Here is a 110,928-nt window from a genome sequence, read left to right as displayed (position 1 = left end):
CCAGCCTTGGCATCCTGCACCACTGTGTCTCCTCTCTGGGGAACAGCATGTGACCACTGTTTAGGGGTGCATTTGATAGCTCTTCATTCTCTTCCTGCTTTATTTTTCTCCATAAAATGTGACCTTTTCTCTCATTAAATATTGTGTGAAAATTGTGACTGATTTAGCATTTTGTTAAAAGTGAAATGACAAATCACATAGAACATTCTGTGTCTTCAGCCTATATATATATATATATATATACACACACATTTATATTTATAAATGTTCTTTATATTTTTACATACATATATATACACACACATATATATTTATACATATATATATATATATATATAGTGGCAAGGGATATAAAGTCCAGCACCAGCTATTATTTAACTAGGGCTACATTTTATAAATGACCCTTTCTTGAAAATAACAATTTATAACATTGAAACTTAAAAAAAAAGAATTGACACTTTTTTTCTTTTTTTAAAAGTGACCTTTTCTAACATGGATAGTTCTTATCTCTCTTATCTTGTCTTCTCTTCTCCCGTGGGTTGTAAGCTTCATAAGGGCCCAGACATTTGTCTGTTTTATTCACTGCTGCTTTCCTCAGCACTTGGAACAATGGCAGGCATATGGTAGGTGCCTAACAAGGAATTGTCCAATGGCTGAGCAGTCTTGCCTGACAGGCAGACCAGTGAGCACCTTGACGTTTCAGCACCAGGCATGTGGACAGCTCCCGGCTGGCTGGGCCCTTGGAGGGAGGCCACAGCAGGACGACTGGAAAAGGCTTAAAAGTGAGCCACGCTAACACCCCCCCTCCCCCAGCCCTCGCGAAAGCTTGGAGCGTCCCGACCCCCGCTGTGTGGTCACTTTTGCTGGGTCTACAGCCCTGTCCACTCCGTTGTCTGCAGACTCCCCTAGTATTCCTTTTCCTTTTTGACTTCAGCAATTATTTGTACATATTTATGAAGATTGCTTCTCAGCCTTTTGGCTAAGATCAAGTGTATCTATCTATGAAGAACTGAGCATTTCTCTTTCTCCTTGTCTCTCTTTCCCTAAATTGTACCCCACATTCTCAGTCTCCCTTTCCCTGTCCTTTCTCCACTTCTTTCCCCTTCCTCTCTCTTTTCCTTCTCCCTGTATCACATCCCTCCTCCTTTCCCCACAATTTCTCTGTCCTCCTTATCTCTCCCCTCCTCCTCCCTCTCCTTAGAGATGTCCTATTTTTTGCAGGGCTTGGTTTATAGTAAAGGGAGGCAACCTCCCTTCCTCTATTCCCTTTATGAAGGAAACAGCAAAAACTTAACTACGTGCAGTTTTGCATAAGTCTCCTCCTCCTAGTGTCCACCCACAGGTTAACCCCCAGGAGACTGGCCCACAGCTGATGAAAGCCTGCAGCAGGCCTGCCTGCCTGCCCACTTGTCTGTGCCCTGGGGTGGCACCAGGTGGGAAGCTGAATTCTGCAGCAAAGGTCATGGGCTGGTGGGTGGATTTACTGATCCACCCTATCACCCCCGCTCCAGTTCCCTTTGTGGGTAATCATGAATGAATGATTTGGGGCTGTGATTCCTGAGAATAGGAGTGAGGTGATTCATTGGTCTTTCCTAAGGGACCAGTTCTAGCAATTAGGTGAGGTTTGCTGTGTTACACATGCTCTAGGGCTGTCATATTCTTGTTACCTAGAGCAAGCGGCTAAGCGACAATAGGAATGAGGGCTCTCAGCCAAGGAGGGGAGGAGGTGCCTTTGATTTTACCCCGACCCTTCTTATCCCTGTAACTCTATGATGTAGATAGATACTATCTCCACTTCATGGTCTGGGAATTGGAGGCTCAGAGGTGAGTGACTTGCCCCAGGATACACAGCTAGAAAGTGGTGGAGCTGGGATTGGAACTCAGGTCTAATGGGTTCCATTGCAGCAGGTATACTGAACTATAGGATTGTCCTACCACCTTTCGCATTCATGGGAAGGCCCAACTAGGTTCCATAGGACGACTGCTTTAGAAATGGACCCAACACTTTCCCAGTTACATCACAGCTGGTTGGGGCTTTGCTCTGGGGGTTCCTTCTGTCACCATGGTGGAAGCAAGGGGTGTTGAGAACTGGCATTGTGTCTGGGGGAGGAGGCTTTCCAGGCAGTATAGTCAGGAAGTGAAAATGACAGCCAACTCAGCTTTCTGGATGACCTGGCCTGAGGAGACACTGATAAGTAGAAAGTAGCCACGGAACCATGATTGATCTTGAGTAATCCAGAAACCAATTTTGGCAACCTCCGTGTGGTGAGCACCTGCCTGCTCTGCTGACCACCTACATATGTGGTGTCTGCAAAAACTCTGCTAGATCTGCAGGGTATCTTCTAGTACAGAATAGGACATCTAGGTCAGAGAAAGAAAGTGACCTGCCAAGGTCACAGAGCAAGGTAGTGGAGGGGCTGTGGCTCACACCTAGGCCTCCTGTACTTCCAGTTTCCACAATGGTTCTCAGGGGGGAAAAAGGTTTCAGTGATGTTTTATTTCTTTATCCCAGAGGAGAAAGCAGTACATAGAATAATTTTAGGAATTTATATGTCAATGAGTTTAAATTGGGGGGTTGAGGGCTTGAGGGGAGAACTATCAGTTGAATAAAAGGTCATTCCTGGGGCACCTGGGTGGCTCAGTCAGTTAAATGTCTGCCTTCAGGGCGCCTGGGTGGCTCAGATGGTTAGGCGTCTGCCTTCGGCTCAGGTCATGATCCCGGGGTCCTGGGATCGAGTCCCACATCGGGCTCCCGGCTCGGCAGGGAGCCTGCTTCTCCCTCTGACCCTTGCCCCTCTCATGCTGTTTCTCTCTCGCTCTCTAAAAAAAAATAAATAGAATCTTTAAAAAAAAAATGTCTGCCTTCAACTCAGGTCATGATCCCAGGGTCCTGGGATTGAGCCCCGAATCGGGCTCCCTGCTTGGTGGGGATCCTGCTTCTCCCTCTCCCTCTACCTGCCACTGCCGCTGCTTGTGCTCTCCGCCACCCCCCATCAAATAAATAAATAAAATCTTTAAAAAAAAAAAAAAAGGTCATTCCTGATGGTCAGTGTTGGCAGGTAAATGAGGCATTCCTGGGCTTTATAAGAGGCTCCTGCAAGTGTGCATGGCCCTGGGCTTGGTGGACATGAAGCTTGCCTTACTTGGGGGCAGCCTTACCCTGGCCTGTCGCTCTGTAGTCAGGCTGTGTGAAGACACAAGGGACCACCCAAGAGCAGCAAATGCCAGCAGGGAGGAGACATGCCAGGAAAGTTTCTGAAATGTCTTCCTCAGTCCTGAGCCAGACGCCTACCATAGACAGAACTGCAGGCACCTGTAATAGACAGGAGCCCAGACTGGACCTGGACTGGGGACTCAGTCACACTTACCAGGGTGCCTGACTGCTTTCTGGCTTCTGGGGAAGTTAGTGGTGCAAGACGGAGGAAACGGAGCTGACCTTGAGGTCTTTGCTGTCTTAGGGGAGTTAGTGGAGCTAATGTGCTTTTTATTAAAATTTTAGAAATAATTCTGCCTCAGTGCTGGTCACCAATGCATATTCCCAGGTCCACCCAGATCCTCAAGCCAGAATCTCTGGTGGAGGGGCCTGGGGAGGTGCATTCTGAGCCAGTGTCCCTAGAGCAGCACTACCTTCAAATCTGTTCTCAGCCAATCCTCCAAGTTCATTGACTGAGCTCCTGCTCTTGCCTTTTACACACATTCTCTCATTTAGGTGTCACATCCATTCTAAGAAGCCCTGGTAAGAAAATCAAGGCCCAGAGATGTTAAAGCACTCACCAGGCACAAAATTTCTCAGCCTGGCTATAGAAAGCCACCTTCCTGTCTTTGTTCATGAATGGATCTCTCCCAGGAATGCCTTTGTCCTTCTCCATGTGCCTTGTGCCCTGCACATTACTTAAGTGTATGTCCTGGGTCCTAGAGGATGGCATGTGCTGGGGTCCATGGTGCCTGTGCCTTCTGACCTGTGGGTGCAGGGAATGGTCTTTGCACCTGAGGCTCAGGATGTGTGCAATGGGCGAACCAACTGTGGGGACATAAACACGCGAGGCACAGATGGAAGGACACAAGAATGTACCCTGCTGGTGGCTTTGGAGGGGGCAGGACTGGATAGAATGGAAAGAGAGAACTCTTATGCACCCCCCTGCCCACATCTCTCTCTCCCCAAATCTCTTCTGCCTTCCAGGGCTGCCTCCATGAAATTCTTGATTCTGCCATACTCTCTTTCACCCTGAGCTTCTTGTCTGAAACCCTTTCCCTCACTCCAATATTCACCCCCCCTTCACATAACTCCTTCCTATCCTTCAGCTACTTCATGTTACTCACTCCTTCAGGTACTTTCCCTAACCCCCAAAGTTAGCTGATTCCTTTAGGCTCCCACAGCCCCTCTGTCTTTCTGACATTCTAGCCCTAACTCTATTCTAAAGTGCTATTTATTTGTTCCTAATGGATCTGTGAGCTCCAACAAGGGCAAGAGCCATCTCTTATTCAATGTTGCTTCCCTAAGATCTGGTACCAGAATGTTAGCTCAGTGAAATTTGTTGTATGAATAAATGCCAATTGGTGGTGACTTCCTATGATTTCTACTCCACCTTATGCATCTAATTATAATCCATCTTAGGGCGCCTGGGTGGCTCCGTCGGTTGAGCATCTGCCTTTGGCTCAGGTCATGATCTCAGGGTCCTGGGATCGCGTCGGGCTCCCTGCTCATCAGGGAGTCTGCTTCTCCCTCTCCCTCTGTGTGCTCATGCTCTCTCTCTCAAACAAATAAATCTTTGAAAAAAAAAATCCATCTTGGATTGCATTTCACAAGCCAGAATCCAAGGAAGCCAGGCTAAAGGGCCTCAGAGAAAGGAGGAGGAAACTGAGGCCCAAGCGGTCAGTGGCAGGTCCGACTCCCAGCCAGTCGTTTCACTGCAGCTGCCAGCTGCCTTGTTTCTGGTTCTGCGGTTGGAGGTCCTTGAGGGCAGGAACCAAGTCTTGGACATTATTTCCTGGCTTGGCAGGGCACTTTGTCTCTTACCACAAACATTGCCATTTACCGGGTGCTTACAAGGTGTCAAGCCCTTTATATGTATTTTTCCCACAGTTTGCAACTCTCACAATATACACAGGGAAGGAAGGTACAATTATCCCCATTTAGAGATGAACAAACTGAGGCAAGGTGAGTAACTGCATATTTATCCATGTGTCTTCTAGTTCCTTTCATAAATTTATCCAGGTTCCACTGAAAGCTCACCAAACTTGTCATCAAACCCATTTTCCGGAGCAAGACACCAAGGCCCCAGGACTACAGAGCCATTTCCTGTGCCTCCAGAATGCTTGGCCCACAATCCGACCTGAAATCTATTTATTTGACAGAGAGAGACACAGAGAGAGAGGGAACACAAGCAGGGGGAGTGGGAATCGCGCTGGCAACAGCGCCCCCTGCAGGCGGCGACGGCCACGCCTACGTCACGTTCAGCCCCGCCCCTCGGCGCCGGAAACGTCCGAACAGCGTCCGAAGGTTATCGAGCGCTCCTCCAAAGGTCCGGGCTCCGAGAAACCGGGCGCACAGCGTTCAGCCCGGACCCGACTTCCCGGCAGCCTCAGTCGCCGCGGCATCGGGTCAGAGGCATCCCCGGGGACCGCGGGAAGGTGGAGGCGGCCTTCGCTGCCGTCGTCTCCTTCGTCGTGAGTAAAGCCCAGACAGACGCCGCGGGGCATCCGGGAGGGCCCGACGCCCACCCGGGAGCGGCGGAGGCGGGGCTCTGGGAGGGGCTCCTGCGGCAGAGGCTCTTCCCTGGGGGACGGTGCCGCAAGCGAGGACTCCGTGCATCAAGCCCTGGGCATGTGTCTGTGCGTCTTTGAGCAGCAACCTCCCCCTCCTTAGACCTCAGTTTCTGCACCTGTAAAATGAGGGCTCGCGACATTTCCGTAACTGCAAAAACCGGGATTTCGTCCATCATTTTCAGAATTCCCCTCCCGCAGGCAAGCATGAGAAATCAGAGCTAGGTCAGGCTCTCCCGTGTGGACGTGCAGAGCTCTGGGATCTCCTTCCCTTGCTGCGTTAGTACTCCGGAGACTGGAGAGTCCTCGCAGTTGGGGACTAGCCCCTTCCTGGTGGACCAGGCGCCCCGCAGCCTAGGATGTGACAAAGATGAGACATGGCCATGCCAATAACAAGTAACAGTGCTAGCTCAGATTTATTGAGCACTTACTGTGTGCCTGGCTTTACATGAAGCCCAACACATGTGTTATTTCCAGCTCACCACAGCCCTGTCTGGTAGGTACTGTTCTTGCCGTCCCCAGTTGACTGAGGAGGTGTTTGAGGCCCAGAATCACAGAATAGTAACCAGTCCAAGGTTTCCCAGCCAAGAAGTGGCTGAAGCAGCAGTCCATAGCCTTACCCACTACACTGGAGAAATGTTTGACCTAGAAGACAGAATGGCAGACAGGGAAAATGACAAGGGCCTACCAGTATTAATAATATATACCCTGAATTGAGCACTAAATATGTGTTGGGTGCTGGTCTAAGGGCCAACATCCTTTATACTGCTGACAGTGACCCTACACTATAGGTTTTGTTATTTCTACTTCACAGATGAGGCTCAGAGAGGTCACCTCATATGTCTCAGGTCGCACTGCTACTAAAAAATTGGGTTCATCAGTGGTGCATTCTGCCTGCCTGTATATCGCTCTTAGGAAGACCCCACTCTTTTTTTTTTTTAAGATTTAATTATTTATTTGACAGAGAGAGACACAGCGAGAGAGGGAACACAAGCAGGGGGAGCGGGAGAGGGAGAAGCAGGCTTCCTGCTGAGCAGGGAGCCCATTATGGGGCTCGGATCCCAGAATCCTGGGATCATGACCTGAGCCGAAGGCAGATGCTTAACGACTGACCCCACTCTTTAAAAAAAAAAAAAAAAAAAAAAAGGAAGACCTGACTCTTCTCTGTGTCTCAGTTTTCCCCTTCTGTAAAATGGGAGGCTTGGGCCAGAGGACCCTGAACATTGTTTCCTGAGCTCACATTCTTTGATTTTTAGGTAGCATTGACCTGATGTCTGGAGTCTTGGGTTTGTTCCCAATTATCTGTGACTTGGGAATGCCTTGGCCAAGTCCCCTGTATCTCTGAGCCTCAATTTACCCCCTTCATAAAATGTAGAGACTAGACCATCCTAATTGCAATGGCACCCTCTGGCTTTAATTTTTTTTTTTTTTTAAGATTTTATCTATTTATTTGACAGAGAGAGAGGGAACACAAGCAGGAGGAGTGGGAGAGGGAGAAGCAGGCTTCCCGCAGAGCAGGGAGCCCAATGCGGGGCTGGATCCCAGGACCCTGGGATCATGACCTGAGCTGAAGGCAGACGCTTAACGCCTGAGCCACCCAGGCGCCCCTGGCTTTAATATTTTATGACTGCGGAGGAAGAGACAAGTTGAGGTTCAGCAAACCTTACATCCCCTGAGAATTTCTAGTGAATGTGAATCTGCCCTCTCACTCAGAACATCCCTGGTGGTAGGCTTCCAAGAACAGATACTCTACATGGGTGAAGGGGAGCAGCACTCTCCAGAAGATCAGCAGTAACTGCTGGGGGAGGCTTACTCCTCCAGTGGTTCAGAACTCACTGCTCAGGTCAGACCAACCCAAGGCTGAATGCTGGCCCTCCCACTTCCCAGCAGGGCACCTCGAGCAGTCGACCTCTCCCGTCTGTGCCTCAGTTTCTACATCTGTAAAATGGGCTGCTAATAATACCAGCTTCGTTTGAGATCTAGTGGAAAACATATGCAAAAGACCTAACACCATTTCTGGCCTAGAAACCCCTCAATAAACACAACTGTTATTGATTATGTCTGCAGCACCATTCTGGGGGCTAGGAGAGTTCCTGAGCTTTGGATGCTGCCACCTCTACCCCCTGGCACCAAGGTGTTGCTGGGAATGAGGGAGGAGAAGCAGGGTCCTGCTGAGTCGGCAGGGGACCCAGATAAGAGAAACAGGCAGCCCCGACCCCTGAGGTGGCTGGCGTAGGCTGTCATGCCTGTTGGTGGCTGAAGTAGCATTAACGGGCATTCCTGCACGTCCCTGGCTGGCAGCAGCCCCTGGGGTGGCACAGAGGCCATCTGAGGACAGAAGAGGCAGAGGAATTGTGTCACGACCACTGTATCACGTGCCAGGGGCTGCAGCAACGTGCAGGCTCATGGTTCCAGATGAGACAGCTGAAGTGCGTGCCGTGCCTCAGGCTTTTATGAAGCGCATTCACATCTGTAGTGTCCCCAGGACAGGGCTGGGTGACATTGGACAGGATTTTCCACCTGCAGCACAGAGACGCTATTCCTGGGTGCCTGTGGGTGAGCTGCCGGGGGTCAGGGGCCACCAGAACCGTGCGCAGGGTTGTGTGAGTGATTCTCCAAGAGGTGCGAGATCCCCAAAATGTCAGAAGTTCTAGGGTTAGGGGTCAGAAGAACCCTGATGCTAGTAAATGGCTTCGTGTGACTGGGCCAGTAGCTGAACCGCCCACCCCCACCCCTTAAACTCTCTCCCTTCCTTCCCTTCTTTCATCGTTCAGTCAACACACATTTCTTGAGGCTTGTTCCAGGCCCAGGCCTGCACTCAGGAATCCCAGCTCCTCTTACCGTGAACAAATAAGGAGCCAATTTTATAAGGGCTGCTAGAAGGGCAAGTCCAGCGGCTGTGGGAGTCACAAATTGGGGCTCCTGACCCAGCGTGTGTTTGGGGGGCAAGTTGGGGAGACAGGAGGGGAGTCTTGGTTCAGTGTCTGTAGCCTTGGGCAGATCACTAGCCTTTCTAAGCCTCAGTTTCCCCTCTTTCCCATAGGCCCGATGGCGCCACTTTCAGGACGTGAAAGGGGGGTGATTTTCCAGGCCTTGGCCACCTCTTGAGACACTGTGAGATCAGACTCGGTTTTGCTGGGTACAGACGCGAGGTTGGATGCTTCTCCACTTAGAGAAGGGCGGGGAGATGGGATGTTCCCTCTGTCTGCCCCCTGGTGGGACTGGCTTCATGTGTCCACTGATCTTGAGTACTGAGTGCAGCTTGCACTTAAGGCACTGGGAAGAGGCTAGAGCCAGGCCTGCAACAGACAGAGCCCTGCTGGCCTGGACCTCAGAGCCTGGGAGGAGGGGCACACAAGCGTCTCCAGGCTGGGATGGAGCAGGGCGTCATGTTGTCATTCTGGGCCTCTGTTATCTGTGAAATGGGGAAAAAACAGTGTCCCCCTGGGTGGGGCTGGACTGAGGCTCACAGTGACTGGCCCAGCATCTACACGTAATACATGGGAACCATTACTATTATTGTTGATTTCGTTAATATCAGGATCATCAAGTGCCTTTTGTCACCTCATCTCAGCTATCTTGTCACACAGTGAATGGTGTCAGGGCTCCATCTCCCCTGTCCTCTTCCCAGACCATCAACTCCCCCCTGCCTGCCCCCCAGGGCAGGGCCTGGCTGCCCCTTCCCGGCGCTGCCCTTTATAGACTCAGGCCTGGGGCCTGAAGAAGCTTCTCCTCTGTGCGGCCCCAAACCCCCCTTCTTGCCCCCTTTCTCTAGGACCCTTTCTCTGGGCCTGCGGGTCTGGCCGAGCAGAGAACTGAAGCCCTGCTCCTGACCTCTCCTCCCGCCTAGCTGCTGGGTAAGGTCACCGGGCCACCCCCCAGGAGGCCCTTCTGGGCATTCTGCTCTCACTGCGGCTGGAGCTGGATCTAGAGCAGGCTGAGTCCGACTCAGCATCTCCTCCCACGTCCCTCCCTCTGCGGAGCTGTGAGCTGGGCTGGGGACTCAGCCAGGGCCGCAGCAGCGTCTGCAGCATCCCTGTTGCTGTGGTGGGCAGAGGGCACAGATAGAGGGGCGTGCTTTCCCCTGATGGGTGCTAGTCCCCGCTCTGGACCTGCAGGACCGCCTTTCAGCTCCCTTCGAGCTCTTTCCACCAAAACTGCCTGCCAACCACTCCTTCTCCCTTTTTTCCTGGTTCCCATTTGCAGACAGCGTGTCCAGCCTGCTGGGCTTCCCTGGGCACCTTGGATACTGGGGCACGTTGTGTATTGAGAGGAAGGACAAGGTCCCACCACAGCCCTACCGTGAATGGACTGAGCAGCTCAGAGTGGCTTACGGAATCTCTCTTGCTCTCAGTTCCCCCATTTGTACAGTGTGAATGACCTTGGCGGTATCAACACTGCCATCCATCCTTCTGATTTCTCTTAATCTCTCTCCGACCATGAATCTTTCACCTTGGAATTGGGTCTCCTGTGTGTCTGAACAGGGGCCTCAGCAACCAGGCCAGGCAAACAAGAGAGAGCTAAGATAGGCTGGGTGGTGGGGGTAGTGGAGAAGCCCAGCTCTGGAGCCTGCGACTCCCCTTTCCCCCCAGGCCAGTCCTCACCTCCCTGAACCTTGGTCTCTTCATCCGTAAGATCGGGAGAGTCAGACCTGAGTGTTTGGAGGTGGACCCCTGTGTCAGACAGAGCACTAGCAGGTGGCCATCAACAGGGAGGGGTCTCCTTCCCCTTTGAGGTCTAGCCTAGCCCCCCAAGCCTGGGGCTCTCAAGTTGAGGTCCCTGCAGACAGTGTCAGAGATGGGGGATGAACTAGCACACGGCATGTTGTGGCCGAGATGGTTCCCCAGGGTTGGGGGGGAGCATCTCTCCCTCCAGGCCGTCTGTGTGATCCCAGATCAGTGGTGAGCAGAAGGTGGGGAGGCCAGAGCAGGCTCCAGTCCTTGGGGTCGGCATGGTGGGGGCATGGGGCTGTCAGAGAGCTTGGCGCCCTGTTTGCTCACTTTTTCATCCACTCAGCACACACTGAGTCAGCATCATCTCCCTGAAGGCCACGGCATGCCTGGACCTGTGGAGGACAGAACAGAACCAGGCTGTGTGCCAGGCCCTGTTCTAAGCACCTTATGTGAATTAACTCCCTTTTATCCTCACAACAACAGAGTGGGATAAGCACTGTTTGCCTCATTCGGCACAGAGAAGCTAAGTAATTGCCCAAGTTACACAGCAGATAAGTGGTCGACCTGGTGTCTGAAACCAGGCAGTCCTCTCCAGTCAATGACAAAAGCCTCCCCTCCCCTTCCCACTGCCCTCACTGGGGCTGGCTTCACGTCCTGCTCATTCTGGAACAACCCACTGGGTCTTCCATCTCTAGCCCTTGTTCTTACTGCTACCCCTGCCTGCAGGGCATTTTCTGACCCTCTTTCTCCTGACTGACCAACCTCTGGTCATTTCTCAGTGCTCAGCTGTGGGTAACACCTCTTCCAGGAAGGCTTCCTTGGTGCCCTTTTCATCCCAGGCTGGGTTAGGTTCCTCAGCTGGCCTCTCTTAGCTCCCTCTCCCCCCATCCACCACTTCTCTCTCTTGTTGCAAGCATCTATTAATTTAGCTGCCTCCCACCGGACTGTGAGCCTCTTGCCCTCACCTTGGCACCACCCCTCCCATGCCTGCCACCATATGTGGTACAGAGATCACTGGGAAATGTTGAATGACTAAATCTTGATTGTTAATAATCTTGTGAATAGCGGGCAAGTTCTAGTATCTCTGTTTCACAGAGGAAGAAGCCGAGGCACAGAGAGATGACATGATCTGCTCAAGTCGCAGACCTGATAGTACTGGAGCTGGCATTTGCTGGAATGGCCTCAGTCTTCAGGAAGCGATCTTGGGAGGTGTCAGGGGACTGTGACAGTAGCCCTTGCTTAGGGTCTGACAGACAGATGGTCAATAATAATAATAACGGTATTAATAATAATAATAGAAATCCCATTTTAAGAGCTTTTACTGTGTCTCAGGCCTCATGCTAAGCACTTTGTGTGAATACTTTCATTTATACCTTACTCTTTCTCTATGAACTAAGCGCTATGATTAACTCTATTTTATAGCTGGGCAAATAGAAGCTCAGAGAGGTTAAGTGACTTGCTCAAGGTCACACAGCAATGATTCACCAAACCAGAGCTTACACTTTTTAAATGATTTATTAATGGTTTAAAAATCCAAAGGCCCAAAGGGTAGACAGTGAAAAGTCTCCCTTCCCCTCTTCTCTCCCCAGGCACCCAGCCCCTCCCTGGAGGCAACTAGGATGATTCTCAAGTGTCCTTCAGAGCAGGTTTGTGTGTTACCAGACAAACCTGGGCTTGTGTTATTCAGAGCCAGGCTTAAACCCACACCTGTGAGATGCCCTGTTACCGCTGAGGCCCAGGGCTTGACACAGAGTGCCCACCATGCCCTGGCAGAGATTTGGGGTCACCAAAAGCCTCTGTCCTCTGCCCCAGGCCCCTCTCCCCACCGTCATTGTGCCTCTTCAGCAGTTGGCTGAGGGCCTGCCTGGCTCTTCTCAGGCTGCAGCAGAGCCTGGGCGTTGGTCCAGGGCCCTGCCCAGCGATGGGGGAAGGACTGCGGCAGGCCCTGGGGGACCCCTTCAGCCCAGTCTGACACTCATTTTATGATCCCTCGCGGAGACAGCCCCACATGGAGGAACAGCCCAGGCAAAGGCAGGGAGGCCAGAGTGAGCACAGAGGGTACGTAGGTGCCATAGTCTTTGTGCACAAGGAGACTTGGGTCTGAGTCCCAGCTCCACCACTTTCTGCTGTGGAACCCGATGGGCCTCCTTAAGGAGCCTCTGTTTTCTCCGGATACTTGAGGATTAAGAGAGAAAGCACCTGAAGTTGCCCCGGGAATGTAGTAGGCCCCCGCTAGGTTGGTCATTGGCTTGTTTTAATTATGAAGGCCTCTGCTCTGAGCTTTTCCAAACTTCCATCTGACCCCTGGAAGTCAGGGATGCAAGACCCTCAGCCCTTCCTTCCTTCCCACATGCAGAAGGAACTGATGTGAATAAACATTAGGTTGTATTATTGTTGTTGGCATTATTATTACTCTTACTTGGTGCCCAGTTCTGTGATGTCCTTGGGTATGTAGACCCCAAAGACCCCCACCCCTTCCCCACTCTCCGGGTGACACTGAGGGGGAGCCCCCTGCAGGAGTTCACTCTGTTGGGGGTCAGAGCATCAGGGGACGCGTGCGCAGGTTTGAAGACTGGGAGGAAGGCGGCTAACAGGAAGCTGGCTGGGGTTCCAGACTGAGCACAGGGCTGGGAATCGGGTGTCTTGGTCAGTAGCCATGCCTGCCTGAGCTCCAGTTTCCGCTGTGGAATGGGGGTCATCTGTCCTCTCCCATTAATATCATGGGATTTGGGATGCTCAGGCAGGGGAATACATGAGAGAATATTTGCCACCTGCAAAGTGAAGGTCACAAGCAGGCAGCCCACAGGCTGATGTGGCCTGTGGACCAGCTTTGCTTGGCCCCTCCCCCCACCCAAGGGTATTAAAAAAATTTCATTTGGGAGGGGCGCCTGTGTGGCTCAGTTGTTAAGCGTCTGCCTTCAGCTCAGGTCATGATCTGGGGATCCTGGGGTTGAGCCCCTGATCAGGCTCCCTGCTCAGTGGGGAGTTTGCTTCTCCCTCTCCCTCTGCCGCTCCCCCTGCTTGTGCTCTCACTCTCTTCCTCTCTCTCTGTCAAATAAATAAATAAAATCTTAAAAAAAAAAAAAAGAATAAAGAGGATTTGAATTAATTGCCATATCAGTCAGAAAAACAGAGCCCACTTTAGAGGAGTCAATAAGGACAATTTTGAAAGACCAAACAGGAGGCAGTAGAGGGGTGGTTACCCAAATTTGTGGCCTGGACCCATGGAGGATGGGCTGGCTGGAGGGCACTGAAGCTTTGGAGGAGACCCTGGCATGCACGGAGAGATGGGAAATAGCCTGACCTCTTCCGGCCTGCCAGTCTTTCTTCAGTGCCTCCCATTGGCTGAACCTAACTAGAATTAGTTGGCAGAGGAGCTTGGGAAATGTAGTTCACAGGGTTGAGCCCCTGGGATGCCAAGCAAAGCAGAGGAAGGGCAGGGAATGGGTCTAAGATCACGTAGCAAATGACTGGTACACTTGTCAACATTTAACAGCTGGGTGATTTAACATAAAAATCTGGATTCATAGCTTTTCCTGAAACACACTTGGGCCCCCTGTCCTGGCAATGACCTTGAAGACTGGGAAAGGAAAGGAAGACAGGGCATGGGGGTCGGTGAGACCCACCTCTGTCTAGTCGTGCTGGGGCACTGGCCTTGGGCAGCCCTGCTGAGGAGTCCTGAGAAGCCTACAGGGTCTCCAGTGCAGGAATAGAGAAGAAGCCATGAGGACCCTGAGCCAGGTGACAGAGCAGGCAGGGTTGGGGGGTGCTGGCGGGGCTGGATTGGCCTCTAGAAAGAGCACATTGGGTTTCCAGGACCATGGGGAACCTTCCTGTACTAGCTCTTGGAGACTCTCTGGCCCTGTGGAGGTTTTGTTTGTTTGCTTTTTGTTTTATTTTTCTTTCTGAGGCTGTCAGGCCCTGTGTTCAGACCAGATCTTCCAGGAAAGCCCAACATGTAAACTCATGGCAGAACTATTCTAGAGGCAGTGGTTGGTTGGCCTGGAGTTTTCCTCTGAAAATCCCTGAGGGGATACTCAGGAAGGGTCTCAGACCTGTCCAAGGTCGCACATGGCATTTGAGGAGAACTGTACTTAAGCCACAGGCCTCTTGGCTCCCAGGAAGCTGAGAGCACTTGTTCTGGAGTCAGTTGGACTGGGGGGCCAATCCTGGCCGTAGCTCAGTGACCTCAGACAAAAGGAATCCAGTACCTCCCTCACAGGATGTTGGGAGGGGTAGAGGGGCTTATGCTTGTCAGGGGCCCACACAGTGCCTGGGAGTGGGATCGTCATGGTTACCAAGGAGCCAGTCCCAGGCCTGTAATGACGACCCCCCCCCCCCCCCCGGGCTGCCCTGTAACCCCCAAGATGGGGAGAACTCCCCAGCTTCCCTCTTCCTCTCTTCCTGCTCCCTCCCAGGCCACACAGCCAGCAGGAATTTGTCCTCTGCAGGGATGTGCAGGGAGAAAGTCTCCTTTTTTGATGAAACAGCGATGAGGTGATGTCTGGGTTTTTTATATCCCCATTGCTGAACTGGAGCCAGACACAAAAGTCCAGGACAGATTCCATTAGCCACATTTGTCCTAGAGGCTCCTGGACCTGTGGGGACTTTCCAGGGGTCCAGGGTGAGACCCGACAGCTGGGAAGACATTGGCCAGGGCCAATGGAAGCAGGTGCAAGATGTGGCACCTCCACTGGGGACCCAGGCAGGGTCTTAAGAGTCTTAAGAGTCTGCCTCACTCAAGAGTCTTTTAAAAAAAAGAGGAGAGAGAGAGAAAAAGACATTGTTACATTTTTCTTCTTGCCAATGTAAGAAGTCCTCTGAGGTGTAGGAGTTACTACTAACCCCATTTTTTTTTTTTTTTAAAGCTTTTATTTATTTATTTGACAGAGACAGAGACAGCGAGAGCAGGAACACAAGCAGGGGGAGTGGGAGAGGGAGAAGCAGGCTCCCAAGGAGCAGGGAGCCCGATGCGGGACTCGATCCCAGGACTCTGGGATCATGACCTGAGCTGAAGGCAGTCGCTTAACCAACTGAGCCACCCAGGCGCCCACTACTAACCCCATTTTTGAGAATAAAGCGAGGCCTAGATAAGTGAATTACCTTGCTCAGAGGAACCCAGTGGTTAAGTGTCAAGTCATGGTCTTAATCCTGTTGATCTCTTATCACTCAGACTTCCAAAACCTGAGTCCTTTTTTTTTTTAAGATTTTATTTATTTATTTGACAGAGAGAGAAAGAGACAGTGAGAGAGGGAACACAAGCAGGGGGAGTGGGAGAGGGAGAAGCAGATTCTGCACTGAACAGGGAGCCTGACGCAGGGCTTGATCCCAGGACCCTGGAACCATGACCCAAGCCGAAGGCAGACGCTTAACGACTGAGCCACCCAGGCGTCCCAAAAAACCTGAGTTCTCATTATCGTTCTTGCTCAACAAAAGGATCAAGGGTCTGGAGAATTTGAGATTGTTGGCGATAATATTATAGGATTATATTTTAGATGGGGAAAAAAAGCCCTCAAAGTAGCATGCATTTGTTAAAAAAATATTCAGTTATAAAAATGTCTGAAGTAGACAGTGAAAGCTCCCATAATCCTACTCTCCAGAAATAAGCTCTGGAACCATTTATGATATATATTCTTCCAGATCCTTTTATGCATTTACAAGTAAATGTTAATTTTTATGGTTTTTTAAAAAAGATTTTTTTTAAAGATTTTATTTATTTATTCGACAGAGAGATAGCGAGAGCAAGAACACAAGCAGGGGGAGAGGGAGAGGGAGAAGCAGGCTTCCTGCCGAGCTGGGAGCCCAATGTGGGACTCGATCCCAGGACCCTGGGATCATGACCTGAGCTGAAGGCAGACGCTTAACAGCTGAGCCACGCAGGCACCCAAAAAAGATTTTATTTTTAAGTAATGTCTACACCCAACGTGGGACTCAAACTCACAACCCCGAGATCAGGAGTCACACGCTCACCAACTGAGCCAGCTGGGCGCCCCTGATATTTAGGTTTAAAGAAGATTATACATTCTGTTTTGCAACTTGCTTTTTGCAAGTAACAGTAGCTCCTGAAATGCAGACATTCCCAATCAGGCAGGTGTGGGGCGGATCTGGTGGGGGAAGCGATTGGTAGGTAAAGTTTTGTGCAAAATTGTGTGTTGCGGGGGTGAGCGCTGTTGAGGGACAGTGGTTATGAGCGTCATCAGGATTTTTAAAAAGACTCAGACCCAAGCCCCTTGTTTTTCCAATGGACAGAGCGAGGCTGACAGGGGAAGTGTAGGGGAGTGGGGAGCCCAGCCCCTCGGGATGGCCTTGAAGGGGAACAGCGAGGATGCTGCAGTTGCTTGGTCCTTGGCATCCTGCCCTGGCCCCGAGAGGAACAGCGTTCTGCATGCGGAGCCAGAAGGAGGGTGAGGAAGTCAGCCTTGCCGAGCTACCAGGCAGGGCTTCTGCATTCCCTGCGGGGAAAAGATTTACGGCCACCAGGAGCTCGAGGTTACAGAGAAAGAGCTTGGTGCGGCACTTGGGGAGAATGCTGCCCGCAGTGCCTGCTGTGGGCTGGCTTTCGGTCAGGCCTGGCTCCTCCAGGCTCAGGAAAGCCCTCCAGGGCGCAGGCCTAGAGCGTGGGGATGGGGTGGGGTTGGAGGGCGCTGTTGGGATCAGACCCTCCCCCTCCCCATCCCTCCCCAGCTGGTGTTGGGCCCCCAACCTGGAGAGAGGACGCTGAGCACAGGGCCTAGCCAGATTCTTGTTACCGTGCTAGTGACAAGAAGTTACTAGAGAACGGGCAAAGGACAGGCAGGATGACATGAGGAATTGGGTAGGAGGTCCAGGTGGTTGGAGCTCAGAGCGGAAGGGTGAGGGAGGAGAAGGCAGAGGCTAGGAGCTTCATGCCGTGTGGAGAGCTGGACCAGGGAAGTTTCTGAGAAGGGTTCAGGCAGGGGCTGACCATGTCTCAGATGCAATATTTGAAGGCTCCGTCTGACTCGAGTCTGGATCGGGGGAAGCTGGGGATGGGAGGGTGGGGAGGAGGCCACTGCCAGAGGCCACGTGCCACACCGGGTGGAGTGTAAACAGGGCTGGACCACCGAGACGGCCAGGGGGCTCACACCTTTGGCTTCCTGCCCCACGTCCTGCCCCAGCTGGGCCGACAGAAGCTCAGCACCAAGGTTTCATGCCGGCACCCTCACGACCAGCTGAGCATCACGCCTGCACCTGCAAACCCACCTCTAGCTCCCAGGTGGCTCAGGACGGCGGGCATTCATAGGGTGGGTAATCATAACAGGCTGCACTCACTTCTCTCCACGGTGTCTCCACATTGGCTCCTGGAGGCCGGGACTGTTACTCTCCCTGGCTTACAGAAGAAGAAACAGGCTTGGGATGGGTTGAGAACTTTGCCCAAGGTCCCAGAGCTACAGAGTGGTGGCAGACAGAACCAGGACCCAGATCCAGGGTTCCCAGTGCCATTGAGAGCCCCGGAGTCCCCCGCATCCAGAGACCAAACCTGGCCCTGCATCGTTTATTCTTTCACTTGATTGATTGATTGATTGATTGATTCATTCATTCATTCATTCACTCACATTCTCATGAGCCCCACTGTGTGCCTGGCTCTGTCAGGCACTGGGGCAGCAAGCGCTCCACTCCCAGGTGCTACCCTGTTTGCAAAGTAACTTTTGTAGAAACCAGATGGTAGGGACCCAGGAGACCAGGAACACTGCCAGTTCTATCTCTTGATGGCATCTACCAGACACAGATACCAGTGATATCGTCTTCGAGAACCGTGTCCGCTTGGTATCCAGGCAGGTGAGCTAGGTGGGGGCAAGGGAATCAGCCAGCTCGGGGGTTACGAGGTAAGGGATCAGGCAGGAAGCCAGCTTGGGGGGCAGTGAAGCGACATCTTCCAAAGGGCAGCCCATGGGAGGTTATGAGGTATTCCATTATCTAGCAGGTGAGCCTTGCAGAGGAGGCTCAGAGAGTTCGGTGAGGAACAAATGGGAAGCTCCTGGGGGCAGAGGCTGGCTGTGGGCCTGCTGGGATGGGGTGGCAGAAGGCTGCTGGCCAGGTGAGCAGAAATGCTTGTGGGGGCAGCCCCGTCTGGCTCGAGAGCGGAGCCGGGCAGCTTTCTGGGCGACTGGCAAGCCTGCTGTGCAGCTGGGGCAACCTGAGCCTGTCATGAAATCCGAGTTCTCAACCCAGACAGCATTTCATCTCCTGCTTCAGCAGGGATTTACCCAGAGGGTGGAGAGCTGGTGCTGTGGGACCAAGTGGACTGTGGTTCACATCCCAGCCACAGATAATAAGGCATTTATTTTTTTTAATAAGTTATTTTTTTAAAAGATTTTATTTATTTATTTGACAGAGAGAGGCACGGCGAGAGAGGGAACACAAGCAGGGGGAGTGGGAGAGGGAGAAGCAAGCTTCCTGCGGAGCAGGGAGCCGGATGTGGGGCTCGATCCCAGGACCCTGGGATCATGACCTGAGCCGAAGGCAGACGCTTAATGACTGAGCCACTCAGGCGCCCCAATAAGGCATTTAATATGGAACAATGATTGATGTGCTGTGCTCCCCACATGCCGGGCATTTGGCATTACTGCTTTTGGTCTTTGTGGCAGCCCTGTGGAGCGGACATCAGAGGAAACAGGCACAGAGAGGGTGAGTGACTTGTCCAGGGTCACACAGCCAGAAACAGCGGAACCTGAGCTGGGCTCTTACCAGCTGTATTATCTCTCTCCTAGCCCAACTCTTTCGCAGCTGTATGAGCCTCTGTGTTTTCACCTATGAAATGGGGGTGACAGTCGCACCTACACCATGTAGATTAAGGGAGACAGTCGAATTAAATGAGTTTTGTGTGGAGTCTGTGGAGTCTAGCACATAATGGGTTCTTGGCAAATGGTACGGTTATCATCTTTGCCACCATCATCACCATTATTACTGGTGGGCTGGAAGCCACCTGAATGATCATCTGATCCAGCCTCCTCATTGTACAGATGGGGAAACTGAGGTCTGAATAGGGGGTGATGGATCACACAGTTGGTGAGCAGGGAAGGAGTATCAGAAATCCTCATGAGTTGGGCGCCTGGGTGGCTCAGTTAAGTGTCTGCCTTCAGTTCAGGTCATGCTCCCGGGGTCATGGGATCTGGGATCGAGCCCCTTGTTGGGCTCGCTGCTCAGCGGGGAGTCTGCTTCTCTCTCACCCTCTGCCCCCTCCCCCCCCACTCTGCTCTCTCTCAAATAAATAAAATCTTAAAAAAAAAAAAATCCTCATGAGTCTGAGGCCTGCCACCTTCCAGCCTCCCCACCCTGCATGATGATAGCCTCAGGCCTTTCCATGAGTTTAGCCCCAATGGGGGTCCCAAGGGGCACTAACCCAGCTTTGTACCTCCAGCTACCCAAGGTGGATCAGATGAGCTACAGCACCAAGAGTTCCTATACATGTAGCTGACTGCCTTGCACAGGGAATGTGCCCTGCTCAACCTTGGAGAACCCCACTCCTCTACCCTGGATTCTTCCTCTACGTCACAGCCTAGGGATATCACCACCTCCCGGGACATGGCTTGAGAGCCCCCTGGTGGCCATCTACAGCTGAAGCTGCAGAGTCTAAGTATCATGGAAGTCCAGCTCAGCCCCAGCTGGGAGCCCGGCTCCCATGTGCCTCTTAACCCAACTGAGTTCTAAAGCAGTGTCCCAACCTGGATACTGAGGTCCAAACTCTGCTCCTGGGGAGCACAGGACTCCATCCTGGTGGAGGGTGTTAATACCCACCCACAGACTCCCATCACCCGTTTTGTCCCCAGGGTGCCCCCGTTCCCGGATGCCCACTTACCACAGTACCCCATGTGATACAGAGGATCTGGTTTTATGTAGGATTCTGGGTTACCTTTTGTTTTGCTTGGCCCATGGGACGGCAGGTAAGTGCAGCTTTCTGTTGTCAGTGCCAGCTTGGCCAAAGTCTCTCCTCCTCCAGCCACACGTGGCTACAGGGAAGTTAGGAAAGTTGGACTCTGTTTGAGTGGGTCTATTAGGAGGACCTCACACTGACAGCCTTTGGAGGCCCTGAGCTCTAAGAAGCTGCCTGCTCTGAACCAGTGTCCTTCCTCTGATTCAGTCAGGGTTCAAGCAGAAATACCAGGCCATAGAGAGTTCTCTTGATTTGTCTCAGAGTTTTGAACCTGGGCGATTATGGGAGCTGCTTAAGCGATCTCTGGAAGGATGTTGTCACTGAGTCTGATGCTGGAGCTTACAGACAGGCAGGCTGTCAGGAAGGGCAGGGGGAGGGTAATGTAGGGGAGGTCCAGAACATCCCGGGATCCACAGGAATGAGCTGGAACCCATGTGGGCAGACTGGAACCCTGGTTGGTTCTTGCTGCTGCCAACCTTGATGTGTACGTGGGGGTTCTGGAGAAGCCAGGATCCTTCTCACACATCTAACACACACCTGGCTTAGCAGGAGTCAGAGCCAAATGTCGATCCCAGGGTAGGTGGGGCAGTTGCAGACCTGTCACTGCCCTGAGACAGGGAAACTGAGGGGATCCCAAGAACAACTGCTTTTTGCTCCCTTTCCTGCTTCTATTCTTGCTAGGACCTGCACCCCCTCCCTACACATGCGTCCCGTACAGGTGATGTGTGTCCTCCTTGTAAAGGTCAAGGAGTTGATTTCTTTGGAGTCTTCCAGCACCACAGATAACATCTAAGGAGTGACTGGGCAGGGTCGTCACGAACATTTTCCAAGAGCACTGACTCACCAAGCCCCCTGGCTCCAGGGCAGAAGTGACTTAGGAGGACACCTAAACACTCGTCTTTGTTCCTGGATGCCTGAGAAGCCATGTGCACCAGACCTCAATAAATCCTCAATAAAAACCCCAGGCCCCCGGCAAAGATGAGACTCACTCTTCTTTTCCTTCCCGAGTCTCGCGGACGCTTTGTTATCTACCCTCTCACTCTGTCTTTAATAAACTCTGCTCTCACTTCTTGGCTCGCATTTGATTTCTATCCTGCACGAAGCCAGGGACCCTCTTGGCTGGTCCTGCGGGGACGCCCCCCTCCCCTGGCCCCCAGGTCCTTGGACCTAGCCAGTCGGCATCAGCCTCATGCCAGCAAAGTGAGCCAGCCCACACCTCAGCAGCTGTAATGCTGGCCTTGTTAGTGAGACTGCACAAAGTCACCTCCTGCCTCCCTCCCCAAAGGATCTGAGGTAACTCTTAGTAATTTCTAGGGTAAAAATAATAAAAACAGCAAGCAAGCAGAAATTGAAGTAGAGGACTAGTAATCACATAGGAAGAAGAATCTAGAAAGAAGGTTGGGACAGAGATGCTGTGGGGCTGCCTTTGTATCAATTACATAGGAAGGGAAGCATGGCAGTTAGTGTCACTTGGGGGCCCTCTAGTGGGCATAGGCGGAAATGATAATTGGTGCAACATTCGTTGGTTACGCACCACTGTGGCGGGAGGGTGGGGAAGGACCTGTAGGGAGATTGTGTGTGTCAGAAGGAGGAAAGGACTTTTTGAAGGGCACACAGCGCCAGCAGCAGGTCCTCGGTCATTTCGCGACACCACAAGAACTCCCAACCTTCTGATTGGATGAAACCCCGTGAGGCAGGTATGGGTGGGGGAAGGGGAAAGCATGGGCCCTACCGTCACCAGCCTTCACTCCCAGCTCAGTCCATTGGTGCCTTGTGAAAGTAGGAAAGTTCCTCGTCTTCTCTGGACCTCAGCGTGCTCACCTATAAAGTGAGGGTAACTGTAGCCCCCACCTCTTGAGAATGGTGAAGGTGACATGAAGGGATGGACGTCAAGGGCACATGATGGTGCTTGGCCCATAATTGAGTACAGCGTTCACAAGGAGGAGAAACTGAGGCTAAAAGAGGTAGACAGGCCCGTCCCACATCAGCCAGCTCAATAGGGCAGGTTGGAAAGTGAATAGGACTTGAAGAAAAGTTTTTAAAACACCCTTGTCCAACCAGGAGGTGATGTTGTTGTTAGCAGTGGTGTTGGGAGAAGTCAGTTCTCTATCCAGGCGGGCTTGACCATCATAGGCTCTGTGCCACCCTCCTGAAGCAAGGGGCTCCTCCCGGGCCTGGGGTCTCAGAGGACCGGGTGAGAGGCGCAAGACCCAGGTGTGACTGTTCTAGCCACAGCTGTCAGGATTTGATGAGTGGGACTCAGGCAGAGGGACCAGTGGCTTCGGTGGTGGGGGTGGAGAGGGAAGCCCCTGAGAGGCTGCCCCTCCTCTGCTCTGGCTCCCACCTCTGCAAACCGTAAGTATCCAGTCTTTGACATTAAGCTGTGCCTTAATATAGTAGTACTATATTTTTAGCTCTCCTGCCAGGCAGAGCTGTGAGTGAGGAGACCCAGGCCCACAGGGAAGTGTGCCTACTGGCCTGTTTTCTCAGTTTTACCTGGGGACAGTCATGGAAACTTAAACTGTTGGGAAGAGTCCAGTGACTTAATACGTGGAAGAGCCTAGCACAATGCCTGGTTGATAGTAGCCATATCATCCTTCACAGCTTGGGCTGGATGTCACCACCTCCAGGAAACCTTCCCTGCCTTTCCCAGGGCGAGTTTGCTGCTCAAGTCTCCTGTGCCTCCCTGGTCCTTCTGGGCTGTGTTATAATTGCCCCTTTGTTTGTCTCTCTCCCACACTCACCAGTAGCCCAAGGAGAGCTTGTGCTAGCCCTTGTTCATGTATCCCCCTTATGGCTGGCTCAGGTGGGAGTGATGAATAGATTTTAGGTGAATGAGTGGGACTTATAAGGGGCTCTAGGACCAGGCCCTTAGCTCTGACACTCACACACTGTTTGACTTAAGCTCTTAAGAGTTACATCCCCTCCCACCCCCAGATAAAATGGGGCTGATATGAGAGGCAAATGAGACCCTCTACATACCACCTGCCACACCCTAGGTGCTCCATAAACATTCATTGTTTTCTGCACTTCCAGATTATATGCCCTCCACTTGTCTAGGCCTCCCCCTGGTCTCCCCAACTCCAGGGAGCTTCAGCCCCTGCTCTGGACTCCCGTAGCCTCTCGGGCATCCCCCATCACAGCACCAATCACACTGGGTCTGCTGCTCTGTCACTCTCCCCAGACAGACTGTAGGTTCAGCAAAGGCAGGGCCTTGCCTCACCCATGTGACTATCCAACACCCATCCCAGGGCCTGGTTCGGAGGAGGGACTTGTGAAATGCTTTCTGAAGGACCCAGATGCCTGGCTCTCTTGCCTTCCTGCGTTTGCACTGTTGTCCCTGGATTGCTTTGTCTTTCCATCTCAGCCTGCGAGGCTCTGTTCTCATTGGGCAAGGCCTAGCACCAATGCCCCCTTCCCTCGGATGTCCTTCCTGAACAAACTAACACTGTGACTTCTGTCTTCTTGGAAATCTTTTTCTTTTTAATATTTATTTATTTTTAGAGAGAGAGATCATGAGTGAGCAGGGGAGGGGCAGAGGGAGAGGGAAAGAGAATCCCAAGCAGGCTCCACATAGCGCGGAACCCAACTCGGGGCAAAATCTCATAACACTGAGATCACGACCTGGGCTGAAATCAAGAGTCAGACACTTAACAGAATGAACCACCCAGGAGCCCGTCTTCTGGGAAACCTTAAAGCTCTGACTGCTTTTACCACTAACTTACTTTCACATAGGCTCTCCAGCTTGGTACCTTTTAGGGTTTTGGGTTTTGGGGGTTTTTTTTGTATTTTATTTATTTATTAGAGAGAGAGAGTGAGAAAGAGAGAGAGCACAAGCAGGGGGAGTGGCAGGCAGAGGGACAGTTAAGAAGCACGTTCCCCGCTGAGCCCCAATATGGGGCTCAACCCCAGAACCCCGGGATCATGATTGGAGCCAAAGGCAGACGCTTAACTGACTGAGCCACCCAGGCAACCCTGGTACCTTTAGGTTTGTTGGTTTGTTTTGTTCGATATTCTTTTCTTTCCATGTTACATCCCCAGTGAAATTTTGTTCCCCAGTGAGGCTGATAGCATTTGCCAACATTCATCATTAAAGAAAGGTAGTTCCTCCAGACAGCTGAGCATAGCATGTGGAACATGGGACGTACATATAAAATTTTTCTATTTGTTCCCTGCCTACTTCAGAAAGGGATTTAGAAGGCGCCTGGGTGGCACAGTCGGTTAAGCATCTGACTCTCATCTCACATCTAGCCTGTGAGATATGTCTGTTCTGTTCTTAAAGGAAGGGTAACTAGAGATGCTATATTGCAGGAGATGAATTTCTTAGTAATCATAATATGCAAGCTAGAACATTACATCTCCCTTCGATTTCTTAGTAAATCTCAGTTATGACAATTTTCTTCTTAAAATTAGGAAGGTAGGGACTGAAAGAGAACTCAGCCTTGCCAGTGACTCAAAAAAAAAAAAAAAAAGTAACAGTCACCTTTGGCATAGTGAGCCTTTCAACACAGCAGAGTTCTGGAATTTGTTTCCTTATGCCAGAGAAAAAAATCACATTCAAAAAGTATGGGGAAGGGGCGCCTGGGTGGTTCAGTTGGTTCAGTGTCAAACTCTTGATTTTGGCTCAGGTCAAAATTTCGGGGTCATGAGATTGAGCCCCACATCACGCTTTGCACTGGGCAGGAAGCCTGCTTGGGATTCTTTCTCTCTCCCTCTCCCTCTGCCCGCCCCCCCAAACAAAACAAAATATTAAGTATGGGGAAGGCAATAAAAACACAGAAAACCCAAATTCTTTTTTAGAATTTTTCTTAAGATTTTATTTTATTTTTTTTTTTTAAGATTTTTTTTTTTTAATTTATTTGAGACAGAGAGAACGAGAGAGAGCACATGAGAGCGGGGAGGGTCAGAGGGAGAAGCAGGTTCCTTGCTGAGCAGGGAGCCCGATGCGGGACTCGATCCAGGGACTCCAGGATCATGACCTGAGCCGAAGGCAGTCGCTTAACCAACTGAGCCACCCAGGCGCCCCCTTAAGATTTTATTTTTAAGTAATCTCTAACCCCAACATGGGGCTCAAACTCACAACCCTGAGATCAGGAGTCACATCCTCCACTGAGCCAGCCAGGTGCCCCACAGAAAACACAAATTCTTTTTTTTTTTAATTTAAATTCAACTAATTAACATATAGCATATTATTAGTTTCAGAGGTAGAGTTTAGTGACTCATCAGTTGCATATAACACCCAGTGTTCATTCCATCACGTGCCCTCCTTAATGCCCATCCCCCAGTTACCCCATCCCACCACCCACCTCCCATCCAGCAACCCTCAGTTTGTTTCCTATGATTAAGAGTTTCTTATGGGGCGCCTGGGTGGCTCAGTTGTTAAGCGTCTGCTTTTGGCTCAGGTCATGATCCCAGAGTCCTGGGATCGAGCCCCATATCCGGCTCCCTGCTCCGTGGGAAGCCTGCTTCTCCCTCACCCACTCCCCCTGCTTGTGTTCCCTCTCTTGCTGTGTCTCTCTCTGTCAAATAAATAAATAAAATCTTAAATTAAAAAAAAAAGAGTCTCTTATGGTTTGTCTCCCTCTCTGATTTCATCTTATTTTTCTTCCCTTCCCCTATGATCCTCTGTTCTGTTTCTTAAATTCCACATGAGTGAAATCATATGATAATTGTCTTTCCCTGATTGACTTAATTCACTTGGCATAATACCCTCTAGTTCATCCACATTGTTACAAATGGTAAGATTTCTCTTTTTTTTTTTGATGGCTGAGTAATATTCCATTGTGTATATATATCACATTTTCTTTATCCATTCATCTGTCAATGGACATCTGGGCTCTTTCCATATTTTGGCTATTGTGGATATTGCTTCTATAAACATTTGGGTGTAGGTGTCCCTTCAGATCACTATATTTGTATCCTTTGGGTAAATATCTAGTAGTGCAATTCCTGGGTCATAGGGTAGCTCTATTTTTAACTTTTTGAGGAACTTCCATACTGTTTTCCAGAGTGGCTGCATCAGCTTGCATTCCCACCAACAGTGTAGGAGGGGTCCCCTTTCTCCACATCCTCACCAACATCTGTCGTTTCCTGACTTGTTAATTTTAGCCATTCTGACTGGTGTGAGGTGTTATCTCATTGTGGTTTTGATTTGTATTTCCCTGATGCCGAGTAATGTGGAGCATTTTTTCATGTGTCTGTTGGCATTTGTATGTTTTCTTTTGAGAAATGTCTGTTCATGTCTTCTGCCCATTTCTTGATTGGATTATTTGTTTTTTGGGTGTTGAGTTTGATAAGTTCTTTATAGATCTTGGATACTAGCCCTTTATCTGATAAGAAATCTGCAAATATCTTCTCCCATTCAGTAGGTTGTCTTTTGGTTTTGTCAACTGTTTCCTTTGCTGTGCAAAAGCTTTTTATCTTGATGAAGTCCCAATAGTTTATTTTTGTTTTTGTTTTCCTTGCCTTTGAAGACTAACAAGAAGTTGCTATGGCCCAGGTCAAAGAGGTTGCTACCTGTGTTCTCCTCTAGGATTTTGATGGATTCCTGTCTCACATTTAGGTCTTTCATCCATTTTGAGTTTATTTTTGAGAAAACACAAATTCTTAATTATGATCCATTCCTATCATTTATTTATTTATTTATTTATTATGTAAAGATTTTTATTTATTTATTTAACAGAGATAGAGAGAGAGCACAAGTAGGCAGAGCGGCTGACAGAGGGAGAGGGAGAAGCAGGCTCTCAGCCAAGCAGGGAGCCCAATGCAGGGCTCGATCCCAGGACCCTGGGATCATGACCTGAGCTGAAGGCAGCCACTTAACCAACTGAGCCACTCAGGCGCCCTTCCATTCCCATCATTTAGTAAGTGATCTAATTACCAACCTTTACATTTTCTAGTACATTAAAAAAATACACATATACTTATTTTGTCACTGACCAAAATAAGAGGGGAAAGGGGCATGGAGCTCAAACTTTATTTGCAATGGAAGTATGAGGTAAATATAAGGTTATTAAGTACAATCACAGGTCCACTAATAGTTCATGAGGTAAGAAAAATATTAGTTTCCAAAAAAATTAGACAACTATCTATACCTATAGCTTTGTTCTTCTAGCCAAGGGACAAGTTAAAAGCAGGTCACCAGTGCATGAGCAGCCTACTTACTACATATAACCCGAACTTTTTTTTTTAAGATTTTATTTATTTATTTGACAGGGAAAGAGACAGTGAGAGAGGGAACACAGGCAGGGGAGTGGGAGATTGGGAGTGGGAGAAGCAGGCTCCCTGCTGAGCAGGGAGCCCTACGCAGGCGATCCCAGGACCCTGAGATCATGACCTGAGCCAAAGGCAGATGCTTAACCTACTGAGCCACCCAGGTGCCCCCCGAACATTTTTTTTTGTTTTATTTATTTAAGTAATCTCTATACCCCATGTGGGGCTTGAACTCATGACCCGGAGATTAAGAATCACATGCTCTTCTGACTGAGCCAGCCAGGAACCCCTAACCCAAACATTTTTTATTCTTTGAGAATAAAACTCTCCACTGCCAAGATGAAAAAAATGAACCAAAATACACGTTTAAAAAACAAAACACATTCCATAAATCCAAATAAGTATTTTGATGATGGCAAATATGCACTGCCTTCTCCAGTGTTTCCTAGAATTTTCTGTGATCTATTTGGCCTTCAAAAAAAATAATAGCTCCTATTCTACTTCTCAGCTGAGCCTAAGAGAGCTGCTATTAGTTCCCCATAAGTAACAAAACCATCTAGAACTACCATAAGCATAAAGTACTACCAAAGATTATCTTTCTTACCCAATAGGTTATGTATGACAAAACCTGCATGTCCAGCCACCTTTTAAAATGATTAAACAGGAGTGCCTGGGTGGCTCAGTTGGTTAAGCAACTGCCTTCGGCTCAGGTCATGATCCTGGAGTCCTGGGATCGAGTCCCACATCGGGCTCCCTGCTCAGCAGGGAGTCTGCTTCTCCCTCTCACCCTCCTCCCTCTCATGCTCTCTGTCTCTCATTCTCTCTCTCAAATGAATAAATAAAATCTTTAAAAAAAATAAAATAAAATGATTAAACAGCAGAAGATACCACAGGGCACAGGGCAGACTATGAATTTCTAACAAGATATGTTATAAGAGTTTGGTGTCTTGCTAGGTGTTGGTACAGAGTGGGGAAGAAGCGTTAAAGAACTGTTTAATTGCTATTGGCCCCATGCAGATTTCAGCCCAAAGGGATCCTGTGCTACATTAGGATTTATTTATTTATTTATTTAAAGATTTTATTTATTTATTTAACAGAGAGAGAGAGAGAGCGAGAGCAGGAACACAAGCAGAGGAGTGGGAGAGGGAGAAGCAGGCTTCCCGCGGAGCAGGGAGCCCGATGCGGGGCTCGATCCCAGGACCCTGGGATCATGACCTGAGCCGAAGGCAGATGCCTAACAATTGAGCCACCCAGGCGCCCCTACATTAGGATTTAATCGTTCTTTAGCAGAAAGAGAAACCAAATGATGAAAATGTTCAAAACATTAGTGGATTATTTTAGGAAATGGCATTCTAAAATGGGCACGTGCACTGGCAAATTCCAGGGATGCTTCAAGTTCTTGGATAAAAGACATTCTGCACTTTGCAATAATCATTCCAAATAAAAATGTTGTTGATTTGAAACAGACTAAGAAACTAACCGCCTTCACACTTTCAGTATCATAATTCCTTAGAAGAGCATCAGGTAAATATATATTTTTTTCCTTTGGTAAATTAGGTACATCTAAGAGAATATTAGAAACTATCATATTCAATTGTAACTTACTATCTACTAGAAGTGATCATTCCTTTTTAAAAAAATAAATTTATTTATTTTAAAGACTTTTTATTTATTTATTTGAGAGAGAGAGAATGAGAGAGAGAGAGAGCATGAGAGGGGGAAAGGTCAGAGGGAGGGAGCCAGATGCGGGACCTGAGCCGGGACCTGAGCCGGGACCTGAGCCGAAGGCAGTCGCTTAATCAACTGAGCCACCCAGGCACCCCTTAAAAAATATACTTATTTATTTAAGTCATCTCTACACCCAACATGGGGCTTGAACTCAAAACCCCCAGATCAAGAGGGGCCTTCTCCACTGACTGAGCCAGCTAGGTGCCCCTGGAAGTGATAATTCTTTTTTTTTTTTTTTTAAGCTTTTATTTATTTATTTGAGAGAAAGAGAGCACACACAAGTGGGGGGGTGCAGAAGGAGAGGGAGAAGCAGACTTCCCACTGAGAAGGGACCCCAATGCAGGACTGGAGCCCGATGCAAGACTCAATCCCAGGACCCTGGGATTATGACCTGGGCCGAAGGCAGATGCTTAACGACTGAGCCACCCCGGTGCCCAAGGAAGTGATAATTCTTTTTTTTTTTTTTTTTAAGATTTTATTTATTTGACAGAGAGACAGAGCGAGAGAGGGAACACAAGCAGGGGGAGTGGGAGAGGGAGAAGCAGGCTTCCCACGGAGCAGGGAGCCCGATGCGGGGCTTGATCCCAGGACCCTGGGATCATGACCTGAGCTGAAGGCAGATGCTTAACGACTGAGCCACCCAGGTGCCCCTGAGTATGTGACTCTTGGTTGTAAGTTTGAGTCCTACCTTGGGTGTAGAGATTACTTAAAAATATAATGTTAAAAAAAGTGAAAAGAAAAAATGTATCTTTTACTATCACCTTATTAATCAGGCTGTATGCCACAAAGATAAGCAAAACAAAGGTCGAACAAACCTTAAGAAATCATGTCAGTCGAGGGACACCTGGGTGGCTCAGTCGGTTAAGCATCTGCTTTTGGCTCAGGTCATGATCCCATGGTCCTGGGAAGGAGTCCCTCATTGGGCTCCTTGCTCAGAGGGGAGCCTGCTTCTCCCTCTGCTTGCTACTCCCCCTGCTTGTGCTCTCCCTCTCTCTCTTTAGCAAATAAATAAATAAAATCTTAAAAAAAAAAAAAGAAAAGAAATCATATCAGTAGAGGTACAAAGGAACCCATGATTGGCTTTTTAATATCTAATATTTAAGCAGTGTGAAAAACGTAAGTAAAGGCAAAGCAAACAAACATTGCCATTATTCATGTTTTCATATTTTTCTTTTTTTTAAGATTTTATTTATTTATTCATTTGAGAGGGAGAGCGAGGGAGCACGAGCGGGGGTGGGGGGTGGGGGGGGCAAAGGGAGAGCGAGAATCAGGCTCCCCGCAGAGCAGGAAGCCCGACTCGGGGCTGATCCCAGGACCCCGAGATCATGACCTGAGCCGAAGGCAGACGCTTAACCGACTGAGCCACCCAGGCACCCCATCATCAGGTTTTCATATTTTCACTAGCAAAAAATTTTCATTAGGTTAATGTTTGACTTCATCCTTCCCCCTGGGCTTGAATTAACACATATTTCAAATGCTAACCTTTTACTTATATAATCTAGAGGATGAAACTAATTCCTTTTCTTATTTATATTTGGTTTATAACCTGATGATAGTGATGTATCTAAAAGCAATGTTTTCAGGGTGCCTGGGTGCCTCAGTTGTTGAGCATCTGCTTTCGGCTCAGGTCATGATCCCAGGGTCCTGGGATCAAGCCCCACATGGGGCTCCCTGCTCGGCGGGAAGCCTGCTTCTCCCTCTCCCATTCCCCCTGCTTGTGTTCCCTCTCTCGCTGTCTCTCTCTCTGTCAAATAAATAAATAAAATATTTAAAATAAATAAATAAAATAAAAGCAATATTTTCTAATACTTAGGTGAATAATGTAAGAAAGAGTGTGAAGCCAAAGTCTCTTGTTTACTGCTGCAATGTATGTAAAAGGAGTGCCTTACACATATGAAGTGCTCACTAAATTTATAATTATAAAAAAACCCTATACAAGTACTCAAAAACAACACAAATATATCTTTAGCTAACCGGAGTGGTTTAAAACAGAAATAACACTTTTCAGTTATATATATTTATAGTTCATAATTGAAATACTTCCTCCCCACACCCAAAAACAAGATGTTCTTTACTTTTCCTGTAAAGAATTGAGGAAGCAGTAAAGTTACCTTTTACATATAAGAAACGGGTAAATGTTACTAGACTTCTAAATCATTTTAAGTGACTAGCGTTTCAGTCTGACATTAATGGTCTCATAATGTAGTAATAGAACTTTTTTTTTTTAAGATTTTATTTTTAAGTAATCTCTACACCCAACTGTGGGGCTTGAATTCACAACCCCAAGACCAAGAATCACTGAACCATCCAGGCGCTCCTAGTAATAAGCACCTTTTTAAAAATAGGTGTTCTTTTCTCAACCTGAAGTTTAGTTTATAAACCTTTAATTATTATCTTTGCTGAAAACACCTTTGACAGAGGTGGCATTCATATCTGATTACAAATGTGCCCAAATCTAATGAAATCACTATCATGGCAAAAAGAAAATGCTCTAAGAGTCAGAATATGAGCTTGTCACAGTTAAACTCATTCCCAGTAAAACATTTTTAAAGTGCAGTGACGAAATACTGTTTTAAGGGGAATGATCAGAAATTATCTGTAAGGAGAAAGTTAATAGTACCAGAGTCGGGAGTGAGGTGATTATAGGAATCAACGTCCTGGCAGACCCAGCAAAGGAAAATGGGATATTATGAAGTTCCTCTTGGATAAAAGTTCCTCGGAGGCACGTGGGTTTAACTCTTCCAGTCGGAATTTCCAAAGGGCTGCCCTGAAGGGCAGCAAGCGCTAGACTGGATTTACAGTTCTGGTTTTGACTCTAACATTCATAAGGAAATTAATCTTGAGCAAAACCTTGCCTTTCTCAGAGTCTCAGTTTCCCCGTCTGTCACACAGAAGGAAGAGATGGCCCTTAAAGTCGTCACCTTACGTTACTTAAATTACTTAGCTAATTTTTTAGCACTCTGCGGGTGGCAGCGGCGAGGGAACGCCCCGGCTGGGGAGGGGTTAATTCGTCTGGCCCCGCCCCTCGGGCACCACCCCCGCCCGGGTTGCACCCTTGACCCCGCCCCCAGGCCTGCGTCCACCGGAAGTGCCCGCGCGCGGGCAGCTCACTTCCGCTCGGCCGGTGACAGCCGCGGGGCTCTGAGCGGCCGGCGGCGCGGACGCACCGGGGGAGCGGGAGGACGAGGCCGCGGACATTTTGCTGGCGAGCCGAGCCGCGCCGTGGTGCCGGGAGCCGTTCGGACCTGTGGGTGAGGAAGCGGGGAGTCCGGCGAGGCAGGAGAAGGAGTGGGGCGGGGAGGCGGTGGTCTGAGGTGAGGGGTTTGTGGGGTCAGAGGTCACGGAGAGGACGGGACGCTAGAGGGGCGAGAGTGGCTTCCCAAGCCACGACGAGACAGAAGGACTGCGGGTTCATTCATTCGTGACCACCACTGAATCCCGGCCGCCCCAGCCGGCAGCCCCTCCTGGGGTGTGCTCCCGAGAGACTCCTACCTAGACTTAGGCCCCGAGGAGTCGGCCCCTCGCCGGGGGAGAAACTCCTCTCCCGGTCCTGGCTTCCTCCTTCCATCCTGAGGCCTCCCAGTCATTCAGGGCCTTATCTCTTTGCCAAGGTTCAAAAAGAAAAAAAAAAAATCAAGAACCGGCTCTGCGCGCCTGCCCCGCCGTAGGCTTGGGCTTGGTCTCTCCGTCGGGTTTTCATGGACAGGTTATCTGGGGACACCTGTGATCATGCTAAAAATACTGACGAAATGCTAGCTACTAGTTATTGAGCTCCTACTGTGTGCTAGACACCGCGCTAAGCACTGTAGGTACAATGCCACATGTAAACTTCACAACAACCCTTGTGTGGTAGCTGTTGTTGATACCCTCATTTTATCCACAAGGAAACCAAGGTCAGTCCTTACCATAGGTATAGGCAGAGCCAGGGTTCTTTTTTTTTTTAAAGATTTTATTTATTTATTTGACAGAGAGAGAGACAGCGAGAGCAGGAACACAAGCAGGGGGAGGAGGAGAGGGAGAAGCAGGAACCCACGGAGCAGGGAGCCCGATGCGGGGCTCGATCCCAGGACCCTGGGATCATAACCTGAGCCGAAGGCAGACGCTTAACGACTGAGCCACCCAGGCGCCCAGCAGAGCCAGGGTTCTTACCCAGGCTTTCAGGGACCTGCAAAGTGCAGAGACAGAAGAGGCTGGAGCAAGGTTGGGATGTAGGGGCTGTTTGATACCTTTAGCTGCCGTTGTATTTATTCGAAGCTATGTAAAGATGTAGCCTTATTACGTTGCGTCTGATCTTCATAAGGGGCATTTGATTCACATGTTTAGGATGAAACAATACTGCAGGCTATTGCTATAAGTAATTACATTTCAGGGCAAAAGTGAAAGTTTTTCCTGACTATTGAGAACTGTGACACACAAAACAGGCTATTCATGAAGCTAATTTAAGAATATTCAGACCGTCTCTTAAGAGTGGTTGAGCTGCATTCCTTTTGGAATAAAGAGAGGAAGCACATGACCCCTAGGGGATCTTTTGGCCCTAGGTTCTTGAAGAACGTTCTCAAGGGGAGGGTCTCTGTCTCTCTCAGAAAAGTGCAGGCCCCTTGGCTTCTTGGCTGGGAAGCACACATCTCGCTTGGGAGATGGTGAGGTCATTTGATGGATGGAGGACCAGACTCTGGGAGTCTGAGCCTTACTCCTTTGCAGATATTCACTTGCTCCAATTCTGCCTCAGTTTCCCTGATAGCAGCAGGAGAAAGACCTGCTGCCTTCCTATCCAGTCCTGGGTGTTACAAGCCTTAATGAACCCATGAAGGTTTTCACATGCTTCTGAAGAAAGCTGTGATATAAATATTACTGTAGTACCTTTTTTTAAAAAAACATATTTATTTTTTTTAAGATTTTATTTATTTGACAGACAGAAACCCAGTGCGAGAGGGAACCCAAGTAGGGGGAGTGGGAGAGGGAGAAGCATGCTTCCCGCAGAGCAGGGAGCCCGATGTGGGGCTCGATCCCAGGACCCCGGGATCATGACCTGAGCCGAAGGCAGACGCTTAACGACTGAGCCACCCAGGTGCCCTGTAGTACCTTTTTTAAAACTCTATGATCTGTTTTTCTAGTTCCATTGAATTCACAGAAACTTAATATTGTCACCTTATCCCCATCCTTCCAAGGGAGGATTTGAGATGAAGTGACTTGTCACAGATGGTGGGAACATGAGCAAAGCTCAGAGCATCTGGCTGCCTGTCCTGAGTTGAGCCCACCAGCCTCCTCCATCCTCTTAAAAACTGTCATAAAGAGTAGCCTCAGTAGTTCTCAAAGAATCAGATCCCTCAGAGGTTGTGGAGAGATTATCTGTTGCGTATGGGTTGAGCAGAGGCTTCATCCTGAGTGGCCTGAAGGGCTCAAAGGTGTAGTGGAAAAAGCACTGCCGGACTCCCCATGAGTCAACCCTGGGTTCCGAACCCAGCTCAGCAGCTTCCTGTTAGTGTGAGCTGGACAACTTACTTAGGCTTGGCCTCCTTTACTTCAGCTCTAAAATAATGCCACCACCTTCTCCTTATCCCCCCCACCCCCAGCCCTGGTGTGTGTGGGGATTAGATAAGGAAATTTGTGCAGAGACTGTTACTGCGTTTGGTTGCCTTGACCCTAGGCAGTTGATGCCTACTGGGAGCCTCTGTCTAAGGAAGGCTGTCAACCCTGGTTTGTGGGGTATTACTTCCTTCTGCAAACAGAGACCTTTACGTACACAGGACTGCTCCCACCCTTCTCGTTTCACTTCCTAAACGTGTTTCAGAACAAGTTTAGTCTGTTGATCCTACTGGCTTTGGACTTAGACTTTCATGTTTTGCTGGTCATCCTCTGAAGCTGTTGCATGTCTTAACTGCTCACTTCCCAGAGAACCCCCCCATGCCTGGCACCAAAGCCTGACATGCTGACAGTGAGCAAACATGGCTTGGGTATGGGTTTTGCATTTTGGTGTAATTATGAAAGATTGAGAGGGCATCTGTTACATGTAGATGTTTCTTTTTCTGAACAGGTTTTTTTTTGCCTGAGATAGGCCACTGATACATGATTATAGCCCAGAAATGGTTTTAGTGTTATGTTTTTCTCTTCACACAGAGAGGAACAAATAACACCAGAGAGAAGATATCACTTGAGCACTTGGGGAATCCTTTAAAAAATAATCCTGCTTGAATATCCATCAGTGACTCCTTATTGCCCTCAGACTAAAATTCACATTCCTTATCATGGCCTTCAAGGCCTTTTGGGCTGACTTCTGCCTGGCTCTCCTGCCTTATCTCTCCTACTCCCCACTTCCATCTCTTCCCAAGCTCCAGTCAAACTCAAACTCAGCCACTTCTGCAACCCCCAACTCTTTTTACATTCTTTGTCTTTGTTTTGTGCTATTCTCTGCTTGAACACCATTTCCTGTCAACACATGCCTCTTTGCTGGACCACTACTTGGAGCTTCCCATCTGATCATCTCTCTCACCTTGCAGGCCTGAACCTCCTCAGTGGGTTTGTCATTGTCTGTTCACTTGGCTGGCTTCTAAGTAAACAGCTCTTAATCCTTGGGGAGGACTTGTCTTAACTGTCTGTGTCTCTAGCACTTAGTGAAATGTCTGGCACATAGGTGCTCAGTAAATGTTCAGAGAATGAATGAATGTTGCATTGACTTGTTAAAATTCTTTGATTACTAGGGAAGAGGGAATTCAAAGCACTTTCCTGTCCATCCTCATACCACTCCAGGGGGATAGGGAGAAGTCTGACCGGTGATAGGATTAACTACTCTCTGGTGTTGTTGCTACCACCCCGCTAGCCACCAGAGTGACATTGTCTGGGGAAAGAGCCTTCCAGGCCCAAGATAGTGAAGAGTAGGAGTGTCCCTGTCTTGTTTGAGGAACAGCAGGGAAGCTGAGTGAGCAATGATCAGGGCAGTGGCTTATGAGGTCAGAGGAGAATGGAGGGGGCTTCCAGGTCAAGATGAGAACCCTGGCTTTTACTCTGATTGAGGTGGGAGCTGCTAGAGGGTTTTGAGCAGGAGTTCTGAGATCTGACTTACATTTCAACAGGCACCACCAGAGTGCTTCAGGGCCTCCAGAGACTTGGGGTTGGGGAACAGCGAGGAGGTGCTGGTGGTAACCACTCTCCCTATGTAGTAGTCATAGTGGCCAGCCTATAGCAATAGGCCACTTGGGGCACTGCTGAAGACTTTGTATGTATTGACCTGTTTTATTTTATTTTTTTTAAGATTTTATTTATTTATTTAAGAGAGAGAGGGAGAGAGCACAAGAGGGGGGAAGCAGACTCCCTGTTGAGCAGGGAACCCGACTTGGGGTTCAATCCCGGGATCCCGGGATCATGACCTGAGCGGAAGGCAGATGCTTAACTGACTGAGCCACCCAGCTGCCCCTGTATTGACCTGTTTTAGCCTCACAGATCCCTCAAGTATGTGACATTACAATTCTCATTTTACAGCGGTGGTATGCTTATGCCTGTTAAGTTGTGTAGACCCCTGGAGAGCCCCTGTCACACCTGCTGTGGCCACCTTCCCTTTCCCAACCCCTAGTTCTTGGATTGTCTCCTGTTATTTATTTATTTATTTATTTATTTATTTATTTATTTATTTATTTATTTGAGAGAGAGAGAGAATGAGAGAGAGCAAGCACAAGAGAGGGGGGAGGGTCAGAGGGAGAAGCAGACTCCCTGCCGAGCAGGGAGCCCGATGTGGGACTCGATCCCGGGACTCCAGGATCATGACCTGAGCTGAAGGCAGTCGCTTAACCAACTGAGCCACCCAGGCGCCCTGTCTCCTGTTATTTAATGTTGCTGAGGAGGGGCTTGGCTTTGGTTTTAGACTGTCAAGCCTCATGCTTTTTGGGTCTTTAGCCTTGGGCTTGAGCTCTTACCTCCATTAAGAGGGTCTCCCCAAAGTTGGGAGACCTCTTCTCGTTAAGGTAAGAGGCTGGTTGAGTCCAGAATGCCCAGAGTCCATCAGCAGCCAGAATTGCCGCCTTAGTGACTGCTCTCCCAGGTTTACCGTCTCCTCTGTGGACTTGAGCTGGAAGATGGTAGGTTTGAAAGTCAGGTCTCAAAGCTTTAAAACCAGTCCTCCATTGTTAATTTTCAGCACTGAAAACATTCGTTAAAGCAGAGCTCTGTGAAGGAATAGACTTGGGTGACACATAGTTTTTGCCACACCTAATTGTTTTTAGGGTCTTAACCATATTGAGAGTGGAATGACAAAATTTCATTAGCCGGTGAGTCTGCTTCTGTGTTCTTCATTCTTTGAATGAAGCTGAGTGGCTGGATGTTGAGACAGTGTCCTGTCACCTTCTCCAGGTGGCCATCTGGTTAAATTTTAACCTCCTTTCCTCCCCTCCTCCACACTCCCTATCCTCCTCCCCTGTTTTCTCTTTCTCCATAGCATTTATCACTATCTCAGATAGTATATATTGTACTTATTTATCTTGCCTGTAGCCCCTGTCTGCCATTGGGATGTATGCACCATGAAGGGAAGGATTTTTGTCTGATTTATTCACTGCTGTATCCCTAGCATGTAGACCTGTTTATGGCACATGGGAGGTGCTCAGCAAACATATGAATAGGAATGGGGGTGGGGGCGAAGGCAGGAAAATATGTACTTAGTATAGGAACAGTATCTTTGTGGGTTTTTTGGTTTTGTTTTTTTGTTTTTGTTTTGTTTTTGTTTTTGTTTTTTTAAAGATTTTATTTATTTATTTGACAGAGAGAGACACAGCGAGAGAGGGAACACGAGCAGGGGGAGTGGGAGAGGGAGAAGCAGGCTTCCTGCGGAGCAGGGAGCCCGATGTGGGGCTCGATCCCAGGACCCTGGGATCATGACCTGAGCCGAAGGCAGACGCTTAACCGGCTGAGCCACCCAGGTGCCCCTTTGTTTTTGTTTTTTTTTAAGATTTTATTTATTTGAGAGAAAGAGTGAGAGAGAGCACGAGCGGGGTGAGGGGCAGAGGGAGAAGCAGACTCCCCAGTGATCAGGGAGCCCGATGCAGGGCTTGATCATGACCTGAGCCAAAGGCAGACGCCCAACCGACTGAGCCACCCACACCCCAGAGACACTATCTTTGAAGTGATGTCATCTAAGCCGAGATTTGAAGGATAAGTTGGAGCAGCCACTCTAGAAGCTGGAGAGGATCATCCAGGCAGAAGGCTCCTTAAGTGCAAAAGCAATGACGAGCTTGACACAGAAAGCCTGTGGGCCTAGAGGGTTATAGGCGGAGGGAAGGGCCTGTCTGTGTTCACATCGCAGCTGTGTCAGACCCCCTGCCCCCAGCATTTGCATCCCCACCTCTAGCAGCTTTAGTCTCTGAGCTGATGCCTGTGGGAGCAGGGGATGGTGATCTGGCCTCCCTGAAGGAGGTGGCCTTGACCTTTCTCCTGTCAGAGTTGTTGCCGCCTGATCTTCTGCCCTTTGCCCTTTCTTCTCTCTTTTCTTTATTTACTTGTCTTCCATTTATTTATTGGCTCTAAAATGGGCTAGGGGGTCTGACATTTTCAACTTCAATTTTATCAAAATAGCTTGACAACCAGAGCAGATGCATGTCTGATGCTGGCAAACCCTGTGAATGGAACATGGGGAAGCTGGTCTCTAGCTGAGGTTGGTTTACAAAACTTGAAATTTCCCCAAGAAGAGAGTTGAGCACTAATCATTCACACATTTATTGAGCACCTACTATTTGTCAGGTAACAGTCTAGGAGCTAGGGATACAATAGTGACTAAAATGGTCAAAATCTTTGTCCTCATGGAGCACATTATGGAGGGAGAAAAAACAGACAATATAAATATATTTTATAGTATGTTGGTGATAAGTATCTTGAAGAAATACAAAAGAAGAAAAAGGATAGGGAGTTGGGGGGTGCCTGGGTAGCTCAGTCGGTTAAGCGTCTGCCTTCAGCTCAGGTCATGATCCCAGGGTCCTGGGATCAAGCCCCACGTCAGGCTCTCTGCTCAGCGGGGAGCCTGGTTCTCCTTCTCCCTCTGCCTGCCTCTCTGTCTACTTGTGCTCTCTCTGTCAAATAAATAAATAAAATCTTAAAAAAAAAAAAGGATAGGGAGTTGGGGAAATTGGTTGGGGATGTGCAGAATTTTAAATGAATTGGTCAGAGGAGGTGACATTTGAGTGAAATTTGGAAGAGGTGAGGGACTGAGCCATGGCGCTATCTGGAGAAAGAGCCTCTCTGGCAACATGAACGGCATTTGCAAAGGCCCTGAGGTGGAAATGTGCCTGTTGTGTTCAAGGATCAGCAGAGAGGCCCCATATGGCTGGAACTGAGGGAATGATAGAGAAAACAGTGGGAGAAGAGTTCGAAGAAGTAATGGGTGGTGTGTATGTGTGTGAAAGAGAGACAGAAGGGGTGTGTGTCTCATATGAGCCTATAGTCCATGAGGCCATGTAGAGATTTTGGCTTTTACTCCAAGGTGAGATACGGAACCGTTGGGAGAATTGGACAGAGGAGTACCACTGTCTGACTTCAACTGTAATGGGATTGTTCTGCCTGTTGCTGAAATGTGTTGTCGAGAGCAGTGTGGAAGCAGCTTTGGTAGCAATCCCAATAAAGAAGTGATGGTGGGGGGCACCTGGGTGGCTCAGTCATTAAGCATCTGCCTTTGGCTCAGGTCATGATCCCAGGGTTCTGGGATCGAGCCCCACATCAGGCTCCCTGCTCAGCGGGAAGCCTGCTTCTCCCTCACCCAGTCCCCCTGCTTGTGTTCTCTCTCACGCTGTCTCTCTCTGCCAAATAAATAAATAAAATCTTAAAAAAAAAAAAAAGTGATGGTGGCTTGGAGCCTGGTGGAAGTGATGGAGCTGATGAATAACCACTTTATGGATTCTGGATTCATTTTGAAGGTAGACCCCATAGGATTTGCTAATAGGTTAGATGTGGAATATGAGAGAGTGTGTGTGTTGTCAAGGGTAACTGAGGTTTTTGGCCTGAGACCCTGTTAAAGATGTTGATAATGAACTAGATCATGAAAACTGCAGATGAGCCAGTTGGGGGATGGGGGGAAGCAGGAGGTCAGTTTTTATCATGTTAAGTTTGAGCTGCCTGTTAGCTGTATAGACATTCAAGTTCAGATATTGATTAGGCAGTTAGGATATATGAGCTGGGAGTTCACTGGAGAGGTTGGGCCTGGGGGTCTAAACTTGTGAGTTATCAGCATGTAGATGATACTTAAAGCCTTGACACTGGATGAGCTCATCAAAGAGGCGAGATAGTATGGAGGGTGGGGGTGGGGCCCTCCAGTAATGGAGAAGGAGAGAAGGAAGAACCAACAAAGGAGACTGAGATGGAGCAGGCAGTGGGGTAGAGGGGAAAGCAGAGTGCATAGCATCCTGGAATCCAGGGGAAGAAAGTGTTTCAAGGAAGAGGAAATGATAAGCAGTGTCAAATGCTCGTCATTGTGAGACTTGTCATTTGACAGGATCACTCATCTTCTGCCAGCGGGATCTAACACGCTCTCGCATCCAAGACCATCGCTGAATCTCATCCTTCCTTGCCTAACCTCATCTGCTCCTTTCCCTTCCAAGTCCTTGCCTTCAGCCAGGCAGGGATTCTCACAAACTCCTGAACACGCATGGTTGTTTGGCTTTGGATAAATCACTCCTCTCTCAGCATCTTTAATTCCTCATCTATAAGTGGATTACCTTGAGAATTAAATGAGAGAGGGGCTGTAAACCATTTAGCACAGAGCCTGCGCCCCAGTCACTGTTGCTGGTGGTTTAGTCTCTATTTGCTCCCTGTTATGCTGGCATCTTGTGGGTCTTCTCCAGGTTGCCCTCAGTCCTCCCTTTCCAAATGTGACTCATCTTTTCCTGTCCGGAAAGCACTTCTTTATCTAAAAGGGCTTCCCTAGATGTTCCCCCAGTCTCAGCACCCTCCTCTGAACAATGGTGGTATTTATATGGAAGGCATGATTGCTCTGCTATTCACCTGCAGTTCTTTACTTGGCCTCTGCATCTGTAAAAGCCCAGTGGGAAAACTGTCCTTTGTCTGCTGTGGGCATGCTCCTGTGTGGGGCACCGTCCCCGGTCTCAGAGTTGACAGTGCCCCACACTGTTACACATGCTGAATGGATGACTCCAACACTTGACAGATCTTCAGAAAGTGTTTCATTGTATAGATGGGAAAACTGAAATTCTCAGGGCGCCTCGTTCTAGTCTTTGGCCTCTTTCTCTTGATTAATTTAAGTATTATTCAGAAGAAGCCCCTGTTACTTTCTTTTTTCAAGTCCAAAGGAACCTTTCTTTCTCTTGACAGCAGATCTTTCCAAGCTTTCTTTCTGTAGATAGTTGAGAGCTGGCACAGGATTCTAGAATTAGTTTTTTTTTTTTTTTTAAGATTTTATTTATTTGAGAGAGAGAGAATGAGAGAGAGAGAGCGAGCACATGAGACCGGGGAGGGTGAGAGGGAGAAGCAGATTCCCTGCTGAGCAGGGAGCCCGACGCGGGACTCGATCCCGGGACTCCAGGATCATTACCTGAGCCGAAGGCAGTCGCTTAACTAACTGAGTCACCCAGGCGCCCCTAGAATTAGTTTCTAAAGACTCAGTGCTATTATAAGAACATTTGCATGTGGCATGTGTGTGCCTTTACTTCCTTTTCATTTTGGGGCTTTAACTGCTAGTGGGTCTCAGGAGATTGATTTTGGCTAACTACTTTTCATCCAAATCCCAGAAGACCCATAACTCAGCAGGCTCATCCAGACAGGCTTTCACTAGGCACATTACCAAACTTGACATTCCTGTTGTCCAAACTGGATGGGCTGGTCCTAAAATACTTGTAATTCAATGTTCAAGGGATTCTGCAGGGATATGTGGCAACATATTTCATGTATCCTTTAGCTTGGAGTGTGTCTGATTCTGCCAGGGCTTCATTCAGAGAGGGGAAGTTGCCTTGCTGGACAGAGTGGGACCTGTGGGGCCTCATTGTGAGGCAAGGGTAGAGAGTGTCAGTGCTACCATTTTCTAGCTATGTGACTCCAGAGAAATGCCCTGGTCTCTCTGGGCTTCACTTTCCTCATCTGTAAACTTGTGATATTATCAATACCTTTTCCACAGATTCTTGTGAGGATTAAATGTGAAGCTCTTTACATGGTGTCTGGCCCAAAGAGCGTATCTGTTTGCCATTACTACTACCCCTGCCACCTTTGTTCTGAATTTCATGCCAAGCCCAAAAAAGAGCACAGCTTATTTTCTCATAGTTATTAAACTGACTTGAAAGAACCTGTCTGTCTGAGTTTGGTGACCATGTTGTCTCAGAGAGAAAGTCTGAAATCTGGTTTTCTCTACTGCTGAGCCACCTTTTAATCTTCAAGTTGGCCTCACCTGTTTCCCTGTCTATAACGTGAACTTTAGGACTTACCTGTGAGGACCGTTTCCTTTTTAAAAGGAGACTGTCAGGTGAGCAGTGGTGATTAATTGCTGGGTGGTGAATAGAATCATTGTCTCTATTATAAACTCTAGGCTTCATGGGGCAGGAACATAATCCAGAGCATGGCACAGAGTAGGGGAGTATTTGTGAATGAATCAACCTGTGCCTTTGAGACAGAACTGAAACAGCCAAATGTGGGGTGATTAAAGTTCGGCTTTTCTGTTCTAAATGAAGAAGAAACAGCAGCACCACCCTAACCCCTTTTATTCACTCTTCCTAGCTTATTCTTTTTTTTTTTTTAAGGTTTTATTTATTCATTTGAGACACAGAGATACAGAGAGAGAGCATGAGCAGGGGGAGAGGCAGAGGGACAGGGAGAAGCAGGCTCCCCGCTGAGCAGGGAGCCCGATGCGGGGCTCGATCCCAGCACCCTGGGATCATGACCTGAGCCGAAGGCAGATGCTTAACGACTGAGCCACCCAGGCGCCCCCCTTGCTTATTCTTTTTTTTTTTTTTTTAAGGTTTTATTTATTTATTTGACAGAGAGAGACACAGCGAGAGAGGGAACACAAGCAGGGGAAGTGGGAGAGGGAGAAGCAGGCTTCCCACGGAGCAGGGAGCCCGATGTGGGGCTCCATCCCAGGACCCTGGGATCATGACCTGAGCCGAAGGCAGACGCTTAACCGACTGAGCCACCCAGGCGCCCTCCCCCACCCAGTTTATTCTTAACTGTCCTTGAGCTAATGTGCCTGGAGCAGGTTTCTGAACAGCTCTTCATCAGGCAAGGGTTTAACAGTGACAGTTTTATTATTTTTTTTTTATTTTAAGAATTTATTTATCTGAGAGTGCGAGGGCACGAGCAGGGGGATAGGCAGAAGGAGAGGGAGAAGCAGACTCCCCACTAAGCAGAGAGCCCCATGCAGGGTTCGATCCCAGGACCCTGAGATCATGACCTAAGCCAAAGGCAGACGCTTAACCGACTGAGCCACCCAGGTGCCCAACAGTGACAGTTTTAAATGGCACTGAAGATGGAAGCCACCAACATAGACTTTTAGGGCTCATTTTTCCCTGCCCAGATATCCTTGAATTCAGAGATGAGTCTTGACAGCTGGATCAGACCTTACCAAATATCTCCTTCCCCTTTCCCTTTCCTAAAGCTGCTTCTCTGGCTGATCTCACAATACTGATTGTCTCCCTTGTTAATTCACCGAGTGCCAGTGGTATGCAGTGCACTGTGCTAGCGCCACCAACATTATGCCTCTCATCCGAGTGCAGAGCATGGGTTGCTGTGGCATGAATCACTGCCCTGAGACTAGAAGTCCTTTCCTTGGCCACTGGCAGGCCATTTGGGGAATTGTTTGGCTTGTTACTGTTTTCCTTCCTACTGAAGACCTAATAAGATTTGGTAGCCCTGGCTGCATTCTGAATTTGTTTTCTCTTGTCCCTTGGAAATGTCTTTTGTCATGCTCAGAGAATGATCATGCTCCATTTCCTCTTGTTTGATACACTGGAAGAACACTCATTGGTGAGGAAATGGATTTCTCATCTTTAGCAGAGAATCCTAGAATGTGAGATGTGGGAGTTTATCTGTCATTTAATAGACTGGAACTGTTGTCCTGTGGAACTGTGGGTTGTCTGAAGGGCCCCTGGTGAAGAGGGGGAGTTGGGCATAGTGGAATGAGCTAGGCTTAAGTCCCCCACTCTTATGTCAAACAGAGCAATTCTATTTTTGTTTTAAACAGTTTAAAAGCGAGAAGGGGCTTGGAAAGCCATTGATCTGGTTGAATTCTCTTGTTTGACAGAAAAAGTAAGGCCCAGAGATGGAGGGATTTGCCCTGGGTCATATAGCTGTTGGTAGCAAAGCTAGATTTCCTGGCAGCTATCTTGGCATTGGACCAGCCTTGCCATGTTTATTGAAAGTTAACCACAAAGGTTTATGTCCCTGGTCTGCCCCATCGTCACTCACTGGTCTCATCAGGGAGTCCTCTTACCTTGATCTGTTATAGGCCCCTGGTTTTGTAGCTTCTCTGGGAACCTGTCTTTTCATTCATTTTGTCAGCAAACATTTGGTGAGCTCCTGGAATGTGCCAGGCATTGTGCCAGTCACTGGGTTGACAGCATTAAATAGGACAGATCCCAAATTAGAGTCGTGAGGAGGGATGTGAAGAAGTCCACGATATGACTGAGTCAAATGTCAGAGAGGCCTCTGCCCCTCTGGGTCTGGAGAAGGCTCCTATAAGGCAGCAGTGTTTGAGCTGAGACTGAGGATAAACATGGGGCTGGGAACAGTGTTTTGGATAGACGCCGCATTGTTTTCTAAACTGTATTATATTTGAAAGAGGGGCTACATGCACAGGATATAAAATTCCTAAGACATAAGCTGGTGAGTGATGAGAGGTGAGTCTCTCACCCCATCCTTTAGCAATCTGGCTTCTTTTCTGGAGGAAAAGATTATCTTTTCTTCTTTTTAAAATTTTTTTTTAAGATTTTATTTATTTGAAAGAGAGAGCACGTGCAGCTGGGGGGGGGGATGGGCAGGAGCAGAGGGAAAGGGACAAGCACATTCTGCACTGACTGCAGAATCTGATGGGCTTGATCTCATGACCCTGAGATCACAACCTGAGCCGAAAGCAAGAGTTGGATGCTCAACCAACTGAGCCACCCAGGCATCCCTAATTCTTTTTTTTTTTTTTAATAAGTAATCTCTATACTCAATGTGGGGCTTGAACTCATGACCCAGAGATCAAGAGTCACATGCTGTACTGACTAAGCCAGCCAGGTGCCCCTGTCGTGCCATAATTTTTATTTTTTTATTTTTTATTTTTTTTTTAAAGATTTTATTTATTTATTTGAGAGAGAGAGAATGAGAGAGAGAGAGTACATGAGAGGGGGGAGGGTCAGAGGGAGAAGCAGACTCCCTGCCGAGCAGGGAGCCCGATGCGGGACTCGATCCTGGGACTCCAGGATCATGACCTGAGCCTTAAGCAGTCGCTTAACCAACTGAGCCACCCAGGCGCCCCTATCGTGCCATAATTTTTAAATAAGCCCTCTATGGAAGGACATTTAAGGTGTTTACAGTAGTTTGTTATTACAAAGGATGCTACATAAATAACTGTATGTACATAGCTTTTGCAAATATAGAATAAATTCCTAGGGGCTTCTGAGTGGCTCAGTCAGTTCAGCTTAGGTCATGATCCTTTTTTTTTTTTTTTTTTAATATTTTATTTATTTATTTGACAGAGAGAGACACAGCGAGAGAGGGAACACAAGCAGGGGGAGTGGGAGAGGGAGAAGCAGGCTTCCCGCGGAGCAGGGAGCCCTATGCGGTGCTTGATCCCAGGACCCCGGGATCATGACCTGAGCCGAAGGCAGACGCTTAACGACTGAGCCACCCAGGCGCCCCAGCTTAGGTCATGATCTTGTGATCATGGGCGTTGGGCTCCACAGTCAGCACGGAGTCGGCTTCAGATTCTCTCTCTGTCCCTCCCTCCGCTCATGTGTTTTCTCTCTCTCTCTCTCTCAGATAAATAAATAAAATCTTAAAAAAAAAAATAAGAAGAAATTCCTAGAAGCAAACTTGCTGGGTCAAAGGGTCAGCACCTTTGCAATTTTGATAGCTGTTGCCAAATTGGTGTAGAGGTTGTAGCAATTTAGACTCTTACTAGCATCGTATAAGGGTATCTATTTTCCCACATCAGCACCAACATGGAATGTCATCAGACTTTTGGGTCTTTACCAGTCCAGTAGCTGATGGATGGTATTTCATTGTAGTATCAATTTCTCTTATAAGTAAGCTTAAACCATTGTTCTTAATTTTCTGTGAATGCACTACATCCTTTGCCATTCTCCTATTTTTAGATACTTTTTATGTATGAAGGAAAATAGGCTTTTGTCTGAGATGTGATGGAAATTTGTATGTGTGTCTATTATATGTCTTTCTTATTATGTTTTTGGCCATGCAGGAAAACTTAATTTTTATATAATCAAACTCACAGATTTTTAAAGACTTGATTTAATGTCACACTCAGAAAGGCTTTGTTTCCTCTAGAGTATACAGTTTTCCATTTTCTTCAGCATTGGGTTTTATATTATTTTTTAAAAAAATTCAATATTTGGGGCACCTGGGTGGCTCAGTTGGTTAAGCGTCTGTCTTCAGCTCAGGTCATAATCCCAGGGTCCCGTGGAGCAGGGAGCCTGCTTCTCCCTCTCCCTCTGCCTGCCGCTCCCCCTGCTTGTGTGCTCTCTCTCTGTCTCTGTCAAATAAAAAAAAATAAAATCTTTGTGATTTACAACAAGTGATATGTCAGCTCTTAAGTGTACCAGTCTGGCCAGTATCTGCATCAAGATGCAAATCATTTCCATCACCTCTAGAGTTCTTTTGTGCCCCATTCAAGACAGTCCTTCTCAGCTAGAAGCATCCACTGATCTGACTTCTACCACCATAAGTTAGTTTTGCCTCTTCTTCTTATCCTAGAATTTCATGTAAATGGAACCCCATTGTATTTATTTTTTAAGATTTTATTTTACAGAGAGAGCACAAGCAGGGGGAGCGACAGGCAGAGGGAGAGAGAGAAGCAGGCTCCCCACTGAGCAGAGAGCCCAATGTGGGGCTAGATCCCAGGACCCCGGGACCACGACCCGAGCCGAGGGCAGATGCCTAAACCACTAAGCCACACAGGCGCCCCGGAACCCCATGGTATTTATACTTGTCAGTGTGCTTTCATTCCCACATTGTCCCCTATCAGAAGAAATGAGTGAACTGGGTAGAAGAGCAAGTGCTGCTGTCCCCATTTTCAAGAGAGGAATTGGATCATAGAGATGAAGTAAATTAACATCAGTTCCGTATTCTCTCCTTTAAAATTATTATTGTTGGGGCACCTGGCTGGCTCAGTTGGTAGAGTACGTGACTCTTCATCTCAGCATTGTGAGTTAAGCTCCATGTTGGCCATGAAGTCTACCTAAAAAATAAAAATGATAAAAATAAAATAATTATTGTTATCATTAGCAATTTTGAGATCTTGGGGAAAAGTTGAAATATATTCAATATTTATTTTCTTAATGTATTTTTTATAGATTTAAATTTCTTTTATTAGTTTAAAACACCAAGATTGTTTATCTCTTGTTCATAGAACTACATTTAGATATGTGAAGACCTCACAAATTTAAAAAGTGTTGAGAACTTTCCTTACACCTAACTAACTCCAGTGGCTAAAATTCAGAGTTTTTTCCCCCTTCCATTTTCTTCCTAGGACCTCATTTTTCCTCTCTTAGATTACATTACATCTTTGTTCTAGTCAGTGTGTCACTGATTCTCATCAGAGAGTTCTTTATAATTCTAGAACACCTAAAACTACTGTTTCAGGCTTTATTACTCAGTTTCTTTTTTTTTTTTTTAAGATTTTATTTATTTATTAGAGAGAGCATGAGAGGGGAGAGGGTCAGAGGGAGAAGCAGGCTCCCCACTGAGCCGGAAGCCCAATGTGGGGCTCAATCCTGGGACTCCAGGATCATGACCTGAGCCGAAGGCAGTCGCTTAACCAACTGAGCCACCCAGGCGCCCTATTATTCAGTTTTTTTGCTTTAAGTCTGGTGGCAGGGGAAAGCAGGAGCGTCAGTAGGTTTTTTTTTTTTTTTTTTAAGTAAGATTAATAGGGACTGGTCCTGGGATTATAGGATCAAAGTGGGAAGGTAGATTTAAGGTAAGGACAGCATCAGTGGCTCTTCAAAGACAAAACCAGTCCTTCCAGGTGTGCCCCTCTTTAATTTTGACTTTCCCTCCCCTCCAGGCATTCCTTAGCCAGTGAATGCTGAAAGTGAAGGGTATCCCAGCCCAGAATGCTTTCTCCTTAGCAAAAGTGACTCATCACACTGGCCAGAGCAGTTTCCAAACCAAAAATTCCCCCTGATTATTGCTTTTTATTTATTTATTTATTTATTTTTATTATTTTTTTAAATTTTTTTATTTTTTAAGATTTTATTTATTTAAGAGAGAGAATGAGAGAGAGCACATGAGAGGGGGGAGGGTCAGAGGAAGAAGCAGACTCCCTGCCGAGCAGGGAGCCCGATGCGGGACTCGATCCAGGGACTCCAGGATCATGACCTGAGCCGAAGGCAGTCGCTCAACCAACTGAGCCACCCAGGTGCCCCCTGATTATTGCTTTTTAATGTGCATCCTGTCACTTCCAAAGATAGAATCCAAACCCTAAACTTTTTCTTGCCTGAATTGGCTGGCTGCTTTCAGTTGTGGCTCATGTACACAGTCAGATCCATCAAACAAGGTCTTAGCCCCTTTGGCCTCCATTAGGAGGCATGCAGTGTATGGCAATGGCTGAGTAGTGCCAGGGAAAGCACCCGTCTTCCCTGTGGCATCCACAAGTCTGATCCTTTAGACTGAACTGTAGGGTTTTTTCCATTCCTGTAGAGAGAATGAAACATCTCTTGCACTGACATCTAAGAGGTAACTGCAGAGAAAGGACACAGGAGATAGCCACCCGTAGCAGATCAGCCAGGGGCAGTTGATCTTCCACAGTGAAATGAGGTGTTTTTTTTTTTTTTTAAAGATTTATTTATTTATTTATTTTGAGAGAGAATGAGAGAGAGAGAGCACATGAGAGGCGGGAGGGTCAGAGGGAGAAGCAGACTCCCTGCCGAGCAGGGAGCCCGATGCGGGACTCGATCCCGGGACTCCAGGATCATGACCTGAGCCGAAGGCAGTCGCTTAACCACTGAGCCACCCAGGCGCCCATGAAATGAGGTTTTTAAAAATCTGTGCTCTGGGTGCCTTTGCAAAAGCGTTTTCACTTCTCACTACTTCCCCTTCCTCCTCCACTTTAGTCCTGTACGTGAAACTTCAGAGGGATACGATTTCTGCATCATCAGCCCCATTGGGCCCTCTGCAGAGAGATATGCGAAATAGATATTGCAGAGAAAAGAAGCAGCCAGCACTCACACTGGGTAGCAGTTTAAGTTGTGAGTAGTTGCTGAGCACCTGTAAAAGGAAGTGTGTCATCAAAGCTTAACGCTATAGGGGTATGAGCAACTGTGGTGGTCTACTTAGCTGACCCTGCAGCTCTGTTGCTTTTTTTAATCCCCCCAAAAGAAGCTTCCCACCCTTTCTTCCACCTGGGCAGTTGCATACAACACAAATCTGTCCCCAGGAGGTTGTGTTCTGGGAACCTAGGGCCCCAGATGTTGTGTTGTGCCTGCAGATGAGGAGAAAGCCCCCTACAGCCTCCTCTGTTGGAGAAGGAAGAATCTCTGGGCAGCACTGAAGTTAGACATCTAGAGTAGTTTTGGGGTTTTGTTCACTTTGATTTCCTTCTAGATTTTTTTTTTTTTTTTTTTTAAAGATTTTATTTATTTATTTGAGAGAGAGAATGAGAGAGAACAGGGTCAGAGGGAGAAGCAGACTCCCTGCCGAGCAGGGAGCCCGATGCGGGACTCGATCCCGGGACTCCAGGATCATGACCTGAGCCGAAGGCAGTCGCTTAACCAACTGAGCCACCCAGGCGCCCTGATTTCCTTCTAGATTTAACAGTGGAGGGGTTTATATGTTGCTGTGATTCTTTTGGTCTAAAATTTTTAGGCCCTTTCGCCTTCATTGATCCCTCTTCTTAGACTAAACTTTGAGAAATGGGGTACTTCTATTTTGGATAGCTCTGCCCGTTGTGCTTTCATGCCTGTGACTTCTAAAGTCATACAGTCCTTTGTTGTGTGGCAGACATCGTATTATCTGGTTGAGCTGCTCATTCGCAGCACTCCAGAAAGAACCTCTAGGTTGGTGAGATTTCTCTGAGAAAATGGCCTTATGTGTGCACCAAAGAAAATGATTTTCACTGTAAGTAACTCCTCTAGGAGACAAATGCTAAACGTTACATAACAGAGCTGTCAGCAAGCCAAGGCTCCCTGGGATGCTCTTGGCCCCTTTTCATTTCTTTTAAAAACTGTCAACTCAACACTGGCCATGTGCAGAACCCTGAGCCAGTTCTGAAGGGGGAGGATGGACAGAGCCACGGACCAGGCTGACGTGGGTTCTCCCCTTGTGGATCTGTCCACAGCCCTGACTCCTGCTGCCAGGACCTGCAAGTTAGAATCCCTGCTGTGGGTCTGCCAGCACCAGACACAGCAGTCTCTTCGGCTTTTTCCTGCACCTCCCACAGAAAAGTGCCATCATCCCTCTTCAACCTTGCAAAGCAAAGGAAACTAGAATTGTGTTTTTTCCTTTGTACTGTTTTGTCAGCGAAGCCTTTATTCCAAAGGGATCCACAAAGGATTTAAGGCAGCCCCCGAGACAGTACATACTTGTTTCCCATTGATCACTAAGACAAAATCTATTGGGTGTCTCAGTTGGGGAACAGCCTCGTTGCCATCCTGCTGTGAATACCAGCTTGGTCTGGAGAATTCAGTTGGGCTGGAGAGGAGCCATGTCAGCTTTGTTTCCAGAGACTTTTGAAATGATCCTTGACCTCTCACCTCCATCCCACCAGTAACCTCCATCTTGCTCCCACATAGTAATGCATTGAAAGACGATGTTAATAGGTTCTGTGGGTTTTTTTAATTAATTAGTTTCGAGGTTTTATTTAAATTCTAGTTAGTTAACATACAGTGTAATATTGGTTTCAGGAGTAGAATTTAATGATTCATCACTTACATATAACACCCAGTGCTCATTACAACAAGTGCCCTCGATGGGTTCTTTGTTTCAGTCTCTTCCACGGAGGCAACAGAAGGGACAGAGTGAGTGAGTTTTTTCCATTCAGATGTCTGTTTTTTTGGATTGTGTGGTTTTCTGTACCATGTGAGACTACAGGTAGGATTGGACAGTTGTCATCGAAAGTCTTAGGGTTTTTGAACTGAGTCCTTAGCCACTGTCAGGGCTCCGTCCTCCCTTTCAGATGGGAGAAGCAGAATTCCTTCATTGATAGAATACAGCTGCTGAGGTCAAGCAGACCTCAGATGGTCTCCCAGTCTAACCATTTATACGTCATGTGACCTTGGGCAAGTTACTTAGCAACCCTGAGCCTCAGTTTCCTCATCTGTAAAATAGGGTTAAAACCAACTACCTTATTGGTAGGATTAAATGGGATAATGTATTAAGAACCCCTGGCTGTAATAGGGACTCAGTAAACAACCCCGGGAGCCTCTGCCATGTATCCAGGGTACTTGGAGCCTGTGTAGCTTCTTTAATCTTTCATCTTTTAAGAGGAACTCTTGAAGGTACATAGTAGATACTTCGTAAATATTGAATGAATGAGGGGGCCTTGGTACTTTCTTTGTTTTATTGCCTTAGAACAGCACTTCACACTGTGACTTTTGCATTGGTAGATGTCCTGAGAGATGCTTTAAGGAAACTGGCCAGTTAGATTTGGGGAATGCTGTAGAGTCTACAGTATACAGATTCTAGCCTTCTCTAGAGTTGAATAGCACATATCAGCATTAGAGAAGTTCGAAAAGTTGGGGAGAGAAGAAACCTCCCTAGCTTTTCAAATTTGGCATTTTCCAAGCTCATTTGACTATATGGGGTAACAGGAATACCTCCTTAAGGCTGTGATGAGGTTTTAATGAGTTAATTTGCAGGAAGCACTTAAAACAGTGCTGGGTGGAGTGAGCACACGAAGGGGTAGCTATAACTAAGTGTTTGTTTTTTTTTTTTAAAGATTTTATTTATTTATTTGACAGAGAGAGACATAGCGAGAGAGGGAACACAAGCCAGGGGGAGAAGGAGGGGAGAAGCAGCCTTCCCCGCGGAGCAGGGAGCCTGATGTGGGGCTCGATCCCAGGACCCTGGGATCACGACCTGAGCCGAAGGCAGACGCTTAACGACTGAGCCACCCAGGCGCCCCTAACTAAGTGCTTTTTAATCTGTGGACTTCTCGGAGTATTTAGTCATTCCCTTCTTTTTTTTAACATTTTATTTATTTGACAGAGCACAAGCAGAGGGAGAGAGAGGGAGAAGCAGGCTCCCTGCTGAGCAAGGAGCCCGATGTGGGACTTGATCCCAGGACCCTGGGGTCATGACCTGGGCCAAAGGCAGCTGCTTAACCCACTGAGCCACCCAGGCATCCCTTTTTTTTTTTTTTTTAAGATTTTATACAGTTGACAGAGAAAGCACAAGCACGGGGAGTGGCAGAGGGAGAGGGAGAAGCAGGCTCCCCGCTGAGCAGAGAGCCCAATGCAGGAGTCCATCCCAGGACCCTGGGATCATGACCTGAGCCGAAGGCAGACACTCAACCGACTGAGCCACCCCATTAGCCATTCCCTCATTGATGGGCATTTAGGTTATTTCCAGTGATGTATTGTTATGGACATTGCTGTAGGAAAACCCTTACATCTGTGCAAGTATTTCTGTGGGAGAGTCCTAGAAGTCCTAGAAGTAGAACTGCTGGGTCAAAGGATATACATATTCAAAAATTTGGTAGATCCCTCAGAGTTACCTTCCAAAATCTGATCAGCTATTATTTAATAGCTCATTTACCCCGTAGAGAGATAAGAAGCTATCTTCCCATACCACATGTGTGCTCTATCCTGCCCTCCTCCTGTGCTCCGTAACTGAAAATGGAGCGGACACAACAGAAAGTCACCCCTCTCTTCTGTCTTGCAGAGTCTGGCACAGATAAGGGACCAAAATGACTGACTCAAAGTATTTCACCACGACCAAGAAAGGTACTGTTTGTTTCATCGTGGGGTCTTGTCCTACTCTTTCCCTGCTCCACCCTTCTGCCTTCTCCCTGGCAGCGTGGGGTTTGGGGGCAGGGGTGGAGACCTGGGAGCAAGTGGTGGGAATTACCCAGAGCATCTTTAACCTTGTGGATCCAGAACATTGAAGTGTTGATGGTATAAGAAATTGACCACTTCTCTTAGAACTTAGGAAGGGAAGAGCATTAGCTCCAAATGGAGGGGGAAAAAAGCCCCCTTTTATTCCGAATGGCCTAACATTATTAAATATGTTTTTTCCTGGAGGAAAGAAAAGACATAATCCTATCAGTAACCCCACAGTGAAACGTGTGTGTCTGTGTCTGGTCTTTTATCCACGGGCACATGTTTTACGTGGTCAGAGTCAGAATTTATATCCTGTTTTTCATTTCACATTATCTTAAACATTTCCCCACAGTTCTAACTACTCAGTGTTGGTCTGCTGAGTTGCTGCACTGAAATTTGCTAAGCTAGTCTTATGTTGTAGGGTATTGTGGTTGTTTCTGCTTTCTGGGAAACAGAGGTGGTTGTAGTGGCTGATGAATGTGCTTTAACCCTGTAAACATCTTTCTGACCGGCCCTTCCTTCTTCCCTCCTTCTTTCCAAGTGAGATTGACACATGCCTGCTGACCAGATGAAAAGAGTCTGTTGTTGAGGCAGCTGAGCCAGAACCTGCAGTCTGTCCCTTGCTGAGCCCTTCTTTATTGTTCTAGCCAGTTTTTCCTGAGCCCCCTCCCTGTGCCGTGGAGGCAGATTGGAGTCTCTGACCTGGCTTTGCTTGCAGTTAAGCAGAGAAGACAGTCTATTAAATAGTAATCACACTAAAGGTGGTAGGTGCTGTGGTAAGGGAAGTGCAGGGGGCTGTGGGAGAACCTTGGGTAGAGCTAGCTAGTTAAAACGGGGAAGAGGTGGGGGGGCGCAGAGCAGAGCACTTGCTCTGCTCAGGGGAAGGAAAGCACCTGGGCACAAGTTACTGAAGAGTGTGATGGAAGGAGAGTTGGAGAGGTGTGCAGGGCCAGAGGGGGTGAACCTAGTGCTAAGTGTACTGGAGTATCAGTGGTGGGGTTTTTGTGGGTTATCTTTTGAGTCTCTAGAGGGATGCCTGGGTCCAAACCAGACATCAGTGATGGTCTTAAGCAAGAGAAGGTCCAAGGCAGTTTCTAGTAAAGAATTGAAGGGGTGAAGATTTGGGGAGGCAGGGGGACCAGTACCACAGCTGCCATGAGAGATGATAGGTAGCTGAGCTGGGGGAGGGGGTGGGCTGGGGTGTAGCATTGTGGGTAGAGAGGATCAGATGCTTTGTATGCGATTGAGGAGGTAGGCTTGGTGACTGATTGGATTTGGGGCCCATTAGAGGAAAGAGACGTTTTGGCAACAGGCAGATCCGAAGTTCACCTCATCAGCTTTCTTAGAACTGAAATGACTCAGGCCTAGATCCATCAATTGAGGGCCAGTTGTATTAAATCTGACCAAACGCTTTGAGCAAAGCTGGCACAGCCCTGCAGCAGGACCCAGGGTCAAAGTCATCATGGTCTGTTAGATCCCGCAGCAGGGAGACAGGGCCCCCTCAGTCTCTTGCAGGGGAAGGGCATGTGTCCCTCCAGTCCTACAGAAGTCAAGCATCTGAACTGCAAGGTCTGCAGATTCCTCCTGGCTCTGTTGAGCAATATCCTCAGTGTGGCCTTGCCCTGGGCTCTACTGTGTGATTGTTCTTAATTAACTTTGTTTGCTGTCTGTCATCTAAGTTCTTTCCCAAGCACCACATTGTTCAGTCATGATAAAAACCTGCAAGGTTTCTTTTTCTCACTGTAAATCCATCTAGAACTTCTTCAGAACTTCCCCCCACATGACAGTCTTTGGCTTTATTCCCACCCCCAAGTAACTTGAGAGGGAAGCTCAGGACTTTTCCAAGAGGAATCCAAGCCAAGGGTCACATGGCAAATAACAATAGCAGTCACCTTTTTTTTTTTTTTTTTTTTAAGATTTTATTTATTTATTCATGAGAGACAGAGACAGAGAGAGAGAGGCAGAGGGAGAAGCAGGCTCCCAAGGAGCAGGAAGCCCGATGCGGGACTCGATCCCAGGACCCTGAGATCACGACCTGAGCCAAAGGCAGACGCTTAACCATCTGAGCCACCCAGGCGCCCCAATAGCAGTCACCTTTAATGCAGGCCACTGAGTGCCAGGCACTGAGATGAGCATTTTACATCTGAGTGTTAAATGAGAGAATCCACTGCCCCAGTCAAAGTAGAGAGATTAGACAAGGAAACAGGTTCAGAGAAGCAAAGTGATATCCTTGGTTGGCCCGAGCATATGGGCTTTGGAGCTGGCAGATGCGATTTGAATCTTGGCCCTACCTGCTACTAGCGGTGTGTTCTTGGGCAAGTCACAGCCTCCATTTGCTCATCCATACAATGGGGGGAAACGCAGCGTTGTCATGAGGATGAAATGAGAAATGGGGAAAAGTGTGGTGCCTGCCTGAGAGAAAGGCTCAGGAAATCCTGGTGGCTGCTGTTTTGAGGGCAGGAGGCCTGGCTGATTCCAAAGTCTGCCTTTGTAACCTGTCACTGGGGTTATCTGGGCCCTGAACAACCCTATTTCCTCATTTGTTTTTTCCAGATCATCAAGTTCTTAAGAAAAGCATATTATGCGCTCGAGCCCTCATGGGGCAGCTGAATTCCCATTTTCAGAGCTGAGCAACCAATTGTGGCTCAGGAAATGAAACCCTGAGTGAGCTGTTTTAACTGGAGGTTCTAGGAAAACAGGAAAAGCCAAGTGTGGGAATCCAGCAAATCTTGCCCTCTCCTTTCAGAACTTCAGTCCCAGATTCCATCACACACCGCCTTGAGGGCTTTGGGTGAGGGTGGTAGCTGAGGAGAATTTTGCTTTCCTCTGAATGGTTTTAACTCTCTGGCTGCGCAGGACCTGTCCTCACACTTCTTGTCTCCCTCAGAACCTTTGTAGCTTCCACAGTTCCCTCTGCTCAGTCCAGCACGGCCTCCAAGCTGCCCTCCTCAGAGTTGTCCCGCTCTGCCACCTCTGTCACTGAGGCCAAGGTCCTAAAGCTGCCCTCCACTGGCAGCACAGAGCCTCTTACCTGCCTCTCGCCTCCCATTCTTTTGGAATTTGGGGACTGGGAGTGGCCCCCTGGCAGGGTGGGGGTGGATCACTCATGCCTGCCTCCTTTTTTAGGGGAGATCTTCGAGCTGAAGGCAGAGCTCAGCAGTGACAAGAAGGAGAAGAAGAAGGAGGCGGTAAAGAAAGTGATTGCGTCAATGACCGTGGGCAAAGATGTCAGGTGTGCAGGCGTAGGCCGGGTGGCAGCTAGAGCGGGGCTCCATAGCTCGGGTCTAGTTCAGATGGCTCCTTGACGGTATCTCTGGGGACCTGTGGCTCCCTTCATGAACCCCCTTTCCAAACAGAAGGTTTCAGGTACAGAGGGGTCCTGGGTCCTATGCTACCGGGGTCGGGCGGCAGCGCGGTGAGGGAGGTGGGCAAGGTCAAAAAGGTAACAAGCCATGAAGTGGATGTGGCAGGGACCCTGCAGAAATTCCAGAGGATTGCTGCCAGCTGGGGAAAATGAACCCAGCGTGGGCAGGCCTGGCTTTTTAAAAGAATAAGAAATCTAGATTTTTCATTTTAAATTTCCTTATTTGTTTAGATTGCCAGATGACACTAAACAAACAAACACTGCAGTGACACTAACACGTGCCTGCAGATGGGGTTCATCAGATTTGTCGCCGCTTTGCAGCCTCTGGTTTGCATCTGATTTCCAGAGCAGGCCATATGTAGCATTGCTGCCTCACCTTTGCTCGTGCTTTTCCCCTGTGTAGAATGTCTCTTTTCCATTTACCGGCTTGTTTCCCATCAACAACCCATTCAAGGTCTCCCTGTTGCCCTCCCTCGTCACCCCAGCGCACTGGCCTGAATGTGCAGCATTTGCTCTGTGTTCCTGTCACCCGGCACTAATTCTAGACTTGTCTTTTTCTTATGTGTACTTGTGTTTACCTGCCCACTATGTCATAAAGTCCTCGAGGACAGGGACCAGATTCTGCAACAACCTAACAGTTGCATAGTATTTGAGAGTGTGCAGAAAACCTTCAGATACTTAAAATTCCCATATTGTAGGTAATGGTGTGTTTCCTGCCAAGGAAACCAGATAAAGAAGGGGTATAGTGACTGCCTAGCAGTCCCGTGGTTAATAGCAGAACTAGGACTCAAGCCCAGCCCTTCTGAAATCCAAATCCAGGGCGTTTCTACCCATACCCTCTCCTCTGTACCCTTATGCTGCCCAGCTCCGTGCCTCACAGGCCTGGGCGCTGATGTGGAGCAGTTCCTCATCCGGACCGCATGTCAGGATCACACTTCTCCAGACTTCTCCACGGATTGTCCTATCCTCTTGCCACCTCAGCAAGGGACCTCCTGACAGCGCCACAGTAGAAACAGTTCTGCAGAGAGACCTGCTATAGACAAGAGTGGCAAAAGGATTGGGCGTCTGCTGGAGAACTGGACCTCCTTCCAAGTCACATCCTTCCAGGACAGAGCCACTCTCCCCTTCAACTAGAACACTGCTGTCACCTCCTCACAGAGGAAGCATCTTTGTTCTTCTGTCTCAAGTGAACTTGTTGTGCTGATGTGACGGGCCCATCAGTGGTTCCTCCTCTCCACCCCCCTCTTTCTTCCTGGTTCTTCATCTTCCAAGGTGATGCATCAATGTCAGCATCAACTGGGTTCCTTCCTAAGGGAGCCTAGGGAGCTCACTTTGACCTCTTAAGTCTACCATGTCCTCGGCCACTAAGTCACAAGACTTAAGAGGGGAGGCGATGATTCCAGAGAGAGAAAATTGACCTCGAAGCATATTTCGCATCTCAAGGGGTTTGGGACTCTGGGACTCTGGGGTTCCGTGTTGGGAAGGGTTCCACCCAGAATAACAGCAGTCATGAGCACAGGTTTTAGAGCCAGACCTGGCTCCTCAGGCAAGTTATTTGACATTTATGAGCCTCAGTATTGTCTTCTGTAAAATGGGGATAACACACTGGCTTCTTGGGGCTGTTAATTGAGATCACGTATATAAAGCCCTTAGTGCCAAGCCCAACATATAGCGCATGCTCTGTACATGCTGGGCTAGTTTTCACCTCGTGAAAGCAGCATGGCCCATCCCTGCTTCCCTACAGCCTTCTGGAACCAGCAGCCCAAATATAAGGGGGCGACGTTAAGTATCAGGGAAGGAAAATAGTTGTTTTCATTTATTCTGCACCTCTTAGATGTCAAGGACCAGATACCTGAAATATGTTGTCTTCTTTAATTATCACAAGGGCCCTGTGTAATGGGGTTTTGTTGCACCTTTCCTGCAGGTGAGCAAACTGAGACATGGGGTGGGGGATGAAGGAATTTTCCCAATTTCATACAGTTAGCAGGAGGCAGAGCTGGGTTTGAGCCAGGCCTAATGGGTTATAGAGCTAGTATATGAATGAACTTTGTGAAAAGAACGGAAGACTTTGCTTTTCAAGTCACCTTTTGGGTTCCAGTGCTACCCATAAGTGTTCATGGTAACAGAGCATAGCTGATGTCCTCCCTTTTACTAGGAAGTCCTGTTATTTTTTTCTTTCTCTCCCATCCACTGTCTCTGCGCCCCCACCCCAAACCCCCCATTAGCTCTCTGAAAAATTTTCCTTTCTTCAGCCTTACCTAGACTCATGCCATTTTGACTTTCCAGTGCCCTCTTCCCTGACGTGGTGAACTGTATGCAGACAGACAACCTGGAGCTGAAGAAGCTGGTGTACTTGTATTTGATGAACTACGCCAAGAGTCAGCCCGACATGGCCATCATGGCTGTCAACACCTTTGTGAAGGTGAGTAGGAGCTTGGTGGGAAGAAGGGCATAGGTGTTCACTGCTCCATCTTCCCTCCGTCTCGGGGTGGGACACTATGGCCCTGAATAAAAACACTCAGTCTCCTTTCCAGCCTGAGGGCCTCCTAGTCCTCCAGCAGAGGGCTCCCACTTTCTCAGAAAATAAGTTGCTATAGACCCTAACTCATTCTGTGTGAGGTAGCCTAAGGCCTGTATTGACCCCCATGTCCCCCTGGGATGCACCATTATCCTACATCCTTTGCCAGGGCAGGATTCAGCAAGCATCTGAGAGCTTCTCTGTTCCCCTTCTAGACTTTGCCCCTTTTTGTGTTTTCCATCTAGATTAAGGAGCAAACAGAGACTTGAAGTGTCAGTTCTGTGTACTTTTAGAACCTTCCTAGCTCCCCTCGCCCCGCAATGCTCAGATGCAGGCATATGAGGGATTCTGTGGGTTATGGTGCTGGATGGATGTAGGTTTGAATCATGGCTCTGCTCTGTGACTGGGTGAGCTCCCAGTCTTCCTGCAAGCCTCGGCTGCTTCACCTGTAAAACGGGAACAGTATTGTATGCTTGCTGTGAGAATCAGAGTCAACCATACACAAAGCCTCAGCACAGCATCTGGCAAATGCTAAATGCCCACACATGGCACTTACTTTTAGTGCTGTTGGCCACAGTTGGTGGGAGATCCCACAGCAGTGTCTGATGTTGCCGAGCCTGCCCCTACCCCCGGCCAATGGCTGGTTCCCCTCAGGATTGTGAGGATCCTAATCCCCTGATCCGGGCCCTGGCTGTGCGGACCATGGGCTGCATCCGCGTTGACAAGATCACAGAGTACCTGTGTGAGCCACTCCGGAAGTGCCTGAAGGACGAGGACCCATACGTGCGCAAAACAGCAGCTGTATGTGTAGCCAAGCTCCACGACATCAATGCCCAGCTGGTAGAGGATCAGGGTTTCCTGGACACCCTGAAAGACCTCATCTCTGACTCGAACCCCATGGTAAGCTGTTGCCACCCACCATGCCACTTCCACTACCTCCTGGGTTGCTTGGGAACACTTTGGCTTCATCCTCCACCAGACACTCCCCGGTTCCTGGAAGTCAGAGCCTTGCTGGGTAGGCTAATTGTTCTCGTGCCTGCAGTGGTTCAGGCACCATCTTTGGAGGAAGTTAGACCTGGATTCCCTTCTCTGCGCCCTTTCTCACATGAGCTGTATGACCTTGGGCAGTCTGCCTAACCTTCCAGAGTCCTCTTTTCTTCATCAGTAAGATGGATCTAACTCTCCGTGGCTGGCAGGAGTGCTGTGAGGCTTAAGCTGTGAAGGTAACAGTGGGCATGCAACCAAAACTAGTGTGCTCCTTCCCCTTCCAGTCACTGTCATTGTCACTGTCTTCTCACTGAGATCATCAGTGAGCTCTGAATGTAGGTTCTTTTCCCTTTCCTCACATCTCTGGGGTTGCAGGGTTGCAGAGGGTCACCCTTGATGTAGCATAGCCTGGGGGGCAGGGCACCAGGATGTGGCTGGGAGGACGGGGGTGTGGCAGCAGTTTGGAGGGCAGTTCACCAGGCCCTATTTAAAGTGAAATTCACACTGGGTGCCTGGGTGGCTCAGATGGTTAAGCGTCTGCCTTCGGCTCAGGTCATGATCCCGGGGTCCTGGGATCGAGTCCCGCATCGGGCTCCCTGCTCAGTGGGGAGCCTGCTTCTCCCTCTGCCTCTGCATGTCTCTCTCATGAATAAATAAATAAAATCTTAATAAATAAATAAAGTGAAATGCACAGACCCCTCAGCCCAGCCTTTCCCCTCTGTCCTATGGAAACACTGATCACACGTGGACCCTGAGTGGCCAGTACAGGATTGGCCATTGGAGCACTGTCTGTTACACGGAAAAGGTGAAAACCCTGCAGAACACACATAAAAATAGCTGCTCTGGTAGAAATGGTTTGAGAGCCCAGTGCTTAACGTGGCAACCCCTCTGGATTCCAGCCCCCATCTGTTACTAGGAGCCTTGAGGAGCTCTGCAAGAATCTTCTAGCTCCAAGAAGCACACTTGACACTCCCCTAAGTGAGCTGTTGTAGCTGGTAGGCATGGGCTGTTTGTTAGGGAGCTAGGAATGTTTTCTGTTGCCAGGCATTTAGAGCTGGATCTTTTATTTTCCCTCTTTTTTTTCACTGGTGGGGGCACTTAACATTCATTCTGGCTCACAGGGAAGTCAGTAGAGTGAGTGCTCGGAGTGGGTCTTCATGCTGCCGACCCTGTCCATCGGGTCCTGTTCCTTTCAGGATATTCAACCTCTGACCTGCCAGCATGATTAGCCCCAATGTCCCTTGGCCCGAGCAACGCCCCCAGCCTCTGCCCCTTCCACCCTCTCAACCAGGTGGTGGCAAACGCAGTGGCTGCCCTCTCAGAGATCGCTGAGTCTCACCCCAGCAGCAACCTGCTTGATCTGAACCCGCAGTCCATTAATAAGCTGCTGACAGCCCTGAACGAGTGCACCGAGTGGGGCCAGATCTTCATCCTGGACTGCCTGGCCAACTATACACCCAAGGATGACCGGGAGGCCCAGAGGTGAGCAGGCTGCTCTTTGCTTGCCAGCCCAGTTGGACCTGGTTCTTTCAGGGCTCCAACCATGAGCTAGGCCTCAGACCTCTGCTGGGCCCTTTGCCAGGGCCTTGCCCCACAGACCATCCTCAGACACATCTCAAGGGAGCCCAGAGCCAGGCAGTCAGCTCCCTGCTCAGCATGGTACAGACAGAACAGAAGCCAGCGCACGTAAAGCATGTAAAGCTCCAAGCATCTGGTTGTTGACAGAGACCCCGGTCACCTTGGGCTGAGTAAAGGAGGTGGATAGCACCAGAGTCACCATTCACTGGATCTTTCTGGGTGGCTGGGGCTCTGCCGAGTGCTTCCTATGCATTAGATGCTCCTTGAAGCACCTCTGTGAAAGCTGCCCCGTCATTGTCCACATTTTACAGGTAAGGAAACACTGGCTAAGAAGGTGGATGAAGTCATGCAGGTCACCCGGCTGGGTCTCCCCTGACCTTTGGTCGTAACCAACATGATATCTTGCCCCTTTCGAATGCCCTTGCCACAGGGTGGGGGAAGGGAGGGGCTTGACACTTCCCCAGTATTTATTAAGTACCGTGCATGATGCTTGGGGCTTTACGTGCATTGACTCACGTAAGCCCTCAGCAACCCTGGGAAGATGGCCCCATCATCTCCGTTTTCTAGACGAGGAAACTGAGACTCAGAGTTGTTTTAACCTGTTGGGGTCAGTTAACAAGCACCAGAAGCAGGATCTAGATCCTCCTACAGGAAACATGCTCTCTCAATAACTAAGACCAGGGTGTTGCCCTTGTCTGTCTCTCCTGTTTGCCCCCCTTGGAATGGACCCCAGCATCTGTGAGCGGGTCACCCCCAGGCTCTCCCACGCCAACTCTGCTGTGGTGCTGTCTGCTGTGAAGGTGTTGATGAAGTTCATGGAGATGTTGTCCAAGGACCTGGACTACTACGGCACGCTGCTGAAGAAGCTGGCCCCGCCCCTGGTCACGCTGCTGTCAGCCGAGCCTGAGCTGCAGTACGTGGCCCTGCGCAACATCAACCTCATCGTACAGAAAAGGTACCCGGACTGCCGCATGTGTGCAGGGTGTGTGCCTGGGGGCGGCGGGGAGGAGGGATGTCTCCTCCTGGGAACAGGACACTAAAGGGAAACTGACCTGTTGCTGTGTAGGAAGTCTCAGTAGCTGAACCCAGGAATCTTAGCCACAGGCAGCTTTGTCCCCCAGAGAACATTTGGAAATGTCTGGACACATTTTTGGTTGTCAGACTTCAGGGGGTGCCACTGGCACCTAGTAGGCAGAGGCCAAGGATGCTGCTCAGCATCCTACAGTGTGCAGGACAGCCCCACCCCCAGAGAACCATCCAGCTCAAACTGTCAGTAGTGCTGAGGGTGAGAAACCCTGGCTTAGCCTAATGAGGTAGCAGATCAGGTCAAGACCAGCGTGATGCTTCTTAACCACAAACAGTGGATGGCTCCACAGTCCACAGAACCCTCCTGAAACAGTGTGTAAGATTCTGTGTGTGTATTTTTGCTGGGGACAGAGTCTATAGCATTAGCCAAATTCTCTGAGTTTGGAGGACCCCAGAGTGGTGAGGTACTGTGGACTTTGCATTGGCCTTGGGCCTGAGGAGGGGTATGCGAGAGTCACTCAGATCAGATGCCCATATCCGGGGGGCTGTTTGTTAGGTAGCTAGGAATGTTTTCTGTTGCCAGGCATTTAGAGCTGGATCTTTTATGGGGGGGCTCAGTCAGTTAAGCATCTGACTCTTGATCTCAGCTCAGGTCTTGATCTCAGGGTCGTGAGTTCAAGCCCTGCATTGGGCTCTACACTGGGCATAGAGCCTACTTCAAAAAAAAAAAAGGAAGAAGCCCGTTTCTGTTGGCCCCATGGGAACAGCCACAGCTGGAAGCCACTGCTCCTAAGAGAAGGTACCTGATACCCAGGATGGGGAGAGCTGAAAAACAGCAGTGCCGGTCTGAGGGGCCCAGAATAGGAGGGGTTCTCTGGAACATTCCAGAAAACAGAATGGGGCTGGTCTCTGGAGTTCTCCTCCCAGCCTATTTGGTCAAATGGCTCACTCAGCAACTAACTCATGAGCGTCCATGTATTACAGCAGCCCCTTTGCTGGGCACAGAGTAAGGGCCTCTTGTAGACATTTTTTCTTGGAAGACAGCACTTCTTCCTGTCCTTGTAGCATGATTCTGGTTCTTAGGACACTCTTGGGGACCCAGAGATATCAGTGGAATCGTAGCAGTTGTGAAGGTTTGGGAGGCAAATTTGGGAAAGCTTTTTGAGTGCCTAAACAAAGCCATGAGACTAGGGATTCATTTCGGTGTGGGATTTAGCAAGGTGTAGTGACCTGTAGATCCCTATCAGCATGAAGGGCTCCCTGTGCTATATTTAACATGGCAAATCTCTTAAGAAGTTGACCATGTTGCCCAGGCACCATCTGGTCCAGTCCCCATGTGGTCGGGCAGCTTTTGCCACGTCCTGATTGCAGAAACCATGTCCACTGCCCCAGCTTGGGACCCTATCTCCCCCACCAGGCACGACAAAGGCTCCTTGCTTTGCCAGGACCTCCCTGCAGCTTGCACAGCAGCACTGAGTACTGCCTGGGTAGGGTCCCTCCTTTCTCTCTGCTGTGTCTTCTCCCCTACTCACCGGCTATCCTCATTTTTTTCCCTTCCTTTCTTCAGTTCTGGAAAGGGCAGAGAAATAGGAGTTGAGGGTGGTGACTCGATTACACCCTTATTAGCACTAGATGTGTGACCTGGTGCGAGTCCCTCCACCTTCAGGTTTCCTCATCTAAGAGAAACGAGGTGGGTGGTACCACTGGAGGGAGGAGCAGCAACACTGGTGACTGACAGCTCCCCCGTAGCAGGTGCCTTCTCTGAGGCAGGCATCGATCATGCTAGATGCTTCCCATCTAACTCTCACAACAGCGCTGTGATGTAGGCGTCTGTCAGGGTCCCTGGGACGACCCCCACGTTCAGAGACTCACTAGAAGGACTCGTGGGAGTCAGCATATAGTTGTTTTCACGGCTTAGATTTAGTATGGACATAGCAAGGATACACAGGCGGAGTCTGGAGGAATCCATGTACAGGCTTCCTTATGTTCCTTCCTTCCCATGAAGGGGGTCACACAGAGCACATTCGTCTCCCAGCAGCAAGATCCAACAGCATGTGAGTAATTTTTCTGCCCAGGGATGCCTATTGGAGACTCAGCACCCTGGGTTTTTACTGGGGGGCTGATCACATAGTCACCTACCAAAATCTCAAACTCCCAGAAGGAAGGCAGATACTCAGCATAAATCATATGGTTTATACAGACAGTCTAGGCACAGTTAGCCACCTTTATTATTTAGGGAACAGTGGAACACTCCCCAAAACAGAGTTCCCAGACACCAGGCCTTTCTAAGACTGGAGACTGAGGCCTGCAGTGGTAACACTTCCTACATGGTGTCATTCTGATTTCATGAGTGAGGAAGCAGAGGCTTGAGGTCACAAGCTGGGATTGGCATGGAGGTCTGATTTCCATGCCCGTCACCTGCTGCCTGCTACCTCTCGAATATGAACTCTCTCTTGCTCATATTCCCTCTTCCCGTCCTGGGATATGGTTGGACATACAATGGCCAGTCAGAACCTGGGCACAGGCCAGTCAGTGGACCCTCTCCCAGGAACGTGCAGCTGTGGCAGAGACTGCCTTCACGGATGTCAGGATCTACCTTAGACCCCAGAAACGCCCCAGTAAACATGGAAGGGGTTTTCTCACAGAGCTTTGCCTTACTTGTTGCTCTTTGGACAATCCTGTCTTGCCACCAGGCCTGAGATCCTGAAGCACGAAATGAAGGTCTTCTTTGTGAAATACAATGACCCCATCTATGTGAAGCTGGAGAAGCTGGATATCATGATCCGCCTGGCCTCCCAGGCCAACATCGCCCAGGTCAGCAGAGGGCTGTGGCCAGGGGCATGAGCTTTGGTGTTGGACAGCAACACCACCACCAAACTGTGGTGTCTGAGCGGGCTGCCTGGTCTCACCGGTAACCGTTCATCTCACAAAGAGTGCTTTAGCACAGGGCTCTGTAAGCAAGCACTGAACAAATCTTAACTGATATTTTTGTGATTAAAGCATTTGTTCTCCCTACTATTACTTATTATCCATCCATTGAAAAGTAGTAGTTAGGTGGCTGTGTTAGCTAGCTCAGCCTAAACAAGGGTTGTCCGGTCCCAGCAACTAGTTCTTCCCTGCTTTCCTCTTGGGGCACCTGATAGCTGTGTCCTTCCCTTGGCCCTTCTTCAAGCAGGAGGCAGAATCCCATCCTTCTAGGGGTCTCTGCATACCCATTTTCCAGGCATGTTGGTTACTCTGGCAGATTCCGCGCCCCCCCCGCCCCCCAGGCCCCCTGCCCCACCAACCCCATCTTCTCTGTTTGGGCCACAGGTCCTGGCAGAGTTGAAAGAGTATGCAACAGAGGTGGATGTGGACTTTGTACGGAAGGCTGTGCGAGCCATTGGGCGCTGTGCCATCAAGGTGGAGGTGAGGCTCTGGGACTGTCCTCTGTAGGGGGAGAGGAAGGGAAAGGAAGCTGAAACCAGGAAACCAGTCTGATTCTAGCAGAACCTGCCAGCTACTCCTGGTCCCGGAAGGCCTGAGGGTCACCACTGGAGGCCCCAAGGCCCCCATTGTGCAGATCTGCTTGGGCTCCTCCTCTCTCTCTAATCACCTTTAGGCCTTCAAGTTGTTGCACATGAAACAAACCCATCTGTAACCATGGGTTCTCCTGCGGCATTAGCTAAGATGGTGGGGCAGCCCCAGCTGGTGATGGCCCTGGTAGACTTAGCTTTCACTTCATGGGGTTTTGGAGCAGGGTTCTTTGCCTGCTGAACATTTTAGCAATAATCATGATTCGATTATCCATATGCCCTTTTCTCCAAGCTCCCAAGGGCTGTCCAGCCCCTGTGTCCTGGCATTTCATCCCTCCTGTTCTCTGCCTATGGTGACGTTCCTTGACCACTGAGCTGACTTTAAGTTAGTCACTGGGGACTGGGAGATCCTCGGACAGCTGGTCACCCCAGCCCAGCCCCTTGAGGCATTTTCCCCTTGGTGCTTATGATGGCATCCTGAGAATCTCTCCCACAAGGGCATTAGTGCAGCATATTGGAATAAGGGGTGGGGTAGAGACTTTCTGTTTTTGGTCATAGGGGCCCATTTTGGAAACAAGTAGAAGTGAGGCAGTGTCAGGCTGAAGCATAGTCACTGCCCTCGAGGCTTGGCCTAGAAGCACTTCAGATACCCGCCCCACTCTCAGGACCCCTACTGGTCTTCTCAGTCTAATTCTGTCTCTCTAGGTCCCTGCCGTCCTCAGGCTGTCATTTTGTATTCATTTTCCCACTTGTTTTCTGGGGAGAGTGTTCTCTTGTTTTCCCTCTGTGGCAAGGAAGGGGGCAGGACATGACTGAGCCCTTGGCCAAGGCATGATCACCAGAGGTTCTGTTGGAAGTGGGTGCAAGGGCCTTGCCCACATTCCTCTTCCCACAGCAATCTGCAGAGCGCTGTGTGAGCACGCTGCTTGATCTCATCCAGACCAAGGTCAACTACGTGGTCCAGGAAGCCATTGTGGTCATCAAGGACATCTTCCGCAAGTACCCCAACAAGTATGTGCCCACCCCTCCCGGTGTGAGGGTGATGTGGCTCCGCTGGAGACAGGCATATGGCCGGGGGGTGGGGGAGGAAATGCAACAAGGAGCCTTTCCCTTCTTCCTGACTTCTCTGCCACAGGTGGCATTCTCAAAAGAAACCTATTCTTTTTTCTTACTTCTCCTGAGTCACCCCTCCTCCACTCTCCAAACTAAATAAGCACTTAAATGTAACAGATAAACTCAAATTCCATTACTCACCGCCTTCTCAGGATCTTGTGGGGCAGCTTCCTGTCTCTCTCTGCCCCTGCTGGGCCTCCTCTGGGTTGCCTGGGCTGCTTCATTGCTCACATGCTGGCCGTGTGCTCATCTCTTAGGTATGAGAGCGTGATCGCCACACTGTGTGAGAACCTGGACTCCCTGGATGAGCCTGAGGCCCGGGCTGCCATGATTTGGATTGTAGGCGAGTACGCTGAGCGAATTGACAATGCTGATGAGCTGCTGGAGAGCTTCCTGGAGGGCTTCCATGATGAGAGCACCCAGGTGAGCCATCAGGTGGGGCGACTTGGGCCAGGGTGTGGGTCATGACAGGCAGCTTGGTACCGCTGCAGTCCATCCCACTCTGAAACCCTCCCCTCAGCGAGAAGGCTGAGAGGGCCCAGCCCTTCATGATACAGCACCGACGGTGTGGACAGATAAGTGAGGTGGGGCTCACAGGGGTGGCCCCTTTTCCTCTCACCCTGCGTTACCTACAGGGGACTGTGGGGACAGTCTGTGATGCTGGACACTGAAGGCAGGCAGAAATTTTGGGCTTTAATTTCATACTTATCTTTGGATAAGTAATAATTGACTTGCTTCAAAATTGAAAAAATATGAACAGACATATGGTGAAAAGTCTTCTTCCTACCACTCTCCTGGCGACCCAGTTCTGCTCACGGAGATCATCAGTGTCATTTATTGGTTTCTTCTTGTCTTTCCAGAGACAGTGTAAGGAATACACAGCCCTATGTGCAAGTAAACATACATGTATATAGTTAGTTCTCATTATTTGTGATAATTATGTTCTATAAAGTCACTGCAAACACTGAATTAGCGAGTACTAGACCATTGTTCCTTTGAGCCTCTGATCACAACATTTTTGTCAATCAATACATAATCTTGTTTTTTGTGTGTTTCTGTTTAGGGACGCATCATTTAATATGTATCGTTGATTCATTCACATTGAACTCATGGCCACCAGCGCTATAATTCAGGCCTGCACAAAGCTTCTCTAACACACATATTTTCTCCATAAGGCACATCGGCCTCCTCGTGCTTCAGAACACTAGACAGCACTTAAGTATGACCCTTGGGGTGGGGGCCATTTTAAACAGTGAATCACCAACAAAAAGCAAAATGTGAAAGATGTGGAAGTAAATAGATTGTGAAAAGGACATTCGTTTACGGTATGAGAGCGGAAGCAACAAGGTAGAGCATCACCTCCTTGACCTCAGCTGGGAGTGTGTACCTCAGGCAACTTGAACTTTTCCCTGCTCTGCACTTCATTGTAAAAGATCATGAAAGCTCCCCAAACATTGATTTTGGGGTTACAAGTACATTTTAGGAAATAGGCAAATTCAAAATACAGGCTCTGCAGATAATGAGGATCCACTGTGTATATGTTGTCTCTATTTATTTATTTATTTATTTATTAAGATTTTATTTATTTATTTGACAGAGAGAGACACGGCGAGAGAGGGAACACAAGCAGGGGGAGTGGGAGAGAGAGAAGCAAGGCTTCCCGCAGAGCAGGGAGCCCGATGCGGGGCTCGATCCCAGGACCCTGGGATCATGACCTGAGCCGAAGGCAGACGCTTAATGACTGAGCCACCCAGGCGCCCCTATTTATTTATTTTTTTAAAGTAGTCTCCACAGGCAGCATGGAGCCCGACGTGGGGCTTGAACTCATGACCCTGAGATCGAGACCTGAGCTGAGATCAAGAGTGGGATGCTTAACCGACTGAGCGACCCAGGCACCCCACCTCTCATACTGTGGGGCGCCTGGCTGGCTCTGTCGGTAGAGCATGTGGCTATACGTATGACTTTTGATCTCGGGGCTGTGAGTTTGAGCCCAACATTAAGTGTAGAGATTACTTAAAAATAAACACTACTGGTAGCACTCTAAACACATTCAAATTATACAGCACCTTGCCTTTTTCCCTTAAAAATGTATCTGAAGGTGCTATTACTAACTGATGGGACTCTTTACGGCTGCATAGTTCCATGTTTATTTAACCAGCCTCTCCTGATGGCTATGTAGGTGTCAGTCTTTTGCTCTTTTAATCAATACTACTATGAATAATCTATGTAGGGCACATCTGCGAGTATAGCTGGGGGATAAATTGTGAGATAAATTCTTTTTGGCGAAAGGGCCTGTGCATTGAAGACGTGGGAAGCTGTTCCACATTCCCTTTGGTGTAGAGACTGTTCTGGTTTAGAGTCCAATCTCAGAGGTGGCATAGCCCTCCCCTTACCTCCTTGCCAACCTAGTACATTCGCAAACTGTTTTTGCCAATCTGATGAACAACAAGGTGTACCTTGGTTGGTTTTGTTTGCATTTCTGTTGAGTAGGGTTGAGCGTCTTTTCATTTGTATTCCCTTTTCTGTGAACCAGGCACTGTCTGCTCCTGCAAGAGGGCTTTTAAAATGTGTTTGTAAGCGCAGAAATCTTTGCTGCCCAACTGGGGAGTGTAACCTGTTGGGTCAGAGCATGAGCCTTAGAATAGGAGACTCCAGACTCCAAACCCCTCTTCCGTCCCTTCCTGGCTCGGTGGCTATACACTAAGACTTTGCCTCACCCTGTTGCTCTGAGAGTTAAATGGAATGCTTTGTGCAACGTCCTTAACGTGCGCCCAGCCCATGATAAGCATTCATGAATGGTAGTATTGGTGTTGATCAGAATTGGTTTAAAAGTAAATTGGTCCAGGCAGCAAAGGGGACCTACTGGTTCCCGTAGCGGGTAAGTTCTGGGAGTGTGTTCTCTTCCAGCATGCTTGGGTGAAGATGCCCAGATGGTGGCATCAGGGCTGTGTCTGTCTCCCTGGGGTGGCTTCTCCTTTAGGAAGACTCCCAGGAGTAGGCCTACGTGGGGTCAGTGGTTCCAGGCTATGTCCTTACAACATAGTGACTCCCCTAACTCCCTTCCCTCTGGTAGTTCCAGCAGCGGTCCAGGCCTCTTTGCATTATCTTGAGCCAATTGCCATGATTCCAATTGGCCAGGTCTGACAGACTCCTATCCCAATCTCTGTGGGGCAGAGAGGAGGGTGATTCTCTGAAGGAAAGCCAGCATTTCTGTTACCAGAAGACAGACTAGATGCTGGGTGGGCAAAAACAACAGATGTCCATCACAAAATAATAGTACTAACTCCTACCATCACCCACTCCCACTACCACCTGCCAAGTCCGCTGTCAGCCTGCCCTGAGCTGCTTTTACTTTGACCATACTAGCCTCCTCACTTGCTTGTGTCTGAGAGAAGCAGAGCCTGGCTTGGGATCCCTTCTGCCCCTGCAATCAGGTCCTGCGTGGGATTACTGCAGAGGATATCCTCTGGGAGGTGTTTCTGCCCATATACTTTTGTACCCACTTCCCCCTTGGGCAAAGCCTGCTGGAGAGCCCAGGCTTAGAGAAGTGGGACAAGGGAAAGCTTGAGCAGGAGCCTGGTTTGAGGAAACAATCTAATCTATGCTCCTCCCCATTGGGTGGCCTGGAGCAACTTAAACTTGCCAAGCCAGTTTCTTTGTCTCCAGCGCGGGGTTGCTGCAAAGCTGATTGGATGATGTGTATAAACTGGCCACTCCAGTGCTCTGCACATGGTTGCTGGAAGGGGGGTGATGGTGGTTTTAATTCACTGGCCAGTTCCCTGTGCCTCCTGGGTTCACAACACCATTCGAAGTTTGTTGTTGTTGTTGTTGCTGTTTATTTGAGAGAGACAGCGTAAGAGAGCACAAGCATGGGTAGCAGCAGAGGGAGGGAGAAGCAGGCTCCCCGATGGGATCACGACCCAAGCTAATGGTAGATGCTTAACCAGCTGAGCCACCCAGGCGCCCCATCATTCAAAGTTTTTATAAGAATACTTGTTTAGTGCTTTGCAGTTTGGGAACTTTATTTATTATATTTATTTATATTTTATTTATATATATTTATTATTATATTTATTGGGCATGGAGCCAAACACGGGGCTTGAACTTATGACCCTGAGATCAAGACCTGAACCGAGATCAAGAGTTGTACATTCAACCAACTGAGCCACAGGCGCCCCAGGGAACGAACTTTAGATTGTCTCTTTGAGTCCCCTTGTCCTGGGCTCCTAGGCCTCTCCAGCCATGGACAGGGAGCTCAGAAACTCTTGCCTAGGGTGGTATGTCAGTCCAGCATTCGTCTCACCCGTCTGGATGGCAGGGGCAGTGGCATCATGGCAGGAGGGTTGCCTTGAACATGCAGGCTAACATGCGGGGTGTCAGTGTGTTGGTGAGGGGTAGGAGGACTCGGGCTGGTGGCCCAAACCCGACAGTAATGAATGATGCCAGGCAGCCAGTTGACCTGGGTTGAGGAGGACTCAGGAAAGAATCCGTGTGCTGGCTGTGGTGATATTGATGGCCATGGTGACAGGTGTTGTGTATTGAGCAGGTTGTTTACAGTTCTTGTCTCATGGACTCTTCCATTAAACCTGTGAGGTATTTATACTGACATTATAGATGCGGAAGCGGACTCAGAGAAGTTGTATGACTTGTCCAGAGTCACGTTCAAATGAGGTGTGATGTAACTCTGGCTTCAAAGTCAGCAGTCATAAGTTGTGATTTTGTGAGCTCACAAGAACCTCCTGAAGCAGGCCACCCTTCTTCCCACCAAATGAGGATAAATGGCTTCCCCTGGACTCCCTGGCCAGGGGCTGTAGCCAGGTTCTAGACGCTAGTCCCTGGGCTGCCCCCTACCCTGACAGTAGCCAGCCTACTGCTCCTCTGTTGTTGGCCCACGTGTAACTAAATGACAAGGACTCTGGATTGCTTGATTCCAGAAACAGACCACATCTCCTCCATCTTGCCTCCTGCTATCAGCCCACTCTGTACCTTCGTCCTGCTGACCACGCCCAGTTCCTTCCCTCCTGCCACAGGCCTGTCCCTGGCACAGCCCTGGCTCAGGAGCCTCAGGCTGCCCTCTTGTCCCAGGACTGGCAAAAGTGAGATGTGGCTAAGGAAGGACTATGTGCAGAGAATTGTTCTTTCAGAGATGTTTTTTGAGTTAGCAAGTACCTGCACTGGACACTCGATAGAGCAGTAACCAGGGCTACAGCTGTGACAGGCATGATCTCTGCCCTCAGAGGGCTGTCTTCACAGGACAGGCTGGTGGCTGGAAAGCATTTCTAATACTGTGGGGCAGTGCTGATGAGGGGGTACAGGAGGCTGCAGAAGTGTGGGGGTGCTGGGGACAGCATGAGCTCCGAGGGGTGAGAAGATGTTGGCCAGGCTGAGGGCAGCAGAACCCATGATCAGGTGAAGGCAGCAGCAGCAGGGTGAGAGACGAAGGCTGGGCAGGAGTGGTTCCCACCTTCTGGTAGAAGCCCTGCTCCTCAGTGACTGGCGGACTCTGTGGGCCCTCCTGGCCCATCCGTCGCTGGCACCATCTCCGCTTGTTGACAGATGGTCCTTTTCAGAAGCACACCGGCTACACATGTTGCCTTCTTAAGCTGCGAACTCCTTAAGGCAGTGAGGCTAGGCGCCCGGACAGGTTTCTGGGACCTTAGGGTAGGGTTGCCAAATGGTTGTGGCCAGCTCCTTCCTGAGTGGTAATGCCAAGGTCCAGCCTACTCAGCACTACCGACAGCCCCCTGGCCTTAGTCTGTGCTGTGGCCAACTGCAAACCTAGGAAAGCCGCTCTCAGCTTCCAGGGCCTTTGAAAAATGCCCTCCTCCGTCTTTTAAGGCCTCATTTGGTTTCCTCCCATCCCCACATGAAGCCCTTGTTACTTCTTCCTTGTCACATCTCTGTCTTCCCGCAGGTCCAGCTGCAGCTACTGACAGCCATCGTGAAACTGTTTCTGAAGAAGCCTACAGAGACCCAGGAGCTGGTGCAGCAGGTCCTCAGCTTGGCCACTCAGGTCAGTGCCCCAGCCTCTCTGCTGCGCCCCATGTAGGTCTCACTCCACAGGGCGCACTTCGGTCCAAGGAGCCAGCCAGACCTTTGTGCCAAGGTCCTGCCCCTAAGACTGGCCTCACTGGGGGATTGGCCCTAGAGTGATCCAGGATTTCTGCTCAGGGAACTCAGTCACAGATAAATCAAGATGGAGTGGGTCAGGTGGTGAAGTTGAGACAGACTGCAAACAAAAGAGGGGAGGGAGGTCCAGGAGAACCAGAGGATTTGTAGGACAGGGAGGGCAGATTTTGGAGGGGAGTGAGGAGTGGGGACAGGAGTGGGAATGTACTGTTTAACTCTGGGCTAAGGGAGGAAATTGAGGGGCCAGGCCATGTTTAGGGACAGGTTCATGGGACTCTCAGAATCAGTGTCGTCGGCCAGCGCTGTGACCATGCCTGGGTCATGGGGTTTTGGGAGGAGCTCCTTCCTTCTCAGCTAATTGCTCTGCTCTGAGTTTAATATGCTTCTCATCACCTCCCACTGCTTAAGGACTCTGATAACCCGGACTTGCGGGACCGTGGCTACATCTACTGGCGTCTGCTCTCCACGGACCCAGTGGCTGCCAAGGAGGTGGTGTTGGCTGAGAAGCCACTCATCTCTGAAGAGACAGACCTCATTGAGCCCACACTGCTGGACGAGCTCATCTGCTACATTGGCACCCTGGCGTCCGTCTACCATAAGCCTCCCAGTGCCTTTGTGGAGGGGGGCCGGGGCGTGGTGCACAAGAGCCTGCCACCTCGCACTGCCTCGTGAGTGAAGTGGGCCAGTGTCCAGGCTGGGCCTTCCCACCTAGTTTTCCAGTTCATTAGCCCAGGCACTCAGGCCTGATGTGGTAACCCCTGGCCAGGCCTGAGTCTGAGGGAAATTACCATTCTAGTGACTTTTTTTTTTTTAATTAATCAATTTATTTATTTTAGAGAGAGAGCGTGAGCGGGGGGAGGGGCAGAGGGAGAGGGAGAGAGAATCTCAAGCAGACTTCATAGTGAGCGTGGAGCCTAATGTGGGGCTCGATCCCACTACCTGAGATGTGACCTGAGCTGAAATCAAGAGTCGGATGCTTAACCTACTGAGCCACCCAGGCGCCCCCGTTCTAGTGACTTTTTAATGAATGTTTACTACCTACCGAGGTGGCCTCATTTGATCCTTACAATAGCTCTAGGAGGTATCCCCATTTAACATACAAGGACAAGAGGATAGAGAGCTTGAGGGCCTGGAGCAGCATCCCACAGCCAGCCCAGCTAGGCTCAGACCCGATTCTAATTCCAGAGCCCTGTTCTTCTCAGCCTCCTCTGCCACCCCCTGGTGGTTGGTTTGGCCTAGGTGCCCAGGCATCCAGTCTTTAGAGTGCTCTGAGTGGTGGAAATACAGAGGGCCCCTCCCTTGACTCACCCCCATGATGCTGGATCTCTTGGAGAGGCAAAAAGATGGATCAGGCATGGGAAAGGGGAAGAGGAGAGGGCCTGTAGACAGCCCTTCTGGAACAGTGTGGAGACCCAGGTGCCTATACTGGAGACTGAGGACTCTGACCTCCCTGAAACAGCCCAGCACCCACCCCACTGACTGTCTCCCTCCTGTGTCGTCACAGGAGCGAGAGCACAGAGAGCCCTGAGACAGCCCCTGCCGGAGCGCCCTCTGGTGAGCAGCCAGATGTCATCCCCACCCAGGGCGACCTGCTGGGTGACCTCCTCAACCTGGACCTCGGCCCCCCGGTGAGCGGCCCACCCCTGGCCACCTCCTCAGTGCAGATGGGAGCTGTGGACCTTCTTGGTGGAGGCCTCGACAGCCTGGTATGTCCTGGGGCCCCCTCCGGATGACATTGATAATGACCTTCAGAGGAGCAATCACTGAGCACCCTGTCTGTGCCATTCACCAACCAAGGGCCTCAGGGTACACCTGTCTGCGAAGGTGACTGTGTCACTCCCTACGTAAAGGGGAGAAAACTGAGGTTTTAAGAGTTCAGGTGACCTTCCCTCTAAGAGCGCAGTATGTGGCAGACACGGGACTTAGTCTCTTGCCGGGCCACTGAGCCCCAAGAGATCTGGAGCCTGTAGGGCTAGAGGAGCCAGACCGGTGTCCACTTACTCTCACACCCTGCACCAGCTTGGGGCAACAGCCCAGGAGGCCTGAGAGGCCCATGAGGGGTCAGGGACAGTCCCTTCTCCCCTGTAGAAAGGGGCTGGTTAAGACTAGACTGGTTATCTCCCTGGGACTTCAGGCAGCTGGTAGAGCCAGCAGGAGGGGGTAGCAGAGCCCCTGTCACTTGGCCATCTCTGGCTCAGGTCCCCAAGACATCACATAGAAAAGGGTAGGAAGGGCCATGGCACAAGACGTGGGTGGTGGAGTGAAGCCCCAGAAGTAGTGCCCTTCATGGAGATGGTCCAGGCCCTCCCTTAAGCCTGGCACTATCTTGCCCCAGACTCCTCTCAGTGGAGCAGCAGTGACTAATCTTTTCTTTCCTTCTCTCTCTTGTCTCTGTCTTATTTCCTGGCTTTTCTCTCTGCATGTGGCTGCCTGTTCTCTTCACCCTGCCTGCTTCTGCTTGGAGATGGGGGATGAGCCTGAAGGGGTATGGTTCAACCCTTGTGCCACCACCAAGCCTTTGTCTCTGCTCTTGCTGAGTCCTGGCCCAGCATCCCAAGGGGTGGATGATGTCAGAGCAGTCCCTCCCTGCTGAGCCATGGCCTTCTATCCAGTGTCCCATCCTCAGTACCCTAACACAAAGTTGCCTTGTCATCCCGAGAATCACCCATGCTCTCAGTTTCCACGGGCCCTCTGTGACATCCTAGAGGGTATGCTCCTGTCTGCTTAGCACAGCCTCTCAGCAGTGGTCTCGGGTACTCCTTTTATCAGTGGGCTGTGGGTTAGTTTACCCGTGTCGCAGCCCTTTCCCAGAGGTCACCCCTAAGGCTGGAGGCTTGCAGGTCATGGGAGGGCACAGTCTTTCTTTTCCACCCCCGTCATCCTGTCTTAGCTCTGCAACTTCAAGCTGGTGTGACAACAGCCCTGCAGCCCCCCCTCCTGCCCCGTCCCATTTTCTGAAGTGCCGGGTTGCTCCACTCATGCCGGGCCCCTGATGTCCCCACCTCTAATGCCTGCCTCTGACCCCTTTCCCTTCCTTTTCAGATTGGGGGCTCCAACTTTGTGGCACCCCCAGCAGCAGCAGTCCCAGCCAACCTAGGAGCATCCATGGGCAGTGGCCTGAGTGACCTCTTTGACCTGACCAGTGGCGTGGGCACGCTGTCAGGGTCATATGTGGCCCCCAAAGCAGTAAGTACCACACCTCCTTCCGTGGCAGGAGCAGAGGGAAGTTAGACACTCATTGATGTCTGGGTTTCTTTCTTTCTTTTTTTTTTTTTTTTAAGATTTTATTTTATTTATTTGACAGAGAGAGAGAGAGAGACAGCTAGAGAGGGAACACAAGCAGGGGGAGTGAGAGAGGGAGAAGCAGGCTTCCCGCCGAGCGGGGAGCCCGATGCGGGGCTCGATGCGGGGCTCGATCCCAGGACCCCGGGATCATGACCTGAGCCGAAGGCAGACGCTTAACGACTGAGCCACCCAGGCGCCCCAGATGTTTGGGTTTCTTAAATGGCCCGTTCCATGGAATCGGCTCAGGCCAACAGGGATAGGCTCCAGGAGCAACAGTTTGCCAACACGATGCTGAGGGCAGCCAGGGGCTGTTGGGAGCACAGGGAAGAGACGCTAGGTTGGTCCTGGGGGCCTGGGAAGACCTCCCAGAGCAGGGTTGCTGGAGCTCAGGCCTGTGGATCAAGTCAGAATTAGGTGAAAGTTGGGAGAAGGCTCCAGGTGGCTATCACAGCCTGTGGCCAGGCCTGGAGGGGACGGAGAGCCTGCACCTCCCACAGAACTGGCAGAGGTCCCATCTCGTCGGAGCAGCAGTTCTCAGGGCTGTCCCACCTGGTGCCCCTTATTGATGATGGACGTTGTCTAATGCGTCCTTTGTTTCCTGTGCTCAAAGGAGATGTGTGGACTGTGCAGCCTACCTATATGTATCACTTCAAAATTAGTAAGACGCCAGCACTTCATAAAGGAGACACAAAGGGAAGAAAATGAAATGATACATTTTAGTATTGTAAAGGCTTGGGTACACCCGCCCTGGAAGATCTGATGAAGTTGTCGGGTGTTGGCAGGAGCGTAGAGTCACTGCGACGGCCACACCTAGCATTTGTAGCTCAGGTGCTGTGAACCATGTGGCTAGTGGTGCCTTTAGTTCCTGAAATGGTGACTGACTCCCAGTCAAGGGCCCATAAAACAAAGAATAGGCTTTCTTTGATTTTCACCATAGTTGGGTTCCCAGCAATTTCAGGCTATGTTGAAACCCTGCAAGACATACTCCAGGGATGCAAGAGAGTTGCTCACTGAGGGGACTGTTGTCCTTCCGGCAGCATGTCCAGCATTCCTGATCCCACCATTATGCCACCTGCATTTGCCCCATCGATGCCCACCGTGCTGCCTAGGCCTGGTACTCCCCAAGACTCCCACCTAGACGAGAGATTAGGGAGGGAAGAAACTGGCAGGGTCCACATTGCCAGTCCATGAGGGTCTCTCTCAGTCCTGGTGCAGCGGAGCTGTTAGAAGGTTTTAAAGAGAGATGAAACAGATTTGCACTGGAGAGAGATTGCATTGGCTACACCGTGGCAGGCAGGTTGGAAGGGCTAGGACAGAAGTAAGTTGCCCAGTGAGGAGACCGGGAGGAACTCCTGTGTACTGATGGCGCCTGGACAAGGGCACCTTTGAGGGCGGAGGCAAAAGGCTGCACTGGAGAGCTCCTCGGGAGGTGGAACTGGCAGGATGTGGGGGCTGGTGGGGAAGGAGGGATGCTGGCCCCAGCAGTGGGATGGCCGGGGGTGAGGGAGAGGGAGAAGAGCTGGGTTTGCGAGGCAGGAACATGTGGGCCTGGCACTGAGGAGAGCGCAGTGTGGGCCATAGCCTCAGCCTCAAGGAAGCTGCCAGAGGGCATGGACCTGGCCTGACTCTCTCAAGGCTTGGGGCAGACACTGTGTCTGCCACTTCGTTCCCAGACAGAGCCCCTCTCTCTCTGCCAAGGTCCCCTCCCCAGAGCAGGACGTGGCTGGGCTTTAGGGGCGAGGTGAGCTCTCGGTTGGGCCTGGGGAGCTATGAGCTGGCACCTGCATTGGCCTCACCAGGTGTGACAGCCGCGCCTGCAGCGGTGGTGGCCAGAGCCCCGGGCCGATGTGCCAGGGACTGCAGGCGCGGGGCTGGATCGTCGCCCCGCTGAATCCCGCCAGAAGCCTCATGGCGCTGTTCTCCCTGCTCTGCGGTTGACAGATCTTGAATGCTTTTGCCTAAGGTCACATAGCGGCTAAGTGATGGAGTCGAAACTGAATGCAGGGTGGTGGCGCCAAAGCCCCCGCTCCTGATCCCGATATGGTCTTGCTGCGCAGTGTTAGAGAACGTCCTGTGTGCCTTAGTGTCCTGGGTTGTCAGAATCACTAATTACTACCCAGACTGGCTGCCTCAGTGCGTGACGCCAGCGCATACGTGTTAAAAGCCCAATGTAACAGGCATAAGGCAGGACTGAGTGACAGAAGAGCAGCAAAGACTCCTGCAATCCTGTGGGCACCAGGCCTTGCCAGGACTGCAGAGGTGCCAGGAATATGAAGTCCAGAGCTGGCCCTCTGTGTGTGTGTTCATTTTATTTTTTTTAATTTATTTATTTATTTATTTGACAGAGAGAGACATAGCGAGAGTAGGAACACAAACAGGGGGGGTGGGAGAGAAGAAGCAAGCTCCCCACCGAGCAGGGAGCCTGATGTGGGGCTCAATCCCAGGACCCTGGGATCATGACCCGAGCCGAAGGCAGATGTTTACCGACTGAGCCACCCATGCGCTCCATCGCTGCTTTTTCTTAGTGGAGGCCCAGATGGGTGAACCAACAGTGAGTGCTAGAAATGAGAGGTTAGGGGATCACCTGGTCAGAGGAATTTAGGGCAGGCTGCCTGGAAGAGGATTCTTACAACACAGGACTTTCCCCATTATCTTAGACACAGGAATCTCTGGGGTGTGGGTGTGTCATCTACGTTTTCCTAGCCATGTGACTGCCTGGAATGGTTTGTCCCATGTGCATTCTCCCCGCCACACCTGTGGGGGTAACTGTGTTCTCCAACCTTCCTGGTCAAGGGAATGAGGCTTTTTCTGCGCAAGAGCTTGGGAGTTCCTCATGTCTTTGGACCAGTGGGTGGTGACGTTTCCTTGGCTCCTTCAGTAAATGTTGAGGGTTAGTTCCATAGTAGGACCTGTGCTAGACTCCGTGAAGCCATGGTGACCAAGAGAAAAGAGGTCCCCACGGGCAGCAGCCAGTCTCAGTGACAGAGGCAGTTCTGCGAGAGCTGTGAAAGGTGGCCCGTGGAGGGGGGGCTCGGAGCTCTCTGCTTGCCTGTCTCAGCTGAGGCTGAAGCCCTGTGATTCTGCCCTCACACCTTTGTCCCAAGGAAACAAAGGATGATCAGGTTAGCGAGTACGGTGGGGGTGGAGGTGGGCCTGCAGAAGCACTTTCCAGACAGAGGGGACAGGGGGCAGGGGGCAGAGGAGCAGGTTCAGTCGAAGCCCGGCGGAGGCAGGTACCAGGACATGGAGGCCGTGGGCGGTGGAAGTGTCACAGCATTGGAGGGGTTTAAGTGATCTCTGCCCCATGTGGGGCTCAGACTCATGACCCCGAGCTCAAGAGTCTGCCAGGCGCCCCCAGATTCGCACTTTAGAAGATGACTTGAGCTGCTGTGCAGAGCAGGGGGAGGGATTGGGGTGCCCCGGGGGCTGCTGTCTTACCTGGTGGACTCTGACTCTGACGCACATGCTGCCTGCTGAGAGAAGCAGAGGCCCTGGCGGCAGATGGAGGAGGTGGTGGGGACGGGCCCGGGCTGCGTGACTGTGGGATGGGGCTTGGGGGTCGGCTGAGGGTGGGGACCCAGACAGCTCTGAGGTTCCTGGTGTTGGCACCTTGAGAGATGGTGAGACGTTCGCCGACACATGGGCAGCTCTCGAGGAGGCCTGGGCCTTTTGACCTCTGGCGGGGGGGCGGTGGGCTGTGAGGGATCTGAGAGAATAAGGGCCTCAGAGGCATTTGCATGGCCCTGGATGACGCCTGCGGATGTCCTTCATGGCTGGGGCTTTAATTCAAGCTGTTTCTCTCTGCAAACACTGCCCGAATGCCCGTGCCACAGCAAGCTCTAAGCCAAGGACGCAGAGCCCTTCCCTCAAAGAGCTGACTGGGTGCAGGGGAGACAGACACGCAGGCTCGCATTTATCTGCTAAAACGTCATGGTAGCGTGGACGTAGGGAGGAACCTAGGTGCGGGCTTCCCAGAGGAGGCAGCTCTTGAGCTGAGACTGCTGTGACAGCCAAGCAGCAGAGGGCCTGCCAGGCAAGAGGTTCTCTTAGGTACTGTCCTTGGTGAGCCCAGTTTCTACAACGAAAAGGCCAGCCCTGCCTTCTGTGAGGAGAGGACAGACTGTGACAGCCAGGGAGGCCTCGGGGTCTGGCTGAGGCCCTGGATGCCCTTGGGCTCCTCTTGACTCTACTTGGCTCTTCAGGAGGCTGGCTGGGCCCGCTTACCTCATCACCTTTGTCACCACTACTTACTGAGTGTTCCTTCTTGGACCTCTGAAGACTCACGTCATCCCTTGGGCATAGCAAGCACTTCTCTATACCACGCTGCTCAGATACACAGCCACACTGTGGTGGTGGCCCTGCGTAGGCCATGCAGGATTGTTCCTCTCATCCCAAGATCCACATGGCCATCTCCTAGTGGTAAAGGCAGGTGTGGTCAATCTGGGAGGCCCCTAAAGGAGAGGGAGAGAAAACGGTAAAGGAGAAGAGTTGGCTGGGGGGTGGATCACCTCAGGTGGGCTGTTAACTTTTAGGGAAGTGGCAAACACAAGCCTCCTCTCCACTGTCTTCCCAGGTGTGGCTTCCAGCCATGAAGGCCAAGGGGTTGGAGATTTCAGGTACCTTCACCCGCCAGGTGGGCTCCATCTCCATGGACCTGCAGCTGACCAACAAGGCCCTACAGGTCATGACTGACTTTGCCATCCAGTTTAACCGCAACAGGTGAGCGCTCCCAAGGCCAGTGTGACGAGAGCCCTTGCTGGTGACCGCAGGCAGGGGCCAAGAGCTCTGGGGGTTCTGGTGCCTCACAACTGCATCTCAGGCCAAAACTCTCTAAAGCAATGATTTTTTTCCCTTCCCCATGACCTCTTTATGTGGACTCCAAAGTACCAGGCAGAGGGGTAGGTTGTCTCCCCTTATTTTCGCCTTCCTCCACTGCTCAAAGAGCGTTTGCTGACAAAAATCCGCAGCTCCAGACTAGGAGCCCGCCTTCGGCAAACACCCCACATGACAGGATGGAGCTTCCTCTCCAGGCCTAAGTTGCTGCCACCTCAGGGCCTAGCTCTAAGAGCGCTGATGGGGAGTGGGCCTGCCTCCCAGCCAGCCCCTGTGACACAGGTTTAAACCATCAGACGGGGCCTCTGGGAGTGGTGCTGCTCTGGGCTCCTCACCCCACTAGGTCCCCTGCTCTGGAGGTCCTGGGGAAGGTTTCCTCTCTGGTACCGTTGCAGTCTTCATGGACCAGGCCAGCTAGGCCAGGGCTCTCTGGGGGACCCAAGCAGCCTCTCCTGATGATTCTTCTTCCTGAGCGGCTCTAGTGATGAGCAAACTGAGCCTCTAAGAAGTTGACTGAAGGGGCTGCTTCCTCAGGGAGAGCCCTCAGGCCGGTGGGTCCTGACCCTCTGTCAGCTCTGCTACTTACCATCAGATGGCCCTAGAGTTCATAGAAGCACTCCAGGTTCCAAGGGGAAGTCTCGACGATTACTCACAAGAGACTTAGAGCGTGCTGACAACGCCCTAGGTGGCAGGCCCTGTGCCGAGGACTTTAGAAGTATTATCTTATTTTGAGCTACTTGACAGCCCAGTGAGGTCAATGCCATTTTTCCCTTTTCAGTAGATAATGACACCTGGGCTCAGAGAGGACCAATGCCTTGCCCAGGATCACACAGCAGGCTCTGGGGAATCTTCCAGGAAAGCCTGAAGAGCGGGCCACCACAGAGGCCTGGGGTTCCCCACATCGTCTCCCACCATGTCCCAGGCAGGTCTGATTCCCATCGTGAGCAGAGTGCAGGCCAGGTCAGGCAGCTCAAGCTCTGGATCTCAGCAGTGCTACTCATCCCATAGGGTCTGAACACAGGCCTGCCCCTCCAAGTTTCCATGTCTTGGAAGATGAGAGAATGTATACCTCTCTCTGTTTTTATGAGGGTAGGAGTTGGTATAATATCAAATGCCCAACCTGGGTACAGTGAGCTGTTGCTTTATGGTCCTGTGTGTCATGCTCCTGGGGATCCTCCCCTCCTGATTTACCTACGTGTTGCTTTACTAAGAAGTAGGGCTTTCCTGAATCTCTGGCCAGTTCTAGCCCAGACAGTAAAACCTGGTGTCTCGCTTGGGATGGTCACATCCTTCTTGGAAGATGGGGATTGGTAGCAGAAACTTGGGCATTCAGAGTCTTCATTTAGAAGCAGCTTATAGTTCAGGCCCCTGATATTAGCTGGAGCTTCTCAAGTGCAGGACAGAGCAAGGCCATGCTCACCTGGGCCTGCTCGGTGTGAAGCCCAAAAGAGAAAGTGGAGCCGAGATGGCCTTAGGCCTACAGCTGGCCCAGGGCTCATTCTTCCTGTCCACACAGCCACTGAGATTGGGGATCAGGAACTTGTCCATCTATCCTGGGCCTAGAGCTCAGGTGACGCCAGCTTACTGGAGAGGCTTCTTGCCAACTGCTGCCCTAGCTCTGGAGCCTGAGGAGCCCACCCATCCCACGTCAGCACCTGCTCCCCCTGCCATTCCCGCGGGGGCTTCTCTCTCCCCAGCTTCGGCCTGGCCCCTGCTGCCCCCCTCCAGGTGCACGCACCACTCAGCCCCAACCAGACTGTGGAGATATCCCTGCCTCTCAACACGGTGGGCTCGGTCATGAAGATGGAGCCTCTGAACAACCTCCAGGTGTGTTCCAGGCAGGGCTAAGCACCCCACTCCTTAGCTGCCCACCTACCACAGGGGAGGAGCCTGCTGGAGGGGTCCGGGGCCTGGCCTTTGTTGGCAAAGGGGTGTGTCTTTGGAGCTGTGCTCTTCGCCAGAGATCTGGCAGGGGAGACCTGATCCGAGGGGACGGAGGGGCGTGGTTACCAGGGAAGGTGCGTGAGGGAACCTGCTCAGGTGGAGGCACAGGGAGCAGGCCCTTCCTGGGGCTTCACAGGTGGTATCAAGCATCAGGGACCGATTGGGTGGCCTTGTTCCTAGGTGGCTGTGAAGAACAACATTGACGTCTTCTACTTCAGCACTTTGTACCCACTGCACATCCTCTTTGTGGAGGATGGGAAGATGGGTGAGTCCTGAGGGTGCCCCGAGAGTCCCTGGAATATAATGATTGGCTTGGCCCCACGATGGAGTCTGTGAGTCGCTGGCCCCTCTGCACAGCCTGAGGCGAGGGTCACACCTCCATCAAGGACCGCTGGGTGTTGTGTGGCCAGCTCTGTCCCGCAGTGGGGGCCATGCCATGCAGGAGCTGTGTCACTCCTGAATTCTGCTCTGCCCGCCCCTCCACCTTGCCCATAGTCCTTAGACAGTCCTCCCACGGCCCCCCGAGCTGGGGAGCCCAGACCATGTCACACTCGATGTCCATCTCCTGTGCGCTGCTTGGAACCCCTAAGAAGACTCATCCCCATGCCAGGAGGGCTGCCGGCTCAGAGCTGAGCAAAGGCCTTTGCCCACGTCACCTCTTGGTCACCACAGAAGCCCTGTGACACAGGCTGTGATTAACGAGCAGGCTGCTTGGGCCAGAGCAGGTGGGAGTGCATATGTGGGTACTGGGAAGGAAGATTTAAGGCCCAAGGCGGGGAGGAGGAAGCCCAGGATCTTTTGGGAGCAGCCCTGGTGGCCGCTCTCACAGAGCTGAAGGTTTGTTCAGGGAAACAGGAGGGGGCCATGGCAGAGCTAATGCCTGTCTTCGGCTTCAAGTTGGCACCCCCAAAAGACCCATTTCTTGCTGGATGTTATTGAGTGGGGCCCCAGGTTTATCAGGGTCCTGCTTTCTACATTGGCCCCCCGCAGACCGGCAGATGTTCCTGGCCACGTGGAAGGACATTCCCAATGAAAATGAAGCCCAGTTCCAGATCAGAGACTGCCCCCTCAATGCGGGTAGGACTCTCCAGCCCTCCCCCGCCTTCCCACCCTGCCCACACTGCCCCTCACCTGTACCCCCGGCCCTCTCCCACCGCTGACTGGGGGCCCTTCTCACTCTCAGAGGCTGTGAGCAGCAGGCTACAGAGCAGCAACATCTTCACGGTCGCCAAGAGGAACGTGGAGGGCCAGGACATGCTCTACCAGTCCCTGAAGCTGACCAACGGCATCTGGGTGCTGGCGGAGCTGCGTATCCAGCCGGGCAACCCCAGCTTCACGGTGAGGGTCCCCGCTCCTGCCCTGCCAGCCCTGGCGTGTCTACCTTCATGTTCCGGGCAGCCTCTCCTTCCCTGTCTCCTTCCCGGACCAGGGGTCAGTCTGATGGGGTGCGCTCTAACCCAGTTGAACCTGACATGAATGAGCATCCGAATTCTGACCCTCGCTTCCAACTCAGTCCCATCAGGTTACCCAGATAAGACACCAAACTGTGTCACCAAACAGCTGGACTAGAAAATTCTATACAGTAGGGCCCCGTGAGGTGGCCCAGATGGCCCAGGGCCCACCTGACTGGGAAATGGCACTGCTGGGCCCAGGCCCTGGCCCTCCTCCCGCTCTTCCCTTGCCCGAGGGCCTGCCTGGGAGGGTGCTGCCAGTGAGCACCGTGTCCTTCCCGGCCTTTGTGTCAGACCGCAGTCAGGACATGGCTTCCACGGAGTGCGTGGTTGTCCTGGCGGCCGTGCTGCTGTTCAGGCCCCAGAGAGCGCCGGGCTTTGCTTCTCCCCCTGCACCCTGGTCTCTGGCAGGCGTGGCCCTCCAGACGCTGCTCCCCGGGCCCTGCTGGCGGCGCTGGCTCTGAGGTGGGGTGGGGGCTGCGGCAGTGGCTTCGGCGGTGGTAACTTCCATCTCCCTGTGTTTGGTTGCTGCATGCCCACCTTCCCTGCTGGTGCCCGTGGTGCAGGACCTGGAGGTTAGCAGATTGCTCTTCTCTTCCTCTTTCCCCTCCACCCTCCCCAGCCACACTTGCACAGCCCATCTCCTGGCCTGGCTCCAGTGCACCCTGCCTCTCCTAGCCCCGCCTCCCCCTGCTGCTCCCCAAAGCCGGGCAGCCATGCGTGCAGGCCGCAGGCACGGAGCACCCCAGAGCTTCCCAACCAGGTGAACCCGATTGAGGAGCTGGTACTCCCACTTCCCAGCACGCACAGCACACACACAGCCCTTCAGAGGAGATCGGGGCCTCGCAGGGCCATGCCGGCTTCCGGAGCGCCATGCACTCCTCCCCTTCCTCATCACCCCCTGGGGCAGCAGTGATTTGGGCAGAAGTGCTGGTGGCACTTGCTTCTCCTCTGCCCGCCCTTCGGCTCCCACTGCGGCAACACCACATGTGCCGGAACCCAGGAAGACTCCCCGGTGCCCCTGCCCCCATCTCTCCAAGCAGAGGCCAGCGCTCTCTCAGCCCCCATACCTCCTCGGAGACCCCAGGCTTTCCCGGGGAGAAGGGGCCCCAGCAGCTCTGTGGGCCGGGGACCGGGCCCTCCCCGCCGGCCACCAGCTCATGATTCACGCTGCGAGGCCCACGGGGGCTGGGCTGACGGCAGGTGGTGGGCTGTGAGTATATTTGGTCCACACTCAGCTGGCCGTGGCAGCCACCCCCTCCGCTTTACTACACAGCTGTCCCAGCCACGCCACCAGCAGGCCACGTGTGCGCACCACACTCTTCCATCTGGCTCTTGCTCTCTCCTCCCTCCCTGGGTTCCTTCCCAGCCCCAGAGAGGAGCCCGGGGAATTTTGAGCCCTCTCCATCCCCTGACCTCTCTCCCTCTGCAGCTGTCCCTGAAATGTCGAGCGCCAGAGGTGTCCCAACACGTGTTCCAAGCCTACGAGACCATCCTGAAGAACTGAGGCCCCATCCATTGCCCACCCCAGCCTTCTGCCAGCCCCAACAAGGAGTCCCTGGGAGTGGCAGCACCTCCTTTCTGGAGAGGCTGAGCAAGGCTCCTGGCCACCATGGAGTTCCCTGGTCCTGACTGCTGGGCCCGCGTGGGTCCTCAGGGCAGGGCAGCATTCCTCCTGGAGTGAAATCTCAGTGTACCCCTGTGCTCGGGGACTCCCCTCTTCCGTTGCTGCTGACAGGGTCAGGTGAGGAGGGGACCAAAGGAAATAGAGCCAGAGAGGCCACAGAAGCTGATCAGGCAGACCCAGGGTTCTTCTCTTCCTTTTTCAGACCAATGCCTGAAGGGTGACTGTGTGGCTCCCTCCTCGGGCTCCTGGCTTCTCATGAAGCCCCCGCCCCTCAGTCTCTCTTGGGTCAGTGTTAGAGGGCCTCCCCATGCCCGCTCTCGGGCCAGGCTGTCCTGGTGTGTGTGGAGAGTCCCTTGGTGTGCCAGGAGAGCCCCTCTGTCGGGTCTGGGGCTCCTGGGGCCTACACCCCTACCCTCCCTCTCTGCATCCACCCAGGCTGGGCCCTTGTGGTTGTGCCAGTCGGGCCTCAGCCTCCTGAGCACTGACCCATACGGGCAAGATGGGCAGAAACGTCCAAAGCCCCGGCCCAGGCTTCTGCTCCCCGGCAGTTGCACATACCCACTCACCCCACTCCTTCTCTTGCCCCTGAAGATGGTGACTGCCTACAATATAGTCCTTGGCGTCCCCTGTGTTCCTGGAGCAGAGACAGGACTGAGGTATGGGGCACGTGGGTGAGCGGGGTGCTTCCCATCTGGGGTTTCTTTGGGGTTTCTCCTTAGTGTCTGCTGCCCTCCCCGTGGCCTCCCAGATTTCAGTTGTGTCGGACAGAGCATTAGGTTTTCCTGTACTGCTGTTTAATAATAAAGAAAGATTCTGCTTTTGGCAATCACGGACACTTTTTTCCCCCTCCACTAAATGTCAGAACTGAAAATTGCCTCCAAGTGGTGGAGGATTGTTTTCTGATCCCTGCAGTAACTGTAATATTCATAGTATACATACATACACATACATATACGTATATATGTATACTACAGTATACATAATATACACACACGTATATATAATGTATGTTTACTCTTATTTTCAAAAAGAGAAAGTGAATAAAAATGATGACATCAAGTGTGTCCCTGGCCGGTGTGTCAGGTCCTGAGGCTCTTGTGGGTGGGGTCCTGGGTCCAGGATCAAGGGCTCGAGCTGTGTGCTTAGCCCCTCCCCTGGCACTCTGAGGACAGCGCCTTTCCCTCTACCCTGTCCTTAAAAACAGACCTCTGAGGCCTGCTGGTCTCCCAGGCACCGCTCCTGCCCTTGTTCGGAACTCCACCCAGCTGTCTCGCCTTTTGATGTTGGCCGAGAGGGCTGACTTCTGTTTTGGTTTTCCTCCACTCCCTGCCATCACGAAGGCTCCTAGGAGCCGAGGGGAGGTACTCTGGTGGGGGGGTCGTTGCAGGAGAGAGGGAATGGTCGGGTAGGCGGGGCACCAGGCCTGTCTGGGCAGGCTCCTCTCCACCCTGAATCTGCAGCCGGCTGAGTGGGGCTACTAAGCTGGTGCCCACCCAGCTGCCACCAAGGACATCCCCTGTGGCCCAGTGCTGGCGTTGGCCTGGATCCCAGGGGAGGGCAGCCAGACCCTGGGCAGGGCCCCGATGGCAAAGCTGCCTGTGGTTCTCAGTGCCTGGTGGCCCTGGGACCTTCAGCCTGCCTCTAAGGGAGGAGCAGCCTGGGTGCCCTCACCCCATTTCAGCCCAGCCCTTCCCTGCACTGCCCACTTCTGACCCACTGCTGCCTTCTAGCGCTGGGGGCTGAAAGAAGAGCGCATCAGCAGGAGTACCTGGCCCTCCACTGCCCCACCTCTGACCCCCGGAGCTGGAAAGTCTAGAGCCAACCAAATCCCTTGATGGCACAATCCAGGTTTCAGTTTACCTGCAAGTCCAGGGCTCAGAAGACCCTTCACTGATGCATCTGGAGTACCGCCGGCTGTGGACTAGAGGAGAGGGGTTTGGAGCCCTTGAGGAGACTTTCGCCCTGGCCTGCATTGTCACCTGTTGCTCCTAACTGCTAGGGGGCCTGGCTCCCACCCAAGAGCCCTGTGCGTGCACTGCCAGGGTCACGGCTCCCCACCCCTCTGCCACCGAGGGCGGAGTTGTGCAGGAAAAGCTGTCCGCAGTGGAGTGGTGTTGGGTGAACAGGTCCAGGACCACGTGGCTGGGGGTGAGGAGAAAGTCTGGCCTGCTCCAATGGAGCACCTGGGGTTTGCCCTCACGTAAAGCTGTGCTCAGGCCTCAGGCCATTGTGGGCAGGACCTGACCATGATTGTGCCTTTCATCCACTCACAGGGCACCTGGCATGATGGGACCCAGCAGAGTCTTAACACTTGCAGAGAGTGGGGCGCCTGGGTGGCTCAGTCGATTAAAGCATCTGCCTTCGGCTCCGGTCATGATCTCCAGGTCCTGGGATCAAGTTCCAGGTCAGGCTTCCTCCTCAGCAGGGAGTCTGCTTCTCCCTCTCCTTCTGCCCCTCCCCTCTACTCATGCTCTGTCTGTCTCTCTCAGTTAAAGTCTTTTTTTTTTTTAATTTTTAAAATTTATTTGTCAGAGAGCAGAAGCAGGGGGAGCGGCAGAGGGAGAAGCAGGCTCCCCGCTGAGCAGGGAGCCCAATGCCAGGGTCAATCCCAGGACTCCGAAATCATGACCTGAGCCGAAGGCAGACACTTAACAAACTGAGCCACCCAAGCACCCCTCAAATAAATAAAATCTAAAAAAAAAAGAAACCGAGGCAGAGAGCATGCTCACTCCCAGTTCCCCAAGCCTGGGCCTTCCCACATCACTGCATCAGAAAAACAAGCATCCAGGGGCACCATTAAGGCCCAGGCTTTTAGGAGACGTGCTTTAGGGGATAGCCAGTCAGTCCCAACTCTGTACCCTTTGGCTTCCCTGTTTCCCCCCACCTTACTGAGGACCCATCATGTGCCTCTTCTCTCTCCTCAGGTCACACTGCCTGGTCCTGACGTGCTCGGGCCTGCCCCCTCGGGGCCTGACACCTCTCGGGAGCCTTAGCATCCTGCCGAGGTTCTGAGCCTTCCCAGCCAGTCAGGGAATTCAGCCAGGAGGCTGAGGGGTTCCCTGTGTGCCAGACACTGGGCTAAGGCCTGTGGGGTGACCTCATTTTCTTTTCTTTATCTTCAGCTAGTGGTTTGCTTTTAAAAATTTTTTTTCCTATGGAGAGGGCTAGATTCTGGACCATTGGTAAAAGATAAGCCACACAAAAGATCCCTCCCACCCTTCCTCAGTTCTTAGTTTTTCTCCCTAGAGGCAAACTTTGTTTCTAGATTTGGTTTTTTTTTTTTTTCAGGAATATTCTGTATTAGATTAGAAGCAGATCCACAGAGATATTTACCAAACAAATGGCAGCACATTCCAGATACTACCAGCACTTTGCTTTTCTTAACCTATCAGTATAAACAGACCCACCTCAGAATTTCTTGTGTGAACAGGTTGCCATTAGCTGGTGCCTATGGATGGACATTCGGGCTGTTTCCATCTTCTGTGAGTCCAAGCAACAGTGCAGTAAATATCTGCCTACATACGCCCTTGCTCATGGGCAACAGATGTAGCTGTAGGATCTAGCTCCAGAATTGCTAGACCGGAGAGTATAGCATTTTCTGTTTTAAATCGTACTTCTTGTTTTGAGAAGGCAATGTATTCACATGGCTCAAAATCCAAAAGGCAAAAAAAGAAGTGAAAAATCCTACTCCTCATTCCTCTCTGCAAAGGAACCAATGTTACCTTCCAAAGAGACTCAAAGATGTCTAATACGGCTTTTTCCCCTTTTATACACAATGGGTAGCATGGAATACACCCCGATCTGCACTATATTCTATGTTGGAGACTTCTAGATTATCAGCCCATTACAGAGAGCGTCCTCATGCCTTTTTATAATGGCTGTGTGGTTTTCCATCGAATGGAGGTACTATCCCAAACCAGAAGCCCCACAATGCCCATTGAGTTGGTCTTGGGTGTTGCTAGTACGAGTAATACTGCAAAGAATATTCTTTTTTTTTTTTAAGATTTTTTAATTTATTATTTGACAGAGAAAGAATGAGAGAGAGAGAGAGCACATGAGAGGGGGGAGGGTCAGAGGGAGAAGCAGACTCCCCGCCAAGCAGGGAGCCCGATGCGGGACTTGATCCCGGGACTCCGGGATCATGACCTGAGCCGAAGGCAGTCACTCAACCGACTGAGCCACCCAGGCGCCCGAATATTCACTTTCATACATGGATAAATTCCTCAGGCACAAGTTGCTGGGTCAAAGGTAGGTGCGCTCATAATTTTGATAGCTCTTGCTAAAAATTCTCCAATTTACATTCCTGCCAGCCAGGAGTGAGATGCCTCTGTTCCCCCATACCGTCACAGACAACCCAGTGTACAGATGTGTGCCAAACTGATGGTGAAGAGTGGTACTTTACTGTTTTCTTTTTTTTTTTTTTAAGATTTTATTTATTTGACAGAGATATAGCGAGAGAGGGAACACAAGCGGGGGGGAGTGGGAGAGGGAGAAGCAGGCTTCCCGCCGAGCAGAGAGCCCGATGCGGGGCTCGATCCCAGGACCCTGGGACCATGACTTGAGCCGAAGTCAGACGCTTAATGACAGCCACCCAGGCGCCTCGCTTACTGTGTTTTCAATGTGCCTCCTTTTGTGTGTTTGCAGCCATTTGCATGTCCTATTCTCTCTTTTTTTTTTTAAGATTTTATTTATTTATTTGACAGAGAGAGACACAGTGAGAGAGGGAACACAAGCAGGGGGAGTGGGAGAGGGAGAGGCAGGCTTCCCGCTGAGCGGGGAGCCCGATGTGGGGCTCAATCCCAGGACCCTGGAATCGTGACCCGAGCCGAAGGCAGACGCCTAACGACTGAGCCACCCAGGCACCCCCCTATTCTCTTTTTTTAAAAGATTTTATTTATTGATTTATTTGAGAGTGAGAGTGAATGCGCACGCGTGGGGGTTGGGGGCAGAGGGAGAGGGAGAGAGAATCTCAAGCAGACTCTGCACTGAGTGCAGAGCCTGATGTAGGGCTTGATCTCACAACCCTGAGATCATGACCTGAGCTGAGATCAAGAGTCAGATGCTTAACTGACTGAGCCATCCAGGTGCCCCTGCATGTCCATTCTGTGAGCTGCTTCATATTCATATTTCATATTTTTTGCCCATTTGTATAATTATTGGTCCTCTTCTTATTGATCTGTCATTATTTCTCCCCATTTTGTTACAGTCTTTTACTTTACCATGCCGAAATTGTTTTTGTATGCTATCTTTCTTTAATCTCTTTTATACTTGCCTGATCTGGTGCTTGTCTGATCTTCATTTGTGCATTTCAATCCTGTTCCATCTGGGCTTTATGTTAGGGACAAGGTAGGGATCCAACTTTCTCTTTTCCCAGATGGTTACCCAGTTGTCTCCACACCATTCACTGAGTAATTCATCTTTTCCCCACAGAGCTGAAATGTCATTTGTAACATGTATTACATTTCCATATGTATATGAGTGCTTTTGTGGACCCTGTTCTGCCGCAGAGAATTTTGTCTATTCATTGGCCACTGCATTTTTTAAAAAAAGTATTGTACCTTTATATTTCTATATTTATAGTGCCCTCTTATTCACCCTCTTTGTCCCAGTTGAACTTTAAAACTAGTTTGTCCTTGGGTGCGTGGATGGTTCAGTTGGTTAAGCGACTGCCTTCGGCTCAGGTCATGATCCCAGAGTCACAGGATGGAGTCCCGCATCAGGCTCCCTGCTCAGTGGGGAGCCTGCTTCTCCTTCTACCTGCTGCTCCCACTGCTCATACTCTCTGTCAAAATCTTTTTTTAAAAAAAGAATAATATATATTTATAAAATAAGTTATGTAATATATAATTTGTAAACTAAACTCCAGACTTTATTCAGATTTGACTAGTTTACCCACTCATGTCCTCATTCTGTTCCCAGATCCCACATTCCATGTGGTTGTCATGTCTCCTCAGGCTCCTCTAATCTGTGACAGTTTCTCAGACTTTGTTTTTTCCTGACCTTGACAATTTCAAGGAGTACTGGTGGGGTATGTTGTAGACTAGCCCTCAATTTCGGTCTGTCTGATGTTTTTCTCGTGGTTAGACGGGGTTGTGGGTTTAAGACCAGAGAGTTGCCCTTCTTTGTTACATCAGATCAGGGGCACACAACATCGGTCTATCACTGTCACGTTAGCCTGATCACTTGGCCAAGGTCGTGTTTCCAGCTTTCTCCACTGTGGAGTTACTCTCTTCCCCTTCCCCTAGTCTGTTCTTTAGAAGCAAGTCACTAAGTGCAGCCTACACTTGGGAAGGATTGTGGGGGCAGGGAGTAGCTACAGAATGACTTGAAATCCTTCTGTAGGAAAGAATTGGTTTCTTCTCCCATATTTATTTATTAATTCAGTCATTTATATCAGTCTGGACTAATGGATATTTATTTTCCAATTTGGATTTAATCCAAAAGTGCATTATTTATTTTGTTGCATACATTGTTCCAATTTGGCCATTGGGAGCTCTTTCGGGTAGCCTCTGCGTCCCTTTGATGTGGCCCATCCTTCCGTTACTTTGCGGCTTCCCTTGCTTTCTGGCATTACAAGATGCTCCAGGCTCATCTTGTATTTGTCCTGCCCCAACCCTAGCATCAGCCATTTCTCCAAGGAGCATGGTGCCTTTCATTGGCGAGTGGCCTTAGAAACCAAGATCTAAGTGCTGGGTGTGTTTGTGGCTCCTGGGCTAGCACTTCTAGGACCTCTCAGCAGACAGAGCTGGGAAATATTTGTGTGCACACTTACCCATGTAGACACACATGTCCCTCCGTTGTTTTGTAACTAGTAGCTATTTGCATATAAAAATGAAATTGTTTTATATGTACAAGTCTTTTACCCCTCCCACCTTACTAAATTATCTTGTTTTTTTCTCCGTTTTATCTCATCTCCTCCCACAACTGTGTGAAGTCAAGACCATTGTTATCCCATTATGGAGAGGGAAACAGGCTTAGGGAGTTTAAGTAATTTGCACAGATTACACACTCCTGGGAGGAGACCTCAAACTCAGCCCCACTCTGTGCTGCCTCCTCGTGTCCTGAGGGCCTTCAAAAGGCTGCCCACTACACTCAGTGGGTGGCATTATAAGGATGACCAAGGACCCACACTATATGCCAAGCATCTGAGAGAGGGGTACCCCCCATCCAGGGCTCAGGGGGTGAGTCACTGTTGGGACAAGTGGACTTGTGGACAAGTGATAAAGGTCAGGACAGACCATGATGCAAGGTCAGGATGGGGCCCAGAGCAAATGCTCCTGGGAGCTGGATGCAGTCCAGGGTGCTCGACCCCAGGAAAGGGCTGGAATCAGGCCAGCTGGGGAGAAGCTGTGTGGGCACAGGTGGCAGGGAAGGGCGGTGCTCAGCAGGCTGGCATCAGGAGGCTGTGGGCTCAGGATTCTCCACCCGGTGCCTGCCCTGCCCCTGCCCAGGGCCTCCCAACAGCCTCCCAGCCCACCCCACTTTCTGTGGCTTAACCCTTCAGGGCTCAGCTTAGGTGTGGCATTAGGCCTTTCCTAAGCCCCCAACCTCAGTAGGCTGGTGCCTCCCCTGGGTCACCTCAGCCCCAGAGACCCCAGGCCTTTCCATCTGTCTGTGCCTGGCTGCATGCCTGGCTCCTTCACAAGCCACAGAGGGCAGGCAGGAACCAGCCTGGCCACCATGGGCCCAGCACCAGGTCCTATGCTCCACAGGAACAGATGTATGGATGCTTGATGAGTGCTCTCTGGAGCACCGAATGGGAAGCATGTGAGGAGCCTGGGAGCCGTGGTGCAACAGACAGCACTCCGGCTGCCTCTCCTTGGGGAAGGAGTGAGGGGACCGCCAAGGGAAACTTAGAAATTCACATCCCAGCCCAAGTTCTCTGGCTTGCTAGTCTTTGGGAAGCCTGGCACCTGGGCGGCCCACTCCCATCACTGCTCGGCTCAGTCGCCACGAATGAAAGGGGCTTCCTCAAAGTCCCTTCCCACGGGGTCACAGGCTTCAACTGATCTTTTCCTGAAGGCCCTCTGGTCCCTGGGCTGCTCAGATAGTCAGACCTGATGGCTCAATGTCCGGGTTCCAGTGCCCGCCCCACCACTCTCCTGCTGGGAAATCTCAGGAAAACCTTTGCACCCTTGGGCCTCAGTGAGCATGCAGCTATGGGTCAGGGCGTGGGACCTCACAGGCCCTTGCTAAACGGGGACTGCTGCTAGGGGTGCTGGCGCACGAGTTTCCTAGGGAATGGGTCACCCTTGTGCGGTCTGCAGGGCTTTTTAGGAGCTTTAGGACATTCCCCGTCCAGTGTCCTCCATCATTCCCAAACCATGCAAACCATGCACTGAGAAAGCACACTGGGACCCAGAGATGCCCCCCACCCACCCACACACAGCTCTGTTTGCTGGTTCTGAAGAAGCCTTGCCCAGTAAGGCACTCTGTCAGAAAGTGAAGCAAGGAAGGTTTTCCGGAGGAAGGACATGCAGAACTAGCTCCCAAGGGTGGTCTTGTTCCCAAGGAGCGAGAAGAGAGGGTGCTCCAGTCAGAGATGCGGGTCCCACCCAGGGCCTTAAGGAAGACTGTCCTGATGTCAGCCCCGCACCCTCCTGAATGCCAAAATGGAAGGGGAGCTTAGTTTATTTATGCTCAGCCTTGTTCGCCAAAGGAATTGAGGCAGCTCACAAAACCCATAAGTCTGAAATGTTATAGAGTAGGGAAGTTGGGTGAAGGGAAAGAATCATGGCAGGAAAGGAAGATGAAGCCAGTAGTCCCCCACTCACTGGGCTTGAAGACCTGGAACACCTGCCAGAGGTAGCCACAAGTCTGGCTCTGAGCTCCCTAGTGGCTGAGGAGAAGAGTGAAAGCAGACCCAGTATGGGAAGATGAAAACACAACCAGTACACAACCTTCTGTTGCCATCACCTGCTTCCCTGGAGGATGCACCCTCTCCTCACTTCAGGGTTAAGCTCCCCTCTCTCCTCCACTGCCCACTCTACACTCCTACAATTCCTGGATCCCATGTGTTCTAGAACCTACTCTCCTAAGGTAGGATTTTTCCCTCTCTTTCCCTCCCTGCCTCTCCGGTGAGCTTTAAGACTGGGAATGCTTGTTGAAGAGACACCCAAGTGAAAACCTTGGTCAGTGCAGAAACATAGAGCTGTCTGTACCTGTGCATCTGGTCAGAGAAACGGGAGAGCCCCCCTCTGCAGGGAGGAGGCAAGCAGAATCAGAGGATGGGGGCTGGACAAACCCAGACTTTCCAAGCTGTAATGGTGAAGGAGCTTCTCACTAGCTCCAGGGAAGGGGGAATTTGGGCTTCGAGGGAAGCTACAGGCTACAGGTGGAGAAAACTTGGCCTTAGCAGTGACAGAGGTGATGCTGACCAATTTCTGGATCTTTCAGCCTTGTTGGGACAGGGCTTCGGGGCTGAGCTTCTGTGACCCGGTGTGTACCAGGCTCAGCACACTCTGTCCAGCCCCACCTGTATGACGGCCACCTGATATATTGTTTCATGCTGGACATTCACCTCTGTGTGCAGGACCAAAGTGGGAGGGCTCCTCAGAGGAGACCACAGGCTGTGCGTCAGGGGCCGCCCACTGCCCCCCAACCTTGGAGAGCCCCCTCCCGGGCCTGTTTTCCTCTCTCAAACGGAGATAACCAGGATAAGGCTGTAGATTGAGTGATCACTAGGCAACAGCTTAGTAAAGGGCCCAGCACGTAGTAGGATCTCAAGCAAGGTGCCTGCGTCTGATGGCTGCGGAGCAGAGAGCCGGCGCAGCGCGGAGACTCGCCCAAGGTCACACAGCTGGGGCTGTAGATCCGACCCGGGCGGCCTGGCTCCAGCGGGCTGGGATTGTCTGGAGCCAGCTTGCCGGAAAGGTGTTTGGAGGAGCGGACGCGGACGTGGGCGGGAAGGGACTTCTATTTTGGAGCGGGTGAGAGGAGCGCGGGACACGGAGGGGGCTGGATCCCTCCCCCGGCTCCCTGCGCCCCAGTCACCTTCCCGCGACCCTTCCCGGGAGGAGCGTCCCGGGCGGGTAGGGGGGAGGTGGGGAGGGGCGGGCCGGCGGTTACCTCATCGCCGCCTCCGGGAAGCTCCGCTCGCTCGCTCGCTCGCTCGCGCCGCTGGCTGGGGCGGCGACTCAGGGCGCCGGAGCGACAGAAGGACGGGGGGACGGAAGCACCGAGGGGCAGCGCCGCCCCCGCGCCCCGATCCGCTGCGGGACCCGCGCGGCCAGAAGGTCGGACCTCGGTGCTCGCGCTGCCGGCGGCGCCTCCAGCCGCGCTGCGGGGCGGAGGCGGTGTCTGCTCGGCGCGCGGGGTCTGTTCTCTCCCGAGCTTCGGCACCTGCCGGAGCTGCTCGCGCGTCCTCCGTCGGCCTGCTCGGCTGTCTGTCTGCCCTCCGACCACCGCCCGCTCAGTCCTCTGGCCCGGCCTCTCCCGGCCCAGGGTGCTCCGGGCGGCGATGAGGAGCGCGGGGCCAGAGCGCACCGGGCAGGGCACGCGGGGCTCACGGCGCGCCGCTGGCCCATGAGGCTTTCCAGCGCTGGGCGCGGCAGGGCGCGCGGGCCATGGGGGGCAGCCTGCGGGTGGCCGTGCTGGGCGCCCCGGGCGTGGGCAAGACGGCCATCATCCGCCAGTTCCTGTTCGGTGACTATCCCGAACGCCACCGGCCCACGGACGGGCCACGCCTCTACCGGCCCGCGGTGCTGCTCGACGGCGCGGTCTACGACCTGAGCATCCGCGACGGCGACGGCGCTCGTCCGGGTCAGAACCCCGGGGGTCCAGAGGTAGCGGCTCGAGGGGCGGGCAGGGGCGTGTAACAGCGTGTGTGTATGTGTGACGGGTGCTCGGTGCACACGTGCGTGTCTGCCTGGACAGCCCCGGGGTGCCCAACTGTGTTCATGGATTGAAGGATGAACGTGTCCTGGGGGGTTTGTGTGTGTCTCTCTCCTTCTTGACGGCCTGGAGCTGCCCAAGATCAGGCCCGAGGCCCTGCGATTTTGAAAAGCGGCTTTTTCTCACTCGCCTAAAGTGCCTGTATATTTGCCTGCCTCCGCTGGTGGCTCTGGATCAGTGCACGGCAAGCATGGTTGTGTCTCCCTGAGGGTGAGCACTGTATGTTTGGGGCCTTAGGCAGAGCCTCAGTGGGGGGAGGATGGGGCCAGACACAGGTGTACTTTCTAGGGCGGTCATTCTCTGCTCCCTTATTCCTGTGACTCGTTTAGCAATTTGTGCGAAGTCCAGGACAGACTTTGAATTCTTGGAGCTGGATGCCTCCGAGAGGTGAAGAGGAAAGAGCATGCAGAATTAAGCAGGGCTTCCTGGAAGGGGTAACGTTGGGGCTGACCCTGGAAGGATGAGTGAAGTTTTGATTAAAAGAAGTGGCAGAAGCCTGCCAGGTGGAAGGAACAGCATGTGCTTAGCGGGGGAGGCCCGAATGTGTACAGCTGTCCATAATCCATGGTCTCCGAGGGCCTGGGGAATAGGGAGCCCAGGGCTTAGAGGCAGCTGTAGTAAATAGGGAGGGAGGGCTCAAGGGGCCCCGAGCCGAGCTTTGGAAAGCTGGAAGGAGGAAGCTAGGGGGTGGGCCGAGAGGAGGCCGAGAGTGAGGAGGGCTGGTAGCTGACGGGCTTCAGGCCCGGGTTAGAAATTTTTACCCTAGCCACCGTGAAGACCGTAAGGGCCTAGGGAGCTTGGTGGGGGGAGATGGCGCACAAGGGGTGGGGCCGGCCGGGGCCTGAGGATGAACTGTGGGTTTAGCGTCAAGACCCTTCAGAGGGTTTGGCAGTCAGAGAGTGAGAAAGGGTCTTCTGGCAAACTCTGGCCTCCCGCCCCAGGAGTGGCCAGACCCCAAGGACTGGAGCTTGCAGGACACGGACGCCTTCGTGCTCGTCTATGACATCTGCAGCCCGGACAGTTTCGACTACGTGAAGGCGCTTCGGCAGCGCATCTCGGAGACCAGGTGGGGACGCGGCCACAGGTGTGTGTGGGCAGAGGAGGGGAGCTTTTGCCAGACTGGCTGGGCCTTTGCCCAAGGGCAGTGGGTGGGTTCTTCCCCAGTCCTGGCCGGGTCTCGGGCCTGCCAGCTATGGGGTCTTTGGGCCCCTCGGGTCTGGTATTTCCTTGGGGGGGGGGTCTTTGGCCACAGGAGTGTATATACCCACTGGGGGGGAGGGGTCTCGGGCCGTGGGGTGTCCGGCACGGCAGCCCGCGTCCTCATTTGGCCCACAGGCCGGCGGGCGCACCCGAGGCTCCCATCCTCGTGGTAGGCAACAAGCGGGACCGGCAGCGGCTGCGCTTCGGGCCTCGGCGCGCTCTGGCCGCCCTGGTGCGCAGGGGCTGGCGCTGCGGCTACCTCGAGTGCTCCGCCAAGTACAATTGGCACGTGCTGCGTCTTTTCCGCGAGCTGCTGCGTTGCGCTTTGGTGCGCGCGCGCCCTGCGCACCCGGCCCTGCGCCTGCAGGGGGCGCTGCACCCGGCGCGCTGCAGCCTCATGTGACTGAACTGGACGACGACGCCGATGGTGGGGGGAGGGTGGTTTGATTGGAACAACCGGGTACCTGGATTGGACGAAATTGCCCAACTTCTCTCGGATTGGACAGGACAAAGTCTCCTCCCTGATTGGATGAGGAAACCTCCCAGTCAGTCTCCTGGGCGACAGGACTCTCTTTGAGCCTCATTGGACCTAGCCAGGCCCCAGGCTACATTGGGCTCAAGCAGTCCTTTCTGGGGCCTCCTCATTGGGTTACAATCCCATTGGACTTGGTTATTCTGATTGGAAGCTCTCAGGTTGCTCCTGCGGCTTCACTGGACAAACTCTTAAGTCACACCTCTCGGGAGGTAATAAAGGGGAAAACAATGCAAGCGCACCTCCCATTTCTCGGATGGGCCGCAGGGTCTCAAGCTTCGAGGTCAGAGCTGCCAGGCATTGCTCCCTGGCACCTAATGCCTGAATCCCAACATGTAATAAGCGTTCCCCAAAAGGTGTGATGGCCCCAAGGCTGATCCCAAGAAGCAGACACAAGTGGCTGGAACAATACTTTACTGTCAGGCTCTGCAGGGCCACAGGACCTCAGGAGGGGTCCTCACTGGCCTCCTCTAAGGCATTCAATAATATTAGTAATTAAATAGCAACGCTCATCCCCCAACCGGAATGTACGACAGAGGTCCCATTGTGCCATGTGGTCCCAAGGGGTCTGGTCCCATGAGGTCTGGTACCCGAGAGACAGGGGTGGGGGGGCTCCCTGATGCAGAGGGGTTAAGGCCACGAAGGAAAAGGAAGAGAAGGAATGTGGGCCTGGGGTGGGGCCTGGGGTGGGGAGGGGGCAACTGGGCTGTTTCATCACATCCAGGAATCCGGCTCTGCCCTTGGGCTCACAGAGTGCAGGGCATGCCAGGACCCAGGCTCTGTGGATCCAGATGGACGTCGAGGGCCCCGAGGCGTGGGGATGCGTGAGGGTTTTCGGTCTGGCTGTGTGTCCATCCGGCCCCGTGCCCAGGTCCTTGGGAGCTCCAGGCCAGCCGGGGGGCTTCCAGGTGCGTCTGGTGGGCCCCCCACACCAGGGCAGGGGCTGCCTTCATCAGAAGAGCTGGACAGGACTGGGCCTCGGGGCCCGGGCAGCCCATTGGCCATCCGGCCAGAGTCCCCAGGTTGGCCACACTTGCCACCCAGGACGCTGAGGGATGAAGAGGAGCTGCTGGAGGAACAGTAGGCCGAGTCAGGAGCTGAGGGGTCTGGGGCCCGAGCTGGGTCAGAGGCTGGTCCTGCGGGGCTCCCGCCAGCAGCGGCCTCAAGGGCTCGGGCATTGGCCAGGAACTCCTCTTCCAAGCGCCGGAACAGCTGCTGCTCCTGCTTCGGGTCAAGCTGTAGCGGGGTGCGGAAGGCACTGGCCGGTGTGGCGCCCGCCTCTGGGGTGGGGCTGGAGACCTGGAGAGGCCGGGGCGCCGCAGGGCTGCGAGCCCGGGCAGTCTGGGGGCTGCTCCTGCCCGAGCCCCTGCTGGCCCTGCCCCGGGGCACCCACGAGTGCTGCCCGTCTCGGTCCCTGCGCACCAGCAGCGTGGCCTGCTCGTCGCGGCTCTGGCTCCGGGCCCGCCGGGCGGGGCTGGGGGCCGACAGCTGGGCTGCCCTGCCTCCGGGGGCCCCACGGGGCCGCCCCCGATCCAGTCGGTCTCTGGACTGGCTGCGCGGGGCGGGGGGCCGTCTCGGGGAGGCCGGGGTGCCTGTGGTCAGCCGCTGGCTGGGCCGCTCCCTGCGGGGGCCGGTGCCTGAGTCTTCACCGCGGACACCAAGGGGGCCGCTCTGGGCTGAGGATGCTGAGGAGTCGCTGTCCCCGGAGTAGCGGCGGGAGCGGGGGTGGGGGGGCAGCTGGTCCCGGGCCCTGGGGCAGGGGAACGAGAGAGAGAGAGAGAGAGAGATGGGGCATCCAGAGACAGGACTGACATGCAGAAAGGGCCGGGAGAGGAAGGAACAAGCAGCCAAGTGGTTGGGGGCGGGGAAGACACCTGTGGTGGTGGTGGGTGGGTGGGGGTGGGGGCTGTCAAGGGCTTCGGTCCTCCTGGGGACTTCCAGAGAGAAGTGAGGGACTCGGCAGCAGCTTCCGGCAGCCGGGGCCACCCCCCACCCCAAGGCAGCGGAAGAAGCCAGGCTCCGAGCTCCCCGTCCCCAGGCCTCCGGCTTCCTAGGCAGGCCAGGGGAAGCGGGTAGGACTGGCCGCCACCCAGCCCCCAGGGCCTGCCCCAGCTGTGTTGTTCGGCTGCTTGGGTTGCCATGGAGATAGGAAGCCAGGCCTGCCCCCACCCACGGGAACTTTTCCCAGGGTGTGAGTCACTCTGGAGCACAGGCTCCTTCGTCATCCAGGCCAGGGCGGACGCACCCCCCCGCCACCCTCGGGACCCCTCACCACCCCCCACCACCCCTTGGCCGTCCTGCCTCTCACCTGAGGGGGGTCTCTGTTCCCTCCTTTGAGGTGCGTAGGCTAATGGGCGTCACTTCTGGCCGGGAGCTCCGTCGCTCGCCCCCAGGGGCTGGGCTGCCAGCGCGAGGGCTGGGGGTGGGCGACACCCTCTGTGGGGAGAAGGTGCGAGCCCTGGGCTGGGGCGGGCGGTGGGCTGCGGGGGGTGAGAGAACAGGTGGCAGGTGAAGGGTGGTGCCACAGACACGAGTGCTCTGCCCGCCCAGCCCCCCCCGCCCCCGCCATGGGCACTGACCCGAGGACGAGCAGCGGCACGGGTCATGCTTGTCCAGATAGTGCTCCAGAGTGTCCCAGCCGCCACCCACGCGCACCATCACGTGGCTTCTCAGCACCTGTGGGAGCCCAGCGTGGGCAGGTCACGGCCTGTCGGATGGGCCCGGCAGCCCCCCGTGGGCCTGCAGGGCCGCCCCGAGCTCTTACCCGCACAAAGATGAGGAGACTGGAGTCTCCCACGCGGTACTTCCCCTCCGAGACTTTGATCATGGGAAACTGGTCTGGGCAGGTGCAGTAGCCCAAGATCTCCCTCACCTGAGGTCAGACAGGAGAGACTGGTGGTCAGGGATCCAGTCCCTCCTCCTGGGGCCTGATGTCAGCAGCTCGAGGCTTAGGAGGAAGCAGGTCCTTCCGGGGAAACGGGGCACGGATTGCGTTGCCCCAGCCTTGGGTGCGGGCTCTACACTTGACCTTTCCCCAGCTCCCCTTCCCCTTTGGCTGTCAGAGGTCAGGGAGCTGACCAGGAAAGGATGGTGGCGCTGTGGTCAGGTGGGGGCTTGGGACCCCAGTGAGGCGCATCCCTCCAGCCCCAGAGCCTGGGGCAGTCCTGGAAGCCGTCCTCACTCCCCCTTCACCTACTTCACAGAGGCTGAGGCCCCACAGGGAGGCCAGGTCCTGGGAGGAGGCAGGCCGTGGGACACGAGTGCAGGGGACCCACACCACATCGGTGCCGCAGACGTGTAGGGTGGGTGTATACACACACACACACACACACACAGGCCACACGCCCACATCTACCCACATGCCCCCGCCAAGGCCAGGAGCTGCCAGGCTGGCTATGTGGGCGGCCCTGCCCGCCTCCCAGCCCACAGTGGAGCCCGAGGAAATGAGCAGGTGGAGCCTCGGGTGACCCTGGCCCAAGACAGGGGTGGGGTGGCAGCCTCTGCCCATGGCCAACCGGCTACCCCCTCTGGGATAGGCACATCATAGTCCTAACCTCCTGATAAGAAGGAAACTCTTGGCCAGGCTGCGGGGGCGGCAGGGATACCTAGGTCCCGAGAAGAGGAGGAGGGAGCTGGGGGTACGGTCTGGCACCTCTTGTGCTCACAGTAGAGCTGATCCCGTCCTCCTAAGAGGACTTCTGGCTCCTAGCAGCAGTCTGGGCCTGGCTTCCCAGATCGGTGATGTGCGCAGGGCTGCGGGGGGGAGTGCGTGGGCCTGTAGAGCCCTGGGGAGCTTCCCTCGGCACTCACCGAGAGCCTACTGTGTGCCCGGCATCTTGCTCAGAGCCAAGGGTCACAGGCACCCACTCAAACCTCAAGCTCTGTGATGTGGATGCAACTGTCTAGCCCTCGAGTACATACAGAAGGGGTCAAATCATGCGGCCCCCTGGATGAGGGAGTATACAGCACTTCTCTGGTACACGGGGAGCCCTTAAAGGAAGCGGGGAGATCATGCAGTGCAGTTCAGATTTTATCCCTGGCCCAGCGGGGCCATGTGCCCTCCCCCAGCACTTCTCCCTCTCTGGGTGGTGCCCATCTCCTTGGGGCCAGGTGTACACTTGATGCTCAACATGTGCACCACCCCATGGGACAGGCTGTCCCGTCCCTGGCACGCGGTGCAGGCGTAAGGCAGGGCCATGGGCGCGCGCCCTCATTGGCGGACTCACCAGCTCGTCGAGGTTGCGCAGGTCGCTGGGTGTCATGCGGGGCCCGCGGGCGGGAGCCCCTTCTGGGGTGGCAGTTTCGGGGGCATCCTCCTCGGCCGTGGGGGCATGGGGGGCCGGGGGTGCAGCACGTAGCTCCCGCTCGATCTCCTGTTCAAACTGCACAAGGCGAGGGGCGAGCAGGCCGAGGCGGGCCCCACGCCGCGCCACCTCCAGCAGGCACAGCACCACGCTTTTCTCGTTCTTTCGCAGCACCAGGTCCTCCGTCTCAAACATGAGCACTTCAGGCACGCCCAGCTCTGTTCGGCACCAGCCGATGAACGTGGCCACGTTGTCGCGGGCCATGAAAGAGCCAGGCGCCACACTGTGCGCCTGGAAGGCCACCCCGCGGGCTGGACGGGCAGTGGCCAAAGCGCGGGCGGCCTTGGTGACAGCATTGGCATGTTGGCACAGGGTGGTGCCCGTGGCCAGCCCCGTCAGGAAGCCATCACCACCGCTGGGCAGACCCAGGCCATACAAGGCGTTGAGCCACTCGGCCAGGTCCTCTTTCATGGCCTCCACGTAGGCCTCACTCGAGCGGAACGGCCGCACGCTCTTGGCTGCCGAACCCGCGATGCCCGCCACGGGGTCCGCCATGCTCGGGCCAGCCGAGTCACTGTGGGTGGGCAGGGACACAGGACTGCTGTGAGGACCCAGGAAGCACTCAGTACAGACTAAGCCGCTGACCACCTGCAACTCGCCAGTCATCTCAGGCCAGATGCCTGGTTTTGTGTACTGGCTGTGAGAAACTTCACTGTACCTCAGTTTCCTCGTCTGTGAAATGGGTACAATAATAGTACCTTCCTGGCAGGACCTAATGAGATAATTTGTATGAATGACTTAGTATCTGTAAATGTTTGCTATTTCCCTCTGGGGGGTGGTGGGGGACTTGGCTGAATCCTCCCTCCCTGGCAGGCACACATGCATCCTTATTGCCCCCCATGGTAAGTGGAAAGCAGAGCCTTAGAGATGCAGCCCACAGGCGTGGACTCACAGTGGACAGGCAGGACCTGTCCAGGAATCCGGGTCCCAACCGCAGGAATGGTTAGGGCCATCACTCAGGGCTGGTACTCGGCCCACCTCCTCTGCGAAAGTCCCGGGTACTCCGTCAGCTCCCCTTCCCTAAGGACTGTGTCATTATAACAACGACATAACAGCAGTAACAGTAACCGCAATGCCCCTGCCCAGGGCTGAGTGTTAGTGATTTTATCTCCATTTTACAGATGAGGAAACTGAGGAGCAGAGAGGGCAAGGGCTCGCTCAAGGTCGCAGAGCAGTGCGTGGCAGAGCCAGGCCGACCTGAGCCGCGCTGCGGATCGCAAGAGCCAGGGGCAGCCCCGGGGGTGCCGGAGCCAGGCCCCGCCTCCTCCGAGGAGCCTCCCCAGCACCGCAGACCGGGTGCGTGCGGAGCCGGGACTCGGAAGGGCCTCTAACAGCCCCCGCTGGCCTCTCGGCTTCGGCCCAGAGAGGGTTCGGGGGCCGCCCAAGGTCACACAGCCCCGGGGAACGGAGGCCGCAGCTGCCAGGTACCCGTGAGTGCGCGCCAGGCAGGGGTTGCTGGGGGTCCCCGCGCTCACCTCGCTCATCCTGCGGCCTCGGGGAGCATCGCCCCGGCGGGGCCGAGCGGGGCCGGGCCGCCGCAGGGAGGCGCCGCCCGAGCCACAGCGATCCGGTCCCGCGGCTGAGGCCTCCGCACCCGCCCGCCCGCCGTCTCCGCCCCGCCTCCCTGGAATTCGGATCCGGCCCGAGGGGGCGGGCGGGGCCGCGCGCTCTTAAAGGGCCAGAGGTGTTCCGGGGCTGGCGAGGCGGACCGAGGGAGGAGCTGGAGTCTCCTGACTGGAGTGGGGGCGGGACCAGGGCCCCCAGGCGACCCCACCAGCCCGGACGCCCCATCCCCGCTCAGGCTGGTCTCTGCGGTCCCTTCCAAACCTCCTTGGACTCCTGGGGAGGTTTGGGCCTTTTTAATTACACCCCTTCCCCGGAGAGCTGCCTCCTCGGGAGGGCCGCACGGCCTGTTCCCAAGAAGAACTCAGGAAGCGATAGGGACCGGGGCTGCAAAGTCACCTCCGTCTGGAGTGAACCTTCCTAGGTCAGATAAGTGAGGCCAGCGTGACTCCGGGTGCGAGCTTCCTACCAGCAGGGCAGGCCTCGTGGAGGGGGAGGATGGCCTATTCTGCCCGCCTGGCGTGCCACTCCTCACTGAATGCTCATCTTTAACCTTGAGGTTAAGAGAACCCGTCTTTCTGATGAGGACACTGAGGCTCAGAGGGGTAGGCAGGTGGCTAAGGCCTGCGGATCTGACAACTTGGCCCCTGCCCTTTGTGGGGAGGCCCGTCCCCGACCACCTCTGGCTGCCCAGGTCAGGCACAGAATTAAGGGGAGAGGAGGATAATGAAGTGGCCTGGGTCGGTTTGGCTCCGGAGGGTTAATTGCTGCTGGTTTCTTTTCAAACTGCAGAGGAAGGACCTGGCTGGGACCACCGGGAAATCCTGCCCCCTGCTGCTGGCTGGGCGGGGAGGCCAGGCCTGGCTGGGCTGCAGCCTCGCTGGCCAGGCCTGGCCAGCCTGGGGGGAAGCACCACCACCCATAGCCAAGTCTCAGAGCTTTCATAAAGCTCCTCCTGTGCACCAGGCCTGCTCTGTGCCCTTGACCTAAACTAGTCAAGTCACCTCTAGGAGGGACTCTCTTTTGCCCAGACTGGGGCTCAAGAGAGCAGCTGGTGGAGTCCGGGTTTGAACCTGGCTATAATGGGAATATCCTCATTCAAGGATCAGGGCCATTTGTTGAGTACCTACTGTGTGCCAGACCTGATCACGTGCATCATCTCACTGAGTCCTCATGACTCATGGGCTCACAGCCCAGTGTCCTAGATACCCAAGTGGTGCAGGTTCTGATCTACCCTCTCCTTCAGCACTCCTACCCACAAAGAGTGAGGAAGGCCGGTAACTAGTAATAGTAATGCCTGACACTTAGGTGGCACCTACTGTGTGCTGGGTCTCTTCTGGCACTGGGAACCAAGAGCAAAATGTGGGGAAGGAAACAGCCAGCTCTAAGGGTTCACAGTGCGGTCGGGAGGCAGCCCCTGGGCTGAAACAGGGATGAGGCACTAGGGAAGAGAGAGCGGTGGAGCCAGGGGGTGTGGCCTGGAAGTGTGGGGTGGGATGAGGCTGCAGTTTTAAATCAGTGGTCAGGAAAGGAGCTAAGGGAAGGAACCGTGTGGATGGTTAGAAGGAGAGTGTTTCATGCAGAGGGAACAGCCAGTGCAAAGGCCCTGAGGTGGGCATGTGGTTGGTATGTTCAAGAAAGAGTAAGGAGGCCTGTGAGGCTGGGGTGGAGGGAGGGATGAGGATAGAGAGATTGGGGGCGGAGCGAGTAAGGCTTTGTGGGCCATGCCTCTTTGGAGGGACATGTGAGCCATGGAGGGATTTATTGCAGGGGAGGGGTGTAACCTGACTTAGGTCTCAACCGGTTCCCTGTGGTTGCTGTGGTGGGCAGGGCAGGAACCCCCGAGGAGACCAGGTGCTACCAGTGGGGATGGTGGAGAATGGTGGATTCTGGCTGTATTTGAGGGGAGAGCTAATGGGATATGCTGGTGAATGGGTGTGAATGTGAGGACAGAGTCAAGAATGACTCCCAGATCTGGGACAGCTGATACCTGGGAGAGAGGGCTGCTGGAGATGGGGCAAGGGAACTCCGGTTTCAGGGGGAAGAGCAAGGTGTGGAGATGAAGTAATTTAGTTCTCAAAATAATCCTATGAGGTAGGATGATTTTATGTGTTCTCATCTTACCATGTGGGGACACTGAGGCCCAGAGAAGGCAAGGGATGTGTGCGGTCAGTAGCTGTGCAGGAGTTTGATTCCTGCTTATATCTACCTTGCTCAACGACAGGGCTCTAGACATAAGAGAGGTCAGATTGAACCCAGGCCCTGCTCTTGGTCACCGTTGGGTGAGATGGTTAAGCTGAGTCTCAGTTGTACTACGTGTACAATGGGACAGTTGCATCATAGAGCTGTGAAAATGGTATCGTTCGTTAGCAGTCGGGACAGATGTCTACTATTCCTCTGAGGAAGAGGGGACACGGGGGTGGGGGCTTGCTGCTCCCTATCTCCCATCCCCTGCGCTGTGGCGTGCCATCGCAGAGGCCCCCTCCAGAGCACAGACTCCAACAGTCTGATTATAGGACAGGTAGCAGGGGTAGGGCTGACTGGCATGGCCAGACTCCTGGCCCAGGCTGTGGAGGGCCTCAGCTTTGACGCCCTCTGTTGTGTGGTGACCTCTGCTGTTCCTTGCAGGACCAAGGGAAGTCACAGAAACTGCTGGAGGGACAGGAGGTTAGGGCTATGGTTGTCCTGAACCCATTCCCGCAGGGTGTGCGGGAGGCTGTGCATCCAAGGCAGACCTGGTCTTGCCCGTGGCCAGTGGGCACATGGCCGGATTTCTGGCCTCCACTGCTGGGTGCCGGGGAACTGTGTGCTTGGCCTGGGTTGCAGGTGGAGCTCAGATGATGGCCACGGAGTCTTCAAGTAAAGCCCTCACTGGCGGGACTCGGCCCTGGTGCCGGGCAGCTCAGGGGCTGGTCGGGTCCACCCCAAGCCCGGCGGGTTAGCCTGAGCCTGTGAGCACAGCCCTGGGGGAGGAGCTCCTCGGGCTCCTCTGTTCCAAGGCGGGTCCAAGCATGACAGCTGCTTGCTCCCGCCCCGGCTGTGGGACAAGTGACCCTCCGCTTCCCTGGGCTGCCTCCTGTGCCCTCCAGGAGAGAAATCGAAGCCGGAAAGCCCCAGAGGGCCCGCTTTCCCGCCTGCCTCGGCTGCACTGCCCGTCACTTGCCCTGTGCCTGGCAGCTCCGTATGTGTGTCGGGGGATGGGGAGCGGGAGAGCCAGCCGTTGGCCCTGGGGTCCCGGTGTCCGGGAGCCTGGCTCCCCGTTGCCTCGGCTGCTGGCCCCGGTCACGGCCCTGTCCTCGGCCCCACAGCTGCTGCAGGCCTGGAGCCCCACGTTCCTTCCCCCGGGCCAGGTGAGCCACTCGCTGTGGTCCGCGGTCGCTGTCCCCACCGACGCCTCAGCCTTTGCCCGGGACTGTGGAGCGGGGCCTCGCGGGCCCACGAGGCCGTGACGGAAACGGTTTCTGTGTGCCCGACCAAGAGCTCCTGGAGAGTTCGGAGCAGGCTGTGGGACGGAAGCAGGCCTTCCCTGGCGGCCGCAGCCCTGCTTTTCCTCCCCGTCCGGCTCCAGGGGCACTGACCGGCTTCGCGCAGCCCTTGGAGACGGAGCTTGGAAGCCGGGCAGACGTTCCCCTCGGCTGAGAGAAGTCAGCCCTCCGACATGAACACTACCAAACCCCGGGCCTAGGCGCCGAGGACATAAACACCTCTCGCAGGACTGTTCGGTGCTGGCGACAGCCCCTCTCGAGGCAGGGACACGAGCCACTCCTGGGGCAGCCTCAAGCCCCAGGCGGGAGCCAGGGAACGCCGGAGGGCTGCCTGTCACCCCTTAGCACGGGCTGCGGGCCGGGCGGTGGCTGAGCCCTACCCCGAGCTGCCAGAGCCCCGGCCTCCCAGACACAAGACACCCGCGTGCGGGGAGCGCAGGCTCTGCAGGGACGCTGCCCTCGACTCTGGCCTCGCCCGCCGCCTCATCCGGGAGACGCGGGTAGGCTCCCTCCTCAGCGGCTTCCCGGTTAGGGAATGCAGCGAGGTGGTGCTGGGCACCCCGCGCGAGCCCGGGATGTCGTGGTTAAACTCGGGCCTCAGGGTGTGCACCCGGGCTCTGATGCTTCCGACACCCGCCAGGGCCCCTTGGAGAGTAGCACTGGCCTGTGTGGCCAGACTCCAGCCAGCAAGGCTGAGCGGGGCAGCTGAGGTCACAGGGGCCTCGGGGGTCATGGCACGTGGGCTGGAAGGCCTTGGCCAGTTGTAAGAATTGCGGTGACTTAAGGTGTCAAGAAGTCACTCTGGCGTCTGGGGCCAAGGGCTGGAGGGGCCGGGGTAAGCGGGGAGCCCGGCGAGGGGTGGCGAACGAGAGGTGGGGGGCGCTGGTGACTTAGATACTGTACTTTGAAGAGAGCCTGCTGGGTTGGGTCGGGGGCCGGGGCAACACGAGAACAGGGCGGCCAGGAGGACGGTGAGGCTCCGCGAGAGGCGGCAGGCGCCCCGGTTTGCTGAGCTGGGCTGGAGGAAGGGGCCGGCTCCAGCCCCTCTGTGAGCCCATCACTCAGGAGGAGGCCAGCCAGGCAGTGCGGCTCAGAGGCGGCCTTCCTACCTTTCGAGGTCGGTGTGTGTGGGGGGGGGACAGCAGCCACCAGAGGGCCGAGGAGGGACCACTGATTTGGCAACGTGGTCACTGGGGACTTTGAGAACTACCCTATCAGTAGAAGCAAGACTGAAGTCGGTTCTAGGGAGTGGGTGGGCACTAGGGGAACAGAAAAATGGCTTGGCACCTAGAGGGGCTGATGAGGGGTTTCCCAGAGGTGGGAGAGCAATGCCTATTCTTGAGAAATGACTCGTCACGCAAAAGATGAAGCCACAGAGGTGTCGCACGTACGTCCAGGAGGGCTGCGAGTGCGCCCAGGACCCATCCCTGTCTGCCTCAGAGCACGGGCGAGTAGTGCAAACCCTAAGGACAGCAGGGCCACTGTGAGCAGGGAGGGGCGCCCGGGCTAAGAGGTTTCCCAAGGCCTGCTCTCGTGGGCCAAGGGATGGAGAGGAAATAATTTATGCCAAATTCTTCTTGTGCCTTCCGCTGGCAAAGGTGACAATCTCTCCTTAAAGCTTCAAACACTAGCTGGTTTCACTTACCATTCTTTAAGCTCTGAAAAACCAGAGTAAGATACAATTTGTGGACTCTGGAAATATGGACTAATATAGTTATGCTGAGAAGCTGCGGCTGCGACTTTAGGTCACGCAGGACTCGCTCCACTGCTTCAAGTCAGCACACTGAGCAACTGCGCTTCTGAGCCAGGAGTCCTAGCTGCCAACATCTGATTTCCAGAAGCGCCCAGCCCCCTTCAGGACTTGTGTGCAGCCCTGCCCCAGCTGGTCTTTGCTGACTGGGTTACGTTTAGGCCTGCATTTCTTCCTTGAGCATCTGGTGATCAACTGTTTGCAGACTGGGTTACATCCAGTTGCTTACCTGGAAAACCTCTCTTCCCAGGAAGGCACTTTAGGGCCTCAATCTCTGGACGCCTGAAATCACGCATGTACAGGAGGGCCTCAAGACTTAAAATCTGCTGGCCTGGG

At 52.2% G+C, this 110,928-nt stretch overlaps 3 protein-coding genes and 1 non-coding gene across 13 annotated transcripts; 3 read left to right on the top strand and 1 right to left on the bottom strand.

Annotated features, from left to right (window-relative positions):
• The first annotated feature begins 5,541 nt into the window (after positions 1 to 5,541).
• Positions 5,542 to 87,631, top strand: AP1B1 (adaptor related protein complex 1 subunit beta 1). Of its 6 annotated transcripts, none has more exons than XM_064578614.1 (21): positions 5,542 to 5,667; positions 53,278 to 53,339; positions 56,562 to 56,667; positions 59,086 to 59,221; positions 59,972 to 60,217; positions 61,596 to 61,786; positions 62,616 to 62,837; positions 65,602 to 65,722; positions 66,221 to 66,316; positions 67,319 to 67,434; positions 67,794 to 67,959; positions 73,451 to 73,549; positions 74,074 to 74,333; positions 75,170 to 75,371; positions 76,708 to 76,851; positions 81,524 to 81,669; positions 83,481 to 83,610; positions 83,908 to 83,992; positions 84,718 to 84,804; positions 84,911 to 85,065; positions 86,611 to 87,631. In XM_064578614.1, the coding sequence occupies exons 2-21, from the start codon at positions 53,303 to 53,305 to the stop codon at positions 86,683 to 86,685; spliced, it is 2,820 nt and encodes a 939-aa protein (XP_064434684.1). In that variant the 5' UTR covers positions 5,542 to 5,667; positions 53,278 to 53,302; the 3' UTR covers positions 86,686 to 87,631. The 6 variants fall into 6 exon arrangements, with proteins under 6 accessions (XP_064434684.1, XP_064434688.1, XP_064434683.1 ...); XM_045887376.3 differs by lacking the exon at positions 5,542 to 5,667 and adding an exon at positions 32,382 to 32,519; XM_064578615.1 differs by lacking the exons at positions 5,542 to 5,667; positions 53,278 to 53,339 and adding an exon at positions 32,391 to 32,519.
• LOC123853346 (small nucleolar RNA SNORD125) lies at positions 82,219 to 82,315 on the top strand. The gene has a single exon (XR_006793118.1). It is a non-coding gene; the product is annotated as a small nucleolar RNA SNORD125 (small nucleolar RNA).
• Positions 87,632 to 96,376: 8,745 nt separating the features above from the next.
• On the top strand, positions 96,377 to 99,666 carry RASL10A (RAS like family 10 member A). 2 transcript variants are annotated; one of them, XM_045886435.3, is made up of 4 exons: positions 96,377 to 97,589; positions 98,028 to 98,132; positions 98,640 to 98,764; positions 99,034 to 99,666. In XM_045886435.3, exons 1-4 carry the CDS (start codon positions 97,371 to 97,373, stop codon positions 99,299 to 99,301), a joined length of 717 nt encoding a protein of 238 aa, XP_045742391.1. In that variant the 5' UTR covers positions 96,377 to 97,370; the 3' UTR covers positions 99,302 to 99,666. The 2 variants fall into 2 exon arrangements, with proteins under 2 accessions (XP_045742391.1, XP_045742392.1); XM_045886436.3 differs by lacking the exon at positions 98,028 to 98,132 and having other exon boundaries at positions 96,395 to 97,589.
• Positions 99,667 to 99,827: 161 nt separating this feature from the next.
• On the bottom strand, positions 99,828 to 105,430 carry GAS2L1 (growth arrest specific 2 like 1). Of its 4 annotated transcripts, none has more exons than XM_045887380.3 (6): positions 105,270 to 105,430; positions 103,657 to 104,308; positions 102,195 to 102,302; positions 102,010 to 102,106; positions 101,739 to 101,910; positions 99,828 to 101,180 (listed from the first exon to the last, which is right to left on the bottom strand). In XM_045887380.3, exons 2-6 carry the CDS (start codon positions 104,287 to 104,289, stop codon positions 100,145 to 100,147), a joined length of 2,046 nt encoding a protein of 681 aa, XP_045743336.1. In that variant the 5' UTR covers positions 104,290 to 104,308; positions 105,270 to 105,430; the 3' UTR covers positions 99,828 to 100,144. The 4 variants fall into 4 exon arrangements, with proteins under 4 accessions (XP_045743336.1, XP_045743335.1, XP_045743334.1 ...); XM_045887379.3 differs by having other exon boundaries at positions 103,657 to 104,506; positions 105,270 to 105,426; XM_045887378.3 differs by having other exon boundaries at positions 103,657 to 105,428.
• Positions 105,431 to 110,928: the final 5,498 nt, after the last annotated feature.

Source organism: Mirounga angustirostris, unplaced genomic scaffold (assembly GCF_029215605.1).
Source record: "Mirounga angustirostris isolate CCGP_5_RB_7025 unplaced genomic scaffold, mMirAng1.0.hap1 SCAF_14, whole genome shotgun sequence".
In the NCBI taxonomy this organism is placed as follows: Eukaryota; Metazoa; Chordata; class Mammalia; order Carnivora; family Phocidae; genus Mirounga; species Mirounga angustirostris.
This window is presented reverse-complemented; position numbering and strand designations above follow the sequence as displayed.

Coding starts and splice junctions, on each gene's coding strand:
- AP1B1 (XM_064578614.1), top strand. CDS start 53,303: ATGACTGACTCAAAGTATTTCACCACGACCAAGAAAG. Junction 65,723..66,220: donor CCCAGGCCAACATCGCCCAG/GTCAGCAGAGGG, acceptor TTTGGGCCACAG/GTCCTGGCAGAGTTGAAAGA. Junction 73,550..74,073: donor TCCTCAGCTTGGCCACTCAG/GTCAGTGCCCCA, acceptor CCACTGCTTAAG/GACTCTGATAACCCGGACTT.
- RASL10A (XM_045886435.3), top strand. CDS start 97,371: ATGGGGGGCAGCCTGCGGGTGGCCGTGCTGGGCGCCCCGGGCGTGGGC. Junction 97,590..98,027: donor AGAACCCCGGGGGTCCAGAG/GTAGCGGCTCGA, acceptor TGACTCGTTTAG/CAATTTGTGCGAAGTCCAGG. Junction 98,133..98,639: donor AGCAGGGCTTCCTGGAAGGG/GTAACGTTGGGG, acceptor CTCCCGCCCCAG/GAGTGGCCAGACCCCAAGGA.
- GAS2L1 (XM_045887378.3), bottom strand. CDS start 104,400: ATGACTGGCGAGTTGCAGGTGGTCAGCGGCTTAGTCTGTACTGAGTGC. Junction 102,303..103,656: donor TGCGCAACCTCGACGAGCTG/GTGAGTCCGCCA, acceptor GTCTGACCTCAG/GTGAGGGAGATCTTGGGCTA. Junction 102,107..102,194: donor GTCTCCTCATCTTTGTGCGG/GTAAGAGCTCGG, acceptor GGGCTCCCACAG/GTGCTGAGAAGCCACGTGAT.